General features: G+C 32.0%; 3 protein-coding genes, 1 long non-coding RNA gene and 1 pseudogene across 4 annotated transcripts; 2 read left to right on the top strand and 3 right to left on the bottom strand.

Moving 5' to 3' along the window:
• Nucleotides 1-32,523, bottom strand: part of LOC134230549 (probable ATP-dependent RNA helicase DDX41) — a 35,445-nt pseudogene extending 2,922 nt beyond the window's left edge.
• Nucleotides 32,524-80,741: 48,218 nt separating this feature from the next.
• LOC134230547 (transcription factor LBX1-like) lies at nucleotides 80,742-95,806 on the bottom strand. The gene is made up of 2 exons (XM_062712377.1): nucleotides 94,804-95,806; nucleotides 80,742-81,748 (listed from the first exon to the last, which is right to left on the bottom strand). Exons 1-2 carry the CDS (start codon nucleotides 95,207-95,209, stop codon nucleotides 81,273-81,275), a joined length of 882 nt encoding a protein of 293 aa, XP_062568361.1. The 5' UTR covers nucleotides 95,210-95,806; the 3' UTR covers nucleotides 80,742-81,272.
• Nucleotides 95,807-96,368: 562 nt separating this feature from the next.
• On the top strand, nucleotides 96,369-138,701 carry LOC134230548 (uncharacterized). Its single transcript, XR_009984373.1, has 3 exons — nucleotides 96,369-96,460; nucleotides 135,050-135,148; nucleotides 138,634-138,701. It is a non-coding gene; the product is annotated as an uncharacterized LOC134230548 (long non-coding RNA).
• LOC134230530 (putative nuclease HARBI1) lies at nucleotides 112,066-114,986 on the top strand. Its single transcript, XM_062712361.1, has 4 exons — nucleotides 112,066-112,489; nucleotides 113,616-113,728; nucleotides 113,934-114,045; nucleotides 114,287-114,986. The coding sequence occupies exons 1-4, from the start codon at nucleotides 112,066-112,068 to the stop codon at nucleotides 114,685-114,687; spliced, it is 1,050 nt and encodes a 349-aa protein (XP_062568345.1). The 3' UTR covers nucleotides 114,688-114,986.
• LOC134230531 (uncharacterized) lies at nucleotides 115,096-115,814 on the bottom strand. Its single transcript, XM_062712362.1, has 3 exons — nucleotides 115,679-115,814; nucleotides 115,455-115,562; nucleotides 115,096-115,343 (listed from the first exon to the last, which is right to left on the bottom strand). Exons 1-3 carry the CDS (start codon nucleotides 115,803-115,805, stop codon nucleotides 115,096-115,098), a joined length of 483 nt encoding a protein of 160 aa, XP_062568346.1. The 5' UTR covers nucleotides 115,806-115,814.
• Nucleotides 138,702-144,179: the final 5,478 nt, after the last annotated feature.

The following is a 144,179-nucleotide window of genomic DNA, read 5'->3' as shown; positions in this document are numbered from 1 at the left end:
AGTTTAATGTTTCAAATCCTTATTTCTTTAAAATCAGAGTTACATTGTGTTCAGAATTGGATATTTGACAAGTAAAATGTTAAAGACATAAGTGATTCTATTTCACACAAGTGTGAGAATGTTATTACAATATCTACCAAGGAAAATTACAACCTACATGTATGCCTAAGTAGCAAACATGCCTATCTCATATTTAATATACTAGTAATGCATGTGAACAATTCTTAAATTTGCCTGTTGCTAAGATATAATGTACTCATTGCTGGTAAAAGTTTTAAAAGATGGTATTCAAGCCCTTACAGGGGTAACCTAGCTCAGTCAATAGTTACCTTTTCCACCATGGATGGCCACAGCTTCTACCCCTTTCAGTAGCAGGTATTCATGTATAGCATCCACATCTTGTTTCTTCTCAGCAAATATTAACACCTGTTTCAATGAAAATGTATTTTTTTCATAATAGATCAATGAAAATTTGGCATGAAACATAAAAATATGCAAATTCTACCAAAGAAAATTTAAGAAAATGTGTCTTTCCCAAATTGTTTTAAAGAGGTAGAAAGTCATGATCTGAATTTCATCAATGTTGCTTTGGATACCAATTTAGGAAATCTTAAATTAAATTAATCTTACCGGAGGAGGGGTTTTCTGCAGACATTCCAGTATGTACACCATCTTAGCTTCCTGTTTGACGTATTCCACTTCCTGTGTGATGTCCAGGCTGGCAGCTCCAGCTCGTCCCACATTAATGGTCACAGGTTTCACCAACGCACTGCGGGCAAAGTTCTGAATCTTCTTAGGCATAGTGGCTGAGAATAACAGAGTTTGTCTTTGTCCCTGGAAAAAGATGAAAATGTAAAATCAGCATATTTATGTTTGCCTATGAACTGCATATTTAGTACAAGTAGAAAATTCTCCTGTCTTTTCTAATATTTAATCAATATGGTCACAATCAATGTGTGAATAATCAAAACTATACCTTAGCTGATTATACAATATATGCTGAATCTTAAAATCTAAAATGAAAATCCTTTTAAATATGTATGTAACTGAACATACAGAACAGACCTTGAAATAGGAGAAGATGGTTCTGATATCTTCTTCAAATCCCATGTCAATCATCCTGTCAGCTTCGTCCATTGCTAGGTAACGACAGATGTCCAGGGTCACCATTTTTTTATCCAGCATGTCCATCAGACGTCCGGGAGTAGCAACCATAATATGAACACCTCTGTTCAATACAGACATGAACCAGGTATATAATAAAACAAACGAGTTTGTGTAGTTATAGGAAATATGTACATGTAATGCTCTTTCAACTACGACTCTGACTACATATAACTAGTAATGCAATGATGTACACATATTCTTAATTTGCATGTTGGAATCTAAGTATATAATGTACTACATTGCTCCACATTTCAGAGTTTTAAAAGATGGTTTAACTTCAAAACAAACTTCATTTGCAGACAGAAATGGTAATTAATCTCAATGTGACAGATAAAGATAATGCTCTGGATTTTACACTTTATACAGAAGTCCCTACATTTTTTCCACAACCTTGTAAAGTGTGTAAGACAGAAGGTGCTTTTCAACTGATGGCCTTGACATTTAACATTAATCTAACCTTTTGATGGCCTCCATTTGGTCTTTAAATTAAAAAATTCCTAAAATACACAACACACTGTATTAGTTAAAATGTGGGTTTGTGGGCGTCATCTGCCAGACACTTAAAGTAGTACTCTATAATCTCATTGGTCTGTCTCGCCAACTCACGCTATAACATGTTTGAATATGGCTATCATGTACATATAATATGTTAAAGTAAATCCGTAATTAATGACCGATATTAATTTTTAATGATCAAGGCAATGTAATTGTAGAATCTGAGAGTAAAATTAGATAATTCTGCTTATATTCCTTCATTTTGATACATGTATTCACCAGTGAGAATTGCAAATCTGTTGTGGAAAAATCAAACATATATACCCTTTATTCATTCAATGCAACAAAAAAATTGATAAAAAGGCATAAATTTAATGATGTATAGGTAAATTCAGTATTGAACATTTCTTCCTGGGAAAATTTACTTACTGATGGGACAAAAAAAATTTTGAACCCCTGAACATCTTCAGCAGTTATCTCTCTTTGCCAATGCATTCTAATATAAAGTTAATGGTAATTTTTTCTCCTGCTCCAAGGCAAACATTACAATGGGTAATGTGAACACCAGAGTTTTACCAGAACCAGTGAAAGCAATTCCAATCATGTCACGACCCATTAATCTACAAGTATATAGGACATGAGTCTGAGATAATGTGAAAAGGTATCTGTACTAAATTTACAAAGATATAAAGTGTATTACTCTTGTAATCAAATAATCATCATGTTTCCTTGTCCAACCATTACTGGCCTTCCCTTAGAAGATAAACATAATTAATTTGATTATCAGTGTTTTGTCTTTGGTATACACAATATTAAACTTACACAGTTGGAAGGCCCTGTATCTGGATAGGAGTTGGGGTGATGATCCCCTTCTTCTTCAGCCCTGAGAGGATGGCTTTGGGGAACTTCATTTCTTTGAAGGTTTTGATGGGAGGGGGGAGGTCCTCTCCCTCAACCAGGATGTGTCGTTTCTTCCTCACCTTCTCATGGTACGACTCTGGGAGCTTCAGTATACATCTGGGGGGTCGCCATCTAAACCAAACAAGAGATGTCAGTTCAGATATCACATTTCAAAAATTCATAGAGAAAGTTACATTTCTTATATAATCTTACATTGAAGAACTGTCAACAGGCTCCAGGACCATAAAACTTAGATGAGCTTACTTTTGATCTTGGTCTCACTTAGACCAGAAGAGTTAACAGCTGAAAAGTGAGACTGAGATCAAAGTAAGCTCGTCTATGGCCCCATGGCCTGATGATGTGGATGCATGAGGAGGTATGTCCAGTACACGATGTTTTTTCGATATTGTCGACATCGTTGTAAGAATACTACTCCCCCTAATATCATAACATATTAAACATGACAGTAATACCTTTGTTTATATCTGTATATATTACATCGTTTACCAATATAATGTAAATATCTTGTTAACATTGCCTTCTTTTTATCTTGTTTACATCGTTCACATCGTCGACATCGCATTGTTCGTCGATATCGAGTCTACATCGTGTCAACATTGCCCTACTTATTTTTCTTGTTTACATCGTTAACATCGTCGACATTGCAATGTTGGTCGATATCGAGTCGACATCGTGTCAACATTGCCTTCTTTTTATCTTTGTTTACATCGTTCACATCGTCGACATCGCAATGTTGGACGATATCGAGTCGACATCGTGTCAACATTGCCCTACTTATTTTTCTTGTTTACATCGTTAACATCGTCGACATTGCAATGTTGGTCGATATCAAGTCGACATCGTGTCAACATTGCCTTCTTTTTATCTTGTTTACATCGTTCACATCGTCGACATCGCATTGTTGGTCGATATCGAGTCGACATCGTGTCAACATTGCCTTCTTTTTATCTTGTTTACATCGTTAACACCGTCGACATTGCAATGTTGGTCGATATCGAGTCGACATCGTGTCAACATTGCCTTCTATTTATCTTGTTTACATCGTTAACATCGTCGACATCGCAATGTTGGTCGATATCGTGTCGACATCTTGTCAACATTGCCTTCTTTTTTCAAAATCTTATTTACATTGTTCACATCGTCGTTATCGCTTTGTTGGTCGGTAACTGAGTTGATGTTGTGTGAATATTGAATTCTTTTCATATGTTTTTCTTTATATACTTAGTAGTTGTGTTGGCCTATATCGAGTCGTCAGCATGTCAAGATTGATTTTCATTTTTTGCCTATTTATCTTGGTAAAATCATTGACAACGCATATAACGTATAAAATCAAGTTGACTTCATATTTTCTGTTTACGTTTTGCACATCATCACCAGGGCGATGTTTGACTCTGATGAGTCCACATCAAGTATGGAGTATGTCTCTTCCAATCTGAAAATGAACTACAAATTGATTTGATTTGAATACAAGTATACAGAAGGATGAAAGAAGTGAAAATTAAAGGAACGATATTTGAATTTTATTGTTGTATATTACTTGTATTGTATAAAATTCATATGATTATATCAGTATGAAAACAGTGGCATTATGGCTATTCACATGGTTTAACATGAAATCAGTGTATAATAATTATTCATTCGTGATCAGAGTTTTTTGCACGGTGGTGCATTCTCGGTGTTAGAAAGAGCCTCCTCGTATCCCCTCATGTCTATTCCAACCTTGGAAAGAGTGTTTGTCATCTGTATGGTACTTTCAAGAGACATGTCTTGGGTGGAATTTTTAATGAAAGTGAAAATAAGTCACCCTCCACCTTGTGGCTTTTCATGTTTTGTTTCGCCAAGTCCTTACTCGCACAAAGATTTCATTTCTTCTTTTACCTGTTCAGCAATATTTCTTGTGCTCCTTGTTATGGCATTGCATGGTACGGATGGTCCTGAATAAAGAAGGATCTTTTTTGTTATGGTGGGGTGTAATCTAATTTGCTAGAAAATTTTATTTCTTTAAGTAATATTTTGTAATTGGAATTTTATTTGTTAAATCAATGGTTGTTCAGAGGAAGACTCAATCAAACCAATTTTTTAATGTCATTGTATGAAGGGAGAGGCCTCTCATGTGCGTGATACTAGTAATATCTAATATATCAGCAGACGTAGTTATTTCCCCCTTTCATTTACATGACTGTGTTATAAAAACAGGATTTTTCTATGACCTTCAATTGATTGATTGATCATAGAAATCTTCGTATTTTCACAGTGACGTCACAATTGATCCAATTACGGAAATCTAAAACCATAAATATTTTTTTTTTTTTTTTTTTTAATTGCCCCATCACATGTCCAAGTATATAATAGTGCCAGGGTTGGGGCCCTGGGTTCACTAAGTAACATACATAATACACATATATATTACACAATCATAATGTGACAGGACATTTTTTTCACATATCATTCACACACCTTTCGCTACATAACATGCATATGATTATATTTATAATAATATTTAACAACTGAAATCTTAATATAATCAGTGAAAAGTTGATGTACATCTGTAACTGCATTGTTTTTTCAAAAATATTAATCATATTAAAACATTATCAAATTCCATCGTTTTTTAAAACTGTCCATTTCCCCATTTTTCTTATAAATATATTTTTCACAATTAAAATAATACCTAACCTCTTGTTTGACCCTCTCAAAAGATGGTACACATTTTTTGCATCTATTTCTATAAATATGCTTTTTTATTATACATACTACTAAATTAAATATATTGTTATATTTATAATGTTTTCCCAACAAAACATCAACTTTGTTTAGAGATATATCAACTCCAAACTGTTCTTTCATCCAATCCAGTACATTTTCCCAGATTTCTGCAACACACTCGCATTCCCAAAAAAGATGACAAAGTGTCTCTGGGTGTTTCTTACAAAAACTACATAAATCTGAGTCAGTAACACCAATTTTGTGTAAATATGTATTTGTAGCTAAAATTCTATGTACAATTCTATAGTGAAACCATCTTAACTGTATATCATTTGTTATGTTAAAAAACAGAATGTTTTGTTTTTTCCACCAAAATTCATCAACATTAAGTTCTAAAATGTTTTCCCATTTCATTTCACTTTTTGGTTTTTTGTATTTCTGACTAATAAAAACATCATAGAAATCTCTTGCACCTTGTTTGCTTTTTGTTATTGTTTGTAAGAATTTTGGGAAGAAAGGTTGATTTCTTTGAATTATATTATGATCATAATTCAACTGTAATTTTCTAATACAATTTGTTATACCTAAAAACATTGTAAAAGGTGTTTTTAAATCATATTGTTTACAAAAGTCTTGGTATCCTAACAAAGTCCCATTTGTATCATAAAAATCAAAAACAAATTGTATACCTTGTCTCAGCCATGACTTATAACAAACACTTCTGTTGTTTATACATATTGATGGATTATACCATATGGGACTTAAAATAGATGTTTGATCATCAATACATAATCTCAAATCCAACAATGCTGAAAAAACATCATTCCAGAAAACATTTTCCGTATCTTTCTTAAGTTTTTTTGAAAAATCCCTACCATAGATAACTAAATATTTAATGTCAGGAATTAAATCTTTTAGCAATTCTTTCCAGGCTGATTTACATGAACTATCAAACAATCTGCGAATCCATGTAATTTTTAAACTTTTACAAAATGAATCAAGACATGTCATTCTCATACCACCGTTTTCATAACTTTGGCATAGAATATTTTTAGCCACCCTAGCCGTTTTGGTATTCCAGATATAATGAAAAAATATAGCTTCAATTTCTTTGAGTTTTTCTTTAGAAGGGCTCGGTAAACTAATTAATAAGTGACTAAATTTAGGTAAAAGCAAGGTTTTTACTACTGTTATACGACCTGCCGTTGATAAATGTCTTCTAGACCATGATGATATAAGCTTTTTGACAGAGTCAATCTTTGGCAAAAAATTCAAATCAAACATAGTGTTTGTGTCTAGATCTACACAGTATGCTATACCTAACACTGTAAATGGTTCCTGTGACCACATCAAATTTTGATATTTATCACACAAGTTATCATCAGTATGAACAGTAGATCCAATCCTAATACATTGAGTTTTATCATAATTTGGCTTCAGTCCAGAGAATTTGGAATACTGATTGACTAAAGACAAAGCTGATCTAATTGAGTCTTCTGAACCATCCATTAATAAAACTGTATCATCAGCATATTGTAGTAGTTTATATTCTTTATCTTCAATAACAATGCCCTTTATTAATTTATTATTTCTAATCATAATTCCCATTATTTCTGCACATAGTAGGAACAAGTAAGGTGAAATTGGGTCACCTTGCCTACAACCTCGTCCCATTTGGAAAAATTCAGAAAAAATACCATTTTGAATAACACATAACTTAGGTTCTCTAAACAAAATCTTTATCCATTTTAAAAAATTCTCACCAAAATTAAAAAATCTGAGTACTTTAAAAATAAATCTCCAAGAAATAGAATCAAATGCTTTCTCAAAGTCAATCAATAGAACAAGACCTGAATGATCATTCTCTTTACAATAATGTATGATGTCATATAATAACCTTGAGTTTTCACCAATATATCTACCAGCAAGAAACCCTTTTTGATTTTCATGTATTACTTTTGACAGAATTGGTTTCATTCGATTTGCTAAGACACTAGATAAGAGTTTATATGTAATGTTCAATAATGTAATTGGTCGCCAATTTTTTAATTGTTCCCTTGGCTTATTGCCTTTTGGTAGAATAGAAATAATTCCAAGCATCTGAGTATAAGATAATTGACCTACTTCATAGCTGTAATTAAAGGATTTGAGAATATATGAATTAATATCTGTCCAAAAAAACTTGAAAAATTCTGCTGTAAAACCGTCAGTTCCAGGTGTTTTGTCGTTCTTAAAATTTTTAAGAGCTTGAAGTATTTCTTGTTTTGTAATTTCAGCATTTAAAATGTTTTTCATATCATTATTTATTTTAGGAACCTCAAAGTTTTGGAATAAGTCTTCAAGGTTTACATCATCAAGCTCCTGATCTTTGTTTTCATATAATTTTTTGTAAAAGTTCCTTACTTCTTCTAAGATATCTGCTTGCTTATTTACATATTTACCATCATTATTGATTAAATTGCTAATATTTTTATTGACATAATTTCTTTTTTCTAAGGCACAAAAATATTTTGTAGGTTTCTCCCCATCTTCTATCCATTTACAATGACTTCTTAACAATAGCCCCTTCAATTCATATTTTCTAATTTCCTCTAATTCTGTCTCAAGGTCACTTATCATATCTAGATAAATTGACAAAGGGTAATTATTATACATATCATGTAAAATTCTAAGTTGATTTCCAATCTTTGCTTTGTGATCCCTCCTTTCTCGGGTCAAATTTGCAGATAATTGTATTGCCATATCCCTTATTTTCATTAATAGAACATCAAGAAAAAGATTATCTGGTATTCCTAACATTGATTCATCAATACGATATTCATTATCCGTTTCCCTTATAATTTTTTTAACATTTGTCACAAATTCTTTGTTTCTCAATAAGGAATTGTTAAAACGCCAGAATCCCTTTCCACGTTTAAATTCATTAATAGTAATATCTAATTCTATGATAGAGTGATCAGTCCTATAGCCTGGCATCATGTGAACATCATTTATAATTGATAAGAGTTCCTCTGATACTAAAACAAGAGGCCCAGGGGCCATATCGCTCACCTGAGTGAAAGACCTTTACTTGCAAGAATTATGCATGTAGATGTTAGAGTATCATCACCAGGACTTCCTCTTTTTATTCATTTACTGTAATTGGGCTTCATCTAAGCATAAAATTGCTAAGATTGGCTTTCTTTTCAACCAGTGCTTTAGCCTACCTCATTATCAATTTAGTCATAAAGAGGTCAATCTCAGTATTTCTGCAGAATATAGCACTTGTACTGTCAACTCTGAAGTGTAATATGCTTTTATTGAACAATAACATTTCTCTCCTTTTTGGGGGATGTAACATTAGCTATGGTAGTATAATAAAAACAGAAAATGTGAATAAGATTTTACTTTTATTTCTTTACAAAATTCAACAGATTTGGTGAAAATTTATCAGACAATTAGTAGATAATATAATAAAAACTAAGAAGCTTTAATAACAATCAACTATCTAAATTTCATATGACTTCAACAGACATATATGCTCACAGTATCAAATATACAATATTGATTTGCAACAATTTTGTGACAGAAATGCAAAACTTCCTGACAATAACATTACATGTATACATAGATGCTTTGTAAACTGTTCAAACATTTATTTAGAGGAAAGTTCAATATATGAAAGTAATCATTTGAACGATACGAAATACACTGTTTTTATTTTTAAGTTCACCAAATAATAAATCCTTCCTATATGTAACCAAAGCAAAAATTAGAAAGATTGCAACTGAAAGTGAATAATTATATGATGGGCAACAGACTCTGACTTTGAATATCAACAATTATTTTTAAAGAATTTTTAATAAATAACATTTAATTGGAGTACCTGCAGGAATCAGATTACCTAAACTTGATGGTAATATTCCAAAATGGAATGATTAAGATCTTTTTGCAATCAATAATTCTGATTTTAAAGACCATTCATGAGAAATTATAGTGATCCACCTTTTTTCCTCTCTTTTATAGGAAAAATTGTAATGTTATAAAGAGGTAGGTTTACCTCCCTTTACGGGCTGTCCATTGACCCCCTCTTTTCATACTTACCTGGGTATAAGTGATTAATATATTGTTGATTTTCATTAGATTATAATATAATGGTGGTCACATATTAAATATCTCAATGCTGGAGAAAATTAAATATCAATTAATATCGAGTTAACTGAAATCAGCAACATACATGTACTAGTAACTTAGAATGAGTTGTAAGTTTCTCTCTGATTATGCAGGTTGCTTTCCTATTCTACACAGGTAACTAATGCTACTAAAAGTAAATGTTTAAAGCAATTTCTGAATGTTTTGAAATACAAAAATACAATAAACTTAAACATTTTAAGACTATATATATATATATATATATATATATATATATATATATATATATATATATATATATATATATATATATATATATATATAACTGAGCTGTGTTTTCAAAATTCATGTATCAAATTCTAATTCAGCAACAAGAATACACAAGTCACTCTAAACAAAAATCAACAAGTATGCTGGATGGTCATGATCAGTAATCTAATTTCTGGGAGATCTGTATAAAATCATAGATAATGGCTTTAAATATAGTGTGTAAACACTTGCAAGTATTTAATTTTTAGTTTCATTTATTGGTTAATTTGTTGACCAACTAGCCTGTCTAATGCGTCAGCAATTGTGATATTCAGAAAACTGCATGAGGTTGATTATAAAGTAATAAAATAAAGACTTGAATTACATGTATAAGAATATTGACACTGAAATTGTTATTATATTTGCTCTGGAAAAAATATCAATGCATATACACTGTAAAAGTTTATACCCGCATGTACTCCAGTATTGTTCTGCAGGGACTAAATGACTCAAGACACAGTAACATTAATAAACTTACAATATTTCTAAACAGCAATTTTTTTCAGATAAAACAGATACTATTCAATGAATTTACTTCAAAAAACTATAGAATACAGTATTGAACATATATCAAAGATACCAATTACTTGATGCAAGTGTATATTTGTAGTACAACACTAATCATTATTTAGCAGAACTCATTAATTTCTTTAAATTAAACTTTGTAAACAATTCATGTAATCTCAAAATATTTCATGTATATTCAAAATACCAAGTTCATGATATTGATGTATCATTAAACAAAAGAATCTAAACAGTAAGGGTAAAACTAACTTATAAACATCAATACAGAATATTCAATGACATAATTTATAAATATTAATTAACACATAAAAAGTACAATTATCATAATCATTTTGACATGAATGATTGTCATTGATGGTACATGAGTTTTCCTTAACATGCAACATTCAATTATTTTGTACATTTATTAATTGTCTGTTGAAAATTAATCCACTGTGAATAAAAAGTCATAATGAAGGATTCCTGTTTAGTACAATTGTTTTGTGATCATTAATGAGTTGTTTGCAAATTTTTTAGCTATTCCATGCATGCATATAAAAAATAGTTTAAAGTATATACATATGCCTAAAAACAAACAAGATTTTGCATCAAGTAATTGGTGCCTATAAGATACTATATACAGGGAAATATTCGCCCCATATTATTTTTCCCATTATCATCCATCTTAGAGGTATAAACAAATCTAAAACGGGGTAAATTAAAAGAACACAGTATGATTTCTTCAATAAAACTGTGACTGGGGAGAATTTATAATGTTGCAAATTTGTGTGAAAGGCTGAAAATAACACACCAAGGGCGAATATAACCCTGTATACAGTAATCAATGTACCAAATGTCACTAAGTGACACTGGCACATTGGTAGGTGGGAGAGGGGACAAGATGACGTATCTCCCCCAAATAAATACTCATGCGTCCCTTATATCAGATTTATGAAGTATATGTACAGTAAATCATTTTATGGTCTGACCAATATGCCTCAATCACATCAGTTTCACAATGGGGGAAGTTTGTGAAAATCAAATCAAGTTGTGAACCTGAATCATGAGTTACTTTTTTTACCAATTGTGTGCATTTTAAATTCAACTTCATAAAGTTCAGAAATTCTTTGTGACCTGTAAACAAATCAAAATTGAAATCTCCAAGAATTATCATTTTTTTCTCTGTGTCTACAAAAGGTTTTAAATGCAACATAATTTCATGTTCAAATTCTTTAAAAGAACATGCTGGGAACTTGTATAAAACAACTATCTGCACTTCTCCAAGGTCTATGAAATTTATTAAAGCTATGATGAATTCAAGCAAAGTGTTTCTGAATTTTGAGATACATGTCATCAAATGTTCTTGTTTAACATATAATGCTGTTCCATGATGAGGACGATTGCTGTCACTTCTCTTTTCATGATTAAACAAAGTCAAGTAACCTTCCATCATAAAATTCTGTTCATCATTGATGGTTAATCTTGTCTCTGAAAAGCCAATTACATCTGATGCTACAACATTGGGTTCATTTTTAATTTCATCGAAATGTTTGTGAAGAGATCTTGCATTATTAAACATAATTTTTAGTTTGTTCTGCTCTGTTTTGTACAATGGAAGATAACACAGTTTTAGAGGTGCTTCCTTCCTCATTCTTTCTATTTCTTCTACAACTTTTTCATCTACAGTTAATGCTTGCTCATTGAAATTCAGAATATGCAACTTATCAACAGACCTAACTCTACTAAGAGCTACATAATGAATGTGTGGTGTTTTCCTTGTCCTTGTCTGAGACAAATCTACTACAATTTCATCAACAGTGCAGCCCTGAGCCTTATGGATTGTCTTACCGGCAGCTGGTCTTAAAGGAAACTGTATTCTTTGATATGTAGTTGAATTGAAAACGAAAGATCGCTGACAGTCAAATATTGGTGTCCAATCATCCATTACATCATCATGGAAAAGATGTCTGTATTTCTGTCGAGCAATTCTCCCTACTGCAGAATCTAAAAACTTCACCCACACTATACTTGGCCTTGATACACCAGATAATCTGTTTTCAACAAGAAATACAGTACATGATGAACCATTTGTCAAGCCATCAGTAACATCAATATTAACTGTAATGTCATATATCATTCCAATGGCTAGAGTTAGTCTTGTCATGAGATTTGCAGTTTTGCTTACATCATCTTGATTTTGCAATGATCTGAGTAGTCGGTCTTTCACAGACTTACTGTGGTCTTGGAGGACACTGTCAACAGCTTTAACAATGACTTTTTCACCAGGAAGTTGCTCTATAAGTTTATTGTTATATTCATCTACTTTCGCATTCATTGTGAAAAGATGGGGAGCATTGTGTGGATAATTTGGACTATTTTCAGCAATGATGCACCTGTGAATTATATCCAAGTCCTCAGAAGTCATCTGATTGTGACGAAGACGGTTCAAAAGCTGTGCAAATTCTAAATCATCCTTTTGTCGCATTACTTCATCTAACTCAAATAAGGTGAAGTTTTCTTTCCAAAGATTACATGCAAGTGCTTGGGCATTTTGTTTTAAATCTTGAAAAATCCAGCCATCCATGATTGGTTTAAGTTGAAAGAAATCTCCAACGGCAATAATACTAATGTCTCCAAAGGGCCTCTTCAAACCAGTAAGAAGCTGAAGTCTGTCATTGATAAATTCCAACTTTCCATTGCCAACCATTGAAATTTCATCGATGATGACTACTGACAAATTTCTATACTTAGTTCTAAATGTGTTGAGTTCATCACAATGCATGTTTTGCTGCCTTTGGTTAATTTTCTGGTGAAATGCAGAAGCAATTGTTTGACCACCAATGTTAAATGCAGCTTTACCAGTGAATGCACAAAGAAGAATTCGTATATCATCTGGATTTTCACCCTCCTTAGCACATAAATACCGATGTAAAGCTTGATAAAGCGCTCTGATTAACACTGACTTCCCAACTCCTGCACCTCCTGAGAGATATGCATGAATAGGTTCCTGTTTAGACTTGATCCATTGCATAACATGATTGAAGAATTCACGCTGCTTCAAATTTAAACTGGCTACAAGCTTTAAATACTCATCATCAGGTAATCTAACAGAACTCTGCTCATTCAGTTGTCTTGTTGATGGAATTCCAACATCACTTCCTATATCATACTCTCTCTGTTCAATTGGCCTTTCTGGATTAAAGTGAACAAATGTTTCAGAATCAACATTTCCTTCATATTCATCATCTGCCTCAGTTTGTTGAGCACCAGGAGCTAATTCATCATATGCTTCTGTCAAATCATCCTGCGCCATCTGTTCTGCCTGCTCAAGCATATCAGCATTGTGTTCATACTGTTTGATTTTCTGAGCTAAGAAAAATTTTTTCTGATTAAATGACTGCTCAAAGCTCTGATGTCCACACAGAAGATCAGAACATTCATTTCGCCATGGAGTGAACAGCATTAGTTTTTCTCTATAGTAATTTTCTGGGTTTGTCTTTAAGCTATAACGCACATATCGTATTACTCTTGGTGTTTTCCTTCGCTTAATTTTGATTCCATTTCTCAACACAACTAATGTGCTGTCATCTTTAAATTCACCCTCAGTATCAGATCCACTATCTTCATTTTCTGACTGGTGCCTCTCATCATCATTTGTTTCCATTTCAGACAGCTCTGTTATACTTTCCTTTGGGAAAACTACATCTAACTGTGACACATAGTCAGCTAAACACCAGTTTTCAAGTTGTTTTGGACGTTTTGCATATCTTTTGACTATGTTACTGCATTCTATGTCTGTGGAATCAGCATTCAACTTTTCGAGTTCTGAATCAGGTTTAACAAGTATTACACGGTCATCAACTGGAGATGTGTTTATGAACATTACATCTCTTGATGCTTTTGTAAGGGGCATTTGCAAAACTAGATATGCTGCTTCTTGTGCTCCAACTTCAACACTGTTTAGAAATTGATTTCCAATGTGTCTAACTTGTCTCTTAATGTCAAGATTGCCCTCTCTTGCTTCTTTTGCAGCTCTACTCAGCAGATCACTCATGCCTCTTTGGGATTTACTTATGTATGAGACAATGTACATTGCACAAGCATATGGATCCAAAACATACTGAATATCAATGTTTGCTGCCCATGCATGAAGAAGAGTACTGTTATAAGCATTCACTCTCAAGTCACAGGGTTTACGTTTTAAAAATACCTTGGGTGTTCTCAAAGAACTTCTGATGCATTTTATATAATCATCTTCAGATAGTTGTAGTACATTCTGCAAAAAGTCTTGGAAAGTGCAGCTTGTGTCACATCCATCTTTAAAGTCATTCACTTTGTCTTGCATAGCCTTATGCATTTTCTTGTATTTCTCAATGTCACTGTCCAAAGGTTCCAATATCATAGTAGCTTGGAGTGGTGGAAGTGGAAATCCAAATCTACAAACAGCCTTTCCTTTTTTTTGCATGTATGTGAGTGTTTATGAACTTGCAATTCTATCAAATTGTCTTCAGTATTCCTTTCACACTTCAAGTAGCTGTCAACAAATGCAACAATTTCCTTGTTATCATTTTCTAAGTATTTTGGAGCATTTTCAATCCAAACAATCATGTGAACATGTGGTGATCCCCTTTGTTGAAATTCAACCCTATAGAAAAAGTCCTGTATCTTGCCAATAGGATGATGATCACTCTTAAGCACAGCATTTAAAAAAGTCCGAAAACGATGATCAAAATACCTTGTGCATGTAATTGGGTCTTTCTGAACTAACTTTGACTTTTCAGTCCATGTCATACTCTCAATATCAGAATCTGTGTACTGCTTGTCATCGTTTAAAACTCCTAATGCTCTGATCAGATCATTCCAACGGGTATCTGCAGCAGAAAAGGACATAAACCAAGTTGGTAAACCAAGCTGTCGTATCATTGCAAAAACATCTTTCTTTCTTGTTTCAAGATAAGGAGGAGAATTTCTCAACTGTTTGAAAACATAAAATCCCTCATTGTGTCTAACAATGTCATTGATTTGATCAGGATTTCTTATTTCATTTGCAGTAAAGGTTTTCCCCTTTGTTTTGCACTTCCTAAGGGCTAAATTGCATTTATCTGTTACCTGTTTTAGTTGAATCTTTTTCAATTTGAAAAACAAATTTGGTACCGAGTGTGCAGCACGTCTATCAACACTTCGTAATTCCCACTTGGCAATATCAGCATATGAAACAGGTACTTGACGCTGGTCGTTTTCTACTCTTCTTTTACCACAAAATATTGTTGGAAATGACAAATACTCCGCCATTTGATCTTGATATAAACTAATTGGACGCTGTCCCTCTCCTGGAGCAAATGTGAAGATCTGATTCATGTCATATGAGTCACTGTCTAGTAGTGTATCACAATTTCCATCCTTACCACTATCAACTTCACAGAATTCATCAGAATCTGATTCATCTGATTGGTCATGCATTGCTGAATCTTCATTGGTATGACCCTCTATAAACTCCCTCATTAATTCGCTTGCGGAATTGGTGACCTCATGGAACCAGTTGTCATCTATGTTTATGTTTGAATTCTGATAATATTCACTGTTCTTCATTAACCAGTGTAAAGCAATCAGAACCTTTGTAGGTCGGATATTTTCATGACAATAAGAGTGCTGAAAAGATAGTTTTCTTTTTAACTTCACAGGTATTGTAATATTTTCATCAAGTCTCCTGGGAAGACTATTGATTGTTGGTTGAATGTCAACTGGCACATTTACAACATTTCCTTTTACAGAATACTGCCCTCCTCTTGGTAATTCTCTTATCTGCATGAAGGGAATTCTTAAGGATACAAGTCTTTCTTCCAATGGTAACAGATTCAATTCACTTGGTTTTTGATTCCATATCATTCCATTTGCAATAGAGAGTTTTGGAGTTCGACTTTCTTTTAAACTTGAATTGCATGTGTTGCATATCCATTCCTGCCCGTTTACAGACTTTGTTTTAGTAAAATACTTCCTTTTGATTTCAGCATCCAACAAAACATTATCTACATTTGAAACACTTTCATGAAACCATGTCTGTTGGCAACATGTGCATACAAACACAGGACCCAATCTTACATTGTTGTGAAAATTCTCAACACACTCAATTACATCAACTCCAAATTTACTTTTTCTGTATCTTTGTTTTTCAGTTTCAATATAGTCCAAATTCCCCCGTGAAAGTGCTTTTGATTGTTTTGCAGCAATATTTTCTGATGATCTAAACTCTTCACTTTTTCTCTTTTCTTTCATCTTCAATCTTTCTTTTTCTAACTGGTTAGAATTTTGTCTCATTTCTTTTTTCTTCTTTAAATCTCTAATTTGCTCATCATGCCTATACTCTTCTTCTTGCCTTTTAATTCTCTTGCTGTCCCTCTCCTTGTCTTTAAACTCTGGATCTTGTCTCTTGTTTCTCTTACTGTCCCTCTCTTTTCCTTTAAACTCTGCATCTTGTCGTTTGTTTCTCATACGGTCCCTTTCATTGTCTTTAAACTCTGGATCCTGTCTCTTGCTTCTTTTACTGTCCCTTTCCTTGACTTTAAACTCTGGATCTTGTCTCTTGTTTCTCTTACTATCCCTCTCTTTTCCTTTAAACTCTGCATCTTGTCGTTTATTTCTCATACGGTCTCTTTCCTTGACTTTAAACTCTGGATCTTGTCTCTTGTTTCTCTTACTATCCCTCTCTTTTCCTTTAAACTCTGCATCTTGTCGTTTGTTTCTCATACGGTCTCTTTCGTTGTCTTTAAACTCTGGATCCTGTCTCTTGTTTCTCTTACTGTCCCTTTCCTTGCTTTTAAACTCTGGATCTTGTCTCTTGTTTCTCTTACTGTCCCTTTCCTTGTCTTTAAACTCTGGATCTTGTCTCTTGTTTCTCTTACTGTCCATCTCTTTTCCTTTAAACTCATCATCTTGTCTCTTGTTTCTCATACGGTCTCTTTCATTGTTTTTAAACTCTGGATCCTGTCTCTTGTTTCTTTTACTGTCCCTTTCCCTGTCTTTAAACTCTGGATCTTGTCTCTTGTTTCTCATACTGTCCATTTCCTTATCTTTGAACTCTGGATCCTGTCTCTTGTTTCTCATACTGTCCCTTTCCTTGTCTTTAAACTCTGGATCCTGTCTCTTGTTTCTCATATATTCTCTCATGTAATCCTTTTTATCTTTCTTTATTGCTGTTGTTTTTAAGTGACCAGTATTGGTACCAGCAGATTGCTTGTTTGTGAGAGCAGTTGTTTTTAACTGATCTAATCTACAATATTGATGTGTACTTTGATTATTACCAGGGAAGCTATGAATAAGTGTCCGAAAGGCAACAGGCATCACTTCAAATTCAGTTGCAAATTCAATGTGCATACTTTCATACATTGCATATAGAAATCCTAACAAATCATCCAAGCAGCAACTGTGTCTCATCAGAGACTTTCCATCACATTCAGACAAACCATTTTCCCCATGAGAATGCGAGTCAAAAAAATAAAAATCATTGTCTGAATCTTTGTACAGTGCTGAGCATATTGAGCCAATCATTATTAATACATACCTAGATAACCCCAATGCTTGTAGCAGACATTCATGTAGAGTTTGAATTTGATTTCTCTTATCATCTGTAACTAATAAGCCAAACAATGTATCAAACTTATCAACCATGTGGTGATTTTCACCAGAATCTATATGAATTGGTAATTCATCAAACATCAGTAATCTACTTTTCAGTTTTCCAGCACTCTGCAGATTCTTCACAACTGTGTTGTACAAATTATCTCCCTTGAGCAGAGTCTGATCTAAAAAGGAACTAGTAAATGAAAAATTTTCATATGAATTTGACAACATCATAAGTGAATTGCATGTACACTGATTACCTCTTGAAAATGATGAAAACCTCATGCTTCCCTGATGGAAAGATCCAAACACCAGATTATCTGAATTCCGATGCATACAATTACCTTGCAGTGCATGTGTTGTTTCATTTGGTATATTGTTCATTGTAAACGGAGAAATATTCTGAGTTGTAATCTGAGAGATATTCTGAGTAAGCAGCTGAGAGGAATTCTGAGTAATCATTTGAGGCAACTTTTGAGGAAACATTTGAGCCAGAGGCAACATTTGAGGCATAGTTTGAGCCAGAGGCAACATTTGAGGCATAGTTTGAGCCAGAGGCAACATTTGAGGCATAGTTTGAGCCAGAGGCATAGTTTGAGCCAAAGTGGTCTCAGGGAGAGCCGCAGAGACCACTGTCACAGGGGTGGTAGAGATCACCCCTGCCGGTACAGATGTCATAGGTGTTAGGACGTGGCCTACACCCAGAGGCACAGATGGTTGGACGTGGCCAACATCTGTGGGGTACTTGTCACCCACATCTGCCTTACATGCTTTCTTCTTTACAGCAGCTTTCTTCCAGCTCTTCTTCCTAGGCATTCTGTGATCTACAAAAAATATAACAATGTTATAATCTATACTATATAATAAGGATCAGCATACTTACACACTTTCTCAAATTAATAATGCCGACATCACTGACACTTTCAGATTAAAGAGCAGTTGTTGGAAACTACAATGCAGATACTTTTAAAAATATATACTTTTTTTAAATTTCTAGCACAAATCAAATTTAAGAAAGTAGAAAATTGAAAAAAAAAAAATAATAATAATAATGATAAAACCTGAAAGTTAAATTCAAAATTACATGCAAAACATATGACAACATTCATTTAAAAATGGTCACTCATGTGACGCAGTGGTTAGAGCGTCTGCTCTACAGGCACAAAATAAGGGGTTTATCCTAGTTCGCTGGTTCGAATCCCACTGTGGGATGTGGAGACTGGTCCTTTGGACAATACCGTATAAACAGAGGTCCTACGTTTCTGTAATTGCTGGCATGAAAAAGATCCTTCATTGCTCAATGGCCCTCAGTGCCAAGTATAAGACAAAATTTGTAAATCTCCACCTGCAAATGGCGGTGTCTCATATGAGTGAAAAATTCAGAGGGTTGTTAAATGACATACAATCAATCATTTCAAGAGAGACACAAGTTACTTGCAATTTGTAAACCATTTTCACACAAGACTTACCTTGAACATGTCACACACTTCCAGAAATTATATGTACCATATAAATGTATACAACATTTACTGGCATAGCTTTTGTGCAATAAACCAAATTACATACCTAACCATTGTGGTATTGCATAAAATTTTATAGAATTTTTTTTATCATGTTTATCAAGGACTGTGTGTACATTGGTACTGTATTTAACCTGCAGTTAAAATTATAAAAACAACCCTTTAAGCAATTTCAAGTTTTACTTTGTTATGCCACCACATGCATCTTTATTTTTTCATAACTTGTATCAGAAATTACAAAATCAGGATTCTTAAAATTTGCTATTTTGGTCAAAACCTTTTAATTCTGCCATTTCCTCTAATATTCCTCTAATATGTGTTATCTTTTGGTAGCATCTAATAATGTACCTTGAAATTTCTTTTCAAAAAGTTTGATAAAATCAATTCCTTTAAATTACATCATTTTTATCATCATAAAGTCTGTAAGTTTTGGTAGTATATATAGTTATTAAGTCCACAAAAACTTTAACCTTGCCTACAACCTTTGAGTGGCTCCTCACCCACTGTGGCTTTCACCTTTAACAGGTGTATTTCTTGTGACAAGACCTTTCTTTGAGCACCATCAAATTTGACCCCTTGACCTTGGAGTTTGACCTACTTTTAACCATAAATATACCACACTTTAACCTTGGTCTTAACTTTTAAACATATAGAGCTAGAATAAAGAGTGTGCTAAAATTTACAGCATCTAAGATGAATTGTTACTAAGAAATCTGCAAAGAAAAATTTGGTAAATTAGTTTGAAAAATTTTGCAACAGACACACAAACTGGTGTAATACACTACACCCTCTTCATCACAACTAGGCCTATTTGCAAATGTGTTTAATCCATAGTAACTACAATTGTCTTTGTAACCTTAGACTATCAGAATGATTTTATATTTCTTTTCATTTAAACAGCTCAGGAATTTCTGAATTTACGTATCTTGATTCTGATGCAAGGGATGTCTACAAAGGAAGAAAATATTTCTATTTTGTCATAAATATTGTTTTTTAAAAATGTTGAATTTATTAGATGCAGTAAACACAAGCTTTATAGTGTAATACCATTTGCAGAATGCAAAATAACATTTTCGAGAGGTAATCAGGTATAAAGTTCTGAAATTATTATAACAATAAAATAAACTGTCATCGCCACAACAGTTTCACTGTCATAAATATTAATTAAACAAGTTCATCAAAGAAACTAGGTCCCATATGGGTCACAATTAAAGTTAAGAAACATATAAGGAACTTGTTAAATGCTAAGAAAACCATTTTATGAATACTTGAACTCTGTCGAAAATAATCACCTCTTCTAGGTCAAGAATGGTTGAAACAATATCAAGGCCCTGAATGAACACTAAATATTGGATTAGATTTTATACCGCCAAGATTAAAATATGGGGTCAGACTAATAACAGGAAATGGAAAATACTGCTAGCCAGTGCAAGGTTTTACTATACAAAAGAAAATATTTTTATTCTAGACAATCTGTTAATGTAATTAAAGCAATCGTAGCAAGGGTCGTGAAGCGAGCTCAATAGACTAACGTGTAAGAACAGAGGAAATTCGTAATGAAATCTGTACAAATGTAAAGCAAATTTTGTTTTGACAGCTTCCCAGAATTCCTTTGCTACCGAATACCCTTTGCATGAATAAATAATAACAGTATGAAGAAATGTTAGAAAAAAAAACAAAAAAAACTCTGCAATGCCTTTCGACAAAAATTGCACTAGGTCTATTAGTTTCAACTAGACGCTCATCTGTTTCCATTAACCCTAACGATCTCTCGTGTGACGTTATCTAGATGCCTCATGCGACTTGACGTTTGAAGTGGAAGATCAACATTTCAGGTGTACTTTTTAAGGTACAACTGTGCTCGCCCAAACGGTCACACCATAAAACATATTAATAAAAAATACAAGTCTTATTTCTGGATAACTACTTTTAAACATTGTACATGTAATCCCAAGAAATAAATACATGTAGTCATTCTAATGAAAGGTGGGACTAAAATCAGTAATGTACCCATTGAATGCAATTTTTAAAAAATATCATTTCCAACTTTCAATTATCAAATTTCTATTATAATTCATTATTAATCAATTATGCCCAGCCGATTATTACCGATGATTCTAATTTTTTTTCTCACAATTTTCCATCTATAGCTCAAAATTCAATCAACTTGAATCAGACTGCTAATTATATAAACCAAGTTATTATTATCCTACTTTTATATAGCACCTTTAAAAGGCAGAATGGTAAAATCACATGGCATGAAAATAACACCTTCCTATTAATTTTTTTTTCAATAAAAAAATGCCCATAAAAAATAATGAACTGCATGTAGATCTATAGTCTTTTTATTCTACTGTTGTCTTTTTTTAGCATTTTACACACACTACTAAGCTTTATTTTAGCCAATTGTCAAGAAGTGCAAGTGATATTCCTCACCTCCGCGATTGAAACAAAATCAAGATTTATGTAGGAGTTTCCTTTCTGCAAACTTCAATAAACACTTTGTACTGCTACTTTTACTAACAATAAGTTATCCTTTATAAACATGTCCTATATGCAAGAGTTGTCCCTGAAGACGACTTTCACATTTACAAAAGTTATTCCCCTTTTTGGGGACTATCTGGGGTCAACTTGCGTAAGGCACTGTTTTCACTCTATCACCTTACCAACTTTATAGGTCAGTATATCTTAGTAATAAAATCTGTATGAATATGTTCATAATTTACACGTTACGCCATACTCTGGCAATACAGGTATAGATCGAAATTATCTGATAACGTTTGAAGATTAAAAATTAACAAGTAACTTATAAAGGACAAAGACAGTGAGATATGGTGGAGCGTTACGCCGACAACGGGAGATAACTCTTAGAAATGTAAAATTTGTCTATTTATATTATGCAATGACAAACTATTACGCTTCCTTCTACTAAGTAAATTTTAAAAATAGATCATATTCTCAATCTTCTATTACACTAGTATAATGTAGCAGTATCTATATGGACTCGTGTGACTTTTCTCCGAGAGACTTCAACTGCGCAGTATGATCGCTGTGCCTAAACACTGCATAATAACAAATTAATGCTGCATGAACAAATATACGCAAGGTTGTAGTTATTCAGAAAAATCCTTTACTCTTCAAACCTTACAGAATGAAAACAACAATCAGCAATGAATACTTTTGTTCCAGATCCGTGTAAACACAAAACTTCGGTTACTTCTTCACCGTCCACATAAAAAATGGCTGAAGTGAGGTGAGCCTCGTTTTCATTTATTTGGTATACCGCGCCCGATCGAAAAAAAAATAAACACGGTAAACCTTGCTTATCTGTTGATATCATTTCGTACGGCCACAAACTAGACAAAGTTGAATGCGCACTACATAAGATTGCTTGCATTTTAATGTAACTAATAACAGCTCTGTTGCTTATGGGATCTGGAGAATAAGATTTTTAAATTTTAAAGGTTTTCTGATGTATTCTTATGTAAAATTTACTCATCCATTACGGCCCCACCCTTCCCCCAGGGGTCATGATTTGAACAAACTTGAATCTACACCACCTGAGGATACTTCACTATGAGTTTCATCTTTCCTGGCCAAGTGGTTCTTGAGAAGAAGATTTTTAAAATACACCATTACTTTTTCACTAATTCCTAATTATCTCCCCTTGACAGAGGGCATGGCCCTTCATATGAACAAACCTGAATCCCCTTTACCTAAGGATACTTTATGGCAAGTTTGGTTGAAATTGGCCCAGTGGTTCTTGAGAAGAAGATGAAAATGTGAAAAGTTTACAACAACGACAACGACGACGACAACGACTACGACGACAACGACGACAGACAACGGACAAATTGTGATCAGAAAAGCTCACTTGAGCCTTTGGCTCAGGTGAGCTAAAAAAGTCAAGTCTAGCCTGTTTTACTGGGTTCTTCCTACTCCATGTATATTTTTTAGCATCTGGGTTTTTGATTCTCCAAGGATCTACTAAATTGAATTTTGATTTTAATTTTTCAATTTCAAGTTTATTTTTGGGATTGTTTTCTCTAACATAATTGTAACAGTCTAACTGGTAATCTTGTACTACATTCCAGTCTCCACACATAATTATAAAGTCAGTATCAAAAAAATCATCCATTTTATCACTTATTTCTGCATAAAATTTAGGATTATCTTTATTGTGACCATATAAATTAACCAAAGTGATTGAGTACTTGTTATCCACCATTATATTTGATATAATGAAATTCCCCTCATTATCACTATAAACTTTAGAAATTTTTATTTCATTTGTGTTATTAAAAAGGGTTAAAGTCCCTCTTGCATCTGATTTTCCTGAGCTGATGAGTATGTCATTACCCCATTGGGCATAAACTGAATTTTTCTCTAATTCTGTACAGTGGGTGTCTTGTAAACAATAAATAGATGATTTAAAATTTCTTAAATAGTTTAGGACATCCTTTCTTTTCATAGAATCATGTAAACCTCTGCAGTTTACAGAAGTAATTTTTAACTTAGTCATAGATTACACTACACAGTTGAATAAAGGCAAAAAAATATGCATGTTGCATACTCTCCATTCTTTCACACATATATCAAAAATGAAAAATACTTCCTGTATGGTAACAAAACAAATCAAGAAAATTCATGTATTACATCGCATTGGGTCTTTTTAATTTAACTTAGCCACCTAAATAAGATAGTGAACCGTAGTTCTCTCATAGAAAAAATAATAATAAATACAAGCTCCTCTAAGAACTTCTACCAGTAATCTTTGTAATCTTTGTTGAAATTTAGGTATTTATTACATTAAAAAGAAAAAACCAATATGTCCCCATGTAATTTATACAGCAAACCATAAGCTGCCAAACAAATATATATCCTGAGACATACTACATGTAGATATGTTACAAGTTATCAACTATGACATAACACAGTAGTTCACAGATAAAGATACCAAAAATTCTCAATATTTTACAAGTTATTAACAACTAAGGCATAACTCTGAATTTTACAGATATCATCCAAAGCTCAAAACACTGGTATTTTACTTTTAAACATCTGCAGCAAACCTTAGTATATCTTTCTAATAGCATCTAAAACATACTTATTATTTGACAAGTAAACAACACGATACCAACTGTAGCATAACTCATCACTTTACAGATATACAAAACCTTCACCATATCATACTCCTACAACCTGTCATCTCCTGCAAATAATCTTGTTCTTATCTAGATCATTAGAAGGAATCACTAAAAGCGAGCCATTCTTTTTCTCCTTTTTGTCGATACTCCAGAATCACATCGTCTTTCGTTTCACGGATTCTCGTCTTCATTCCTGATTTCCTGAGTTCATATGCTTTTTGAGCCAGCTCTGCCCTCTTTCTCTTCAAATGCACGGGTAGATCTGTTCGTATTGCATAGCCTTTCGGTAGGGTAGTGTTTCTGGCATGATTTAGTATCCTATTACGGTCCTCCATAAGAACGAATTTAACAATGACTGCTTCTGGTGCTTCAGGTTTGTAACTGCTGTTGGGGTTTTTTGGAACCCTATGAGAGTTTTTAATCATTATAGACTCTGCTGTTGACATGCCCAGTTTTTCACTCAAAAATTTCACAATAACCTCGTTTGAAACTTCATTCTCTGCTTTAGGAATGCCATAAAATAAGAGGTTGTATTTCCGAGATCTTAACTCTTGGTATGTAATATGATCTTGCAGTTCTTTTAAAGAAGCCTCAAGAAGGCTTACCTTTTTACTTTGAGGTTGTATAACCTCTGTGTTTAGCTTTTCTAAATCAGTTAATCGGTCATCTTGGTTTTGAAGCGCTGTTTTCATATCAGTTATCTCCTCCTTAATAACGATCAGCGTTTCCTCTACTTTTTTGTCAAGCGCAGTAAGCCTCTCGTTCATTGAACTCTCCAACTTCTGTATTAGATTAGAGAAAAGTTCCTTTAACTCTTTATTTGACACCTCATCATTTTGCGCACTCTCCTTCTCCGTATCTTTTCTCTTCGGCATCTTGCACGAGCTTCCCGAATTTCCTTGTGCAAAGTAGTGACTTACAGTCTGTTGCATTTAACAAAGAGGAAAATACCTGAAATTCACCTAAAACACGAATGTCTTCACGTAATTAAGAAAACTATCTGCAATGCCTCGTATCAAATATTAATGTTCACTTAGGAAAACGGAAAAAACGACCCTCTGCTCCTTCTCACTTCACGCCATTTGCGCAGCCACACCGGAAGTCAAAAAAACCCCATAAATATTCATGTTAAAGTATTTAGATAAAAAATTGATATTAATAATGAATTAATAAGTAATACCCCGGTAAATATTTTATGTACATGCATGTACTTACATTGATTTATTATAGACTTCATGTCGCAAAGTTTGGTAGCACTCTTCGGCAATGGCATTACGGCCAGCATCCATAGCTGCTGTTTTTTTCTTCCAGTGAATCCGACCGTCGCAGAATAAATTAAAGGTTGGGTCCAGCTTCGCCAGGGTCGAATTTCCGATTTGTTAAGGAAATGCGCGATGCCAGTAAGAAAAGGAGGAATTAAAAATTCCATCGGTACGCTGTTCGACACTGCAGTATTATGCAACATTTCATTTGTTAATTCATCGAATGGATCAATAATTGTTTCCTTGTAGCTATTTTGAATTCTGTCTCGATGCACAAATGCAGACATCCTTCCACTTCCTAAATTTGTTTTCATGCAATAACGTTAAAGTGTGTAGCTTTTAACGTCGTTGCTATCGTGACGGCGTAAACATGACGTCAGAAATAAACTTTCTACAGCGACGACAAATTGTACGGGAAAATAATTTTATTAATTTGTTTTGTGCCAGTTACGTTATTTATTTAGGGAATGTGTATACTTTTATTATGGATTTGAATGACTTATTGAAACCAGTTAGAAAATACCGAGTCGCATGTAGACGCATAATATTATTACATTTTGTGCGAGACTAAACCTAATTATTAGAGTTGTGTGCGAGACTAACACTAATTATTATAAAGTTGTGTGCGAGATTAACCCTAATTAGTAGAGTTGTGTGCGAGACTAACCCTAATTATTATATAGTTGTGTGCTAGATTAACCCTAAATATTATAGAGTTGTGTGCGAGACTAACCCTAATTAGTAGAGTTGTGTGCGAGACTGACCCTAATTAGTATAGAGTTGTGTGCGAGACTAACCCTAATTATTATAGAGCTGTGTGCGAGACTAACCCTAATTAGTAGAATTGTGTGCGAGACTAACCCTAATTAGTAGAGTTGTGTGCGAGACTAACCCTAATTAGTAGAGCTGTGTATTTGTATAGAGTGGGGTGCGAGACTAACCCTGTTTTGTATAGAGTGGGGTGCGAGACTAACCCTGTTTTGGATAGAGTGGGGCACAAGACTAACCCTGTTTTGTATAGAGTGGGGTGTGAGAATAACCCTATTTTGTATAGAGTGGGGTGCGATTTTGTCGAGTTGTGGTTAAGTCTAAAGTGAAGAACGTATCAACATCGTTTACATTGCGATGTCGACGTCGACGATGTCGTCATGTAGAAATGATAACAATGTAGACGATGTAAATGCGATATCGTATCAACATTGTTTACATTGCGATGTCGACGATGTCGTCATGTAGAAATATTAACAATGTAGACGATGTAAACGCGATATAGTATCAACATTGTCAACATTGCGATGTCGACGATGTCGTCATGTAGAAGTAATAACAATGTTGACAATGTAAACGCGATATCGTATCAACATTGTCAACATTGCGATGTCGACGTCGACGATGTCGTCATGTAGAAATGATAACAATGTAGACGATGTAAACGCGATATCCTATCAACATTGTTTACATTGCGATGTTGACGATGTCGTCATGTAGAAATAATAACAATGTTGACAATGTAAACACGACATCGTATCAACATTGTCAACATTGTGATGTCGACAATATCGAATTGATTAAGTGAACTGGACATGAATGTGCCTGAGGAAGAGATGATAACAGATATTTGAAGAGAGTTAATCATTTTCAATTGAATCTATATTGATTGTTTAATAACAGTCATGGCATATTACTTTCAAAAATCTCATTGCCAAAAATTAAAGATTTGAACTTAATAGAACAATGTTCAATAGATATAAAAGAATAAATGTCTTTTTATATGCAGGTTATGTGTTTAACAACATGCCTTACCCCGTCTTAATGGGATCATAATACTGAATTCCCTTGGCTAACTCTGCCACACCCATTAAAGCTATAAAAAAAGAAAAGGATGATAACCATCGGTAGAATTTATAAATGTAATTGTAAAAGATCTAAGGCCAAAATAAAATTATAGTTTGTTTGGAATTGCCGCCCGCCTCATTAAAATACCCCCCGCACAAAAAATTTTATTGTCAAAATATTGACAATATTTTTTTTATCGTTTTATCATGTTACATTGTTTAGTACAAGTTAGTTTGTTCGTCGAAATAGCTTTTCAAAGTCGGGTTTGATATCACATTAATTTAACAACTCGGGTCAATCAAACGCTTTCTTCATAGTATTTATGATATAGCGATTATAGGTGGCGATTTGACAAAACTGAAAGCTGCCAAAATGTCAGACCATGTTGGAAACATTCAAGCGTTGTGTTGAAGAGCAGAACATTTATGCATCACTATGAAAATAAAAGGTGAATAAAAAATTAAATGGAATGATACATTGATACCTGGAAAGAGCTAATGTAATAGATTGCACATTGAACTTGATAAGTTAAATCCGTCATGTTGAAAAAAAAATGATTGTTCAGTTCCCACTTAAAAATTACATTGAGCAGAAACGTTTTATCCCAAATACTAAAGGAAAAATGTTGTCTGTCAGTATGACAAGTCTTTGAAACGTAATGTTAAAACTGATGCTTGGTGAAAACTCGAGAACTTACAAAGCACCCCCTCCAGGATTCCCACAAAACATCTCGGCTATTCCTACGAAATTTTGTATGATTCAAACTGTTTGCAAGCGTTGTCTTAACAAAGGGGTAAATTTCAAAGAGAAATACTACGAAATAGACTGATAAAAGTATTGTTTAATAAAGATTTTTAAAAATAAACATAATAAATGGATATTACCACTGTTCATTGAGATTTATATTTGTATCATTTAGCTTTAATTTGTTAAAAAAAAAAATAAAATCCCTCCCTCCCTCCTGGGTCTGAAAACCCCCAGGCGGCAATTCCAAACAAACATTTTTTTAAGGGTGGCCTAAAATTGATCATATCATCTTAAAAAAGTTGACTTTTACTTTTGAACAGCATTGTCATTTACAGACAAAGGTATTAGTCAGCATTGGTTATATACTGTGACAGTATGCTGTACCTTTCTTTTCTGCCACACTCTCTAAAATCCTTTCCTCTTCTTTTAACATTTTTTCTTTGGCTGTTTCTTTCTTTGCTGCAAATCAAAGATGATAAAAATCAAAATTAAAAAAATCTTCCTTTGTTTTTTATTTAAAAAAAAACCTTTGTTTTTCTGTCTCTTGATTCAAGGAAAATTGATTACAATTTATCCTTGCTTATTCTTTAACACAAGGAGAATACCGGTATTTATGCCATTCAACATGTTCAAAAACAACAAAAACACAAAAATCAACCTTCTTTTCATGAATTTTCATGTCATATGTATCTCACAATTTTCATTTAGACTTTTGCTAAGATCAAAGTAATATGATTTAAATACCCTCTGCCTTTTTCTTGAGTTCGCTATGCTGATCCAGTAAGCTGACTTTTGAGAGGATCCCTGGATCTTGTTCCCCATCATTCCTTTCTCCTTCCTCTTCCAGTTGACCCTCAGACTCTTCGTTAGTGCTGTCCTTCTGGCTCTCTTCTTTCAGTGTTTTGACACGACCCAACCTTTTTTCTGCATCAGTTATCTGACATTGCAAATATCCTTTTGTGTAAGCAACCTTTAATGGTGCATGTTTTATGTGGAGCTTTACTGAGAGAATTTGCATTACAGACTCGTCATAAAAGTTCAATTTGATTTAGTTATGTTCTTTTGTTTGTTCTGTTGTTTAACGTCCCTCTTGAGAATTTTTCACACATATATGGCACTATTTGCTGCTGGAGAGTTACTTATTTTGGACCTATATTCAGCATTCAGGGCCACTGAGCAGTGAGGGATCTTTTTTGTGCCAGCATCTCTTGGGACATGGGACCTAAGTTTATACAGTTGATTATTAGTACAAATGTGCACAGTTTTACTTTTTATTCTTTAAGGAGACATGGTACAGGGACTCATCTGAAGGTCAACATCCCTCAGTGGGATTTGAACATATACGTAAGGATCAAATCCTTACTCTGCGACTCTAGAGCAGACGCTCTACCACTATGCTATGCGGGCGGCTCAATTTGATTTCATTCAACTGCAGGTAGTAAAAGAAATTTACCCAGCCTAGAAATCATGTAATAGCGAGTGCAGGGAGGCTCAATAGGCTCAATAGACTAATGTGTATGAATGGAGGAAATTCGGGTTGAAATCTGCACATATTGTTACGAGAAATTTTTATCGTACCACGTGAATTAGATTCCAAACTTGCAATAATCCTTTGCAGTGCATAGCAATATGGTGGCTTTAACTTAGCAACAACTTACTTGAAAAAATTACAAACAACGAATTAATGCAATCTCCATTCCACACAACTATCGTTTGTGTCCTAAGGCATCAAGACTTTTTATTTGACGTCATACTTCTGTCACTTAAACGGCTCGGGTATTTCCAATTTTGTTGGAAACTTCCGAGAAGATCGTAATCTCGATCCCGATGCCTGGGAATTTATTTCTTTTTATCTTTATCTCTTTTTTTAATAAACTGAGGATAGGAAGCGCAAGTAAAATCCGTGTATAGGTTTTTGAGAGTAAATAACTGCACTTGCCCCCACGGTCACACCGTAAAACACATTATAATAGTTGTAACATAACTGCAGTGATTGGGAAGACCAAAATGGTCAATGGGACTATGGCGCAACTGTCAACATTTTCGATGGGCCATTTCGAAAATGAATGGGCCATCAATATAATCTGAAGGGCCATTTCAAGAAATAAGAAAGTGACAAACAAATATGAAATACGAGAGAAAACATGATTTTTATTAACCGAATCCGATTTTTAATGCATGAAACGCAGCAAATTTAAAGGAACTTGCTTACAATAGAATATAACTGACCCGTATTTTGTTTTAAAATTACGATAGTTTTGAAAAGGGAACAGCCCTACCATACAAATGAATGAAGCATCTCTTTGTTCAACTGGAAGTACTTTTTGACAGGTTTCAACCATTATTGAATGAGATTGACTGCATTTCAAACGAAAGTAAAACAAGAAAGAAAGTTGTATGCAAAATATTTCCAAATAACATCGCAAAAAATTGAATGTGCACCTTGGCGCCATGATTGATTGATTTAATGCGCCATTTTTCACTTCAATGCGACTATGTCGCATGGCGCAAGCCCTTCCGAATCACTGTAACTGCACAATCAAATAATGAATCAGAGGCATGTTGTGGATGGAAAAACATGGAATACAAAATAACCCCTAAAATCCATACACAAAATTAATTACACTTACAGAATTATGAAATGTTCTAAGCTAATAAAGTACCTTTTCTTTCTTCCTTTGTTTTAGAGGAACATAAGGAACGTAGTCGTCATCTTCATCTGAAGATTCTTCCTTTGTCTCCCTCTCCAAAATCCTCTGTCATATTTAATAATTAAAGTAAAACCCAATATCTTCAAACACGTTACAAGGGACAAACTACGACAATCATGATAATATTGACTTACAAGAAAAGATATGGGTTACCCCATATCCAAAGATATTCGACTTTTAGATTTAATATGTTTAACGGTGTTTATCTGTTAATATGACTTTAATTAAAAAAACAACTTCACTGTCTAATTATGGAATTGGTGTAAATTTCGTGAGTTCGTAGCATTACGGTCACCCAGTCTCCTAACAAACAGTTCACATACCTGTGTCCGCAAGACCAACATTAACCTTGGTCTACACACGTGTGATGGAGCTGTCAAACGCATCCAGCGAGCTCGGAGAAACACATTTTGTTTTGCCGAGAAGTTACGATGGCAGACAAAACTTTTCTTTTCTTAATTAGATCATATGAATACGTATTCTGATTAATAAAAATTATACAATCCCTGTTGAACTATAGTTTGTTCTATTATTTGCATCTGCAACAACTTGTGTTTAAAATGGCCGGGTTAGGAAAATCAGGACCGGGTCGGAAAATTCTAAACTGAAAACCTTTTTTGTTTTGAAAATTACTGAAATATACTAATGTAATCGTCGCAGAAATTACTTACATAATTCAAGTTCTATATAAAATGGTATGCTGAACTTCAACACGAACCCGAATCTCCAACCCAGTTCTCGTTTCGCTACACATGTTATACCCTACAGTTTACCAAGTGTACACACGAGCAGAATCCGGCCAGGGATTGAAAATTCCATCATTTAATAAAACACACACACAGAATGATTAATTTTTTCTTTAAGAAGAAATTGTATGATAATTAACGGACTATAAACATGTACTTAATACAATTGTTGATATAGTATTATCAATTTATCGGTGAAAAGATCTGAATCGAAGAATGACCTAAATATTCTCTGTTATCAAACATGTAAAAAAAAAAAAAAAGGCTGAGGAGGGAGCGAGCGTAGGAATATTGATATTTTTTATTTGCATTTCGGGGGGAAAGTGATTTTCTAATAGTATTTTGACGTTGTTTTTGATTTCTTTAACGTATGACATACACAACTTTACTCTTATCATTAACAATAATGTTGTATCTACTTATCATGATGGAACTATTTTGGTCGGACCAATTTGTGCGAGCCGCCGCTGAATACAGTAATATATCTTGCACTAATAGTATGCACTGATCGAATATATTAAAAATGAGGCGATTACCGGAATTTAACTGTTGAGACAACGGCTAAGCTTACAATTAATTAGCAATTTTTTAAAAAAAAAAGTTTCATATAATTTTTACCTTTCTATAGGATGACATCTGTAAATGCTATAGGCCCTATTCCCCAATAATTTATCTCAGATTAACATCCTCAGTTGTGTTTTCTTCATTTCCGAATGTCGTAAAAATCGACGATTTAAAGCGTTTTCAAGACGAAGACAATGTAAACGAAGGACCGTCGATTTACCCAAACGGACCCAAATGGAACTCAAAATAGCATAATTATCAACCATACCCATACAATATATAATCAAGAATTAAAAAGTACTATTTGATTGAGTGAAAAAGTAAAAGAAATGCATAACATTAGTTTCTTGATAAATTCCCACAAACATGACGCTGGCTTAAAAATTGCTCTGATTTGGTCACGTTGAGACAATCAGAAAAAGACCCATAATATATTCTTAATAAAAAAAACAAACATATACAATGAAACATATGAAGATAACGAACAGTATTCAAGATCGAAAATCCATAAAACAATACAAAATAGGAGCAGAGCGAACACGGACCTCCAAAAAATCAGAGGTGGAATCAGATGCCATAGAGGAGTGAGCATCACCTGCCGACCGGTCACACCCGCCGTATGCTCCTTGTCATGATCGGGAAATAACGGAGTGTGGTGTATAAATAATGGACAACAATAAGTATGAAAAACGTCAGTCAGCATTTGACTCAATAATTACTAAATCTTTACACTGAATAAAAAGTCAAAAGAACTTGTTTTAAAATAACAATTAATCAAAGATCCCAAAAGATATTGCTCTTTGCCACGTATTAGGTAAATTATTGTAGTCATAACAACAAAGTTTATTTTTAAATAAAATTTGTGGAAAGACAGTAGCCACTATATTTTTTGTTGTTGGAAATGTGCGGAAAACCACGGGTGCTTCCGTGGGGACAGGACCCCTCCCCCTCCAACCTTATTCCTTACCCATTTTTTTGTTGACACACAAAGAAATGTAGTCTCATAAAATAGATTTGTAGCAAAAAAAGAAACCCAAAACAGTAAAAACCACCTAATTGTGTCTTTAATAATGAAACTAATGATGGATACTGGCTGAAAATTGACGCACATATTGTGCCTAGCTCAAATAACTGCATGGATGAAAACAAAGAAAACCGTCCACCTAACATGCCTGAAAGGGTACAGCACCAATGTAAACATTTACAATTTTAATTGTTGATACTCTATCATCTGTAGACATCCTACATGACTATTACCCAGTTTTAATATTATCAGAAAAAAATGAAGTGACTATATATTATATTTACTTTAACCAAAGATAGGATGGATTCTTGCTGGAAGAATACAAGAAAATTCCGAAGCAAAATAAGACAACGATTGTAAACAGAAACAATTAACCTTAGTACAGGAAATTGTCTCCATTCTTCAATTCGGATAAAAGTCTGCTTCAGCTGAATTAAGTGTTCGTCAAAAGATTGTGATTTGGAACATAAAAAGCAATGTAAAACATGGGACATTTATAGGCCTCTGAAAGATTTAGGTACTCCGATCCCCAGGTTCTAAAAATCAGGCATTGACTAATTAATTGAAAATGCTCACAAAAATGTCTCTGAATTCTCAAAGAAATGTGTTTTTACCCACTACAATTCTTCAAACTTTATCTTTAAAGTTAATCATATTATAATAGGTAACATTAACAAATCTCAAACAATTTTTCGGGAAATATGCGACTGAAAAACACCTGCTATGCATTTTTCAATTCAAATTTGATCAACAAACATATTTTAGAAATGAAAACCATAGGTATCCAGGCTTTTGGAGAAATTGAACAATTTTTATAAAATTCCATTGATTCAGATACTTGGCTAAATCATTTTCAAAGTTTAAGTAAAACCAAGGAAATTTATTCCGAAAGATTAAATATTCTCCAGAAAAGTCTTGAACAGCTAGAATCCACAAAGATATTTAATACATTAGATTTTCCTATAAAACAATCTGAAATATCTCAAGCAATTGCTAAACTTAAACATAACAAGTCTCCTGGTTTAGATAATATTTCAAATAGTATGTTAAAATGTGGGCAGCATGTTTTACTATCCTGTCTTGTTAAATTATTCAATATGGTGTTGTCCAGTGGGAGATATCCCAAGGCTTGGTCATGTGGATATATTTCTACAATTCATAAAGGTGGTGATAAGAATGATCCAGATAATTATAGAGGGATCACTGTAACAGGTGCAATAGGAAAAATTTTTAATAGTATTTTGAATAACAGACTGGACAAATTTCTTGTGGAAAACAGAGTCATTGATGATTGTCAGATAGGATTTACCAAGAAAGCCAGAACATGTGATCATATGTTTATTCTAAAATGTATTTTTGATAAATATTGCAATGAAAAGAATGGGAAACTTTATGCATGTTTTGTAGATTTTCATAAGGCTTTTGATACTGTTATACATACTGGGATAAAAATTAAACTTCTTCAGATAGAAGTTGGACAGAAGTTTTACAATATTGTCAAAGAAATGTATCAAAGAAGAATTCATGTATAAAAATCCATAATCGAATTACTGATTTTTTTCCAATTCAACAAGGTGTTAAGCAAGGGGACAACTTGAGCCCAAATCTGTTTAAAATATTTATAAATGATTTACCGAAATACATGGATAACTCTTTATATTAGATTCTGTTACTCTTAATGATCACATAATACACTGTTTAATGTATGCTGATGATTTAATCTTGTTATCAAGCACTTCGAGTGGCAATCAAAACTTGATATATTGGACAAATATTGTAATGATTGGTGTCTAAATGTTAACTTATCTAAGACAAAAATTATGATTTTTAACAGAGCTGGAAAAAAAAATATCAGAAAAGTTTTCTTTTCAAAATAAGTTGATTGAATGTGTTCAACAATACAAATATCTTGGTATTTACTTTTGTAACTCAGGTTCTTTTACCTTTGCTCAAAATGAATTATATAAGAAGGCCTTGAAAGCATGTTCAAAATTACAGAGAGAAATTATGTCCAATTGTCATAATGTCAATATTAACCTTCATTTATTTGATCATACCATCTCTCCTATTCTTCTATATGGTTGTGAAATTTGGGGGGCTTTCAACCCCTTTGCTTCTAAATTTCAAAACAAAGATATTACAATGGACAAAATATTCAACAAATTAAAATGTGAAACAATGCACATTAACTATTGCAAGGCTATTCTTGGAGTGCATAGAAAATCAACAAACTTTGCAGTTCTATCTGAGCTAGGTAGATTTCCACTGTATCATTCAGTTATTAAAGCTATGCTAAGTTACTGGTTTTGACTAGAAACATTACATCCATCTTTTGTCCTACTCAAAGAAGCATACTCCGTCTCAAAAAGCCTCTTTTTACAAAATAAACCATCATGGTTTGCATCCATTGAGACAATTTTGGGTCATTTAACTGCTTTCAAAAATATTGACTTATCAAAATATAGTGTTTGTTCATTTAAGAAGAAGTCATCATGTATTATAAAACAATATTTTATAAACCAATGGTATAGAGAAAATAGGCAGCAAAATGATGGTAAACCAAGAACGTATTCCATCTTCAAAACCAATTTTGGAAGAGAACACTATCTCCACATTGTCAATAACTATGATCAGAGGAAAAATATAACTAAACTTCGCATTTCTGCACATCAATTAAATATTGAAAGGGGAAGATATGCAGGACTTCCCCCTGAATCTAGAAAGTGTTCTCAATGTAATACACAGGAAGTAGAAGATGAACAACATTTTTTGCTCATTTGTCCAAAATACAGCAATGAAAGATTGCAATTAATGGAATTAATATGAAAAATCAACCCAAACTTCTCTTCTTTGACTTTGACACCTGATGAAAAACTTATATGGATATTGAATAATGAAAATAAAGAAATTTTATGCTTACTTGGAAAATTTATTTCTGAAAATGGTAAAAGAACCAATGTATAAATACCTGGACTCTGTCATCATGTTTATGCATGCTAAGCCATTTAAATTTATACATGTATAGTATCACATTTTTGTATTGTTTTGTGATCAATGACATTCTTCTGGACACTTGTATTATGTATGATCAGTGACACTGAGAACAATATTATTATGTAACTTGGTCATTTATATAACTGTTTAAAAAAAAATTAATTATATTGTTATAAAAAAAAGAGAGAATGTTTAAATTGTACATTTATGTATGTTGAAATGCCCCCCGGGGCCCTTAATGTATGTTGAAATGCCCCCCGGGGCCCTTGATTGGTAAATAAAATATCTTGTATCTTGTATCTTGTATATCGGTACAAGTTACGTTTCTTTTTTTCGACATTTTATAAGACCTTTCTGAGACTTTCAAAGAACCTTGAAGCTCTTTGAGAGGTTTAAAATGAAAATTGATGCATGAAAAGATTTCATTTTCAAGCTTCATTTTGAGACTTTTTGAATTAAATTATAAATTTAAGTGTTATCCTTCCCGACTGAGGATAGGAGTACATTAAGATGAAAAGGTACTTAAAACAATTCAAATTGAGTTGTCTTTCTTTTCCCACAAGCTTGAATGTATAATTGAAAAAAAATAGTATCCTATGAATACCGGTATCCTTGTGGTAACCAAAATTTTATTTTCTGCATATATCCTAGTGAATCTGAAATAAAAGATACCACTAGAGAACCTGTCGCATCTAGCTGTTTCATATCTAAATGTTATAAATGTTCACGTATAAGATAATGGACAAATTTTGCTTCATATGAAGACAAAAATAGGTGTGCTACATGTAATAGGGCGTAATTGGTACCCGTGTGATTCCAAGAGATTGCTGGAAAAACTAGTCTACAAAATCCACTAGACATTGTCAATCAGAAACTGTAGAATCTTTTTAATATCAACTTCAGAATACTTGTGTGTACTATCAGAATATTTTAACCAAATGATTTTGCACATGACCATTGAGGAGGTAAGTAAATTTACGAGTTTCATTTTTATTGAAAAAGCAGCTGTCAATTATATAAAAATTATGGACTTTAATTTATCGTGGGAAATGATTGCATATAGGGTTGAAAATTCATGTTTTCATGCTGTTGATTTTGTAACTTAAGTTTCAAAAAGTTCCTTGGAATTTTTAAGTATCCACATCTGATTTACACCACTTCTCGAATTTACATGTATTATTGCACGGTACTTCTTAAGTTTCTCCTTCACTACTGTTAAAATATTTTAGTGAGGAGTAAAGAAAGAGGCTTTGTAGACCATTTGCTGGAACCCGCTATGTATATTTGTTTGTAAGGATATAACGTATATATAATATAACTTGGGTTTTATTTGGCTGACTTATTTCATACTAAATGATAGAACTTTGTATTTTTTAAAAATGTACTAAATTTGACTACTCAATGTATTCTTGATCAATTCACGAGTCTCACGGTGGATGTGACCTGTCAGCGGGAGGGTGGTTACTCCTGCTAGGCACCTGATCCCATCTCTGATAGTTCTAAGTGTCCGTGTTTTCAGCCCTTCTTACAGATTTATATTGCTTACAGACTTTTGAAATCGATCACCGTTCATTAGTTTCCTACATTGTACATCTATAATATTTCATCCATAAAACATTTGCTGATCAACTGGAAAATGCAAAGCAGGTGTTTTTAATTTGCGTTTACTAAAAAAAATCATTGGATATTTAATTGTTTTCCCTATGTATTAACGTAACAAATTAACGTTAAAGATTTGGGTTTGGGAAATACTTTGGGTAAATACAAATTACTTTGAGAATATAGAAAAAAAAATTATGAAAATTTTAAATTATTCAATGTCCGATTTTCATAACCTGAGGATCGGACTACCTTTATTCTGGTAAGGCAAACTATTGTATATTCTTGTTCCGTTTACTTGGAAAGCTATCTCTCTTCTATTTGATTTCTTGCAGCTGTATGTATATACATGATACAGAGAGTAAAGATTACATTGAATTCGGAAGGGATAAACGTTGCTCCTCTTACTCTTTGGTAAAATTTAGAAAGCAAGTACATCAGGGTTTTCACTTCAGATTTTTTTTATTTGTATACTCTAATTAAGCAGTCTAAATATATTTTGTAAAACTTGTCCCCATCGTGAATAAGAAAACCCACTCTTCAAATTTCTATAAATCTTAGCAGTAAAGGATTGCTATGTAATAAGAAAATGATGTGATTCCAAATATTTCAATTTTTGATCTGGTATCAACTTTTAAGTAAACATTTTATGACATCTTTTCTGAACAAAATTTGTTCGCTGTCTATCGTCGCTATCTTTGTAAACTTTCCACATTTTCTTTTCAACCAATAAGCTTATTTTAACTAAAATCATCCCTGGGTGCACATCCCTTGACAGATAGGTATATTAGGGTAAGACACACGCAGATTTATAATGTAAGAAAATTTGACTTAAAATTTGTAAATATACATGGTACACGACAGTAATGATACAAAGTTAATGTACATTTTGTAGTAAATTATTGAATCCAGTATAACATATAAGCGAGCATAATAGTTAATCTAGAGAGCATGACTCCAGAGTAGCTTAAAGAATTAAAGAAGATTAAGATGAAACATATGGAGATAACGAACAGTATGCAAGATCAAAAGTCCATAAAACTATACAAAACAGGAGCAGAGCAAACACGGACCTCTAAAACATCAGAGGTGGGATCAGGTGCCATGGAGGAGTGAGCATCCGCTGTCGACCAGTCACACCCGCCGTGTACTCTTTGTCCTGATCAGAAACTTACGGAAAAATCCGTCTTCATTTCAGTGTATAAATAATGGACTAGTAATTAGTATGAAAAACGTCAGTCAGCATTTGACACAATGATAAATTGAATTTGCCGACTAGGTCATTGTATCGAAGATAGAACTTACGAAATGATGACTTTAAACGGGACTGCTGATATTCTTGTTTCATCAACTTATTTGTCAATAATTTACTTCGTTTTAGAAATCGTTCATACGTAGAGCATGCTCTTGCGTATCGAATCAACTGAAAGATATAAACTTCGAGTGCAGGTGATGAAGGTACATGTATATTGCTGCATAAGTAAGGAAAGTTGACGATTGAAAAGTTAAAGTCATCACGTTTATCATAGAGCTTTGTTGTTAGATTACCATTAACGTCTTTTTCAAGTAAAATATCCAAATATGAAACAGACTCTTTAGTAATTTTTATCTCAACCTCTCGTATCGACATAAGAATGGAAATAACCATTGTTTATAAACAATACGTCGTCGATATGTCTAGATGTCGAGTTGAAGGCCATAGCAAGTGTTTTCTTCTTTTCAACAATATTTTGGACGAATTCTGCTTCATACAAATACAAAAAATATGTCTGCTAATGACGGAGGAATTGGTACCCATGGGAATTTTAATAGATTGTCGGAAGACCTGGTCTCCAAAAATAACTTAGATATTGTCAATCAGAAACTCGAGCATCTTTTTGATGTCAACTTCGGAGTACTTGTGTGTACAATCAGAATGCTATTTAACAAAGTGATTAGCAAATGACCAATGAGAAGGAAAGTAAATTTACGAGTTTCATTTTTTATATTGAAAAAGCAGCTGTCAATTACTAGTATATCAAAAAGCCTGGGCTTTAATTTTTCGTGAGCAATGGTTGTGTATAAAGTAGAAAAGTCGTATTTAAGTTTTTAAGCTGTTGATTTTGGAAACTTTTGTGATTTCAATTAATGATTAAGATATACCTAGAAAGAAACAGGTTTTTAATGTAATGGATTACGAGTGTATAAAGGTTCTACTTGCCTTTATTTGCCCTTTTTCCATTTCCATCTAACAAAATTTATCAGGATTCAACCACTAGTATCTTCTTTTAAGGTATGTTTGTTTGTTTTATAACAATCCATTTTTTATTTTATAACAATAGGTTTCTTTATTTTATTGTCTTAACATTTTTCTTCTCTTTTTTTCTGTGGTAATACATGTAATTACTATCATTATATTTTTATTCCAGTTTATTTTGTAATTCTCTCTTTCCATTTTCATATAATAAACTCTATAATATCTCAACCTGCCTTCTTTCAAGTGGCGATATATGAGTCACGAAGACTACTACACAAAATTGGTGAAAACCCTTACCACATCCGCTTTAAACAAACCAATCCAAGTAACTTTAAATTCAAATTGCACCCGCTACCCCTATGATACAACAACAACAACACAAATACGTAAATACTGGCGAGAATCTCACGGTTTCTGGGTTCACCAACTTCAGAACTAGTGTACTAAACATGGACTATCACAATGGCAAGAGCACGAATTTTATGGGGTTATACATGTATTCTATTCCCTCTATGGCAACCTCACCAAACCCGCCCAAATCAACACCAACAGCCACTTTCCATCAGAATCTGATGAATGGTCATGCAAAAGTTTTCTCTAGAACGGAGCCATAGTATTGCGAGGGGATTTACGTAGGAATTTATATAGAGGGATATGTAGAAAAAAATAATACTACAGAACAATAAGACCAAACTTAGTCATATTAATGTGCAAGGATTATCAGGTAGTACAGATATTCAAGTTTGTTCAGATCACGGTCTTCGGTTAGGACCGCATTTTGAGATCAAGGTTCTGTAGAGGGATATATATGGAAAATCTTTTATTTGTTATTGGTCAATTAAAAGTTATTTTGTTAAAGATCATTCTGAAAGGTGCTTAAGTTTTTGATTGACAGTGTCTTTGTAGTTTTTGAAGACCAGGTCTTCCAACAATCTGTTGGAATTCTCATCAGTACCATTTGCGTCCAGTTTTTAAGAGACATATTGAAGAAAACACTGTTGAAATTCTGGAAATTTTTACTGTAGATAAATTTTTAGCAAATTTGCGCGTGCATTGCATTCGCAAAAATATTTTTCTTAAAAATAAATCAACATGTGAAGAATTTTTTTTCTGAGGACTCGTGTCTTTTTTTTAACTCAGTGAATAGGCGTCGGTAAGCACTGGTCATTTTTAAAAGAAACCTGTTTACACTAGTCTACTATATAACTACAAGTTAATTACCCGTGCGTGTAAATTTATATGCAATATCTTCCATGATTTGACAAGCACTGAGGCGGTATGACAATTATTTTCTTCAATTAATTTGCCAATATTTTATCTAACCGTTTATCAACACGAAAAAGAGATTTCCTAATGTAAACGCGGCGTGTAAATTTTAGGTGAGAAAAAAAAGAAACGTTGAGAAAATAATATATTTTTTATTCATTTGGATTATACTTTAGGTCAAAAGGCATAAACAACCTCTAAAATGTTTGTTATAATTGATTTAAAAATTATTTTCAGTGCAAATCCTTTTGCATTTTTGTAAAAATTGATTCGGAGCGATTTTGCAATATGTTGCCACGTTATGAATATATTGGTGGTATTCTAACTGGGCATATAATTTGAAATATAACCTGATCTGAAAATCTTCAGTGATTTTTACTTTAAGCACCAGTGACAATTCGCAAAAATTTGAAGCGTAAAAATTAATCAACAGCTTTTTGACCCAAATTCGCAAAAATAAATCGACGTAAAAATTTCCAGATTTACGGTAGTATATCGCCGACGTATTAAAATCTATAACAATATTTAGCATAAAATACCCTTATCACCTGCATATGTGGCTTATATGTGAGTCAATACGCAGGAGCATGCTCTGTGTACAGAACAAAGTGATTCCACCCGTGACCTATGTTTTTAGAGGTCCGAGTTTACTCTGCCCCAGATTTGTTTTGTTTCAAACAGAGACATTTCTCAAAGTTCTTTGAACTTGGATACTGTTCGCTATCTCCATATTCCATGAAGACAATGTTCAATACACAGGATTGACATTTTTCGTCAAACAACAACATGAATATAACAGAATATATTTTATAAATCTGGAATTGACAAACATTGTAATAAGGGATTTCGTGTGTTTGAAATTTATGTACTGAAATTTTAAATAGTCTTTTCATCACACTTTCTGTCCTTCTTTAAAGGAATAAATAAATGATGTACATCTATTGTTTCTTATTGCAAGTGTTAGGTACTGTATTGTTCCAGGAGAAAACGGCGTTCGGCCAAATAAATCATTTCGCTCAGACACTACCTTTTCTTCAGTTGCAAAAATACTATAACAAATCTCTCCTATATTACTACTTGATGATTACACACGGTTACGTCAGAAAATCTGACAAAATAATTTTTTATATATTCATTCAATATTTAAAAAACTTGTCATTTTTTTCACACCTTTAAGTTGACCATTTTGCTAGAGGTAGTATGTGTAAATGTAGATGGTTAGTGAGTGAGACGATAGTCACATCTTAAACATGCAATTAGCCTGTCTAAGAATTTAAATTTTATTTGGCACCATTTTTAGCCAACCACAGGCACTACAGGAGAAACCGAAAACATTTAACTGGTCATTCATTGTAAGACTGCTTCCTGCTTTCGGAATATTATTTTATTGAGCTGAGAAACAATTAAATTCATGAATCTGCAGATAGATAAGGCCTCTCTCTCTTTAGCATCACAGAGACCAACAATATGATTGACGTGAAAATGCGTCTCTTTGGAAGCATTGAAACAAGAATGGTTTCTAATTCAGAAAGAGTGGTATAGAACCATTGAGATGACGAGGAAAGGCGAAAGTAAATCATGTATTTTTGATGATGGTTCCATTACATTCTGTGACACCATTTTACAGTGAGATCTCCGAATGCCTTGTTCGAGAAGAGTTAGCACCTCAAGCAAATTAATGAAAGCATCACCTCAGAAAAAAAGTTCATCTCTCTTTTAGGCCTTTAATTTGATTATCTAAGGAGTCGTAAATATCCCTCCACAATAGGATAGTGTGATGTCTTCTTTTCCCGCACTGCTCTCTATCCCCCTGCTGCATGCTTCCGCCATTAAAACCAAATATTTAAAGCACTTCGAAAACAGTATTTTATTCTAATGGCAATCTAATCTAATCGGCTACAGCCCTGGGGATGCATCTCGGCATGCTGACACTACTAATGACGCCCCGGATCTTCCATTGTCACGGCTTAGCCCATTAGCACTGTCTTAGAAACTCTTTCATGACGTTTTTGACTTTAAACCCGTCTGTAAGACAGTAAATTTCAAATGAGCCATCATACGGAGTTTTTGCCAAAGAAGAAAATCCATTAGTATTCAGAATTCCCAGCGTACCCTTTTAACATCCATAAAGGTGTCGATCTGAGCCGTTATGAGCCAGCTACGCCAAATTGTTCAAATTTCCATTATACAATTTTCATTCTCTCATTTGTTTTACAGAAATCAAGAATCGCTTAAGAATATGTCACCTAGATAATCAAATAAGGCCGTTGAAATCTAATTAAAGATTATTTCTAGATGTAATGTAATTTTATGCTTTTCGTCTTTTTCTAAATTATTTGGAGATAACAAATGTAAAGCCTAATATGTATTTTATTGTGTAAAGGGTAGGTGGGTATCTATATCATTCATAGAAGCTTACAAATAAATTATCCCAATTGTTCTGTTATATTTAGAGAGATATTCATCTTTACTAACTCAAAAGGTAAACTAATTAAACATTTTAATATCAAACATGTTTCAATGACTGTGAAGGCAATGGGCCTGAGTCAAGGTGAACTTGGATAGTCCTTTCTAAAATTGACAGAAGTAGGAACAAGAATGAAATATTCTTAAGTATATATGTAGTATATATGCACATTTCACCCAACCTCCATCCCAAGGGTTGCATTGAGATGGACACCAACTGACAAGAGAAAGAGAGGAAGACCAAAAGTAACATGGAGAGGATCTGTAGAAAAAGAGATAAAAGAAAACAACTGGTCATGCGGACAGATCAAAAGATGGACACAAGACAGTAAGGCTGGGACGATACAACTTTTTCTATATCGATACGTATCACGATATTTGAGCCACGATACGATATTATCACGATATGTTTAACTGGTTAAAAATCTTTTTTTTTGCATTGAAATACGCAAAATATTTCTTTGCAACATGGAAGTCTCTGGTGACGGCCTCATATGCTAACCAGCACAAAGAAGATTAAGTACACTGTAAGTTTAGAGTCAAAGAATTCAGCATGACACAGCTATATCTAAGAAATCTTGTAAATTTTATGTTAGTAGAATGCACCAAACGCAATATAATATAAACAATACGATTTGAACTGATAAATATATGCTATAAATAACTTTATGGTCAAATGCTATAAAATAAAATAAAAACTAAGAGAAGTAAAATTAAAGTAAATTGTCAATTCATAAAAAAAGATCTAGAACAGAATTAAACAGTTCTTTGTGGCCAATCTTACTGTCAATACTGGACTTGTATCAAAAGAATTTTTCAATTTATCTTAAAAAATCTATTTTCAGAATTATTATGTTTACTTCTTCATTAACTGCACTTTGGAAATTCGACTTGAAGATCATATATATTAGTTTTTGAATGTTATTCTATTTCTGGGACTGAGTTTTGCAAGTTTGGACAAAATTTGTAGATATTAGAATAGGTGAAGATAAAGAACGGTGATCGATCGAAACGAAAATCTAAAAAAAAACCAATATGTGAATGTAACATATAAAATACGGACTTTCAAAAGGTGGGATCAGGTTCTTTTGAGAAGTAAGCATCCCCTGATGATCGCACACGCGTCATGGCCCATTTCTATGATTTAGGTAGACGGGTCATTCTTTAAGACATCCGTAGATTAAAGCAAAATAGTTTTAAGCTCTATCTAGAAGTAACCGTTTCTGTATATATGTAGCTTTTAAAACAAGTTAGACTGAGATAAGCTTGAGAAAAACATAGATTTTGTGACATGCAAAGATGCTAGCAGACCCTGATGCTAAATGATTTATGGACAGCACTTCATACATATGATCGAAACGTGGCGAAGTTGATCCTAGGGTTGGAGTTGATCCTTACGCCGCAGGTTCGAATCCCATTTATGGGACGTGGAAACCGATCCTATGGATGAAGCCGTATAAACATATCTAAGGCTGTAAGAATTTTTTTTTTCTGATTTTGGCTTGGGCGGGGGCCCAAGTGTTATATATTTTGATTTATAAGGTCTTGAAAGACATACATTTCTTCAAATGCAAATCAATACATGTACATGCAACTCGACAAAGATCTGATATTCCATTATATTTAGCATTCCATATATACAAAATATATTAAACAGTTACGTACTCTCTTCAAGAGAGAATGGGAATCTATTATTGTCAGACTATTATACTTGATAACACAAATGATACAAATGCTAGTTCGGAAGAGCAGTGAGAATATAATGATTTTATGATAAATTGGAAGCCTAATTTGATTTAATTCTTTAGATCTTTCAGCTGTCATGTTACCCCTGCAATGTGCGAGTGTTGATTCCAGGCTGGGCTTCACTATTCCTCCGGAGTAATCGGATTTGACAGAATGCGCATCTTTGGCGTGAGGAACAATCGTCCCTAGGAAGGCTGGCAGAGCTCCACTCAGTAATGAGTTTCCTCGTCTAGTATTACAACAGAAGTGTGAACGATTCCCCCAAATCATAGGAACCATTTGTACACACATCATCAATCGTTACAAATATGACAGATAGAGATTCTGCGTCACTTTATATCAAGACTAATAACAATCGTACTCACGCACGCGGGAAAGAGGCGACCAACAGTTCCCGCGCTTGCCTCGTTTTCAGCAAGGGGCTTCAGGGGCTGTGTGATGGCTGGTTTTACAAAGAAAGACAAGGTCATCAAATATTAATGAAACATATTGATTTGATTACGAGAAAGTGAGAAACTGACAGTTTGAGTTATACTCCATCTTAAATTCTCAAGTGATGGACTCGAGAAATGTTGAAATCAAACAATATAGGCCAATCCCACATTTCTGCACATTTCCTAAGTTAAAACGATATGCAGACGTCTAAACCACGAAGAAAATGTATTTACAGACCCTGCCCTGAAAAACCCAATGCTTTTTAAATAAAGTCATTTTTTGTACATTCAAATCTGTTTCTATAGTTGACAGTTTTTTTCTAAACCAAATTGATTCATAAAGAGATAGAAAAGGTAAGAAACAAAAGTGAATTGCATTTCATATCGCCTTTAATAAAAAAAAACGACGAGGACTTGTCACGTTTTATTGTCATTATTCTCTTGCATCAATATTATTCATCTTCAGTAGAACAAGTATAGACAAACAAATACCTCTCGTTCATCCATCATTGCAGTCATTAACTCACTGAAAGCCGAACCCGATCTACTTATCGTAATGACCAGCTAATTAGTAACCAGTCTCAACAATTGTTATCTTAAACTCTGTAGCAAAACATTCTAATCACAGTAAGCTCCCCATTTCTATGGCAGGTGTCGATATCTTTATCTTTCGGAGTCCCTCGGGAATACTAATTTGTGAACACGGTGTTTATCAGTCATTTAGCAGACCGCTTTAGTTTGCCTTCCAACCAATATTTCCAGTGGTCACTATAGGCATTTTGTGGTATTTGCCGTCTATTCCTGTGAAGATTCTATCTTTCGCAAATATATCTGTTCTACCTATATTGCAAAGATATCTAAAAAGCATAACCTTACCTAAAACAAATATACCATTCAAACCAGATGTCTTTTTCTCTTTAAATCAATCGTATCAGTGTAAACAGTTTGATGTTAGTTTACAAAATATAACTCTGGCATAGGTAAATTAAAGTACCAGTGTTCTTAAAGTGTTGCATTCTTGGAAGCTTGATCGGTTCTAAAGTTGAACGGATCAGTTTCTAGGATAGAATCAAATATCGTAAAATCAAATGACCAATAACAAATCTTCTCCAAGATATTTTAACTTTTAGTGTCCGGGAAGCTTTCGATCAGCAACAAAAGAATAGACACGTGGTTTTTTATGTAGGTCTCGTTGATAATACAAATACAGATTACATTCTTTTCTCTGTCAGTCTTCTATTAGCTTATTTTATTAGGGAAAAGCCAACGATACCCTTGAGAAAGACTAACTGAAGAGATCTAGACCAGCTATAAATGTGTACAGTTGTTTGCTATTAATGATTGACAGGAAGAACTTATTTCCCTTTAACATGTGAAGGGCCACTTTCATGTAATTGAATTAAACCTAATGTAGAGGGAGAAAATTTTAACACGTCGTTAAAGCAACAAAATGTCGGTTATACCCGTTAGAGACCATGGACAGAGTAATGGTTAAGTCAACTAAAGCCTGACTGCTAATTAATCAATTCGTCTTCCCACAACAACCCAGACCAAGCTTCAATGATTAACTCCCCTTACATCATAATAAACTTTTTCTGCCATTTTGACAGATTAAACGTTTAACAAATCAAAACGACAGAGTCAATTTGGACTAGCTTTCTGAAGGTGTGATCTCGTCTTGTTCTTACAAAGCGAGACCGTCACACTGTTTCCTAAAAAGTCCATGTAATCAACTTTTCATGTGTCTGGCCATTAAAGTTTGTATTGTCTCAGCGTCCCGAATGCCATCTTCACTTAGACACCTTCAACTGACAGGAAATTAGGGAGGTGAAAGGTCAAGCTACAGTAATTACGGTAAGCCCGGATGATTGCATTAGACAGGAGTTAATTTAATTTGCATTAGAGTTAAAGCTCTGCCTCGGGGTTCTATAACAGTCTCTTGTCGTCTCAGAATCCAGCCCCTTATCTCAGTAGACTGTTAGCTATGTCTCATTGTCATGCGTTGTGATCCAAAAACGGTGTGATGTTTACGTTATACGTACCATACCTTCTTGTTGGATGTTCCTTTTTGATATCTGCACTAGATAAAATAAACACAAAATAGACAAGATGTGTTTGTGAAGCACTAAGCGTCCGGCAGTAACAAAGTTAAAAAAACCCCATATTTTTAGCTTATAGGTCACAGTTAAGGTCACAGGGTACTTGTTCTTGGTGACATTTGAAAGAACTTGATTAGTGAAGTACGCATACCAAATATGAAGGTTTCTATCTCTCATGGTTCAAAAGTTATGGTGAAGGTTCAAAATGGCTATATTTAGTATATGGGAAACAGTCAAGGACACAAGGTCAATGACCTTGTTGTCATGTGAAAGGGCTTAATTAGTGGCGTATTCATGCCAAATATTAAGTCTCTATCTTTCTTCGTTCAAAAGATATGGCGAAGGTTAAAGTTTGCCGACAAAAAAGCTATATTTAGCATATAGGTCAGAGTCAAGGTCACAAGGTCATTGACCATGATATCATTTAAAGGAGCTTAATCAGTGGTGTATGCATACCAAATATGAAGTCTCTAGCTTTTATGGTTCAAAAGTTATGGTGAAGGTTAAAGTTTGCAGAAAAAACTATTTTTAGCATTTAGGTCACAGTCAAGGTCAGAAGGTCATTGACCTTGGTGTCATTTGAAAGAGCTTAATTAGTGAAGTATGCGTACCAAATATGAAGTCTCTTTCATTCATGGTTCAAAAGTTATGGCGAAGGTTAAAGTTTGCAGGCAAACAGATAAACAGACAAACAGACAGACAGGACAAAAACAATATACGCCTTGGGTCTTTCGATCTGGGCGCATAAAAAAAATGAAATTATTGCAATTTTTAAAGCACAATACACTGTATATATAAAATGGAAACTATAACTTAAGTAAAAAAAGGTTTCAACGAGTACGAATGCAAAGTAACCTTATCATTTTTTCATGTTTAAGGTAAAATTTGATTGATTTGTTATCCTGCCTCATGCATCAGTCAAGACCTTCAGGTATCATTACATAGCAACGGTTGTGAATGTATGACATCTGGTAACAGTTTAAAGATTTTTAATTCTCAGAATTTTTGCGCATCATTACATTTTCATTCTTGAATCATACAGAGATAACGAACAGTATTCAAGATCAAAAGTCCATAAAACAATACAAAAAAGGAGCAGAGCAAACACGGACTTCCAAAACATCAGAGGTGGGATTAGGTGCAAAGGATGAGTGAACATCCCCGGCTGACCGGTCACATCTGCCGTGTGTTCCTTGACATGATCGGGAAATAACGGACAAATTCGTCGGCAATTCAGTGTATAAATAATGGACTAACAATTAGTATGAAAATAGTCAGTCAGCATTCGACTAAATGATAAATTGTATTCGCTGACAAGGTCATTGTATCGACCATAGAACTAACGAAATGATGACTTTAAACGAGGCTGCTTATATTCTTGTTTCATCAATTTGTTTTTCAATGATTTAACTCGTTCTAGACATACATGATCGTAGAATATGCTCTTGCGTATCTAATCAACTGAGATATATAAACTCCGTATGCAGGTGATGAAAGTATATTGCTGCATAATTAAGGGAAGTTGACGATTGTAACGTCAAAGTCATATCGTATCGGCGTAGAAATGGAAGTTACCATTGTTAATTGACAATACCTCATACACTCAATGCAAAAAAAAGTTTCTATATACAATTGACAATATCCATGTGGTTTCTGAAGACCACAGAATTTTTCAAAAATCAGAATTTTTAAGTATTCACATCTGATTTATACCACTTCCGAATATATTATTGCACAGTACTCTTGAAGTTTCTCCTTCAATACTGATAGTATCTTAGTGAGGAGTAAAGAAAGTGGCTTGGTTGAACATTTACTGGGACCTGCTATGTATTTTTGTATGTATAATATTTGATTGTATAATGAGTTTGCAAATAAAGAGGATATTGTTACAAGCGTTGTTGGCTGGACCCATAACGTATTGTTTATACAGTCTTTATAATTCTTTGATCACCTTCGATTTAGTAAAACGGAATGGTAATTGGTTCACATATTCCTTTTTAATTTCTGATAACACGATTTTGATTTATTTCTAAAATAATCAATGATTTATTAGAAAGTCTTTTGGTCTTTCTTTTAAAATTTAGCCCAATATCTGGCATGATTCTGTTTTGAATTCATACTAGAAATGAAATTCTGTCGCCGATTGTACTTAGGACATTTCAGTTGATTGGTTTAGGGATAAATAACAAACTTTTTTTTCAGAATCTAGCAAATTTCAAGGGTACCGAGTATAGCTTTAGAGATTAGAGCCAATGTATTGAAGACCTAGTTTATGTACGTAAGGCAATAGAGAATGTTTAAAAAAGAGTTTTTAATGGCGTCCCTTAAGCTTTATGTAAGTCAATTTTTAGTGTGCATAACAATTCGATTCTGATAACACAATCTTAGAAATCAAAATGTTTACTGATTCAATGTTGAACTTATATTAAAGAGTTTTGTTTGGAAAAGTTTAGATTGACTGTAAATTGATCACTTGATTAGTTGACGTTTTTGGTCAAAATTGGTCAACTTGCCTTATATATTTACTACTCCAGTCAATTCCCATTTACATAAATATTGTCTAATCTTTCAACGATCTCTGAAAACCTTGCAGAGTCCATAACTGTGTGAATAGAATTGAGAACTCGTACAGAACTTTTTGGACAATGACACAATACTGGAAGATATTGCTACTGTCGTTTCCCAGATCCTATACCAGTGTTAAAACTTTTCATAATCGATTTCAAGTATACCTGTTCATCTCATAGTTCTCTGTTGTTGTCTGAAAATTGTCTCTTCATTCTCCGAATTATACATGAGACACCTCTACCTGAGTTTAAATGCATTTTGAAGTCCTTAAACGATCTCTGGGACTTTGTTGCGAGATGCAAGACATTAATTTGGAATCTTTCCGCACTTTTGGGCGATCCGTGTGCGTTTTCGAGTACGAACTGGTCCCTGCTGACAGAGCACGCAACAACATTGTCTTTGTTTGTAAGGCTCAATATATAAATTGAATTTTAGAGGAACTTAGATTTAATTCTACAAGTAGTAATCTAAATTATACTTATAGTTCGCTTTCTAAGGAGGATATTCTTCAAAATCGTATGTCAGTTTTGAATATTTTTAATATTCCAACGATATCTGTCTTAGATTCCGAAACTTCATAAAAATCCTTGCAAAGATACCATCAATAGCGGATTCCAGTACATGTTCTACCTTCCTCTTTTCTTTACTCCTCACAAAGATATTAACTTTAAGAGCACTGATCAACAATATATATTAGAGAAGTGGTTTAATTTGGATATGGAAACTTAAAAAATTCCAAGGAACTTTTGGAACATATGAAATCAAATTTTTTACCAAAATCAACAACGTTAAAAGTTACGACTTTTCAACTCTATATACAACTATTCACCATGGTTAATTAAAGTCCAGGCTTTCTGATATCATTAACAGCTGCTTTTTCAATAAAAAAAGAAACTCGTAAATTGACTTACCTTGTCATTAGTCATTTGTAGAATTACTTTTTTGAAAACTTTCTGATTGTACACACAAGTACTTTGAAGTTGATATTTAAAAGATGCTCCAGTTTCTGACTGACAATATCTATGTGCTTTTTTGGAGACCAGTAGCCCTTTTCACAAAAAATCTTACGACTAAGTTTATTTTTTCCCAATTCTTCTATATGTACATGAATTGTAGTAGGTAACAAAAAAATCTTATATTTCTATTACATTACAGTAAACTGTGAATTATTCGTCTGAAATAATTATTTTCTTTATTAACCAAAGAAATATCAGAGCTGTCAAATTTCAATCTTAGTCGTAAGAATGTTTGTGAAAAAGGCTACAGGTCTTCCAACAATCTATTGGAAATCCCATGGATACCAATATTGCGCCCTGTTATTATCAGACCTATTTTTATATTCATATGAAGCAGTTTTGTTCAAAATCTTTTACATGAAAAGCAGAAAACTCTCGTCGTGGCATTGAATTCAACATTTCGATAAATATATATTAACGTCGTATTGTCAATTGACAATAGTTATTTTCATTCTTACGTCGACACGAAATATATCCCTGTGAGCTTGTAATAAAAGATACCACAAAGTCTGACATATCTCTTTCATATGTGAATCTTTTACTCGAAAAAGACGTTAATAGTTATCTAACAACAAACAGTATGATAAACCTGATGACATTAACTTCCAATAGTGAACTTCCATTACTTACGCAGCAATATACCTTTATCTCCTGCATATGGAGTTTATATCTGATTCTCACAATTGATTCGATACAGATGAGCATGTACTACGTATGAACAAATTCTAAAACGAGGTAAGTTAATGACAAACAAGTTGATGAAACAAGAATATTAGCAGTCTCGTTTGAAGTCATCATTTCGTAAATTCTATGGTTGATACAATGATCATATCAGCAAATACAATTTTCAGCAGGTCAAATGCCGACTGACTTTTTTCATACTGACTGTTTACAAGCATTATTAACACACTAAGTTGTCCACGGAATTTCCCGATATTTTCCGATCATGACAAGGAGCACACGGCGAGAGTGATCGGTCGGCAGGTGATTCTTACTCCTCCATGGCACCAGATCCCACCCCTGAATTGTTTTGGAGGTTTGTGTTTGCTCTGCTCCCATTTTGTATTATTTAATGGACTATTGATCTCGAATAATATTCGTTATCCTCATATGTTATATAAGAAGATTATTTTCGTAATTTTCATTGGCTGAAAGAACGTCAGGTGATATTCCTCCTTTTGTGATGTCTACGCGAAAGCGCGTCCGCGGAAAATGATATCGCACGACACATCGGTCGGTTGCACCAAAGTTACGTAGAACGTGACGTCATAATATAAGAAGCGTATTTTAACCATTGTAACGTTATGACAGCCGAGTCTGTTCAGTTAGAATTGTGTTAGTGCATTCATTTTGAGAGATTATATAACATAACTATTATGGACTTCAGTGAACGGTCAATATGTGGTTATAAGACTCATGGCAATATTTATATTGCTCGAAGGCTCGGTCGCTATCACTTTCTGTGTCTTCGGTCAATATTATCAATTGCCATGAGTCCTTATCACCACATATCGACCTACACTGAAGTCCATCATTGTATAATATATCATTACTTAAGTATTCGTTAAGCAGCCTTTTAGGTTAAAGTCAAAACGTAAGAAACCCTATTAATGCACAGAACCCTAAGAGATCTTTGCGGATACCAGAGATTTTCACGATCATTTGGAGATATCTCCAACCGTTCAACACCAAATAATCTTTCAAAGTTCCTTAACTCTGTGTAAAAGTTATTTTATTGTACATATAATGAAAAAAATATTGCCTGACGTTATTGATTACAAGTTTCTCAATAGAGACGCGGAGTAAGAAGCGGATGCTTACGTTGCAGGTTCGAATCTAACTGTGGAATGTGGAGACCTGGCTTAGTGTAGGGGCCATCAACGCTGAGATTTTCTCAAATGGAGATTTGAGACTCAGATTTTTATTTGTTGGTGGCACCGAAGCCTGTCCTTAAAATTAGACTATAAATTGAGGTCTCTTGTCACGAAAATTAGGGCTTAATTTGCAGACTTCCCCTGCAGGTTTTGGACTCTCAGTATGAGTGAAAAATAAATCTCGAAGTGACGTAAAAAACAAACAAACGTATTTCTATATAGACATGATAATTATAAATGTCTACAGAATTGCATTTCATACATTTGAATTTAAAGTCAAAATGCAAGACTAATATTAGATGACCGGGATGCAGTGTATAGAAAAATGCAAGCGTTTTGTTGGCTTTGCAGGGAGATAAAAGTGTGAACAAGCTGGATTTATCAAACACTCAGAGGTCCATATATCACAATTTATAAAAATTATTTCGAACTGCCTTAGTAACAACAGATTAGGACATATCCAACACGGACTAACTGTCAAATGCATTAGGCTGCTCAGGAAGTGATTAATGGAAAATTGACAACTTGGCAGTGATACGCTTCACTTACGTGTTTCTTAAGGTGGAATGCCACACCAACTTTTTATTTTATAGATCTTTGAGTCATCCTTTTAAAACAAGGGGTTTAGCATTGAAAGGTCGATATTTGCTCTTAATTTTTTTTATATGATTTTTTTTGTATTTTTTCAAAGAAAATGACAAAAATTAAATTAATTCAACTAAGATGTTTTCGAGTTAAAAGTTTGTTGTAAATGAATGTATCATATTAATATCTAATAAAATATGTAAAGAAAGGATTGTTAGACTTTTTAATTTTTTTTATAAAAAAATATTTATGAAAATAAAACACATTATTTGTGAATATTTTTTAAACCTATGGTTAAAACACCATAAAACTAGTCACAACTGAGGACAACATGTTTGTAACTCATATATTAAAAAGAAATTGAATCGAAATTGAGAAATTTTAGAGAATTTTTTTTTAATATTTGGATCTAACACGATCAAAATTAAACTGATCCCGATCAAAATTAATACAAAATTAATAAAATGCTTATTTACTGTATTTACAGTGAAAAAATCTATTTTATTGTAAGGTTCATTAATGTTTTAATCCTTATTACACTTAACCAGACTAGTGTTCTTGGGGAAATGTTTTTATTTCCAATAAATATACAATTATGGTTGGGATCGGTTTAATTTTGATCGGGATCAGCCAAAATTTAAAAAAAATAATTTCTTTAAAATTTGGCCATTTCGTTTCAATTTCTTTTAAAAATATAATTAACGAACATGTTCTCCCCAGTTGTGACTGGTTTTAAGAAAATTTTAACCACAAATTTAAAAAATATTCACAAATAATGTGTTTTATTTTCATAAATATTTTTTTTATTTTAAAAAATTTAATATCTATACGGCTTTTCTACACATATTTTATTAGATATTAATGTGATGCATTAATTTACAGTGAAAATTTTACAAGAAAGCGTCTTATTTTGATGGAAATAATTTCTTTTCATTTTCTTTGAAAAAATACAAAAAAATTCATATAAAATAATTGAGAGCTAATGTCGGCCTTTCAATGCTGAAACCATTGTTTAAAAAGGTTGACTCACAGATCTATAAAATAAAAATTTGGTGTGGCATTCCTCCTTAAAATATACAAATAACAAACGGATAATAAAACAATCAAACACGTTTATTTCAATCTGTGTAGCTTCGTTCTTTGTTTGTAATTTATCAATATCTATATATCAATATAATCTAATCATTGTCCAAAAACAGCACCATCTCTGCCAAGAACCCGGCAGAACTTTGGGATGGAATCCGGCCTTGGATATTTAGGTAGATGATCGATGTTTTCTCCTGACCACAGAGCAGTTTTTACACCTTTTTCCACGGCATGACTTTGTATTCCTCAGACAAAGTGACAGGTTTGGGTGTCACCATAGGTGTTTATCCCCCTCGTAAAAATACAACAATCCGACAGGACCAAGTCTCATCGGACGAGAGTTCTGAGCGAGATTTAGTATAGTCCAGACGTTTTCGTATTCAAATAAATTTTCTGTTATTGATGAGCATGATTGATTATCGATGAAGGGTTACATGTACTGAGCCGTGTAGGAGTTGGACTAATAGGTAACAAAGTGTCAATTCAGTGGTGATTTATCTTGTAATATGGGGAACATATATCGCTAAACGAGTGATGAAAATATCATAAAGCGCGGTCAGTGTATGTCTACTGCTTTACATGAGCTATTTATGGTTTATCCATATAAAGTTAGAGAGTGCAAAGAGACAGCAAAAAAGAATCGTCGGTATATCATTAGTACGACAATTAAGGAATCAGAATGACTGTCATGGTGAATGCTTGATAAAAACTGGATAAATTCCATGGAAAGCAGGGGTGATAGTGAAGTAGTGAATCGTGTTGTTTACCTTTTTACTCGACACAAAGATGCAATGTCACCATAAAATTATATACAGTATATTCATGTTCAAATGTAATAAGAAAAACGTTTTGACTTTTGATGTCCTATGCATACCTTTCATCTTGTTCTTATCTTTAGAATTCAACTGTTAGCAGATTCTTAAAACAAGAAAAAGGGGCAAGAAGATAAAAGAAGCACAAGTTCCAGTACTTCACTCTGCATATTATTACATAATACATGTACTATAAACGTATCATGAATGCAAATATAAGCAAGATTTAGAGACAAAGTATTTATTGCAAATTTTAATTCTAGAATACACAAAAGGGTAGAATAAAATTATTTTGCCTTTCTGCCTTTTTTCTCTTCTTAAGTTCTTAAGTCCTCAAACGTTCATTAACTTTGCTTCAATTTGTCTGTAACAATTGTTTGAAATTAAAATCGGATTCCTCTTTGTACGGATACCCTAATATGAAGTTTTTGGAATTCTCTCTAATAATAGAGTCTGACATTTTAATTGACAGACAAATGGATACCCGCCTAATGAATCGATTCAAATTAACCACCCTCTAACAGTAAATCAAGTGATGGCGACTTTATCTGTTGTGTTTACGTCACAGTCCTGTAACAGATCCGGAGTAGTCCCGCAGACCATATGCGCGTGGGTCCATGACAACAGCATCATTAGAACTGTCTGATTACAGGTCCGCAGACGGGTACAAAGAAAGGGGTGTATCTCCAGATTCTGGTGTCTTCTATTACTAGAAAGGGAACCTGCAATTTGAACAGTTATTGGGGTTATTAGTCATGCTTTCTGATCAGAAAGAGATCAACAGACAGCATGATCTCCATACAAACTGGACATCAGTTCTCGCGCGCTCTCGGCGCTGGCGCGTGATTTAATTGACACTTACGACGCATGATCAATCACAGACGGTTTCTTCATCGTTGAAGAACAAGAAGTCACAAAGAAATGATTATTTGTAAATTAAATCATTTCCTCCGCTACGATAAAATATTTTTATCGGCAACACGTGAAATTTACGAGCGGTTTTGGGAAATTAAGTTTTAATTTACTGGTGAAAGGTTATGTTGCTCTTTTAAATTAAAAATACATAAAATGCATGCTTGGTAAAAGAAAAGCTACTGTGTCTAGATTGATCGTTAAATATGATATGGTCGCTGTAATTAGTGGACAGGTGGTAGAGATATTCATGTGACACACAGTTTTTCATCTAACTCGCAAATGACCCTAAATTATCTTCCGTCTTCAAGATTTAATTGAAATATTGGGTGCATCAAATCATAAGCCACGCCTTTCTAAGCATCAGATAAGGTCATTAAAATTCAATAATAAAGGCATTCCTTGTATTTTTATTGCGATGGGACATATCGAATAGCAATCCATTACCGCGCATCAACACACAAACAAATTTCAGATCATTTCTGATAAAACATTTGTTATGGGTACCTTTATTTTCGTTAGAAACAAATATCTCCTAATTAATCAACAAAAAGCCTTCCTAGAAAATGTCCCAAACTTCTATATCATCAATTTTACTTTGGGTTGTTACCTCTCATGATTTGCTTTATCTAATGTATAAAGGATTTAATGACTGTATGAAGGAATATTTCATCATTTTTCATAATCTGTTAATCTCCTGTTCAATAAAATTATAAAAATATATCTAATTTTTGAAGTTATTTGAAATTGCAAATAAAATATTTGTAATTATTTGCAATTTTATGTAAGTTTAAAAATTAAGGAAAATATTTATAAAGTCGAAGATTTTAAATAGAAGAATGATCTATTTTTGGATTAATCAAGTCTTATCGGGGTGGACAGAACTAATTTATTGTTACACACGCAGGGTGATATTTCTGGTAAATTACACAAACAGGACAGAAAATACGTAAATATCAGCATATCATTCAATCAAGGATTTCATTATCACAGTACAGTAGGCAGCATGGGTTCCGATGTATATTGTTCTTCAAAAGTGTCAAAGTTTTTCTTAACCCTTCTTAGCTATGGGAATTTCATGGCTGTTTCCCTACTGATCGGTTTTATGACAAAATTTGAAAGCGTCACAGTTAAAATGTGATGATTTAAAGCATTCTAACTTACTTTGTATAATTTTTGTGATATATAATTCCCATTAAATTGCCATTATTATCTACCGCCTCCCTGCTCCCCACGCCCACCCTCTTTTTAATTTCTCTCATTTTGTAAGATAGGATTTTTACGACATTCAAATTTAGAAACATTGCCAACAACAATCTGTGCCGTTTTATGTTATTGACATGGACGCCATCACCGTTAATCATTCAACTAGGATATTTACGAGGCTTTATATAATATATTGAAGAAAAATATGAAAATATGACCCACTAGATGCACCAGAGACTGACTTTTCATGCAATATAAGTTTTTATTGAAAACAAAATCTAAACTCATATACCTCACAGCATGCACGATGACTCTAGGCGAGACCACCATTCTTTTACCATGACTTTAATTTTAGTTTGTACGTGAAATTTTGAATATTTCTAGCTCTAATATGCTGAATAAATATGAGATTGACCGTAGCTTTATCTCGTTAAAATACTAGTAAAGAAGCTATAATTTATGCTAAAGTAGTTTTACATTTATCATAATACTTTGGTAATTGTTTTTCTTTTATAATTTGTATGAAGGCCATATTTTATTTATTGCTATTAACTAATGATACAGAAGATTGAGTAACTACATGTAGATTGGTCCGGTTTTTTTTCAAAGCCAGTCTTTAACTCCAAACATCTAATAAGTGTGAAATTCTTCTGGTTCATGGTTCGTCCATCAATGTATAACGTAGAAATCTACGTGCATGTACTTTTAGACGTTTTAAAGATTAAAAAAAAAAACATGCAGAAAAATATTTTATAAAACCCAAAACAATAAATTGTCCTCATTTTGTCAAACGAAGTAAAACATTTGGATTTCATTGAAAAAATACAGAACCTGTTTAAGCAAATTATGTATTTTTCTACAATGTTACAACTGCATCTCGGATCAAAACAATTGTATAAATGTATATCAACAAGATGCACATGGGGCCTTAAAGGTTCCTGAGTATAATACAACTCTGTAGAAATTCCTGGAATAGCAATTATCATGCAAATATAAATTACAAATGTAAATGATACTATTGTTTGAATACTGAATAATGTATAGTACATGGTCTTTCTAAAAATCATTTTTAAAAATTATCATTTACAAGTCGACATGCCTTTTAAACAATTATAAGTCTCTTGTACAATATGTATACATGTATACATTAAAAATCTTTGTATTTTTATATTGCATTAACGGCAAATGTTATTAATTTAAGTGAACAAAATTATATAATTATATATGTGAAAAACAAAGGGCAATAACTTCTCTTAACGATTGTATGTTATTTAATGTCCAATCGAGAATGTTTATAGAGACGTCATCTTCTGCCAATAAAAGGCTTCAAATTTAGGGCAACTGAGATATTAAGGATCTTTTAAATGTCAACACCTGTCATAAGGAGAAGGTCTAACCCAAAAGACTCGCACCTTTCACTTCAAAGTGCAGAATACTTATTGGCGAAGGGACAGTTGCTACCTATTATTTATCGACTTAATTCAGTTGCGACCAAGGTTTGAATTCACAAATTTCCCATCATGATTCAGTGATTCGAGCACACGACATTCCAGTCTAGAGCAAGCGTTCTTTCGTAAAAGTTTATACTTTTGGAAGAATCCCCCTTACGCTACATGATCTTGCATACATGCAGTAAATGTCTTCTTTTCATCTATAAGCTTTTGAATAAATTCTGCTATGAATAAGAAAGTCGTCTGCTAATTGCTTCCCATCGGAATTCCAACAGACTTTTGGAAGACTTGCCCCTGGGATCATGAAACATCTTAAGCTTATGTAAAAACTTTAGGTTGTATTTATATATTGTAGAAGTCAAATATTCCTAAATCAAAATATTTCTCCACATTGTTTTCCAAAAGTGTTCTAATATGCAAATTTAGAGATTAGTCCAGTTATTAATATGAATTTTACCAAGGTTTGAATCTCTTTCATGATCAAATCTCCAAAAATCATAGAGATGTTGTCAAATAGAAACTCAAACATCTTTTTGATATCAACTTCAGAATGTTTGTACTGTAGCACACGATTTCTGAATCCTCAGCATCTATATATAGGCCATAGTTTATCTTCTAAATAAAGCATCTTTTGTCAGGATGTACCAGTAATTAAATTTGTTCTAATATGTTAAACAACCAGGCACCACTTGTGTATACTTTGTTGAATGATACTCAAGATGGTTGATCAGTCATACTCAGCATTTATTGGATGTGCAGCATCTCATAATCATAACAATACAATATGTAAACATCAATATAAAACAGCTGATTCTTCAGTAACACAGTTTTCTTGTGGTAGGAGATCACTAGGCTAAATATACGCTAACATTTGAATAAATTTTGCTTTCTTTTAACTTTCAAATATAGCCGCCATACAACTAGAAATCTGTGGTCGCGCTGCTTATATAACCTGCTTCCCTGTCACATGACTCGAATTATCCAATAGAATTATGCCTTACGACTATTAACCAATCAAAAGCTTGTAGAGGCTTTCCCACACAAGTTCCCACACAGATCACACAAGCTGAAACATCTTAGTTAAACTTAAAATTGACAAGTAAATAACTAAAATTAGGTTGTATATTTATATATTGTAGAAGTCAAATATCCCTAAATTAAATATTTCTCCATATTTTTGTTTCCAAAAGTGTTCTAATATGCAGATTTAGAGATTAATCCAATTATTAATAAGCATTTTAAAATTTGTAAAATCCACCCTCTAAGTCTGTATTACATGAAGCGACAACAGGTAAATTATGATGATAATAGCTATTAAAATCATAGATATGACATATTATTTCCAATAAAATCATAAACGAACAACTTTTCTGGCAGGCACATCTTTTTGATATCAACTTATTACGTTTACAAATCAAGTGATATATTACAGTACGATCAGAATGATTCTTAGCAGGGTAATTTTACAAATGACCAATGACAATGTAAGTAAATTGACGAATTCCATTTCTTTTGAAAAGGCAGCTGTCAGAAAGACTTGACTTAAAATTCATCGTGGGGAATGCTTGTATTTTGAGTTAAAAATCATGTTTTTACGTTGTTGATTTGGTAAAATTTTGCGATTTCAAATTTTCATTAAATTTCTTGGAATTTCTAAGTATCCACATCTGATTTACACCATCTCTCGAATATATTGTTGTACAGTAAAATAGTACTCCTTGTAATCATGAATATAGTTTGTTTTCTGAATACTTACACGTAGAGATGGTTAATAACTATTTCAAATTTGAACCATGCATTTCATAATTTGGAAGGAGCAACTTATTTTGTCATAACAATACACTTAATTTTTCTGCAAAATACTAGTCCTTGGGAACAGAAATTCATGCATTTTGCTCTCAAATCAACAGAAATCAGCCTTTATCCTAAGAAACCATAATTAAAATAAACATGAAAAGAATTTTGATTAATATATAGTAATAACACGATTCCTACTTATAAGACCCTATTGAATGAAATAAAAAAAATATGGCATAAAATGACACATGTCCTAAAATAAATCATTCAATGATTATCAATAGTGTAAAGGTAATCATATCCAAAAACTAGATATTATATTTATTCTGATCTACCTAGGATATAGGACAACTTTTACTGTACACTGATTATCGTTCTCTCCATTCATTGTTAACATTTATTGCATTTAAACGATGTAAATGACTGGAATTTCATGACAATGATACCCGCCATAGGGAAGAGCTATATTTTATCGTATTGTATAACCAGAGATTGAATTGATTATCATACAACAAAACAGATAAAATACGATTAAATACTCTGGTTTGAGGCAGAGAGGAAAAGGATTTTTCCCTACTTAACATTTTTTTTTGGATTATTATAACTCAAGATGAAAGATAAATTTGGAAAGACTTATTTCCATGGAACTTGATCCCACCTCTGACGTTTTGGAGGTCCGTGTTTGCTCTGCTCCTTTTTTGTATAGTTTTATGGACTTTTGATCTTGAATACTGTTCGTTACCTCCATATGTTTCATATACCAGATTGCAAACTTCTATTTGAATTTATCTCCGTTTTAAGGATATAGAATGTACGACAATAGAAGAAATGTAATAGATAAATTAAAAACATACGGATTAAATAAGTATAGATCTGTAATTCAGATACAAAATAGATATTACTGGAATACCTTGTAAATGACCCATCTGATTAATATTTCTTTATTTTATAATTTTTTTATTTATAATTTCCAGGATTGTTCTATATATTTTTTAAAAAAATGTTCGTTTCGTTAAAAAATCCTAAAACATGTCTTGAATATATTCAATGATGTTTTTTTTTCTTTGTTGATATAATAATATTTTCTACAAATTTTAAACTTCAATATTTATTGAATAAACAGTAGTTTATAAAAACTTAAAATATGCAGGAAGAGACTGTTTATAAAATGGTTTAATTGGAATTGGGTCAGACATGCAAATGGACAACCTATAATGAATGTTTTTCTTTTAAATGTAATTCTTTAAAATTAATTATCATCATGCATTAGTCTGTGGTAGTAAAGAGGCTTAAAGGATCACTGTTACAAGTCTAATAATGACATATCAAGTCTGATTGATGCATTATGCCACGTGGAATAATCGTATTATTGCACACTATTATAGGTTTATCTAAATAGGGACAACCTGCTAAAAAACACATCGCTTATTCACACTTTTCAAATTCCCATTTTTACTATATTATAAAATCAATTCATTTTTCCACAGCATGTATATAAATCGAGATTACAAATGTGCTACCTTCAGGTGCTAGAATCAGTACTAAGATGAATTTGAATAAATCAAGAATAATTTTGTCATTAATTTTAGCAAGAAAAGCACAAAATTACAATTAAATTCTTTTTTTCCCCCTTAAGCCAGATATTAAAGCCAGATGTATATGTATTTATGAACTTATGTTCTCCAAAATCAAATTCTTTATGAATGCAGTTGAATTTCCCTCATATCAAAAGAGAAAACATTCCTGTACGGGCATGTAAAAACATGTACACTTCGCATTTCGATTTTAGAAGACTGACCCTTATTTTATTCAAACGAATGAAGCAGAATTTACATGTCCGTTTTGAGTGTCTTAAATAATCCCAACAACCAAGATGGATTTGAATTATTACACCCATACTGTATTCAAATACTAGAGGGTTCCAGTAAGTGTTCTACTAAGCCTCTTTCATTACTCTTCACTAAACTATTAACCATTTCAGGAGTACTGTGCAACAATATATTCAAAAAGTCGGGTATATCAGAAGAGGATACTTAACGATTCGATGGAAAATTTGTAATTACGAATTTTACCAAAACCAATAACATCCAAATTAATTACGTTTTAACTTTATACGCAAGTTACAACATTTCCCCACGATATATTTAGGTCCAGGCTTTTGACACCATTGACAGCTGCTGTTTTCAATAAAAGTGAAACTTTGAGGTTGATTTGAAAAGGATGGAAATATTTATATGGTTCTCGGAGACCAGGTCTTCCAGCTCCAGCAATCTGTAGAACTTCCCTTGGGTACCAATTGTGCCCCTTATTAGCAGATCTATTGTATTCATACAGCAGCAGAATTCATTCAGGGTTTCATTTCACGAGAAGAAGAAACACTTCTGGTGTTTTTGATATATCGATGATTTTCAATAAGTATATTTGTTAATAATTTCTGTTCATATGTCGACGGGAAATATTAATATATTTATAAGAATAAAAAAAATGATCTCAGAACTGTATTTTTTTCTTTTATATATTTATGCAAAATATTGAAACTATGTATAAAATATAAAATAGCGATACTTCTGAATATAGCATCGAGATATATCATGATGCAGTTCGTATTTCGAAACCCATCCCTATTATTTAACTGGAAAAAGACATCAATGAATTCTTACAACAAAGCCTTATGACAATAGTTTAATCGTCAACTTCCCTTACGTATGTACCAATATTCCCTTATTCGATACGCAAGCGTATGCTTTACGTACATATAAGTTTTTGACAAAGAAGTTGTTGAAACAAGAATATCAGCAGTCTCTTTTAAAGTCATAATTTCGTAACTTCTATGATCAAAACAATTGGTCAAATAGAATTTATCACTAAGTCAAATGCTGACTGATGTTTTTGTACTAATTGTTAGGCCAACATTTACTCACTAAGATGTCAATGGGTTTTCGCTTTATTTTTCGATCATGACAAAGTGCAAAAAGCGGGTGTGATCCGTGGACAGGGGATGCTCACTCCTCCTTGGCACCTAATAACGCTCCTGATGTTTGAGGGGTCTGGGTGGCTCTGTCTCTGACTTGTATTGTTTGAAATGACTTTTGAGCTTAAATACTGCTTGTTATCTCCATATATTTCATTCCATAATGATTGACTCAATCAATCAATTAAATTAGATGAAAGTTCTCGAACATTCAATAAATTTAAGCAAAGTTCCATTAAGTTGTCAAAGAAAATAAAATTTCCATAGCGTTTAATAAAGAAAATCAAAGTTTCGTATTACTCATTATACTTAAGAAATAAAATCAAAGTTAACCATAAGAAGAATATTTGCTATTTTTTAATGGACGCCTTAGAATTTCCCTATCTCTTCTAAGAATAAACTTTTATTTACTTAAGAAAATTATTTTTTCGTAAGGAACCACTGTTTGTATTCGTCAATGATTTTTTGTGCCATCAATGTATGTGTGTATGACTACAAATCAAAAGGAAAAATAAAAATAAGCAATATATATATATATATATATATATATATATATATATATATATATATATATATATATATATATATATATATATACATATTGTTTAACCTTCGCGGTTATCCCACCCTTATTATTGTTTATACTGTAATATGGTATATTAGTTCAATTTTCTTATCCTTAGGGTATTAATAATGAAGTGTTTATGGGTTTCCTGATTGGAAAGCATATTTGCTTATTATTTAAAATTGATCTGAATCACAGAAACGGACAAAATGTAAGTATTCTTTATACTTGAAAATTTAAAAGAAAAATACTTTGCTAATTGTTGACAGTAAAATTTATTGTTGCCGATACATATATATTTAAAGATACCACCAATGATAATCTTAAGGATATTTAAAGAAAAAAAGTTATATGATTGCTATTGTTAAAAGTAAAAATATATAGGCATATCTACTGGCAATTCCAGAACTTTTGTTTAAAACTTTATCTCGTATATCTATAAAAATTGCACTGGACTTGTATTCATATTCCTCCTTGAAAATAAGCGAGATTTCTGTTATGGCTATTGTGCTAAGGGTTCTATGTGTAAAGGAATGTTTCTATTATGAGTGGATTTCAAATATAATCCGCTGAATCGTAAGGAATTTTTGTCATTATCATTTTCAATTTAAGATTTATTAAAGCACTAAACGGTACGATTTCAGCCGCCTATATTACTAGAGCTATTTATGTTCTCTCAATGATAAAAGTACCTGTGAACTAATTTCATTATCATTAATTGATGTTTTTCGGCAGATGATATTTCCATATAAATTTGTTTATTCATATTCTCTGTAGTTTGTATAGTTGACCTTTATAACACAGCTTGTCTGTTTAGAATTCAAATCCAGGAATTGTATGCATGCAGCAGCTTTAATTATCAAATATTTTGCATACCTTTACCATGGAATCTTTGGCTTCCAACATTGAATAATGTTTTTTATGTGTTTATTGCACCTGCTGTTTTACCTATATTTGTATTTTACTTGTTGATAAATACTTTTCGGTCGCAACCCATATCTATTAAACTATCGCTATTGCAATTAATTTTAAGTATTTGTATGAAAGTTTACCATGCGTATTATGAAGCAAATATAATTAATTGGCACAAAAGAGACATATATATGTATTTTATAAATCAAAAACATTATAATCATAATTATTATTTTATTCGAAGTGAATTAAGATAAACTGTAAGTGGATTTTTCAAAGCGTTGTAAACACTCTTTTTTCTCTAATTGATAATCAATTGTAATCCAAAACAGTTAAAAATTCGAGAAATGGACCCTTAAACATTCCAAGTAAGTTTTGGAAAATTTGATAGTACAAACTTTTACCAAGATCCACATTATAAAAACTTTTCAGCTTTATATTAAGCCATTTCCCAACATGAATTTAAGTCCAGGCTTTTTATATTATTGACGGCTGCTTTTTCAATAAAAATGGTATTTACTTTGCTTGCCATTGGTCGTTTGAAAAATTATTTTGTAAACATTTTGATTGTAAGAAAAAGTACTTTGCTCTGATGTTGATATCTAAAAGATGGTTGAGTTCTTGATTGACAATAATTATGTGAAATATATGGAGATAACGAACAGTATTCAATGTCAAAAAGCTCATTAAACGTAGGGGCAGAGCAAACACGGACCTCCAAAACATCAAATGTTGTTTTGGAGACCAGGTCTTCCAACAATCTATGGGAATTACCAATTACGCCTCGTTATGAGCAGGCCAGTGTATTCATATGAAGCAGAATTTGTTTAAAATTTTATATATGAAATGAAGAACAGTTGTTGTGGCCTTAATCTCAACATTGAGATATACCGACGACGTATTGTTAATTAAAAATTGTTATTTCAATTCTTATGTCGACACGATATGTCCCTGTGAGCTTGAAATAAAAGATACCACAGAGTCTTGTAAAAGACATTTATGGTAATCTAACAACCAAGCTCTATGATAAATGTGATGACTTTAACTTTTCAATCGTCAATTTCCCTTATATACTTATGCAGCAAGTTACCTTAAAAGATACCAAAATATAACTTTTAAAAAAGATTCAAAGAGTCTGTTTAACATTTAGATATTTTACTAAATGGTAATCTAACAACCAAGTGCTTTATGATAAACGTGGTGACTATACACAAGACCATACTCTACGAATTTACAATTTCTAAAACATGGTAAGTAATTGACAAACAAATTCATGAAACACGAATATCAGCAGTCTCGTTAAAAATCCATCATTTCTCAGGTTCTACGGTTGATACAACTACTAGTATCATTAAATCAAATATTGACTTGCGTTTTTAATACTTATTGCTAGGCAATTATTTATATACTGGATTGTCGACGGATTTTCCGTAATTTCCCGATCATGACGCAGAGCTCACGGCGGGTGAGACTGGTTGGTATAGGGGTTGTTCACTCCTCTATGGCCTCGGATCCCACCTCTGATGTTGAAGATATTCATGTTTGCTAAAACATTTGTATAGTTTAATGGATTTTTGTGCTCGAATACTGTTTATTTTCTCCATGTGTTTCATGTAGACCATAAAAAATCAGTTTTTTTAAAGATATATTTTAAAGAAGATGCAAAAGACAATACTTAGCTTAAGAAATATGATAACTTGAAAGTGAGATAAAAAAAAGTTAAAAAAATCATAATAAATTTAGTAAAAAAACAAAGAGCCTAAAGCTGGCTTGAATAACGTCAGCTTAATTCGACTGAATGATAGGTTATGATTATATTATCAAGGTTGATATAACGACCACAGTAAAAATATAATGCTGACTTTAAAGGAAGTTATTCAAATTCCTTCATTATCAACTATCTGTCTAGAGCCTGACTTAATTTAAAATAAAAGAATTAAATATCAAATTAGTTGCATTTGGGAAGCTTAAGGGCATCTACAGGTCACATCGGGATATTGCTTCAAAAATAATAAAAGCTGAGCTCATATCGTTTGTGTTACAATATTGTTAATACAAGTATTTGGCCCTTGTCGTTTTTAATGTAATGCCGATGTAGTAAAACATCCACATGCAGCAGACTATATGGTGTCTCTAACGTCAAGTTCACTAGGAATTATCGAGTCCGCATTTGAAAGGAGGTATTTTTGTTTATTGAAATTATGTCGGCGATGTATCTAAATGTTAAGGTTGAAGGCTACAGTTAGTGTTTTCTTTTCATATAAAATTTTGTGAATAAATTCGGCGTCATTTGACCATAAAAAAAACACTTCGGCTAATAGTGAAGCACAATGAGTGCTCATCGTAGTTCCAAGAGTTTGAGGCTTGTTTCCAAAGACAATATCGATACTATTGATACTGTAGAAAAGAACTCCAAATCTTGGAATGAAACGGATGTAGGAGGAGATTCTAGAAAATTTGTAAAAATATAGAAAACAATGTTACAATCTAACATTGAAAATCAATGGCTGAATTCGTAAAATTTTATTTGGTGGAAGGTAGTGTTGTAGCTTTAGTGTTTGGACCCAATTCATCAGGTAAATATAAATAAGATTTATTAATATGAGCAAAAATGTGTTCATTTATTCACAATTTAGATTTTTTATGGCAAAAATGGATCATTGAATTATTTTTGTTAATTATGCATTATTTTCTATCCAGTCATAATTCTGTCTAAATTTGTCTTTCGTAGATCATAAAAAATGTTTAGGAAGCATTATATTTGTAAGTGCATTCGTTCTATTTTAAAAATTACATACTTAGCACAATGAACGTGAGGAATGGATTTTTAACTCGACAAGTAATTGTACATGTTTCACGATAAATCGTATATCATATCTTAGCAGCAAACAATTTTCCGAGAATTATTTGTTTTGGTGGAGTTATTGATGCGATCACAATAATGATAAAGTGATGTGAAATATGGGTTTGTTGATTAACTTATATTTTGTGTGACCTGCAACATTTACTGGTTTTATTTCCATGCTTTGCGTAGATTAGTATCTTCCGCTTAGAGCAATATCACAGAAATCCGATTCCATTACGCAGAGCCCTGAAACCTATTTGATTAAAATATGTTTTTAAAGATTCATAGGAAGCTTATCATAAATCATTCTGCATATTAGACAAGGCAGCTATGGAGTATAAAAGCTTTGATCATTTCGATAAATGTCGAATAAAAAAGTTCTGCTTGGTATAAGTCGGCAGGGGGCGCGACTGGCGCTCTAGCAGCGCGAGAAGTGGTGCTGTTCTGGGAAGAAACACAACAACTGTCGTGAGAGCTGATTAGTAACATATCATCAAGCCTCTGACAAACCCCGACAAGATCTGCCTCACTGATAGCCTTTTCTGCAGTTGTTAAGCACACCAAATTCAAGAAAACACAGAAGGATGTTAATAGAATTCGCTGCGGGAGTGAAACATACTGCGTAATGTGATCCAATCAACTGTGTTGGGGAGGTCAAGAGAACAGCCTGAAGAAGTCGATCGTGTCTTATCAGAATGGGTTTTCAGCATCTTCATGCCATGAGAGTTACTCCACAATTCCCTTATTCTTACAATCTCGTTATATAAACTGTAACCAGGGTTATTTTTGCCCCGTGTTACTTTCGTCCTTTCACACTTGCAACCGATTTTATCTGTTTTAATTTAGCCCAGTCACAACTTTATTCAAGAAATTATACCATGTTCTTTGAATTCGCCCGTTTTAAATTCGCCCATCTTTGAGTAGGGCGAAAGGGGCAAAAATTTCCCTGTATACAGTAATTCAACAAAGATGCTTTTTATATTTATACAATATAAATACATTTGAATTCTCAAATTGTTTTATGGACATATCTTATAAAGCAAATAAAGTAAGGGGATCACAAAAATGCTTATTAAAACTGTATTAAATAAACGACAAACTCTCAGAAAACTAAATAAAATTGCATCAAAAACGTTTTCCTTTCAATGATCCGAAAAATATATATACACTTTACAGTATGTATCAATTTAATTTTGTTTAAGAACTTCTGTTTAGGATATGTCACTCCACAGCTTTTGAGAAAAGTTTGGTCAGATCCTCTAACTTCAAAATCATTTAGCACAGATCAATGTTTATAGTGGACTATTTTTGTGGTACAGGTGGACGAGTATCTAGGAGAAATTTCGTCATTATATGCCTGAAATAATAAATATTGGTTTCAGTTAATATATATTTAGAACAAATTTGACATATTAATTCAATAGACTTCCATAGAAGACAAGGTCAAATTTAGATTTTTTTGGTCTTAAAATCCCATAGTTTGACCAATATCAACGCCCAAACCTTTTCTCTCATCGTTTTAAATTACGAGACACATTCAGTCGTCCATTACTAAAGTAAAAAACAGCTTAATACATTTAATAAAAAATTTTTGTCTTGTGCAAAAAGGACACACAATATACAACGCGCATTATTTTCCAGGATAAATATATTTATAGAAAGTACTTTGCATGAAGGAAAAAAATCTATTGCCACTTTAACATTTGGTAAAATGTGATAAATGTTAAAACTGATTAACATAAAATTTACAATTTAAGTGCAAAAAGGTCAATCTAATTGTACCGTTCTTCAGTAAAATGCACACTGACCACCAATTTTCTTTGAGTCATGTTTTATGATTCCTGTTCTAAAATATACCTCTAAAAATTCTTGGTATTACTCATATCACGAGTGAAATACCTTAATATGAAAAACTTAAATAAACGATATAAAACAATATAATGTAGATAGAAACTAGAGGTACCGTGAGCACTGAGTTCACTGAATGATACCCCCTGTATGATTATGTAATATTATAATGGCATTTGTCAGTGTTTTGTTATGGGTGGCTCGAAATACAGGTGTCAAATAAAAATGTAAATAAAGTAGGAGGTCACAATGGCATTATCTAACAAATATTCTGTGAAAGTCTCAGTAAATTTCATTCAGTGTTCTAAAAGGAGTTGCGGATAGGAGATGGTACCCCAAAGTGGACTGACGTACAGAAGGACGGACAGTAGGTTAAATACATACCCTCCCACTTCTCAAGCGGGAAATATGATAAGGAAAGGTCGTAAGCTTTGAATAATATTAGCTGCCATTGAGAGTTTGAGATGTAAAGGTGATAATAGGGATCTAAGGAGCTTCAGTTGTTGGTCGTAAATAATATTCTTAGCATTAAAATGTCAATAAAATGTTCGCTTGAAACTAGTGAGGCGCAATAAGCTAACAGTTCCTTACTAAAAGTTATACTTGAGTGCAAATAAGTTCATTCTATCATAACTGAGTTTTGTCCAAAGTTATATAGGTGGAAATAAACATTGTTTATGCACTTTTTATTAACCTTCTTGCTTGAAAATGTTTTTATGCTCATTGCCTGAACTGCAGATACCAGTTAACAAGCTTTTGACGATCGATTAATAGCTACTGACAAACACACCCTAATTAAAACTTTTATATTTATTTACTTAGCTGTATAGTCACAAACAGGAGAATAATAACCATTATTATTAATAACCACTATGACGTCAACAATAAACTGGAAGTTAACAAGTATTCATATCGAACATGCTGTTGAAAAGAATTAAGTTTTATTATAGGCACTTATTATACCCCCGCTTGAAAAGTGGAAAGATATATAGTGAATGGGATGTCCGTCCGTCCTTACGTATACTTCTGTTACGCTTTGGGGTACCAATCCCTTATTCAAAACTCCTCATTCCATTGAATGAAATTTAACGAGTCTTTCACAGATTCTTTGTTGCATAGTTCCATTGTGCACCTATTTTACTTTTTGATCGGAGACATATTTTGGGTTTCTCATACCAAAAAACTGACACTGCAATTTTCCCCTTAATATTGAAGGTTACCGATCTCTTATCTGCAAATCCTCCTACATCGCTGAATAAAGATTAATGATTATTTCACATATTCTTTATTATATAATGCCATTATACACCTCCTATTTTACTTAGATAATTTTGATCCGACACTTATTCAGGTTTCGAAGAACAAAACATGGATTGCCATTATATTCATATCAGTGCTCACAGTACCTCTAGTTTTAAACCAGCTTTAATAGTCGATTTATTTTTATATTAATATAATAGCTTTATTAATATAAAAATTTATTTATTAATTTTACTAATTGATGATGTTTTTAACTTTGTAGGCTATTTGGTAGAATGTGAAAAATTCAAGGCATTATTTTTACATACTAATTTAAGCAAATAGCTATAAACGAGTATAACAATTAATATGACAATCTTTTAAAAAAATATCTGCCCCCCCCCCCCCCCCAAAAAAAAATCAATTTCCCCCGAGCTTGCAAGGGACTGCAACTAGTAATATTTCTTTTTCCAAGGAAAAACAGAGTCACTTTCTTTTGAAAAAATTGCACAAATATAAAATAAAGGCAATTTTAAAATTTAGTCACATATGATTTTTTTTTTAATTTGCTACAATAAACATGTATTATCTGCAAATAAAAAAAAACATTTCCATTATCAATTGTTAAGGCTACATGTGTACGATGAGTGTTAAATATCTCTGATGACGAGATGGTAAAAAAGGAGTTTGTATTGAAATGTAATCATTTATATATACAAGTTGTAATTGTATTACATACGAAATAAATGAATATAAAGTGAGCTGCAACTGAATCGTTATGCTTTTTTCTAGTTTATCTAATATTTGATTCTTACCTTTTTAAAACCATTGAGGCATTATGATTTGTTTTATATGTTAATAATAACATATCTTTTGTGATTTGCTTATTGATTTATCTGACTATCAGTAGGCTATTTATTGGATATAGATTTTTTTTATTGCATGCAAGTTGAATTATATTGTAATTAGATCAAGTACTTGCAGATGGAACTTAAAACAAACAAAAATCATAAATACACCTGTATCCTAAATTTTGTGGGAGATAACCATATCTTCTTTCTAAAAGGAAATTCTGCAAAATCAGATATCAGTTAAAAACATTTTTATTCTCCTACAATCAAAATGAATTTGATTTATCATATCTAGAATGGATCCTTACAAACAAAGATACAAAGCGGTGTCAGGAATATTTTCTATCAAACCTCTTCTCTTAATCCTTACCTAAATTTAAACAACGGTGAAGAAGAAACTACGGGAATATGTACTGTACAACAAAATATTTGAGAAGTGATGTAAATCAGATGTGGATGATTAAAATCTCATAGAAACTTTTAGAAAATTTTGAAATCACAACAAAAATCAATAACTTCAAAACATATGCCTTTTTAACGTTTAATTCATTTAACATTCGCCACGATGAATTGAAATGGCAAGACTTTTTTCCACATCATAGACAGCTGTGTTTAAATATACACTGTAAATATAGATCTCGGACATTGGTCACTTGCAAAATTATTCTGATTAAAGATATTCTGTTTTTTAAACACAATTACTCTGCAATTGATACTTTAAAAAGAGATGCTTGACTTTCTGGTTGGGAAAAAAATCTTCTATATAATAAAAGAAGTTTTAAGAGATTATGAAGCCAAGCCTATTCAAAAATTGAGAAAAAGAAAATACTCACCTTTGCCTTCAACTCAAGATTTAGAAACATATACCAATTGTAACGTTCCTTTATATGTACACTCAAATTTCACTTGAATAAAAGACGATGGTTATTAAATAGACATCTTAATAAACGTGATGATTTCGACTTTTCTATCGTCAACTTGTCTTAATTATGTAGCAGTACACCCTCATCACCTGCATATGGTTTTTATTTCTTCCAGGGATTCAAGTGCAAGAGCATGTCCTGCTTTTAAAGAACAATTTAGGAAGTCTATTGAAAAACAAGTTGATGAAACATGAATATTAACAGTCTTGTTTAAAATCATCATTTGGCAAGTTCTATATATTTATAAGAATGTCCCAGAATGCAAAAAGAATTTATCGTTACGTCGCATGTCAAATGAAGTTTTTCATACTATGTGTTAGATCATAATTTACACACAGTATTGTATACATGTACGAATTTTCTGTGGGAACGATCATGACAAGTAACACACGGCGGGTGTGACCGGTCGACGGGAATGCTTGCTCCTCCATGGCACCTGATCCCACCTCTCATGTTTTAGAGATCTGTCCTTGCTCTGCTCTCGAGTTTTATTTTTCTCAATGAACTTTTGAGTTTGGTTTATGTTTATTTTCTCCATATTTCATTTACATCATGATAAAACCATAAATTTATATGAAGGAATTTGTGTTTTTATATTAAGAATATCAGTTTTATTGCATGTGACATGTGTGTGGTTTATTTCACAACATCTAAATAAAATCATATGAAAAAGATACGAGGTATAATTTTCATTTCACTTACTTTACAGTCTTGCATTAAGTTGTATATACTGTACAAGATTAACATTTTAAAACACTTTTACACTCTGCTCCTATTTTGTATTGTTTTGTGGACTTTTGATCTTGAATATTGTTCGTTATCTCCTTTTATAATGTGAAGTTAAGAATGGAAATATACCTGTTTTACAGTTTACTTTTTTTTAAAATTTCATCATAATACACTGTAGAACAAAACTTTTTTAACAATCTCTTCGTCAATTTTTCTATCGTTTTAGCTGTTTATTTCTCAAGACTTTTTATTTCGTTTCAAAATTAACTTGCTAATTTTTTTTCAAATAAGGCTTATGAAAAAAAGACTTCGTTTACTTTGAAATGTTAAATATGTACTGTATATTTAATACAACTAGAATCTGTATTAATCTTTATTCTCCTTGTGTCACGATTCAAACTGGAATCTGAATTTATCCAAATAGTGACAATGTCAAATGTCATGCATTTAAGGGCAAATATATAAAACTAGAATTAAATATACAACTAATAAAAATAGTGGACGCCTGTACTTCAAGTAAAGATAAACATATAGAAATTACACTTAGTGTATATCTATTAGATTAATTCTAATAATAGCTACAGGTTACTTAAACTTATGAATACATTTTGAGTTTGTTAACTAGAGTCAAAGGATTGTCTTTTGTTGTCACTCTATTAACTTTTAACATTTCTGATTTTAGATCAGAAACCACTGGACTGATAGTTATAAAACTTTGTCATAAATCCTTATTTTCACAATTGCGTACTCCGTTCAAAGTAACATAATTAATATAGATCTAAAAATTGAAAATGGGCCCTGTCAAAACTTTCTTGTTTATATCCACTGGACCAGAATAAGCATCATCTAAATTAGAAAAATGTAGATTTTTATTCAGTGAAAATTAAGGATAAAAACCAAATAGTTGTTGATCTCAATTTCTTTTAAAACAATAAAGATTTGAATACAGGTTAAAACACACGAGGCCCCGGAAACTTCAGGTGTGGGATCAGGTGCCTCGGAAAAGTTAGTATCCCCAGTCAGAATGTGAACCTCACATTTTGATCAGGCACATAGAATAAATTCAAATTTTCATTTAAAGTTATACAAAATAAATATTTCAACTTTCCCTCAAAACAAGAAAGCTAATATCAGTTTTTGCAAATTTTTACTTGGGAGAACATTTTGTCCTTAAAGCCTATTGCTTTAACACTATTGTCAAAAAATTGAATTCTTTTAATGCAATGGTAAATGATTAAGCTGTAAATGTAAGTCATTTCTTGAATACAAGAATGTTATGCGGCAGATTCTGTGAGTATCTTGAATCAATTACACATACATTATACAGAGGTTCAGGTTTTGCTATACAGGAAGACGAGATAATCTAAACCCCTAAGATCTGATAAGTTGATGCACGTTTCCAGCACTTTTCTGTTTTTAATGCTAATTATATAACATTTTTTGCAATGACTCTATCTATACAAATTGATATCATCCATCAAAACAGAATTTTACCTCTAATTTCATGATGGTAGAATCCCTGGTACACATGTATTTGATTATTATAAAGGCATGTATAAAATATATTGCATATTACCCAGTATCTTTGGCAGGGAGCAAGGTTTGTCTTTCAGACCCGACATCTTGGTTATTCCAAGCATCCTCTTGAACCCGATCGGTTTTGTTGTGAATCTGTCCTGGTGAATTATATCTATAATTTATGTTTGTATTGCCTTGGTATGTCAATCTAAATGATTGATTGGTTAATTGGGTTCTGCTGACACATAAATCGATTTCTATAAATGGAATCGATTCACATTTAGTCAGTTTTATAGGTCTTTTATTGATAGAGCGAGGAATAAGCAGGCATTAGAAGATTATTTTCATTTAGATTTGAAGGATTTTTTTTATCATAACAGTATTTTCATATCAACGAGAAGTTGCACTGTGTGTTTTATGCCTTATCTAAAAAGGAGAATATAGGCAATTCGTGATTTTGTTTATTCCCAAACTTCAACGAAAGTGGGGGATAGTAATTTCGGTCTGTTTGTCCGTCAGTCCATCTGTCTTTCTATCTGTCACACTTTTGTTTCTGTGTGATATCTCAAGAAGTCTTTGAACTTTTGCCATTAAATTCTTCATTGCACTTCTTTTGGCTTATTGATTTTGAGGTAAAAGGTCAAGTTCATAGATTCAAATACTAGTATTCAGTTTGTGTGTAATACTGTCTTTCTTTTCCGATCGATGTCTCAATAAGCTTTAGATCTTTTGCAATGAAATTCTATATCAACATTCCCCCTCTACATCCGAATATGCCCTTTTTTAAGAGGGGAATACAGAATCTCTGAAATTAGCATGTTCAGTAGGTGGTACGTTCATAATTTAAATCCCCAGTTATGTATTCATCATATAAAATATCGATTATATTTTTTTTAGAAAATTGTAACATTGCATAAAAAGTGGGAAAAACTCTCTTTTCTGTGATCAGTAAAATTATCTATAAAGTTAATAAATTCAACAATAAATGGTGATTTAATTTACTTAACCCGATGAATTATGTTTCTAACGAAGATCGAGAGTGTAAATTGCTTATCGTTCCGTTATATCCTTCCGCCTATCTGCAAAAAAACTTTTGAAATGTGGGTAATCTCTTCATGTTTGGCACGCTTTGAAAGGTCCCTTGTGTTTGCCTGTTGGACTCCTTCATCTATAACTATGATGTTGCAAATGTTCACATAATTTTGTATGTAGCAATGGAATGCAGAAAGTTTGGAAAAGTTTAAGATACATATTGCAAACGCACCAGGCAATTGTTCAGCTTAGGGAAATACAATGAAACAGGTGCGTGTCAAAAATTCGCCATTAATGACAAATACTTCTGATGTTGCAAATGAATCTTAAGTTCACTCAGACATTTTTGTGAATATTAAATGAGCATCTTACCTTTGATAGTTGAAGAACTAAATTAAAAGTGAAAGTAGATCATACTTTTTGATGAATTTGGTTAATAACAGAAAATGACAAATAAACTTCCCATTTAAAATCAAAACTCATTAGATGATACATTTTATAGTTACTTTAATGATGTTTTAATTGTTAATTCCTTTTTAGGTATGAAATAAATTAAGCAAAGTAATTTTAATTACACATTTCCTACTTATAGGTGCAAAAAGGTTAAGCATTAAAAGAAATGATGATAAATGTACCTGCTGTGAAGCTTCTAAAAGACTTTCAGTTTGACCAGAAACTATTGATGACTTCACCCCAAAGCTTTGCTCTCTTTTGTGATGGGGTCGGGATATTTATGTTTACATAAACAATATATCTTTCTTTATTTCAAAAAATCAATCCCCATCCATGCATCTTTAGATCTGTTGTTTTTAATATTCAGTACTCTAATTTTATGATTTTTTTTATATAGAACATTTTTAAAGATTTACCAGTTTATAAATAAAAAACTCTTAGAAAAACCAATACGATAGCATTATTTAATGCAGCAATATACCTTCATCACCAGCATACGGGTTTATATCTCTCAGTTAAGCATTCTCTACGTATATGAACAATTTTTAAAACGAGTTAAGTTATTGACAAACAAGTTGCTGAAAAAAAGAATATCAGCAGTCTCGTTAAGTTCTATGGTTAATATATATTCATACTTATTGTTAGACCATTGTTTACACGGCGGATGTGACGGGTCGGCAGGGTATGCTCAGTCCTCCATGACACCTGATCCCATCTCTGATGGTTGAGAGATCCGTGTTTGCTCTGCTCCTATTTTGTTTTGTTTAATGAACTCCCGAGCTTGAATACTGTTTGTTATCTCCATATATTTCATGAACTTGTATTAAAATCATAAGCTTACAATAAATTTTTATTTAAAAATTTCTAAGCAGTTTATCTGCATCTTCGAACAGATATCTCAAAAATCTTTTATTTACCATGTCTTTGCATCCTGCTACAAACACTTCGATAAGAAATATAATACAGACCTGCAGTATTTTCTTTTGTACCCACAAAGAAATCACTTTCCCTGAACATTACACGATCAGAGTGAAGAGATCCGAGATATTGTCTTTTTTGGTGGTGTTACAAAAGTTTCGTTTAAAAAATACTTTCTCAAGAAATTGCTACTTTATTTGACAAGGAACATGCATTACAAGACAATTGGTAAACGTAAGTTTATAAATATCCCGCTCCAATATAACCATATGATTTTCTTTGGTATACACAGAGTATGTCAGGGCAAGATTGCAGTGTATGTTGGAAAAACATTACAAAGAACTTATTCCTAATAATAATGTATTTTTGTGATCTACGTAATAAAATAATTATTATTATACTTTCATGTTAAATACTAAAATCTGATTGGTTTAGACGCAGTTAACAATCCGTTCTATTACCCTCAGCCTTAGCAACACACGTGACAACGGGTAACACAACGGTAATGTCACATGCGTGGAAATTATGCGCGTACGGTTCAGCGTAGAATTCTCAATACGTCAGTTGTGCGTTTGAAAGAACCGGAATAAACTTGACGTCAATAAAAGCTTGCGTCCGATGTAGCTTTCTTGAAAACAACAAACGACAGACGAAACATGCTTGCGAGTGCAGAAATAACGAAACTTTAGATGATAAAGGACTCTTAGAGTATCAAATAAACAATAAAGAGGTCAGTAAATCTTTTTCGAAGTAGCATGGATTTTGAAAGCTTTCTAAACATGAACGTAAAGACGATCGACGATTTTTTTTCTGACATCCTAAGTCAAGAAGACATTCAGTATATTAAAATAAATGGTGCCTGTTTTGGAGGGTAACAGTTGAAATTGACACCCCAAGGAAAACCATTGTCAACCGACGCTTTATATATTATTACCATTAGAATAAAGAACCATACTTTAATTTCAGCGCGATATATAAATATGACCCTTACTAGATTTGAAAATAGAAATAAATAATTAGCAGAATCCAAGGGTCTCATGTTGAACTTACAAATATCTCTTCTTTTTTTTTTTTTAAAGATATAAAGTCCTAAAACTCAGAATCCCATGGGAGAATGGTGGGATCAACTCTCCCACCTTTCAGATCATGATGGAACATTTTCTCCCAGTAGGATTTTTTTTTTCTCCCAGAAATTTGTTAAAATGGGATAAATCCCACGGATATTGACAATGAATTATTTTCTCCAGTACATTTTTAAACGTGGAATATATCTTATAGATTATGATGAGTGATTTGTTATTGTCATAATTTATGGGGTATATTCCATGTTTCACAGAATATGGGAGAAAATGATTCACTGTCAATATCCGTGAGGTTTATCCTATTTTAACAACTTTGTGGGAGAAAAACTCAAATGGGAGAAAATATTCCATCTGACATTTTTTCTCCCATGGGAGAAAGGTAGGATAGTTGGTGGGACTGAAAATCCCATCATTCTCCCATGGGATTCTTGATTTTAGGACTCCTTATCTTTAGAAGAGGAGATGATTCTGAGTTCAACCTGTGACCCTTGGATACTGCTAAGAAATCCCACCAAGCAATAAAAAATATTTTGGATATCATAACTGGAAATGGTAATAAAAAGTCTGGACAATGTCGTGTGCGGAGTAAAATGTCACACTAGCTGTTAATAGTATTTTTGTCTAGTATGGTTAGGATACCCATAACTGTGTCTTGGAAAAACAACAGTTAGAATCTGAATGCCCGTCATACACCCGCAATGTAGCAGAAAATTTCATAATCACCCTAAAACGATTTTTGACTCAATAAATGAAGATGGATAATATAGTTAATCTAAATAAATGAAGAATTCAGTATTTTCCCCAACTTTCTTTTACTCGTTTTAATTTAAACGCCATTCGGAACTCTCCAGATTTTCATAGTACAAAAAAGTCATGTATACATATATAAACAAAGTTAGAGTTACCACTGTATTTGTTTTGCTACAATGCCAATATATATATAGGATTGTTTATATAGATTGTGTTCAATTCCATCTTTGTGTTTTCGGAATATTGCAGAATAAATCTTTAGAATTTTCCATTTTTTGTGTTCTTTGTACATGTATATTGTAAAATATTTTAGGAATACCAATTGACTTATTGTGCATGGCTTGAAGGTATTCATAATATATTTATCATGTAACGTTAAATAAATGTTCTTTATCTTTATTCTGAAAATATAATTCCATAGTCTTAAATTGTTTATAAAATATATGAAATAATGATTAATTTTCTTTTTCAAGGATGAATTACTTTCAGAAAATTCAAGCAATGCACATGCATAAAAAAATCTCAGGTAAAAAAAGACTCGCGAAACAAAAATCTGTAACATTCATATTTATTATGTTCAAGGTGTTTAATTCCAAATAAGAATTAAGAAACAAATCTGAAGGTACAGAATCTGCACCGAGTCAATAAACCTGGTCTCTAGTGAAAGTCTACATAGCTATCTACCGTAGCAACTCGTTCAACATCTTAAATAGGATATGTAAGGAAACTTGTAAGTTAGCAATGAAATTCCGCTATACTCTCCCGCAACTCTTACCAATGCATTCACATCTGCTCTTTAAAAAAAAGTGCCAAGTTCATTCGATTTCGAAGAATGAGGGAAACTAAATGAGATGCGTGTTTACTGATTTCTTGTTCACCTTATGGAGACATGTTTTACAAACTATTGCAGTCCTCCGAAAGAGTTTGCGAGGAAGTCTGCAACAAGAATGTTAAGGTCATGACCTAACCTGTCACTAGTTTTACCGAAAATGTCAATCGATAAGAGACTTAGATCATATGGCACATTTTGGGACATGTGGAACTGAAAACTGAACGTTATGGATGTGGTTCAGGTTCTAATATCAGGGTGAATGTATCTCCATGTCAACATCGGAACACTCGTCTTTTTCTGATACATTTTCTGCTTCACTTTCGGAAGTCCTTTGCATTTTTGGTGGGGAAGGTTCACAATCGTCCTCATCTGCTGACCTTGACAAATCGGGGTCAGTATTAAATGATTTCTCTGACACATTATCGTCTTTCATTTGATGTGAAGGCGATTTCAATACCTGAGTCGCAGAAACGTCGTTTTTTAACTCCTCTAGATCGCGTTTCAACTTTGCTCTGCGATTCTGGAACCAGGTGATCACCTGAGCGTTGGAAAGTCCGAGGTTCTGAGCGATTTCATCCCTATCTGCCGGGGTTAGGTACTTCTGATATAGAAATCTCTTCTCTAGCTCGTAAATCTGTTGATTTGTAAACGCTGTTCGGGACTTCCGTCGCTTTTTTGGTGGTTGGTGTTTCCCAAATAAAGCTGCTTGTTCTCTCCGTTTTGCCTCTGAAATTAAAAGAAAATTTAATTATGACATATTTCTCATCCTAATTATGTTCCCCAAACGAAGTTGGGGAACATATTGTTTTTACTCTGTTTCTTATTATTATTATTATTAAGGTCTTCCGTCTTCACGGAAGACCTTATAGTGATTCTATTGTTTCTTATTATTATTATTCTTTTTTTTGACAAAATTTTGTGCACGCGATTTCTCGAAAACTATTCAGCGGTTTTCGATGAAACTTTCACAAAATATGCGTCATTACATGAAGTTGTGCATACCGAAAAAAAAATTGGAAAATTCGCTTCCGGTGCCAAGTTATGGACAATTTTCTGATTTTTAAATGCGATTTTGTCGCGCACTTTTATCGAAAATGGCTGAGAATATGAACTGGAGACTTATAGAAGATGATAGATCATGCCTTTGTGGTTTGCAGAATTGCCTTTTCGTGCGTCGTCAGCACTTCCGGTTTCTGCCGGAAGCATATTTAAAAAATGCAATTTTTCAATTTTTTTGTTTTTCAATATTTTTCTTCGATGTTTTTAATCTAAATAGAGACTCATTTGCAAATGCGTAATATGTAATTTCTTTTAGAATCAAAAAAGGCAATCTCGAGATATTCGCATTTAAAAATTTGAAGCGGTGTTTTCAATGGCCGAATGGTTAGCGCGTTGGATTGTCACGCGGGAGACGCGGGTTCGCTCCCCCAAATGTCCGAATTTCTTTTATCACTTTTCTGCTAGATTTTTCGTTTTTTATTTCAGAATCGTACGGAAGACCTCTCGTTGCTCGCAACGAGTATCGTTCTAGTTATTATTATTATTATTTTTCTTCTTCTTCCTGGAACTTTTTTGTCCGGGAATGATCTTGTAAACTGTTCGTCCGATGTAGGTAAAACCTTTTTAGGGTTAGTAGACATGTTATGTAGATTTGCGGAATCAAGGTCATTTTGCGCGCACGTGCTTGCAAGAGCGTGCACGTGCAACACGTGAAATGACCAATATAATAGATATAGCCACAACTGTTCTATTTTTAAATGAAATGCTTTGAAACTCATAATGTGAGGATATATTAGTAGTATAGACATGACGACATGGTGAAAATAGCAAGATCTCACGCGCATGCACGTGCACTTCGCTCTCATTGGCTGCAACTAAAGTCTCAATATCTTTCTTGTTTTTTGACGAAATCCTTTGAAATTTTGAACATAGCCATGCATTAGGATATCCTACAACATGAAATAAAGCAATTATCATGAAAACACGTGCATGCACGTGCGCTGCAATCTGATTGGCTGAAACTTTAAACAGCTATAACTCCCTTGGTTTTCCCAAACAGGACGGGATTTGGAACATAGATAGATATAATGGACTTCTACAAGTAGGTATGGTCACCATGCACATGCATACACGTGCGTGTACATGTGCTGCAATCTGATTGGCTGAAACTTCACCCAAACGGGGTGGAATTTAGAACATAGATAGATGTAATGGACTTCTACAAGAAGGTATGGTCACCATGCTCATGTATGCAACGTGAAATGAGTAAAATCAAACATACACTTGAATGAGCGTATTTTTTTTTTTTATAATTTTGGATTAAATACTTTAATATTCAGTATATTAAAAATATAGATTGTGTAGACAAGATGATATGGTCATGAGGCAAATGCATTCACATGTGCACGCGTGCAATGCTAAAGTTTAAATAATTTTTGTACACTTCTTTGTTAATGTTGTTAAAATCTCAGATGCATAGAGGTTGTCTTATTAAATGAAGCTTACAGGGAATATGGCACCAAAAGGGAGTTGGGGAGCGTTTGGGGAACATCTGTAACGGTCCCCGTTACAATTAGCACTAGTTTGTATTAAATTACGAGAAATCGTTTGATCCCGGTCCGATCAAATCGAGTGATTTATACATCATTGCCAAGTAGGCATGTATAGTGTCGAACATAAATAATGTCACAATCAACAACCTGAAGACATGACAAAGCCTAGTAATTATATATTACAAAACCTACATTTTATTTATAATGAAATTATAGAAATCTTAAATAAGATAAGCCCAAATTTGCATGTAACAAAAACTATTTAATTGTAAAAATTTCATATTCACTCCTACATCATGGCGGTGAAGCGTACCCGGTCTCACCAAAAAGGTGCGCATAAACCACAGGGTGATCTCTTGGTGTTCATCTGATAAGCCAGATTTTTGCTCATATGACTAAGAACAAGATTTGGATTCCATTCACGGAAAGAGGAAGGACATTTTAATTTGTTCATAAATCAGAAGTGTTGAAGTATTTTATTTGAATATAAAATTGTGAACAAAGACCTTGAAAATCTAGGACATTTACGCTTTGTTTGAGAGAGAATTGCTACTCGGAAAGTACCGAGTTTAAAAGTTTCTGCTCTTACTTGTTGGTGTGTGAGGTCCTAAGATTAAAAAAAATATTTTAAGATATCATAAAAGCGATAATATTTTTATCCAAAAATTTATTAAACGCGGCCAAACGTTCAAGCAAGTGTTATTTGCGCATCATAAAAGGACTTGCACTCTTGTCACAGCATTCCATTCTTTTTATATGAAAATCACACGAAATAAACATGTCAACATTCAGGTACATGTATATCATTTGGGATAACATGTGCGTTGATATTGTTTTGTCACCATTAATTACAAAAGTTTATTACTTTATTCAAATTGAATAAAATCTCTTTGTTCTGCTCGTAATGCTGTACAAAAATTGCCGAACCGTTGGGAATATATTTCAATTTTAATGATACAAAGGTTATGGCAATGCCCCCAATCGCGCATGTCTTGCATAGGGAATTGAAAATTAACGCATAAGACCAATAATCACCCAACACAAGCTAGCAGGCTACTTATCCAGGAATAGGCATTCGATATCATTTTCCCCTTATAACGGCACAATCTGCCTTTTCTTGACATTGCCTTATGCACAACAAACATATGCAACTAGAAATACGGATTTTAAGCGGCCATTATTATGCAAAAGATCGGTATGGTGTCAAAGGTCGCTTCGTGCCAGTGGCGGGATTTTAACGAGAACGCGATCTGCTTTCAAAAGTTCACAATTTCTGACATTAGAACGCCAGTTTGATGTCACTATTTATCAGGGCTCTCTTTATGCTGAATTTAAAAGCTTATAAAAAATAAGCCAGGCAAAACATTAAAGCTGGCTTTGAGTTACTTAGTGCATTCTAATTAACCATTGTTGTCATGATACTTTGTATAAAACTTGCTCGCTTTACAATTCATTCGGTATTCAATACGAAAAAAAATAGTTATGTATCTATTGATTAATTGTTATTTAGAAACAAGTTCCAAAGTTAAATATCTGGAAGAAAATCACAAAGTTAACATCAAACAACAAAAACAATTTGAGACTCTTGTCCCAACTTTTTGATTTTAGTTTTTTTTTAAGCAGACATCGATCTTTTTATCATGCCCTATATATGTACACTTTTTCCATATTTAAAGATAAAGAAAAGGGTAATTAAATCAGCATCCTTGGAAAAAGTTGGATTGGAAAAAAAATGTACAATTTTAAAACATGAAAATCAATTTTTGTAAAGAATCGGTCCATAAAATCAAAGCGTTTGGGGAAAAACAAAAAGATTTAGGAGAGAAGAGAGATCATGTATTTATTATTTTTGTCAGAGAGAAAGTCGAATGTTTTATGTACTATATATGAATACATAACTATAAATTATAAAAACGATGATTCTAATCAACTGTCGAGAATTTTGATAGAGAATGTCATTTTGTCATTGTGTGCATGCTAAACGGTTTCGTACTTCAAGGAGAAGGGCCATTTTTAATGCAAACCGCATGTCATTTTCATGTAAATGGTGAAAAGTTCCGAGTGCCAGGGGTCAGACTAAAGACCGCTAGGGAAAGATTTCCCTCTTGTGATTGTCATACTAACGACATGTAAATATAACGAGATATGGCTTTCTAATAATGGAGAAGGGCCTTTTGAGTCACGAGGACCCATTAATTGCAATTAAGTAGCTTTTAAATTATTTCGTAATATTAACAAGCCTTTTTGATTCATGGTAAATGTCAGAATATAAGACAAATGTCCCGCTACTTCAGAAGCAAAATATAACAGTTAGTGGAATTATTTACTTGAAATATTACATAGATATTCGGAATAAAACTGAGACTCCAATAAATCAGTATGCATTTACCAACAAGTGCATCATAAAAGAGCAACATAATCATAATTGTTTAATAAATTACATGGAGACAATTAATGCATGCGCAAAATGCTTCTTTACTTTAAAAAAAAAAAACACTTTCTTTAATATCGTTTCTTGTTGTAAATTTCATGTTTTAATTAAATGTCGTAATTCATTAAGAAAAATAATCATGTTATAAATAAAATTAATATTATTGAAATTTACTCTGAAAGCAAATTTTACTGAAAATATTTCTACCACATCGTATGACTAAATTTTTCGTAACATTTCAAACTGGTGATTAACTCTGATGCAAGCTAATTGGAAAATGTGCAATAAGATCGGAATTGAAAACGCTCTTAATTAAGGTGATTAATTAACGAAGATCGGTGGGTTTCTAATGAAGTGTTTAATGCTTGATGAATTGTTCGATTAACTTAGGAAATATTCGTCACTCGTCAGGTGAAAAGGAAGAAAGATAAAAAAAAACTCTCTTAAAAATATTTGTTTTTATAAAACTACCCGTAAAGTTTTTAGAAATCTTTTCAAAAAATTGTTTTATTTCTCATGAAACTACTGACTTCTTGGGTTTATACAAATATAAACACCTATAAAAGAGATTTTAAGACAATAACAATTTTGAAACTGTCTTGATTCTATAACATCTAACAGAAAGACAAGACCTGTTGTTCTTGATTTCTAATGAAAAGTTTTACTTTTGTCTACCGACTTTTTATGTATTAAGACACTTATTTTTTCCCTCTGCAAAGAAAGAAATGTATTATGCTATTCTAAATGCTTGACTCGCGGAGTTCGCCGTTTTGTGGGAGGTACTTTGGCGCGCTGACCGCCGAGTCGCTGCATGTAACTGGACGTTGTAAATATTTATGATGGTTTGTCGGTTAGACGAGCTTGATTGACGGGGAACTCGTTTGTTACGGTGATTAGAGTAGATGGACTGTCAATACGGGGCCCTGCCGTAATATGTCACTTTATATCTGCGTAATGACCTACACTTTCAGATATTCACCCCCAATGTCAATGTAATGCAAAATCTTATGCACCGTAATATTGTTATTAGCAGTTTGTTTACAAAATTCATTACCATTTTAATTTCAAAAAGTATATAAAAAAGAAAGGAAAATCATTTAATCAAAATTATGGTAAATAAAAAGAAATGAGATTGATTCTAAAATTTTACACAATTTTTATACCAAGTTTTTCTGGTATTACAACATCACTGTACGATTGGACGACAAGCAGTGTATACAGAACTAATCAAATTTGCACATTTTTTAAAAAAAAATGAAATATGTTTATAATTTCTACAGAAGGTAAGAAGCTTCAAAACAATAATAAATTTATATAAACAGGGACACGGCTTCTTTGATCTCCAAATGAAACAAGATTTATTGTTTATTTTGCTACTTTGAAATTCATGTTTCTTGTTAAAGTTGTTAAATAACTCCGACGGTTGACAGCTTATTGTGATAAATGTTGACAAGACGGGACTACATCCAAACTGCATTACAGGGTTTGAAATTAAAAAACATAAAAATATACCTTCTTAGTTAAAATATGAATTTATTAAATAGTTTATAAAGAGATTTTTTTAAAGAAATCCTTCAAAATCTTTTGAATTAGACAGAATACTGGCACTTGTATTAGAAATTGAATTTTCTTTGCAATGGCAAAAATATATAGATATAAATAATATACATATAAATCATCACGTGCAATGGATAAAGGGAAAAGACATTTAAATCGCCATCTTCTTCTGGTTACATTTGCATTTAATATTGCTGAGAAACTTTCTAATCATAATTGTCTGATTTAATTTGCCAGAAAAATGAAAAATACCAATCACAGACGAAAAACAAATAAAACCCGCAGGAAGCAATAGACGATCTAAAGTAAGATATCCCGGTTTTGTCATGTTTTACGATTTTTACACGGGTTAAACAGATCCACTAGTTAGCTGGGTGTCAGAAGTTGCGCCGACCTTTCAGATAAGCCAGTCAGAGTTATGTCAGCCATAGGGCCCTACAAACAGTGATGTTGATAGTCCGCGGGCCAAAAATAGAAAATAATCTTTATATCTCCATATCTTTGTCATCTTTTTGAAAATTTATAGAAATATTAATTTTTGGACATATTGAGAGAGAGAGAGAGAGAGAGAGAGAGAGAGAGAGAGTAATGATCTTGCGTTATAAGGAAGAGAGAAAGCCTCGACTTCAATTGAAATAATTACTATTCTCTAAGGAATCGCATTCCCCCAATCACCATTTCACTGTCGGATCCCGCAGGTAATTAAAAGAGGCAAAGGGGGCGCTTCTGTCCCAACAAGACACGGGATTTAATGGCTCTGTCATTCATCCCCCCTAAAAACCTCCTCAACGTGCCCCTCACAGCGGTATGTAAACCGTTCAATGCAAGAATGCCCTGACATTGATCATCCCTACAGTAATTAATGTTCAATCTTAATGAAGCTTTTGAGGGGCGATAACTGCAAATTAAACAAATCTAATCCAAGGAGAGTTAAGCCCCATAAGAAGTTCGTATAGATTTTGGCATTGCCATGGGTGAGGTGTTTCTTAGAATGTAATCAAAGTGGCTAATTAATGTCAGTAATTGATGACTACACGATCAACTGAATCAGATAAAAATCTACAATCTCTTCTGATTGAGATGTCTTTACGAAACTTGCAAACTAAGTCTTGTTAGAGTGTTGACATACGAATTGTATGAATTGTATATATATTAATGGAACTTGTTAAAATACGTTTTTCTCTTTGATTTTAACTGATTTTCTTGTCTATTTAAGATTTTACCTGTGTGATTTAGACACAAACTACATAACTGTAAATCAAACAATCTCTCATCCGAGTATGGCTTTTAAGAGGGTAGATCTACCGCGATTTGATCACACAAGTTGCGATGTAGGGAGTAAAATCGTAAATCTTCGATTAAAATCCCCATATGAATGTGATGGAATCTTAAAATCATTAATAAAGTAGAGTCATGAAGCGAAAGATCAAATAACCTTCACTAAAATTGCCATACACTTCTTTTCCTACCCTCAAAAGTGTCTGATAAAATCACCCGTTTAAGATCAATTCCTCTCCCTGTTAAGAGGCATTCATTTTCCCTAACCATCTCCTATTGCGCTCCACGTTGTTGAAATGATCTACGATTTGCCAAACTCTTTCTTATTATGGATTTCTTTCAATTACAGGTTTTGAGATCATTTCTAAATAATATATGTATGATAATAAAGAGGCCTGGTCTCGTTTGGAGCGAGAGTAAGCCGATCAGGTGTCGGTTTGAGGGGTTAATTACGTACGGAAAATGAAAAAGAAACATCAGAGTGCCGGGAACATGTATCGTCTTCAAAGGGAACAGTGTATGTAATTTTACGGATGTGCATTAACGATTTTAACACGGAGGCACTAGACGGAAAAACCTATGTTGCAGCATTTGACTAGCCTGGCTCATCAGTCGCCAACAGAATGTTTTGGGAGGATAAATTGTTTGATTGGTTGGCAATTGGCGTAAAACTTTCTATGCACCCTATTTTCAAAATTAAACTTCGACCGAATTAGAATACAGGGATTAAAATATTTTTTGTTGGCCTTTGTTATGCTAAGAAAAAAAAGTTGATGGAAATCTAGTGATTTCAATTTATTGCTTAGTTTATAAAAACCTGGTCTTTCATTTAGCTTGTCCCGGGTTGTGCATTCGGTAAGCAGAGCGCGGCGGGGACATAAAACAGCTTCCTGTATTAAAATGTAGCATAGAGTCATAAAACCGGGTATATGTTTCGTTAATTGGGCTATTTATTCATCGTAAAAAGACAGAGTGTTGGTATATTAAATGTATAAAGTATCGCAGTGACAGCAACATGAATATTATTACCCCAAGATTTCAACGGGTAGCTCTTTGTGTTTTGTGACGTCACAAAGCGTTTCGAAGATCCAGATGAAATGACGACTAGAGGTTCTCGACATTAAAGAGAACAGCAATCATACTTTTATGATCTTCTTCCTTTCAATTTTGAGCTCTAAAATGTATATCTATGATCACAAAAATTTTATGTACGTTTGATAACGAGAGAAGTTTCTGCTTAGACTGCCGCTGAGGCTTGCGATATCATGTCGTTTGTTGAACATAAAAACTTGTCTGCGAAACCAACACTAAAACGCTTTATTAGAAAATAAAAATCTGGAGAAGTAAAACAAACCTGCCCTACCGACTGAAAGCATTGGAGTTACAGAGTAAAGCTAAAGAAATGTTAATTAGTCTTGTTATGTACTAAAGAAAATAATGAAAAAGGCTAAATTTAAACACTATAATATTATAGGACCGAACTAAAATGGGCTTAAATAAAAATAGATCCGTCATTCATTGATAATATGACGGAAATCATAATTTCGCATTGGCAATCAAATTGAATGAACAGTTACTAACAAATATTGAATTGCATATTTCTATTTTTTTTAAATAAAAAAGGTTTTTTGAAGGGAAATATTAGATAAACCAGGTCTTCCATACAGTTATTATGGAGTTACTAGTATCTGTTTTGGTATGATGTTCATTCTTTTATTTTCAGAAACAATGTACTTCAAAGCATTTTCACCACCAATTTGCCAACACATCGTAAGTAAAACAATAGTTGTATTTAATAGCATATCGCGGCTGTGACGCGTGAATACAGGCGATGATGGCAGAAGCGCCAGAGTTTGCAGTCAATGGACATTCTACTATAAACACCGACGGAAGACGCGGGTGTTGAAAACCTATTTACAGCATTTCAGAAACATCTACAATATATTCCCAATAACAGTCCTATACCGGCATTAGATCAGTTGCAACTAGGTGTAAATCTTAACAAAATGTAGGTGTTTAATTTTATCAATAATTTAAAAAATGTTTACAATTGTATATATTAAAAGTAAGAATTTATTTTTTGAACATCAAATATTATGTTTTTAATGCATTAAAGAAAATAATTAATGTTAATTTTTTTGGTTAATGTAATCTTGTTCATCAGGTACCCGAAATCTGTGCATATTTACAAGAGGATGCATTCACAAGATATTGACGGCAAACAGTTATTAATTTAAAATCCAACCTGCCAAAATTACACGTGTGGGTTTTATGATTCGAAGAGCGTTGTCTGGATAATTAATTTTATACAATCTCATTATCCTACATAAATATTTATTATTCTTCAACCCCCCGTCAACTGCTACAAAAATTCTTTTTGATTGATTTTAATGTGACAAGACACATAATTCATAAATTATGAAGAAAAAATATTAACACGTGAAGCGCATCGCAAGCTTTTTTTTTTTCAATTAGCGCATTAAAATGTGAATGAAAGAAAATAAATCTTTTGTCTGTTTATTACATTTTGATTGTTTTTATGTAATACGTTGCTGATGTCTCGAATTATGTGATGCTTAAGGTAAGTTATAAGAAAAAGACACAAAAAAGTATTTGCTTGAGATTTGTCAACAGACAAGACTAGAAGAAAGGGGTCAATTTCTGAAAAATTAATTTTCGTAAATTTCATACGCGACGTTAGCTCGGCAATCTTAACATGCATTTTCACTTTTGATGTGCGAGCCTGAGACACAAATTAGCTATTCAAGTCATTTTATTGTTTTTCTTTTTCCACTAATTGCTCTAAAAGTGCATTAACACAGAGCGACCAAGAAACTAGGAGCACAAAAAATATAATAAATAATAATAATATAAAAAATCTGATCCGATGTCCCTTTTAAATCCAGGAATAAATCTGGATTTCTCTGTGTCTAATAACACAATCATCCAATGCTAGGAGGAGTAAATACCTCCTCGTGATCAATCTAATTAACCATTTTCTCTTAATCTCAGAGAGAATCCCAAAGACAAAGAAATCAACCATTTTTCACTAAATCCCAAAACACGGGATGGCCTAATTAGCGATCAAGATCTGTTACTTTGGGGGCTCAATTAAAGAATGAAGTGCTCAATTTTTAATTTTTCATCATCAGATACACCCTAGCAGTGTCTGGACAGGTCATAGAGCCTTCAGATCAAATCTTGTGGTTTCAGATGCGGTCTCGATCCGATTTCTTTATCTTCTCCCCCTGAATAATTAATTTGACACCATTTGCGAGCTGATTCCAAATAATTCTTTTTGCTACTTGATCTTTTTCTATCAGAGAACTATTTTTTTTTTTTGCGTCTACAGCAAAAATTACAAAAAGATGATATTTTCTCTTTTTCTTGTACCCGAGATTATGAATGCATATTGGTTGATAACTAAATGGTAAATTCAAAGGACATTTCAATCATACCAATTATTTTAAGAAACTTACGGAATTATATTAACATGATTGACAATGTTGCAAAACACCATATTTCAAATATAAACATTTTCAATAAAAAAAATCTAAATGTTTAACAAAAAATCAATTACGCAACAAAGTCAAGCCCCCTAAGTATTAAGGTATATCTATGATTAAGATTTGGTTTACCAATTTAATAAATATTACACAATTTAATATTATGATTGATGGGAAAGAAACGTTCAGTTGGTTTATATCGTTAAGTCAAATTTTGCACCCACTGCACCAAAATGTTGACTAATCGACCTGATTTTATTTACGTACTGAGAACCTTTACATTGGATATAAAAATCAAGATTGAAATGGAGAAAGAAAAATAAATTCTTTTAATTATTAAAAAAGTAATCTTTAAGAATTACGAATTTATGAACGGGATTTCTGTAGAGAAATATAAAACAACAAAGTCTTCATATTTTCTTTTGGCAAATATAATATGATATAGTATAAAGCATGATTATTCGATAATATTAAACCTAAACTTAATTTCTGCTGACCCATTTTCTCCGGAAATAAGTATTTTACATATGAATATTAAATGACATATCAGCCTTTCCTTTTTTTCAAAGGTGATCCACTAACCTTTGTCGTTTGCATACTTGATTGTGCGATATTTGTGTGTTTTCTTCTAGTTATTCTCAGTAATAATAATATTGGGAGCATTTAACTATATACACGTATAAACAATATTATCCCTATAAAAAGACAAAAAAATAATATTGAAAGCTATAAATTATCACAATTTTTCTACCCGTGTTATTTTCCAAGATTTGTACTGCATAAAAAAATATTTTAATAATATATAATGCATGAGTAATGCAGATTTGTTTTAGGTTCGAAAATGTCAACTCAACACTACATCTCGAATTCTACAATGTTGTTTATTTTCTTATTTGGAAAAAAGGATAAAGTACAGAAAAATTAAAAAGAAATATTTACTTCAAAATTCTAGTTGTGTATGTTTCAGAAGAACTGACCAAGTGAAGGTTTAAAGAAGAGCTCGGGTCAGTATGATGGGACGATAATTGCAGTGACATGCTCAGTAATGGCCCTTCTCACCAATGTCTAAATCTCATTTGTAATGATACAAGCAGAAGTGGGGCCGGTTTTACGCCTAATTGAGTTTTTTCTGATCTTGACTGACCAACACCCAGCTGAGAACCACATTTTTAACTTCTCCTTAGATTTACCATTAAACATCATGTTACAAGAATTCTTCTCAAAGGAGAAAACTTCCAAACGCCGAGAGATTCTTTCTTTGTGTGTCTTTTTCACTTTCATAAATCATTTTCTCGCCAATTTAAGCTTCTTTGATACGGTTGTAAAGATAGGATAAACTGATTATGTAGGACAACTCTTTAAATGAACTGGCCCTTGGCTCTTTTCAAAAGCAATTGATACATGCAAGGATTCCTTGTTTGTTACGCAATAACATATTAACAACACCTTTACTTCAAATAGTTGAAATATTTGCCGATGAAAATGTTTAGATTTACAACCTTTAAAGATTTAATTTTGAATCATAAAAAAAATTAATTTCTAGGCCTAGACCACCATCAAAAATACAAGACCGACAATTTAATGCACACTATAAATGTAAAGATTGCTTATGGATAATCCTTGATAATCCTTGTTAATCTTCGGAAAAAATGATACTTCTTTGAAGATAAAATTTTATTACTTTATGTTTGAATGTTGCTGAAAAAAATCATACCAATATCATATAATTTTATAATCTTATTTTATGAATCGTTACCAAGAAGACATGTTTAAGAAATATTATAATATATTACTATTTTTTCTTGTAATTTCGCAGAAATATTTATAATTCTAATTGAGGTTGAGTTGATATTATATATAATTTAGATTAAATATTTTTTTTATACATATGGTTTGCCAAATTCCATTATGTTAGTACGAACATTAATTTTCATTTTGTCCCTTGACTGTTCTTTTGCTAAAATAGAGTCAAAAATTTTAATTTTAGTATCAATTGAGCTACATGTATTTTATTTAAACACTTCATGAATAAAATACCATATTTATATTATATTCAACACTGATTTGTTTTTTTATTTTAGCATTTTTTCTCCCCAAAGATGTTCCTTTGCAAACAAATGTATTGGAACATATGAACTGATAAAATATTTGTTTAAATTAATTATATATTGATATCAAAAATTATTCTCCGCATGTTTCGCTTAATTTCATTATTTTGTTGTGGAAATAAATTGAAAAACGAAAACATTGGGCTTTTCTCTTTGTACAAACAATATTTAGCGTCTAAAACAGTTGCAAAATCTTTCGTAAAAAGAATCTTTCTTCAAAATATCGAAAAGTGATACACGATAATTCACAAAGACACAATATATCCCCAGACCATTTCAAAACTAGAATTCTCTTTTTTTTTTTTGGACAAAAGACGAGGTATCCTGAAGACAATGGATGGATACATACCTGCCGATTCTGCAGTTTCTAAACCCTCAAACGTTTTGTTGGCCATCTTCATCAGGGCGTCCAGGGGGGAGTCGTTCTGTATGAGGGGCAGGGAGGGTTCATCGTCCTCCACATTGATCTCCTCCTCGTCCGAGGAACACTCGCTGTCCCTCCCCGGACTACACCTGGAGTCCCAGGGTCTCACAATGCTCCTCACATTGTTGTTGTTCAGGTTTCTCTGAACTTGTCGCCGATTGGCATTGTTATTATTTCCTCCAAGAATATCAGAAATACTAAATGAGGTAAAGGGCTTATTGGGATTCCTTGGGGGTCCTACTTGCACCATGGCCAGCTTCCGTAGAGCCTCATACTGGTCCCGGATGCTTTCCGCTGAATCCACGCGTCGAGGTGCGGACATGTTTTTCATTTGATTTCTTTTTTAATGTTTTTCTTTATGCACAATTTTTTTTTCGGTCGCTTTTGAATCTCTGTTCCTTTGAAATGAATCGTTAATTGCACACATTAATTAATCTGCATTGGTTGTCAGTGACTCTTCATTTCGTTTAATAAGGTGAGATTTGTATACTGTTCACCTAATGGTAATAGGTTCTGCCCAAGTCGAGGCTCACGCGCTGACGAGCGTTTGACTGACAGGCCGCTAGAGCGTGTCGTCTGCTGATCCTACACCCAAAAGGTAAATTATACCACTCAGAGGCGTGAAAACATCATACACCGTGTCAGTACAACAAACATCTTCAGGCCATTACAATAGTTATAACATGGTTTAATTAAGAAGTTTTTGATAATGAAATAGAAACGTTCCTGAAATGTACAAAAAAAAATTCCTAAAATCTTATTTTCACAATACAAATCCTACAGAGTCATAAATGCAGAACAGAGTACATTCCTGACAAATTTATACAACATACCTTAACCGTAAAGAATATTTTTGGAGAAATAAGAAAATCAGTTGATATAACTGAGATTTATAGTAACCAAGCCAGACAATAATCGAAAAGGGGAGAGGGAGGAGATCAGAAAGCGGCGACCAATCTGTTGTGAGGATTCCAGAAGCAGCCTTCCCACCGCCACCTCAGATCCCGTTGTCTAATTGCAGTTTTCTAAGTCCGCCGATACAGAGGCAATTAAATTAGAGAATGTTTTGGACTTTTTCAATGATCAGTTACATTTAAACGATGAAATTAATGAGCAGCTAGTGAAGATTTTATGACATAGCTATATGCGTTATCATTGACACAAGTTGAAATTTATCACAAATTTATAACAGTATTGCAATCTGTTCACAAAATTCTATTAACAGCCTTTGTTATAGCAATTTGTTCCAATTTAAAAGGTTTCTACTAAAATCTAATCGGATCTAATCTGTGTCTTTTTTCAGTTCTTTTTAATATTTTTTTTTAAAAGAAAAAGTCTTGTATTTCAAAATATTGCGGGTAGGAGTAGTAGAATTAGAACCTTCATTTGTATGCAAATTTCATAAAACTCAATGCATACCCTTTGTTACGTAACGAAGGTACCGTAACTGAACCAAACAATAAGCCATAAAAAATATGGCTACCCGTTGCCAAAGTCCATTTTGCATTGGATTTTCAATTTTTCGAATACATATTATGTTATAGCTCTTCTGAATTCAATATGGAACTTTTAGAAATTATTGGTGAGTAATGTATATTTACTTTTTACCATAGTTCTTTGAAAAGTATTTCTCCCTGCTTTGAAATCTTAAACTACTTGTGCTCGCCAAACCGGAAGTGTAGAAAAAATATTTTAAAAATAAATAAATTAAATAATAAAATAGACGTGATTTCTAAATTGATTTAGAATTTAACAAAAATTCTGTATACAGTTTTTTAAAATTGATATAATCCTGAAAGAAAATAGAATAAGGACTTCTCTTTTAAAAAATCCTTGATGATTTTGAAACCAAAGAGGCCGCAAGACTTCAGACTGATACTTAAAAGAGTTTATTAAACTTAAACTGAAATGTTGATGTTTATGACTAGACAAGAAAACTTATTTTCTTTTCGTCTTCTTTTTAATTCCATGTCTTGACACAAATATATTCCTCATAAAAGTAGTATAAGGGAATATTGATGTCGGTCCACAACGACATAATTAAGGGTTATAGGCTCGCCTAGTTTATCACCTTGCCGCTTCCCTCAAATTATAACTCTAATAAGCATCAATAATATCAAAAGAAAATTTTTACTAAGTCATTGAAGCTGAGGAATTTTCCTATCTTTTGACATTATCCGATTAAGAACTGCTTCACGGCCACCTTCACAAAATATTTTCTCACTAACTTCAAAGTTCTTCTCCGTATTTACCTTCTATCTTCTTCAAATCAAACTCAGTCTATTACAAGGACCATTTCTACTCTGCTTGTAATTTTTCAATTCCTGAAATATTTTGAAAATTTTCAAAATTCTCAATTTATTGAGAAATTTAGTCTATGTCTCGAGTGAGATAATATTGAATTTAAAATAACCCGAATGATTATTTTTCCTAAATATTTTCACATTGTATAAAAGCTTAAAATATAGAACAAGAAAGATCTTTTGGAAAATATTAAAAGAGGCAACTTTGAAAATAAATAAGAAATCAAATTATATTCAACAATGAAAAAATAGGAAAACAACTTTCAGAGGATTTATTATTTTTATTCCAATTCGTACGCAAACAATTTTCTGTGAAATATGATAAAAAAAAATAACAATGCATTTGTAAATGGAAAATTAATTGATTTTTGACCTTAGTCGACAAAATAATTCCCTCATCATTGGCTGCTGAAATATGATTTTCTGAGCAAACAAGACGGTGCACATCATTTTATGTTCCAGTCTCGAAAACTGAAAATTTTTCTTACAAAATGAGAAGCCGCTAGTAACGAGTCAGAAATGTAATTTGTCGTTATTACCAGAACTTAGACAGCACTATCAGTGTTGTTCTGTGAAGGGACTTTATTGGGAATTCATCTCCATTACCGCGTCAAGGCGATGTGCAAATTTGATTGAAACAAATTATGATCGCCATTCGAGAGTCTAACACATTTTTTGTTCCATTTAGTGGGGATTTAGTTTCGTACACGAGGGGCTAGCTCAAGGTGTAAATAGGTTTCCTATTGTCTTGGAGAGGGGGTGATTGATTCAGGGGCAACTTTGTCGATGATGGAGGAAGATGGATACAACGTGTAAAGCTGGCTTTATTCGTTGCTGTTTGCTCGCCCCCTCTCGGGACCATTAGCTGATGATCGACTGCCTCAATTAATGTCTTTTAAGAAATAAAATCGGAAAATGATTGTTTTGCATCACCTCTAAATCATGCTAATATTCTTATTACGAAATGACAAACAAATGGTTGTGTAAAGTCTAAATTCTGTTGTGAAAGAAAATTATTGTGTTTCTGCTGATTGGAAATAATTCAAAACATTCGATAAAAAGTTATTATAAGGAAATTCAATACATATAGTATAACTAATTTATCTAAATGTTACAAAAAATTACCGCAAATTTCTACAACAAAAAAGCTTGTAATTATTATTTTTAGCTGAAAAAAAGCAGAAATAATATAAATATCAATAATTATTTTGTAGGCATAGTATAATGAATTCATCGTCTATAAATCATGTTCTGGTTAATAATGATGTTTCATAAAATTGGCGTTTCTCCGATCACTTCTATCTATCAGGGTAATAAATCTGATGTTGTATTGACAGCTCACTACAGCTAACATAGGTAAATAGCGCACTCAAAATGGCCGCCGACAGCAGCAAAACACATGCCACAAGTTATATCACGAATACTTTTCTTAACAAATGCAAGAAAGGTAAAAATGAAATAAATTAAAATAGATAAAAACAAAATAAACATAAAAAATGTAGAGTTTTTAAAGAGAAAATTTTAAAAGTAATGATATTGAATAATTTGAAAAAGTAAAACATTCATCAATCCATACCTATGATCAATTGCATAAACGTATTTTAGTTCATTTGTACATTTTTTCGATATTCTTCACATGCAAAATTAAAAAAAAAAGAAATAAGCAAATATTTTTAGGTAGAATAAATGGATTTCTTTCAGTAAAAACAATGAAAGGTAATTTGTAAAACAATACAGATGACATTGAGTCATGAAATCATACCAACATATCAATTGAATTAAAGAATAGAAATAAAATATAATGATATCGTTAACAAACATAATCAATACTGCACAAACAGCATGAGCATCGAGCGATTTTTGACTCAAAATTCACACAGAAAATCGTAAAAATGGCATAAACTGTGGTAATAAAAACCCCAATACAATTAGGAGCCCAACACTGTGTGTTGATCTGAAAAACAAATGATTTGACAATTACATCTGATCCTTCTTTTTCAGCTTCTCTTTCACACGACACGTACAGCTCTTTATCCAACATGATATAATTTATCATGAAGTACACCATTTTTTTTAGTTATTGTTGTAACATTGCTAAAAGTTGTTTATTTTGTTTAAACTATATTTTATTTGAAAATGACAAGCAGAAAATACAGAGAAGAAGTACAAAAATCAAAAAGGATTCGGGAACAAGTGTAAAAAAAAATATACTTATCCTTTCCCTTATTATTTATGATTAAGATGACAGACCTTACTAGAAAGATACAGTAAATAAAGTTGTTTAGTGGTAGTATTGTAAAAAAAAGAAATAAAAGTCGAAATGATATCATGCAGTTTAAAATAAAACTATTGATAATTATTTCTTTCCACCAGCTTAAAGTTTATTCAATACATGTATTTTAAAAACTAAATCAAGAGTCGTCGAACCTTGTTCACGGCATCCATTCTTTAACCTAAATAAGAAGAAGGGTATTTAGATCAACACAATTTAATCTTAAGAAAACACGAATTTATAAAAACGTTATCTGTCTTTTTAAATTATCAATTAAAGAATAAATAAATAAATACCTTACTATAGCTAAAATCAAGAGAATCAAATGTTTTCATTAAACTAACAGCCGTAATAATGAGTTTGATATTCAAGTCTTTTCACAAACTTTATGCTCATTGAAATGGCAGTTTTTCGTATAAATTGTTACTTTTTATTCTATTTACCCTTTCAAGTCAAAGGAATGCTTCTTTCTCCAGAGCTCCTGATCCAATCTTTTGGTTTCTCCAGGTGCATGTTTGCCGTGGTTTCAATTTGTATTCATTTGTTTAATTGACTCTTAAGCTTGATCATGGTTTTTAATCTTAATATTTCATACTGGATATATTAGTTATCATGTATCTGTGATACAGAAGCAGCACGACACGTGAAATGAGAAGACAACACCTTTCTTCCATCTCCACCCTTATAAATTGTTTCAAGTATACTGTCCTTACTGACGTATTTTATTTTAAGGACAATACCATAAACCCACAGAACAAACCGACGATCTTTATTAACGTATAACTGATGCTATCTAGATTTTTACTCATAAAAGTCTCTAAAGGACACACTAATTTGTTTTTCTTAAAATTTCATTTATCTTTAAGCTGTTTTGTACATGAGTAAGTAAAAGTATAAATTTTTTCACTAGTGATTAGTACTGCATTGTTTTACTAAATTATCAAGGAAAAATGATTTATGTATGCACTGTAAGCAGGTTTTGGGAAAAACGTGTTCGAACAATCGTGAGAAGCAGTGGGGATCGATGATAAATGCTTCCTGTGAGGTTAAAGCTTAGCTCTATTGCAGAGGGCCTTACTATAATAACAAGTGAAAAGAAAACCACAGAAAATCCTTAATTCCCTGACAAAAGAAAATTACAGTGTACTGATATGAACAGAATATTATGAAATGTGGAGATAACAAACAGTATTCAATCTCAATAGTCCATTCAAACGATACAGATCAGGAACACAGCAAACACGGTCGTCTAAAACATCAGAGGTGGGATAGGAGCCATGGAGGAGTGAGCATCCCCTGATTATAAAGAGTCATTTATTTACAATTAAGAAACATTAAATTTATTTCGATAATTTGTGTGTATACGCAACTATAATTATGGAGGTGTTAGGATTTAAAAAGAACTTGAGAAGAAAAAAAAATAGTTTCTCAATGAATTTAGAGAATTTCAATTCTAAACAATTTCTGGAGATTTGTAGATTTGGTGATGTATTTATTTTCTGACTAAAATAGTTATACATGCATGACCTATTTTGCTACTAATGTAGAGCACTCAAATTTTTTTGACGCCTTATTTTCAAAGGAGTCATTACGTATTTCGAAGGGAGGCAAAAATTTAATAAATTCCAGTTTTTGCTACATGCAATCTCTAATGTTATAATAAACATGTTCACAAAGAGATTTTCTCGATTTTTTACGTAAAATTTACGTTTTTGCGAAAAACATTGATAAACACTGATTAAAAGTATGTATGATTAAGCGTGAGCTTTAATTTCCACGGGTTTTGTCTTTCGGTCTAGTAAAGAGTGAGAGCACTGTTTCGCAAAGTAAAAGGGTTTGTAATCGGAAAGGGCCTTTACGGAACATATAGATAAATTTTTCAATGTTGTTAAATAAGCAAAGCTTTCTTTGTCAATTCGAATGTGATATATATACAGCAGATACTTTTTTTCTCCTATTGACAGATGTATAATTTATCGCGAAAATCAATACAATAGGAGCTTGCTCATTCACAGGTTATCCTTAGCTAAGTACAAATAGCGATTATGTTTCTTATTGCATCGTGTCAAAAATAAAAAAAAAAATCAGAAGCAAAAATCTAAGGATTATCTTGTCTTAAAGCCCAAATTCCGTAAGTCAGATCTTTGATAACCTCTTTTTTATTTTTGTGAGGTTTTTAAGTATCAAAAGAAATTTAAAAGGAGTTAGATATTGGTATTACAGAAGTTTCCCAGGATTAAAAATCATTTGTTTAAATTTAGATTTTACTCGATGGATAAAAGATAATAATAAATTTAACTCCTTTATTATTCTGTCTTAATATGCAATGTAAATACAATGATAAGATATGGAACACAATATAAGTAATGATAAAACTAACAATAAATGTAATTAAATGGTTTATAATAATGATATTTTTTTTGGAATTCTTCTGTACAAAAAAGCAAATTTAAAAAAAAAAATTTCAATGTAACACGCAATAACTATCATCAAAATACAATAATGATAAAAAAAAGGTGGGAAATACCTGATAAAGAAATGCTAAATACATTGAAAATCATTTGACACCTTCTTTTGAATTATTTTTCTTGGACTATAATCATAATATTTACAGAACACTTAAAATTATATTCCTTATACAAAGTAAAATGAATAATACATGTTGTTGGATATATGATACTTTTAAATCAGTTCTCCAAACAAATAAATGAACTATGTAATATGCTTTAACACAACTTTAGATAAGTTGAGTTTATAATTTAAACGCACTTTTCCTCCTCACATTATACATGTATATAACGTTTTTCATACTTATGGTTAGTCCATTAATTACACAGGGAATTTTCGTCAGTCTTCTCCAATTTTTTCCCAATCATGACAAGGAATACACAGCGGGTGTGACCAGTCGGCAGGGGATGCTCACTCCTCCATGACACCTGAAACCACCTTTGATATTTTGAAGGTCCATGTTTGCTCTGTTTGTGATATGTACTGTTTAAATAAACTTTTCGACCGTGATGGTCTGAATCAAAATATGGTATCAAATCGCTGCATCAATTTAAAATCTTTTTTTAAAGTAGAAATATGCAAAAGCAGCTTATAAGGATATGTATATTTGTCAGCATATCAAAAAAAAAATATTGCTAGGATTTGAAATTCTTGATAAAGGATTTCAATTAGCATGCATCTAAATAAGTTTATTGCTGTTTCGATTAGCCGAAGAATGTGACTCACATACAATTATAAGTTGTAGTCGACGCGCTCTTATCTTGTACATCTTATTGCCTTATTAAGGCAGTAATCATTTAACCATTAAGTACTCCTTTGCACTTGTTAGAAATCAGTAAATATAAATGAAACAGCGCTAATAGGCGTCATATGTTCTCTGTTGCGTCAGGAAGGGGTAGTTACTATTGATTTTCCGTTTAACTAGCAATTTGGCATCTATGGCAGAGGATAACATGACAAATTTGGTTTCGTGAAAATTTTATTTCAAGGGTTAAAAGAACAGTTTTTATATGAATTTTATGAACAAGTGATGCAATATTTTTCTTATTTTGACGTTTGTGAATAATTGATAACCGTTATCGTCACATCTTAGGAAAAGAAATTTAGTTTCCATATCTCTGAACACATTTTTTATTATTAAAGACGCCATTGTAGTTTGCTACCGAAGTTTATAATATAGTTAATATTTATAAATATATGGGTTTGATGAATCCTTGCAAAACTAAGTTTAAAATGTGTGGATGCTAGAAAAGTTCTTGGCGTATCGATTAGCTAATTCTAGATGTTTTTTTATTCTAGTTAACCACAAAGAATCACAATGATACACCAGACAAGAATTGTGTGAGTGATATGAGAGAGAGAGAGAGAGAGAGAGAGAGAGAGGGAGAGAGAGAGAGAGAGGGAGAGAGAGAGAGAGAGATCAATAGATAAACTTTGAAAATAATTAGATATTTTTGTTTTTAAAATTAAATCTGATTTTTGTGAGTTTGAAACACATCTCCTGATATAAAATGTGGAAATTTATCTAACTTTTCAAATTAAAAAGTTAGTGTTAATCTCATTTTAAAAAATGTTCAAATGTAAAAAATGTAAGATCAAATTTCAAACTGAGACACACTAATGACAGATAAGTAGATCTTACAGGGATTTCAGCAAACTTGTTTAAAACTAGCTTTGTGTAAATTCTACTTCCTTTATTATTATCATCATGTCAGCAAATATAACCTATCATTGGATGTTAATTTGGCTGACATGTTCGGCAGGTCAGCAGATGATGAGTTGCATTTTTATGAAAAGGAAGACAGCGTCAAAAGTTGTTGGTATAACTTCATGGCTTTTTCCATAATAAATTTGTCTTTGAGATCGAAATTATTTTATGAGGCCCACAAACAGGGAATCAATCAAATTTCAACACAACTTAATGTTTATGATTATAACTGTCAAAAATATGTGTGCCAAAGAAATTTATATTTGGGAAAAATACCTCCTCCAAAGACAATTTAAACGACTAAAACGACTCTTTCTTCAGTATGAAAGTTCTGAATACATGAGGACATGTAATAGGTGTAGTCAACAAAGTTTAACTGTTCAATGTGGTCTTTGTTTTTAAGGTTCATTATCACAATGAAGAAGAGTAAAGCTTCAATACCACATCTAATTTTACTCACATTTTACTTTTAAAAAAGGGACATTTTTCAAAATCACAATTTTTACTCATTGATTATAATTTGATTTACTCTAGCTTAACTTGATTCTAAACTTTGAAACCTCCTTGCAAATCAACGCTAACATACATACTGTAAAAGGTACAGTAAATGTTCAGTTAAGCCTCCATCCTTTCTCCCCACCAATGAGAAAATGAAAGCAAAATTTTATTTGTACTGTAATAAAAAACTATTTAAAAAAGCATGTTATTTTAATGTGGAGTATAATTAAAATAACTTTTAGAAAATAAGGTATCCCAAAATTTTCCAAATCCCCAGAATGAAATATATATGGTGACACACAGTATTTAAGCTAAAAGTGCATTTACACAATACGAATCAGGAGCAGAACAAACACAGACCTTTAAAACTCATATGTGAGATAAAGTGCCATGATGAAATGAGCATCCTCTGCCGACCGGTCACACCTGCCTTGTGCTCTCTATCAAGATCGTAAATTGATGAAATATCCGTCGAAAATTCAGTGTGTAAATAATGGCTTAACAAATGAATTTATATGAATCATGTGACTAAATGACAGCTTGTATTTGTTGACAAGTGCATTGTATCGAACTTTCGAAATGATGACTTTAAATAGACTGTTTCATAACCGTCTTTGTCAGTAACTTACCTCGTTTTAGAAATTGTTCATATGTAGAGCATGCTCTTGCATATCGAATCAACTGAAAGATAAAGATACCATATGCAGTTAATATGGGGATTTTGCAGGAAAAGTCAGAGTAGTCCATTATTTCAGAGTTAATATTAGTTGTGAGAGTGCTTTTGGCAAGTATATGTTGTACAAGGCTTTGTTTTCAGTTTGAGTTGAATTGTACATTAAAGATGGAAACCTGGGTTATGTGATTGCCTTATAAAAATACGCAAATTCTGCCGTTGTATACCGCCAATATAGATTAAGTTAAGTTTGTTTCTATTTAAGAAACTTTGATATCTGAAATGCTTACCTAATATTCAAAGAATTAATAACTTGTCTTAAATATCACAGATGTATACTTGTCTGGACATTTATAACTGGTCTTATAAATTTATTTCATCAATTCATGAGAGGATGCCATTAGGCATTCCATGTTTCCATCCTTTTCTTCTGTAGTAGTATATGAGGTTACCTGTATAAAAATATTTTAATTACTTATACTTAAACCACACTTAAACCACACTGACATGCATTTCTTTCAAATCATGTACTTTTGAATGACATATTTCTCTGTTTATAATGCAAAACATTTCGCACACAAAATATTACTTAAGCTCATTAATAAATCATCTAACTACACTATAAATAATGAAAATCAAGTCTCGTATATACATGTTGATTACTAATTATTTAACACTTGATATGTGCCGGTTGTTGTTGAGTAACTTACACCTGAGAAGCCATGCTCTGCTTTACGACATTATGTCTGTTTAAGGAATGATTCATGGGTCCTGAAGACTTGCTAGACATTCGTCATTGTTTGATTCTAATTCATAATGAGCCCTCTACTGTATTTGTTATTTCAAAATTCAATTATTTGTTATATAAATCATTCAATACAAAAGAGAAAAATCTAATAAATTAAAGTTGGGTCTATTTATTTCCTACTGATCGACATTAAGAAAATTTTAATTAAAAACTTTACCTGTTTTTGGAAATGTTGTTCAAAATGAATATTTATTTTTGGTTTAAATTCTATAAACTCAGTTTTCATGAGTTTGATATCTTAATCTTATTAAAATTTATTTGAGCGGGGATGGGGGTGGGGGGTTATAACACCAAAGAACTAGCAATATTCAGCATACTTCAATTTTTTAAGTTGAAGTCCACATTCTGTATTTCTCAATAGTTCTTACTTGTATCAATTTGCGCTTCTTCAGCAATATTCCATAATCATAAGCTTATTGTGTTTATGTCTGCAATATTGATTATTGAACATGTTCTTTGTATAGCGCATTCTTAACTAAAACAGGCTAATAAAAAATAATTAGATGGAACAGGGGTTTCAATAATGTTATTAAGGGAAATATTCAAGCTTTTAAGAAATCAAAATATTCAAAATTTATTTGTAAATAATCATTATATAGAACTATATAGAACTATTGTTCTTATAAAAAATATGTCTTATAAAAACATCATCGCTTCAAAAGGTGGCTATACATATAACTAGGGACATTTATATATAATCCTTAAAAGCAAAGAAAATATTTATGACTTTAACTTGACTTGCTGATTTAAATAGTCAATACAAGATGTAAGGTCATTGTTTTTTACGGAGTTGTCTTCGGATTACGGTTCTTACCTAAATAGCAGGGTCGCGTTGACAGGGATATAGAATAAAACGACATGATTGTGTTCAATATAATGATATGATTAGATTTCATAATTATGCTATATATTTACATAGAGTATTAACAACATTATTTTTAAAAAGTAGAAAAAGAAATCAAAGAAATTTTGTTAAAGTTCGAAAAAAAATTCTAATACAAATAAAATTAAGTGCATGTATATAGTGAATAAAAAAAAATTGTTATCAATGTCTATTGAATTTAACATTTTAGGCAACAAGTCATTTCACACACTTTTAACAAAATGAAATGAGATTATTGAACTAATAATTGTTCATTGCTCATAATACATTGGGATTGAGCACTAGAAATTCAGTACTTAAAGGATGAATCAAGAAAGAGCTGTATTAAATCATTTTTATTTAAATACCAAAAAACATTTGCATACACTGTAGCAAAACATAAAAAATAGGATTGTAAATTTAGTAAAGGAATGCATCTTTCAGAAAGTTGTCATGAGCCGTCTTTTTGTGCAGACCATATTAAATTTTGCTAATGCGTAGATGTTACTGTTCAAGTTTTATATTATTGTCAGAGAGATGGGCAAATATTTTGTGGCCTTGAAGTATATTAGATATAGTTTAAAGACCTTAAAATTTACTTATCCTATTTTCTTAAAAAAAAAAACCAACAACAACACTTTACTGTATCTTTTTCCTTGCCTTCCCCAATCATTAAAAACTTTTAAATGGTGGCAAGAAAATTTCATATTTGGAGTAAATACAAGAAACAAATTGTGAAGCACTTGGCAAAATCTCTAACGACAATGATTATAATTAGCGGTCTTTCTACATTTATGTTTGTTTTAATTGTTGTTTAACGCCGTTCTGGAGAATTTTTCATTCAGATGTATGTAGACGCTCATATTTTGTTACATTGAGTTTTACAAGCTTTTCTGGCGGTTTCTAAATGACCTCCTTTCTACAACATCTATAAGAGAAATTCTCTTTTTGAAATTTTAATTTTCCCATATGCATCTTTTATTGAAGATTTAAGGCTCACCCAGTTTTTTGATCTAAGATTACAGTCCTTGTTTTAAGGAACCCCCACAAAAAGTCCAAAAGATTGAGATTTAGCGAATGTAGGAGCAATTGCCTCATGAGAATTGTACTTTGATTACTTCATATCATGTTTCAGGTTTACAAATACACAATAAATGCTTGCATTTCCAGAATCAATCATCTGAAATTTATCTTATAAGTTCGATAAACCACCTCGAATCTCCACTTTATCAAGCGTTTTCTCATCGTCTTCTAGTCTCTTGGATTGTTTTTTTTCTATGCTCTTCTGTTATCTAATAATTATCAAAGAACGCTTCTTTTTAAGAACAAATAGTTTCCTTCATCAATTTTGAATGAAGTTTGGTAATATGCATTGAAATAAACCTTTGCAATTCAGCAATATGTTGATTATAAGTTATATCAATTTCGAAATACATTCTTTATGTCACAATTAAACATTATAATGCCATGATTTCCTTGACTTTTTCATTTATGTAAAATTTGATGTTTTAATGATATATTGTTTGTATTATTAATATAAAAGATATTAAGAAAAATATTAAGTCTTAGAATTGTATAAAGGTATTTAGAGGACATTAACACTGTAAAAATCGATTAAATGACTTAGAAACATATATTTAAAAAATCGTGTCAGAAAGTCAAAAGTCATTTTAGAAACACCTTTCTATCCTTTCCAGTAAAGTAGACTATATCAAGAAGACAAATGCTTACTAGCAATTAGATTATATGGCAAACGAGATGACTTTAGCTTTTTCTTCGTCAATGTTCCCAATTTTTATAAAAATTGTATTTGGCTATCACCTGCATATATTTTATGTCTCCCAACTGCTATTCAAGAACATGCTATTAGTACACTGTACGATCAAATTTTTAAATAAATGAAGGCTACTCACGCAAAAGTTTATTTTGTAGAAACTTCAACAACCTCGTTTAATGTCAACATTTCGTAGTTTTTTTGTCATCATAATAACCGCATTAGCAAATACATCTAAGCACTTAGTTGTATTTTTGGTGACTTGTTTTATTCTCATTATAAAGTCTTTGTTATTATAATGAATTTGGCCACTGAATCTTCTGTCTCCTTGTAAAAATGCACGTCATTGAGTAAATAACTTTTCAGTATACACATGTAGGGTATAAAAAATTATAATTTATCTCTCTGTCCCAATATTCTTAAAAGAAGGATATGGAGATAATGAACAGTATTCAATATCAAATATCCATAAAACAATACAAAACAGGAGCAGAGCAAATATGCACCTCTAAAACATCAGAGATGGGATCAGGTGCCATGGAGGAGTGAGCATTCCCTGCTGACCGGTCACACCCGCCGTGTGCTTCTTGTCATGATCGGGAAATAACGGAAAAATCCGCCGTCAATTCAGTGTATGAAAAATGGACTAACAATACGTATGAAAAACGTCAGTCAGCATTTTGTCTCAATGATAAGTTGTATTTGCTGACAAGGACATTGTATCGACCATAGAATTTACGAAATGATGACTTTAAATTAGACTGTTGATATTTTTGTGTCATCAACTTGCTTGTCAATAATTTACCTCGTTTTAGAAATTGTTCAAACGTAGAGCATGCTCTTGCGTATCGAATCAACTGAGATATATATACACACCGTATGCAGGTGATGAAGGTATATTGCTGCATAAGTAAGGGAAGTTTACAATAGAAAAGTTGAAGTCATCACGTTTATCATATAACTTGGTTGTTAGATTACCATTATTAACATATTTGCAAAAACTAAATCTCAGAAATGCAATGTATTTTTAAATTTTGATTTAAAGCTTACAGGAATTGACTTTTTTAAATTAAAAGTGATGTGTTTTATATATAGTTGCATTCAATCTGCATTTTTTTCTATGCAAAATCCAAAATTAACTCATCAAAAACGCGCCTGCTAGAAGTTAATTTGAGAATTGATTGATATTAGTCCATTACTTTTTTTTGGTTTTTGACAGACAGATTCCTTCAATTTAATGTAATATTGGAAGTGTTTGATATGCATTTTGCTTTGCAAAACAACATCTGTATGTTTGTCAATGTCATGGTGATACTTGCGGCGAAGCACTTCTTGGTGAAGACACAATGAATGTCAACTTACCACCAATGTGAGTGGAGAACTGGAATAGAACAGATCATTAACATTCAGAACTCTGATAGAAGTGCCACTACTCCTGCTGACCTTCACGAGGAGTGGTTTCCCATACACGACTTTGATGCAATTATTTATCACTTGTCGGTCACATTTCAGACCTAACATGTACTGAATAGATCTGATTTAAAAGTTATTATTGAACCGTTTTAAGGACACTTTAAGATAAATTAAATTAGATACACAAGTGATGGTAAAAGAAATTTATAACTCACGTGATGCTAGTTATCTTGTGAGTTTCTCTGATCAAAGTTTTTTGCCATAAACTCATCACAGTTCACATCAAGACTGTATTCAAAACCAAATTCGCTCATATAAGGAAATTGTACACAAATTGTTTTAAAATGTTGTTGGTTGTTTATTGGTAAGAGCATATACATGCTCCTTCTATACGTAATTAATTCCACATTCTAGGTTGTCCTTTAGTCCTTATTTGAATTATTATTAACCATAAAGCGGACTCCGATAAATTCAATATTAACTTAAATTTTTGTTAAGACTGTTTGGTGTATTTTACTTCGAGTTCACTGAGATATATCGAGTCAAGACATCTTTGTTTTTAGGTTGCTTAAAGTCTCTTTTACATATTTTCAAACATATGGAGACGCCACAATTTGCCGGTTGAGGGCCATTGAGAAGCTAGGGATCTATTGCAAAAAGGGACCTCGGTTTATTTAAGCAATGAATGATTATTTTTTAAAAGATATAGCCTCATAACTGCATAGGTGTGTGCAAACAAATCAAGTAACGCGCGTTTGCTCGTTATGAAAATTTGTTTGCACATACGATTGCAGTTTTGAGACTATATCTTTCAAAGAATAATCATTCATTGCTTATATTTACATTTTTTAGCTCTCTACTTTCACTGCAAATGCGATTTATATTTAAAATAAGCTACAGTTAATTGAAGAGCCAACGTAACAGCTTCTGGTCAATGTTAGCGTGATTTTTGATTTTCGCTTATATGACGTTGCACTTCCTCAGCGTTCAACGATTGTGAAGTCAAACTAAAACGCATGCTTTAATATTTTGGCACCCTGTCCGTGTTATGGTGTTTTGAATGCCATAGATTTTCATTCACTTTGTATGCAGAAAACACGTGTAATGTAAATGTACAGTCTTATCCCAGAGTTTAGAACTTGTTTGTCAATAACTTATCTCGTTTTTGAAATTGTTCATTAGTAAAGCATGCCCTTGCGTATGGAATCAACTGAGATATATAAACTCCGTATGCAGGTGGTAAGTAAGAGAAGTAAGTAAGAGAAAAAGTGGTTTGACAGAGATGAGTGTTAAAGCCAAGGGATTTATTGTTAATTGTGAGGCTAACACGATGCATGTAATTCTAGGACACAAGATCATTTATTTAAATTGCTATTTAATTAGGTCTTTAGCTTAAAAAAATTCTCAATATACACTGATATGTTTTTAGAAAAAAAATATAACACAATAACTGAGGTAATTTCAGGAAAAATAATGAATTAATATTGTTATATATGGACGTTTATATGCTTAAATAATGTTTCTTAAATAATTGTCGTCGCCATATTATAGCATAAAATATCGATTTATATTCCAAAAGTGGATTTAATATTTTAGCCCAACTTCAATTACTTTACAAAAATGCTTTACAATGAAATATATTTGAAATGGTTTCCGTCAAATAATGTATTCTATTTTGAATTATAGAATTGCGAAATTATATAAACAAAGAATACATCTTTCTACAATTGCCAGAAGTTGTAAATTATGACCTTTATAGAACACAGAAAAATATTTATGATCTGTTTTATAAACTTAATATAAGAATATAATTCATAGAGAATTGCGCAGGAATAAAATTTGCAAATATTTGTTGAATGACTTGGTTACTACTATGTGCATACCTCATTTTGATTAAAAGTTTTGAGAAAAAAAAATCAACGAATAAATATATTCAAATAATGGCCATATTTGTAAACTAAATATTGATCTTTTTCAAATAAACTTTTAAGTCTCTTACAATATATCATTAATCTATCAAGCTCCTTTCTTAAAATTATTTTTAATAAAGAAGATACCTTCACTTTAATTCCATTACCCATTTAGTTAAAATTTTAAGCATATATCTAAAAACAACAGTTCCCATAATTTTATTTATGTTTTGAAAGATGAAGAAGATTTTTGTAAAATAATGTCCAGGCCTTGTGACCATAAAACAATTCTCAGACAATAAAAGTTCTCAACTCAATTTTTTTCTCAGAATTTTATTTTTTTCTCAAATTGAGAACGATTGCAGACCATAAAAAATTCTCAGACAAAATTTGTTCTCAGAATAAGAAAATTCTTAAGTTTGGTTAATAGCAGACTTAAGTAAATTCTCAGTCTCAAAATGGCAGCCGTACACAGACGAATAAGGCGTTATAGACGCTATCGCAGGGCACTGCCAGCCCCTCGGGTGTTCCGTGACAGAATGGATCCCCTCGCCTTGGATGATAATGAATTATTTGAGAGGTACCGGTTCCGAAGGGCATCAATTCTCTTCATTCATGACGAAATTAGAGGAAATTTGGAACGGAATACACACCGGAACATGGCACTCTCGCCAATTCTCTCTATCTTACTTTGCTTACGATTTCTGGCCACCGGGGCAACACATCTTCTTATAGGAGACAGTCTAAATATTTCAAGAAATGCTGCAGGGAGGGAAATTCGGGCTGTAACCTCTTTGATCATCCGTGTTTTCTTAAGATTCATCGCCTTTCCCGTTGGAGAAGTTGCCTACAGAGTAATGGAGGGTTTTAGACGAATTGCAGGTATTATATGTTTCTTATATTCTGCATTGTAATATTTGTTTCTATAACAAACAGATGAAATCAAAACTTGAACTTACCCATGTAAATGTCGCTTAAGTCATGAATGACAACATACAAAAGCGCCACCTAGATTAAAATATGTATAGTCAAAAAATCTTGAACACAAAAATTAAATTGATAATGAATTTCAAATAGGCATATATGGAATATAAAATGCAGAAAGAATAACAGGTATAATATATGATGCAAAATATAAAAAGAAAAGATAAATACTTACGTATTTACCTTTTAATTATTGGTATAAAGGGTCCCGTCACCAAAGTTTTTCATTGGTGAATAGGGTCTATATAACAAAGGGACATCTCAGAATACAAAAAAAAAAAAATTACCAAATTTTACTATTTTTATAGAGTACTACAAAATGGAGTCATATGAAAACGTAATAAAAATATAGAAAATATTCTAAAATTTCTGTGTATTAAATTTCAAGAGCGTATGTTTATTTCTTTTTCTTTAATAATATTTTTATTGCGACGTCAACCCACCTATCAATTGCAAAATCGGTTAAAAAAATCAGTAATATCAAATTGTAATTGCATTTTTATACCTATAATTTCTTACTTTTGTTTAATTTTAATAATTAAGAGAAAAAAGTTGCATTAAAACAGTAAATACGCTTCATTTTACTATGATGCGCGAAATATTGCACAATGGAAACTAAAGTCGGCCCCCTTAAAAACAGAAACTGTTCATTAAAACCCTCTCCCCTTTCATGTAGTATTTGTACATGAAAAAAAAAATGAACTGCAAGAATTTCGAGCTTAACCTTATTACACACATACACACCCTCACACACAAGTACACCCATCCCATACGAATTAAAAGATTTCGACATTCTGTAAATTTCCTTTTCCCTGAATATTTTTTTTTAATTGCAATCAGTAATATTTCAAAAGTTTAAAACAGTTACTGTTTAAAGTTGTTATAGAGATAGCTCTTGAAAGTATATAATATTTAAATATATATTTTTCAAGTCTTCCTGAAAAAAGGTTTCGTCTACATGTATCTTAAAAACACTTTTTTTCAAAAATGGTCCTGTGTGTAGTCTCATGTTTTATTTGTTTAGGTTTCCCCCAAGTACTCGGATGCGTGGACGGCACTTTTATCAAAATTACGATGCCATCTGAAAACGAGGTGGACTATGTAAATAGAAAGGGGTACCATTCATTGAATGTGCAGGTATTATTGCATGTAGATTTCATATTGGGGAAACAAACTTGAATACACCCGTTTCTGAAATGATGAACAATTAAGTTTTTTAGAGGTTAAAAAGGTGCTTGAAATCGCATATTTTTGCTTCAAATTGGTATTGAGTTATGTATGAAATACTGCTAGTAACCAGGTATATAATATAAATATTTAATATATATTATAATACATGCAGATGGTATGCGACCCCAATTTTCGAATTACATCACTATGTGCAAGATGGCCTGGGTCAACACACGACAGTAGGGTATGGAGATCATCCGCGCTATGCCATCAATTCGAGAGAGGTAAGAAAAAGTTAGAAATGTGAACATCTATAAAATGTACTGTTAAAATGAATTCCTTTCTTTTTTCATAAAGTAAACAGAAATAATAAAACTATATACAGTCACAAAAACATATTACTATATGACATACACGGCTCCAGGATTTTTTAGGGCGATACAGTGATAGATCTGCGCAAGTACATGTATGTGTGACATGTATGGCAATTATTAGTATTGATTAAAAAATTTAACGTTTTTTTAGGAATACACAGTGGACTTTTACTTGGAGATTCTGGATACCCCTGCACTCATTACCTCATGACTCCTTATAATGTACCTTCAAACCGAGCCCAGGAAAACTTCAACAGCTCGTTGTGCCGTACCCGTGTTCTCATAGAACAAACCTATGGTGTTTTAAAGAAGCGGTTTCAGTGCCTTCATTACGGTCTGAGATGTTCACCCGAACAAGCTGTTGATTATATCACTGCTTGTGTCTTACTACACAACATAGGGATAGAAAAATCGGATATTTTCATCAGCAGTAATTGCGCAGATTATGATTTTCAGGAATGCATCAATCATGCCATGAATGTAGATCGAATTCCGCCTAGTAACGATGGTTGTAGGAAGAGAGATGAAATTGCAGATTTGTTTTTCTCTTGAGTTATTTTGCTATATTCAATTCACAATTTCTGTTCATTTAATCACACGAATACAATTGAAGCATAATTTACCCATGCAATCCGGCAGTCTTTACGGGAAAATATACAGGCAATATTAATATGCATTTGTCGAATCTAGGTAGAAATGAAAATTAGTGGTCAGAGATGTCATAAATTTTATTACCATTTCATACAACTCGAATGATATAACGCTCGATCAGCTTTATCCTTCTTACTTTCAACTCGTATAATACACATTCATTTATCTACAAAATATGTGTATTCCTATACAATATTTTCTTACCTCGATAGATTCTCAAAATAAAATGTGATTTAAGTGAGTGTATCAAACCTTCCGTCATTCATAAATTTATAACTACGATAAGAACATTCTATCTCATAAATGTCTTTAACACTCAGAAATATCTGTACATTGATTTGCGGAAAGTGCTTCGGTAAAAAATGGATAGTTAGCTTGGATTTCAAATTCCAGTTTTGATTTCTTGAGCATTAAAATTTCCTTTTTGAGTGTCAGGATTTCTTTGTTTTCATTTAGTTGGTTAATTTGCATCCGAAGCCTCTGGTTATCCAACTTCATATTTTCTTCTTCAAGCTCTGCTAACTTCCCCCTGTTGCGTGTATTGTTGCGTGTATCAGCTTTATATGTAAAGAGAAACAGTAATCTGATTTATTGATTATTACTAGTATTTATTAATTGCAAGGGTCAAGAATGTAATACTGTGTATTGCTAAATATGACATATTTTACCTTTTCTTGATTTTCTATACGTGTAATTCGTAGATGTAGCAGTCGAAGATGTTGATTTGTTTATATTTGGTTCTTGTGCATCTGCATTACCTTGGTTTGTCTTTGATACTGTTAAATTGTATGAATAAAAAATGATAATTTTATGCAGAATTTTAATTTTTTAAAACCAAATATAGAGAAATAATTTTTTACTTCGAATGAAAATACTTAATAAAATTATTTACATTGGTTTTCCTCTTGAATTGTATTGTCACTACATGTAGGACCATCGCCAACTGTGCTGTCCAATCCTGATATTTCTATTTTTAAAAATAAATACCATACGTTTACAAATTGAGTAAAATGTATCATTATTATATAGTATATAATCTTCTAATCTAATTTGTTAAAATCATTATTAATAAAATTAAAATTGAATAATATTGAATTCTTGCCATCTGTATCAATCCCGGATGCGATTCCCTCTATCTGAGGTCTTCCCTCCATGGACTGAAGAAAAAGATCCTCTGCTGTGGTCAAAGCTATGGGTTTGCCTCCCCCAGTTTTTGGTCTCTTTATTTGATCAAGTTTGTCCTTGCCTATATAAAATGGGATGGTCAATATTGTTTTAATTTAACTGTACTTATAGTTTTTCGATATTTAGACTGTGTAACGTAATAATTTTAATACTTGCATGAAACAACCCCTCCCCCCTTTTTTTTTTAAAAATAAGGTTTAATTTTTTTTTACTCCAACACCCCTCCCCCTTTTTTGAAAAACGCTTAGACTATTCGAACCTGTTGATTACATGTAGGAATTTATATGATACATTTATATGTCATTGGCGTCGGAAGCAAATTGAAAGTGGGGGGGGGGGGGGGGGGGGGCTAAGTGTAAGAAGATTTACAAATTAAATTACTGCGTTGCTTGACGTTGTAGTACTTCTTTTTTATTTCTGCTTCTTCTCTTTTTTTCAAACTGAATCTTCTGTAACAGAAAAATTACATCATGTAATTAAATTTAATGATTAGGGAAAATTTTCCGTATGTGGTTACATGTAGTTGATTACTATAACAATTTTTTATGTTTGTTATAAGTATACTATAAACACCGGAAAATAAAGAGGAATGAATCAAAAACCACTACAGATACATGTACTTTTTTAACCCGATTTCATAGATACCCCTTTTGAACCCCCATGAATGACGTGCGACATAACTTTTGTTGGGGTTCAAAAAAATATGGACGAATGTTACATGACTTGTTCAGAAATACTTTTTTAAAAAGTGAATGAGAAAATGGTTATTCTACAAGAATACATCAAATGGAGACGAAAAAGACATATGGGTAATTGAAAACCCTCTTTATATAGCCATTTTGGACAAGCGAGTTTGCATAATCCAGAAGCTGAGCATGGTGGATTACTGGATTGAAACATTCTAACCTAGAAGAACTTTATAAGGATTTTTCACAAATATCGAAGGTATCTAAATGAACTTGTAATTCAAGGCCGATTTCTAATTTCTATTTCTTTTTTTTTTCGATTGTAGGGACATATTATAAATATTCCATTGGTCCCAGCTTAACAAAGGGAAGTAAATCCTTTTTATTATCATTCACTTGATCTTAAATTAGATTCAGGGGTTTTCCATTATCGTAAGTCGCATTGAGCATGTAACAAGAACCTTTTGATTTATAGATTCGTGTGCCTTTGAATTATTTTATGAAATGTTTTGTTTTTAGATGTTCAACATTTACAACTTACGCGTTTAACACATCACAAATTTCCTTCCACCCCTTAGACCTAATTTCTCCAATTTTCACCGTTCCGTCCCCTTTCATTTTCCCAAAAAGTACATCTTCCCTCTTCCCAACCTCTTCCACCAAAACAATTTCCTCATCCGTTGTCCAATTTGCCGACCTTTTCGCCATTTTACTTGTACATATAGAAATAAGCAGACGAATATTTATTTATTACTATTGTTTATTGTTGTTATGACTTTCTTACCATAAAAATCTGAAGAGTTCCACAGCCAGTGGTAAGAATCCTTGGAAACAGCAACGCGCGCGTCAAAGCGCGTCTTAACGAGTTAAGAAATTTCTTAAGTGAGAATTTTCTCAAGTCTGTTTATGGTCTACGATTTTTGAGAAATTCTCAGCAGAGGAAATTCTTAAATCTTGAGAACATATTTTGTCTGAGAATTTTTTGTGTTTATGGTCACAAGGCCAGGTGTTCAAAAATTTTATATACATTATCATTCAATTTTTAGGGCATGTTGTAATAAATACATAAAATGTCCTTAATTTTATGAAACTCGTCATGTTAATTTTTGAAAGACCTTGAATGTTCATACGAACATGTTAACACTGTTTCGATGAATAGTGGAATGTGAAGCTAAGGAGCATTAATCTTACTGTTTAATGAAACAATTGTAAGGTGTGAACAAAGCAAATATGGACCTCTATTTTTTAAGGCGCTTTATTAAAAAAATAATAAAACAATACCTTAAAGTTGTGCATGAAAACTTATTTCCAATTGTCAAGACCAAAGAATTTGCAAAAAATGACTTTAAACAAGATAATTCGGACTCCCTTTACGTAAATTCATTTATCATATCATTATTTAACATTTCGCCTTTTTTCTTGTTTTTTTTGAAAGTTAAGATGCGAGACAAATTGTTTCACGAAATCTGACTATTGTTGTATATAATCAAATAAAAAAAATATATACTCGAGAATAAAATTTTCACAAGCAAATCGTAACTAGTGTTTGCGCAAACATAAAATCTTTGACAAGAAATATTTATATGTACAGTACTGGTACATAGAATCACTTAGTGTTTTTTGGCCTAATCAAGTTTTTTATAATTAAAACTGCTAATCTTTCGATAACAATGCTTTATTATCACTAGTGTCCCTGGACTTCTACATCTATTGAAATCGTAATTTTCTGGCAAATGCAACATTTTTCCTTCAAAAGTGTAAAAAAAAAAAAGTGCAAATTACTTTTCAATTTCGCAGATACAACTCTTCAGTCGCCAACTTCCCTTACTTATGCAGCAATATACCCTGATTACCTACACACGAGATTTATGTCTCAAAGTTGATTCGAAACGCAAGATCATTTTACTTGAAAAAGACACTAATGGTAATCTAACAACCAAGCTATATGATAAACGTGATGACTTATATAAAATACATGGTTACTGTCTTGAAATATAAGCGATATTTGGGCGAGGGTAAGAAAACGTGAAAGAGGGCTAGGCTTACCGTTTTCGATCTGAGCCCAAATATCGCTTATATTTCAAGACAGTTATCATGTATTTTGTTTATCCTGCAACAAAATCTTACATTTGAGCGTCCAAATCAAGCTAATTCCGACAGATTTAGGCACATCTCTGCAGTTGAAACTATGACGCCATGGCGTAAACATTGCAGTATACGTGACGTCACAATGCTTTTGGAACGTCGGAATACATGCACGAGGCTTTATTAGGGCAGTGACCGGATAAAGCTTTGGTTTATTAGGTTACCTTTATTAGGTCAATGCAAGGGGTAGTTGCAGGATAATAAGTTTTCTATCGTCAACTTCCCTTACTTATGCAGCAATATACCTTCATCAACTGCATACGGAGTATATATATCTCAGTTGATTCGATACGCAAGAGCGTGCTCTACGTATGAACAATTTTTTAAACGAAGTAAATTATTGACAAGCAAGTTGATGAAACAAGAATATCAACAGTCTCGTTTAAAGTCATCATTTCGTAAATTCTATGGTCGATACAATGACCTTGTCAGCAAATACAATTTATCATTGAGTCATATGCTGACTGACGTTTTTCATACCAATTGTTAGTCCATTATTTATACACTGAATTGACGTCGGATTTTTTCCGTTATTTCCTGATCATGACAACGAGCACACGGCGGGTGTGACCGGTCGGCAGGGGATGCTCACTCCTCCATGGCACCTGATCCAACCTCTGATGTTTCAGAGGTCCGTGTTTGCTCTGCTCTTATTTTGTATATTGTTTAATGGACGTTGAGATTGAATACTGTTCGTTATCTCCATATCCTCCTACGTATGAACAATTTCAAAAGGTAAGTTATTGACAAATAAGTCAATATTTGTGAGGAATAAATAAGTGATAAATTAAGAATATCATATGTCTCATTTAAATGCATCATTCCGTACATTTTATGGTCGATACAATTACCTTGTCAGCAAATGCAATCTAATGCTGACTTACGTTTTTCATATTAGTTGTGAAGCCATTTTTTTTCCGTTATTTTCTGAGCATGACAGGGAGCACACGGCTTGTGTAATCGATGGGCAGGGGATGCTCACTTCTCCATGGAACCTCACCTCACTTCTGATGTTTTAGATGTCTGTTTACTCTGCTCCTATTTGTTATATTTAATATATACTTTTTAGCTTGAATATTGTCTGTTATACAATATAACCTCTGATGCATTTACTGCAATTATATAATGATTGAACTGTATTTGAAGATTTTAATCACCTGTTTTAAATTGAGGGCTTCCTTCACATGTTAATCCTTTGCTTAAAATAATAAGATATCACTGTCTTCTTCAAAATTCAATTACATTGCTCTTTCATAAAGCCTGTTTTCTAATACTTGAAATCCCAAGGAAAATTTTAATAGAAAATGAAAGCACTATCGTCTAAGTCTCTACTTTATATTCGTATTAAAAAAGGAACAAAGGGATTAAGCAATTAGCTGGTATAAGGACAGGGACATTTTATACACCTTGCTCGTTAAAACAGAAAATTTGAAGTCATTTTACGCAATAAAATAAGTACATTTTTAAATTGAGTTTAGCTTTAATTTGCCCTTTAATATCTATATCTAATGAAACGCCTTTTTGGAATGAAATATCTATTTTATTTCGACTTCGGTGAGGTATTTTTATTCTGAATGGTGCTTTTGGAATATGTATAAACGATCAAAATTTTACATGTTGATAATTTATATTAAACTATATCCTAAAAAATGGACTTCTTTTAATAAAAGTCTCAATAAATAAAAAGCAGCCATTTACTTGACAATTAAAACTGGGCATTTATTTTTCTTCTTTATATCACTTTATTTTATAATAGAAAAAAAGAAAAGTAATGAAAATAAAACAAGAGTCAAAAGTGGAGACATATATTTTATGTTTGTTTAATTTAAACATGCATTTCAAGGGAACTCATTAGTCCTTTTTTCGTCCGTCCCAGTTAATTAGACCATCGAGCTATATATCGATATCTAGCTATTGACAAACAAGTTAATGAAACAAGGATATCAACAATTTCAATTTAAAGTCAACATTTCAGAAACTCTATTGTCAGTGATTTTATTTGCAAATACTAACTAGTAAATATCTGATTTTCTTCATCATACACTTTAAGGCCATTATTTACACAACTCATTACGTATGAATTTCCCCGTTTTCCTCAATCACGATTGTTGTGACCGGTCGACAAAGAATGTTTGCCCCTCCATAGCATCTAATCCGACCTCTGAGGTAGAATTTGCTCTGCTCTCAATCCGTTTTGTTTGACTGTACGTTTGAGCATGATAGCTGTTCATTTCTCTAAATTTTATGTATATGTTGCACCTTTTCAATCTTCTGCGACATTTTTTTTTAAATCTTGTTGAGTAAAGACAGATTTAAAAGAAATTGGCTCGTAAAACTGAAAGAATTTCACTCCACGACAAATGACAGTTATGAGGAAAAGCAGTATTATCTAAAATCAAAATTTCGAAATATCTCAATAATTAAATCAGTCCTCTTCTTAACAATATATTCAATGATATTTCCCATTTCATGGACCCGATGACGAAAATTGTGTAAATTTACCATATAAAATTCAAAACTGACTAAAGTAAATCAGCTTTTGCATGTAATAATATTATTATGAAATAGTTAATATACTTTCAAATTTTACAGGGGGGAATTCTAATTTTTTTTAAGCATGGTAAATTAAATATCATCGTAACCTTGAAAACAGGCGCAAAGGGTTAACGTATTCCTTTGTTATCTACTATAAAAGATCTCTTTTCAGAAAGTGTAGCTTTGAATTTAGTCACAGTTTCCCTATTCATGAATACTGAATCTATTTAAATCCCTTAAAGATTTATAAGATCATTAAGTTTATATTTTCAAAAAGTGAAATGTAATTAAAAACCTCCTGATCAAATGAACAAAGCTATCACAATATTATACACTATGCAACATTATAACTCTTAATTTAAAATAACGCAAAGAAAATATTACAGAACAATTTACGTTTAATGCTATATTTAACCTATAATTTTTGTGCATGGAAAATATACAACTTAGTAATTCTAGCTTTTGCTCTACAGTCTCGTTGTTAAAAGTTGAACTTGATAACGGTAAGGGTTCGAATCCCACTGCGCGAAGTGGAGATTGCTGTCTCAGATGAGGTCGTATGAAATGAAGCCCTGAGACGCATCTCCCCCTGCTCAAAGGCCGTTAGTTCTGAGTTTAGGTCAAAATTTGCAACCCTCTACCAGCATATGATGGCATACTCAATATGGATGAAAAATTCTCTAACGTACTTCCACAAGCAAACAAACAACAGGGACGTAGCAACCGGGGGGGCCAGGGGGGGGGGCCTGGCCCCCCCACTTTTTTCGCCAACATTACCTTTACTATAGTAAATGTTCATTGAAAGGATGGTTGGCCCCCCAAATTTTAATTTCCTTATTTTTTATTTTTTTTAATTCTTTTTTTTTGCTTGTCAACTTTTTCACCAAAAAACGATTGGAAGTGAATTATAACGTAAGATTTTAATTACACTTGTAAAAAGTCATGATATCCAGGTGTCCATAGTTTATGCTCACTTCACATTTGTATTTTTTTTTTTTAAATTTGGTGATAGATCAGTGTTTGCTATCCTTACCTTTAATCCTTGAGAATTAAATGTTTAACTATTCAGCGTGAGAAAGGTTTCTTAAATGATACAAACAATATTTGATCAAAAATGACATGGCCAAATCTTAATTTGTTCTGTCTTGCATAGAATAAATTATTCTTTCCCTAAATTGATTTCATAGAATCTATGAAGCTCGGAATACTTTTAAACTATAATCATTGATTTATGATAGATTAAAATGAAACAGGTGTAAATCATGAATAAAAATCAATTAATAATTATCAACTGACTAATAATGCTGACGAGTTCCTTCTTTGACTGTCAATTCAATCTCAATTTAAGACAGGAATGTCATATAAGATAAGTATAGTGAGAAAAAGACCTGATAATTTATTGGAAGAGTCAACAGCTAGTATGTGGCGATGTCAATTATTCTTAGAGATGATCTAGTTAATTCAAGAAAACTTCAACTTAACCTCTAATGCACGATTTCAGAAGGAACATGCTAATAAACTAATTAGTACATTTTTATTAAACAAATCTTAAAATGTTTCAGAAAAGACATTGTCAGAGTAAATTCACAGAAAATTGACGAATAAAAGAAAAAAATCTTTCTCAAACAGTAAGATTACATATATCTTTGAATTTCATTTTATTCTAATGTCCAAATTCACAAGTACAGGAAACTATACCTCTTAGTCAAACCTCGTCATCTCGAACACTGAGGTAAGAAACATCTCAGGGTTTGACATATTGAATGTAAAGCACAGGGGACAAGAGCGATTGAGGCTCTCTAACGAATTCGATTTAACCAAAGTTTTCAAGATATTGATGTTCGTGATACGGAAGTTTGGCTGTATTTGAATTTAGTACATGTATTTAATATATATATTCTTGGCTAGATTCATAAACGTTGCTTACTAAAGGCATGTCTTTGCTTCAGAAAACAAGGCTTTGAGATTACATTAACCTTGTAAAGGATTTGTCAAGTGTTATCAGATTACTAGTATTTTCCTTTTGATTTTAAGAGGTATAAAATAAGAAAATAAAATAATATATAATGAAGCTCAAAATTTATTCAAACAAAATAGAACTAGCAGAGTAGAGCAACTATTTCATTTTATTTCTTTTTTTTTGTTTACCTAAAACATTCTAGCAACTTACACAAATAACTTTAATTCTTTTATTTTCCATCATCTTAATGAAAGAATACATGTATAATAATTGTTATTTAGATTTAGGGTCACAACCTTGCTTTAATTACACAACAATTATGTTAATATTCGATATAACATACATGCATGAAATGTATGAACATGCAATATCTTGCCTTTTAAAAATAATATGGTATTTAAGTTTTGGAGAAAAAATATGACAATATGAGATAGATTCATAGTAGGCCTAAATTTACTTTGATTCATAAAACTAAAAACTTTCATCTACTTGAGTAAAACATTTTATTCTTAAGGAGAATTGGTTGACAATATTAAAATGTAATGAACTATAGCAAACCATCGTTAACTGTAATATCATTTTTGTTCGGAAGTGTAACAAATATGTTTAGTTTTTGTATCTACAAGAGTAAGACATATCTTGAGTTGTACTTTTACTTATAATGAGCTGAGGAAAACATAGTAAAGGTTCTACTTTAAAAATAGATGTTGGGGCAATTAAAAAACTTTACTTTTTTCCAGCCATCTAGTTTAGATGCTTAAAAAATATGTTATTTATCTTAGCACAATTACATAACAAAATCCATTAGCAAAATAATTTTATCTGGCTTAGAATGCTTTGAGTGTAAATTAAGCTGTTTAAACAATATTCCATCTTTCATTATCTCTTTAACTCTTAACAGAGGCAGGGTCTCTTAAAAAGTTGTTAAAATTGTTGACGGTGCCTGTGGCCGTTTCCAAAATAGACAATTCTTGGATATGACCCAATCGAAATGTAGTGAAATGAAAAAAAAATAAAACGGCGATCAAGACTGAAAAAAACGGAACATGAAGACCTCAAAACTGCGTTAAACCAATAATAACTGATTTTACTATATGCTCTACTTTATAGTATATTTCCACCTCGTGCTATTATTAAAATTTTGTTTGTAGGCTTATCAAAAGATTTAATTTCTTTGGGGAAACTGTACATGCATCTGTTAAGTTTATAGTTTTATGTAGGCACGTGATATGGTGCCTCCTTAACAGTGGAATTGAAACAGTATTTATTTTTCCTTGAGTGGTTACAGATCGGGGACTTCACCAGACGGAGAGCAAAGACTTCCAGAATCCACTCTGAGCCCCATGCCGACATCAAGCCTATCTTGTACAATAAAAAACATTGGATTGCTTAAACATGGGACCAGATCTATCAAAGTTTCAGTCTTGCCATCACTTAAAACGGCTACATTCATTTTCCAGTTGCGAAAACATACACAAGTTGTCTTCCAGATAATTGAAACCGACAACCCTCATGGTGTACAAGCATTCTTTTATTCTAAGTATTACCCATTTATCATAAATATTTTAAGTGTCTGAGAGCTCTTGGATGCTTGGGAAAGTTAACTATAATAAGTTAGGATCGAGAAAATTAAGTTTAGTTTATAGCTGATTCTTCTATGGGAAAATGAGGAACAATGAGAAGGTATTTTTGAAGAAGCGTTGTCAATGGGAATTATCGGCTTGCGTAATTAAGACCCTCATGGGAAAACAAATACTTTGCTATTCACATCTTAATTTCTCTAAAATCTGTAATTCTTAAAAGAATGTTGTAAATTTTAAAGCGTTTGTAATTATATTCTTTCTTGAAATATAATTTTAAAGACATGCTTTAAATAATAAAAATTGGCAGTTCTTATTCTATTTATGACTTGGCTTATATCTTAAGAGTGAAAGCAAGCAAGTAATAATAACAACAAATACAGAAGTTGTTTTAGTTTTTAAACTATTAATAATGCATTGTTATTATTTCTACTAATTATATGTGAAAGTGTTTCTGTGATGATGATTATGATGATGTGATTGGTGTATCTTTATCAAACAATAATACTTTTTTGTTAACAAACATTAATTAAATAAATCTTCCTCGTCAAAAGGCTCATTTTGCATATCTTCTTTTTCATTTTCACTTTACATTTTTTAAAGTTTATCAACTATTACTGGTTATATACGGTATATTTAGTAATTTGCTTAATAATCGTTTCTTCGCTTTCTATACTTTTTGTTTTAAAAACTGTATCGTCAGTATATATTAAGTAAGTAAGTAACAGAACATCCTGTCATACGTTGTTGATTGATCAAAACTGAAGAAGAATATATAATTTCACAAAAGGTATGTAGGATATCTCTATACAGGTGTGTATACGTACGTCACTCAAGATCATAGGACAATTTTGAAGTATTGCTGTAAAGAAAGACATTAGTTAGACAGGAAACTGAAACACTGGATAACCGTTTTCAGTAACAGTTATGTTTCAAGTAGGAAGCTCTAGCTATCGTACCCTCTTAATATTTAAGTAGCAATCTTTCGCATATTATATACAAATATTACCATCCAGCAGTTATAAATTTATCTCTATCAAGTATTTAATAAAGATATTCATGAATGGAAAATAAGTTTTGAAAATATAGGTTCTACGGATACTTACCACTAACGCTGATAAGCTACACATGGCATATAGTTATTTTAGCCGAGGAAACTAGTTTTAATTTCGGTTATTAAGTGCGATACGCTGAGCAGAAAAAAAAGTTTCTATCGTTGGTGTATTTATGTAATGCTTACGAGTTCTTGATAAGTGCCCATTTCTTGCAACAAACACAAAAATAAAGTGTGTTTCTTTACAAACCTCATTAACACTGCTTTTTGACCAATCAAAGTCAAGGAAACGTTTTACGGCTCTCAAAGCACTGGGGTTTTACGACTTGCTAAATGAAATATGTAGTTTATCATTTTCTCGCGAAAACAAACACAACATGATTTCTGTGGTTTTTTCTTTGATATTCGATATTAGTGGTAAAAAACTACAAGAATACTTAAAAATATTTAATCTACTCGATGATTTATGTGAAAGGCAAGAATAAAACTCCTTAGTATCAAGAGTCATTATGGAATAGGGTTTCCTGGTGAACGAACAGTTATTAACAAAAACCTGAAATCAGGACACTTCCCTGAATATTACATTGCTAATTATATCAATAAACAGGTTTTCAGAATTTCATAAAGATCCATTTCTATTTTTAATTACTACAGGAAAGGAATTGTTTTATGGATTCGAAATAATAAACTAGCATGCATAGTTGTTCTGTTATTTGATTGAGTCAAGGCTCAGTGGATAAATGTTTCATATACACTGTTCAGTTACAGATGTGAAATTCGTTTTGACATTTATCTTTTAAATCAATGTTAAAAATAATCTTTCATGTGAAATGACATTTAAAATAGGCTTTTGTTAACGTTGCATCGTCTATTTTCTTGAAATACTAAATATTTCAAAGGAGCAGTACTCTCAAATTAAAATATTTGATTTATTTATGAATGGAATTTATTTTTTTCTTTATAGATGATATTTTAACGAAAAATAAAAAATGTGAACTTTTTTCAATTAAACGTTTTATCATTTAAACATTGTAATATGTAATGATTAATTTTAATGATTCATGAAATATGACTTGACACCTCAAAATAGACCTTAAACTCTTTAGTTCATATTGTATCTTTTCACCTAATTTCGTTAAATAACGACATAATGTTTATCAACGATAAGATTTTGATGCAAGAAATGCACATGGAAAATCAAACAGAAATTCAAAAGTTTAAAAGGAGAAAAACACTAAGATATCACAAGAACAAAACAATTGGTTGAAGACCTACATGTACTTGTACATACATGTACTGTCCTTTAAAAAAATCTTAAAATTAGTTAAAAATTAGTTAATGTAGAATTATAATAAGTCAATTGAGTTAATGTTAAACGATTGCTATATTACTTCTGGAGACCACTTTACTTAAAATGACCGTATGAAGAGGAAGAAAATGTCTACATATATAAGTGCTTCTGGTTTCTTTATGGTATGTAGGAGAAATATTTGCTATATTTAGGATACATGTATATAGTATAAATTATAATGCTGTATACTATACAGCATTATAATTTACACTGAGTGTATAGTGAATAAAAAGAGACCGATTTGTACCGGAATAAAGGTTAAAATTAGTCCTGGTGTCGTTAAATATTTACCAATCAGAGTCACATATTATCAGGTAATCTATGTCTAATAATTAATATAAAATTGCTGTCAACGGTTGATTTCTTAATGTATAAATAAATGTCGTTAAAACAGTTCTCAGTTAATGATGTTGAAACGAAATTGTTTTTTTTTTCAGAATAATGACTATTAGATTCATTCAAAAAAAGTATTCCATATCAATAATAATCAGATGTATATAACAAAAGTTTAGTGGTTGATGTTTTGAACATCTTTAATATCGAGTTGATTTAGTTTAATCTTTCTTTTAATTCATGTAAAAAATATGGACACGTAAAAATATATAAAATATTGAAATTAAAATTGTTTTTTCTCTACTTGATACTTTTCTGCATGATCTGGATTTCAATGAAATGCTATATTTTGGATGAATTCAGTGACAACGCATATACAAAGCAGGAAAGATGAGACAGATCTGATATTTTATTCAGCTAATATTGTATATATATTATATATTGCATAAAAATATATCATATGGTACATATTTTAGAGAAGATTAACTCATATTCTAACAAACAATCATTGTTGATAATGCATTCTAAAACATTGACAATATTTCAACAAAGGTACACATACATGTCTCAGTCATTACTACTCACATTTTATTGCTTTGAAAAAAAAAGAATATATAACGAAAATGTAAAAACAATGTTTTGTGAACAACAAATTTAATAGAATGTTACAAAAAATCTTTAAATTGCAGTAGTCTACAAATCTTTCATTATCAGGAAAAATCGCTGAATAAATATAGGTCACTATTTTAAAATCTAAAAAAAAGTACAAAATGATACGCTATAGTTAAGTTCTGAACTAGGAAACCCCATCACTATAAATGACGATTTAATGCATTTGAACAAAATGCACTGTTATACTTTTTGTAATAGCTGACACTATCAGTTAGAGATAGATAAAAATGTATTTTTTAGTCACTATCAAAATAAATTTATCGTGATTCTAGGAATACCTTACGTTGTTTTTCCTATTGTGAGAAAATCATTTTCGTAGAAATGTGTTGATATTGAATGTACAATTCCACGTTTTTCTCTCATGTCATTCATTTAAAAATGAAATATGAACAAAAAATATATTGATGATCTCCATATTGACAAATGTTGGAGATAATCATAAAGCATAAAGAGATATGGTTTATGTTACAAAAAATCTAAAAGGGTCTTGGAAAAAATCATGAGAAAAATAGAATAGAGTATGATTTAAATGACCATTTAATATTTTATACAGATAAGACAAAGAGTGTTTGTTATATTCTTATTTCATTAAAAAAAAAACAACAGTTGCACTGAAGTATGTGGCAAACACTGAAAAGAGGCAACAAATAACACGCACACTTCAATGTCTTCCCTAATTCATACAGAATATTTAAACAAACTGATTACAATAATTGTAAACTATAAATTTGTAAACTATTTTTTCACAAAATATCAAACTGTTTGTAGGTATTTCTCAAAGATGTTGATGTTTTGCTTTATATGTACAAAAAAAAAATACTAGTAAAACAAAAATCTTTTAAGATGCGCATTTACATGTAAATATAATATTTTGTATAAACTTAAACATTAAAATGAAAACAAAACTAATATAAAAGTTTAAACCAAGTAAAGTTCACACCATATTTAATCATTCTATCACAAATTTTGGTTAAAATATCCAGGTGAAGCCAAATCTTTTTTCTCGAGATTAAAATTTAGAAACAGAACCCTACAATAAATGTCGCTATTGACATAGGTGTAAGCATTTTGATAGATACAAGATGACTTTAATATGAAATCGTGTTAAACCCAACTTAGGACCTATGACAACCAGCGCATTTTTGGAAAGCAAAAAGCTTTGGAGTACCAAAACTTAATAGAAACACAATATCCACCCCTTGTGTCCGTAAAAATGTTTTTGTACATATATTACTGTTGAATAAGATATCTATTTCCTGAACATAAACTGAATTGAATTTATTTGCGTTGCATTGTGTCTCAGGTATTTTATTCATGTCTACTTCTCAAATAATAGAGACCCAGCCAATGCTGCGTTTTTAATCACTAGATGGCGCATTTTCAATTTCAAACTTTGATCTTCCAATATTTAATGTTTTTTTATGCCAGGAATACAATTAACTGAACTAACAAATTCACCAATTATTTTCGTTTAAAATCAAAGCACATACTCTTTTAACTTTTTATCAACAAAAAAAATTTGCTTGAGTTGAATCCAATTCCATAATTCCAAAGTTTAAAGATTTTAGCCTCTTTATCGTATTTTTTTTTTAAATCTGAGCATGTTCCACAACAATATTAATGTCATCGGACCGTATTTTGGATGCCTAGCTTGATTACGGAACTTTCCGTCCATTCGATCAATCCATACGGCTCACGGAGAACGTGACCGGTCAAAAGAGGATGCTTTATTTCCGTCGGCACCCGATTCCTCCTGGGGAATTTCCAGGTTCTAGGTTTTATGCCATTTTCACAGATTTGTATTTTTAGGAGATTTAAGATCGATCATTGTTTATAATCTTCACTCTTTTTCATTTGGTTTGTATCAAATAATTGTTCCAATATTATGATCTAAAGATGATTTTTTTTAGATAAAGATAGCCTTGCAAAATCATTCTACCCATCTAATTTGGAGAAGATAACAAATCAAAATTATATTTAGCAATGTAAAACAATCATCTGAATCCTGAAAATAATAAGGAGCATATTATTTCTTATGAAAAAATGTAATGAAACAAAAATTATGGATCGAAGCGAAACAAATTGACAGGTGAAAAATAATATATAAACCGTGGCCTTCATTACTTTTAGTTAAAACCGACAGGTTCATTTGATCTCCTGAAAAGGTTACATTTATGAAAAAAGACCCGAAACAGCTGGTGGAATGATTTGTATCCCGAAAATAAAGTTTTTCGCTACCTTTCCATTTAAAGAAACTTAAGAAAACTTACCATTTACTTAATCATCGGCAGACATGTAGATAAGATTTGTTTGCAAAGTAATATCAGTTGCCCTACTCTCTCCACGGGAGGAGAAATGAAGATTTTAGGGAGGTAATACTTAACAAGTTCTTAACAGTGAACATGCATACGAACAAATATAGTCAACACATCTGCTGTGATTTATGTATTATGTTAAATTTTAACCATTGAACAAATGTAATGATTGAACTAAACATTTTTTTCTTTAACTTTCAGACATTGGGGTTTAACAGTATGCCTTTTTTTTTTTTTTTTTTTTTTAATATTTTCTGTTTTGTTTAATTCGCAATTTCAACACAGGGACATAACCACTCTTCTTGTAAAATAAATTATATCACCTTATCATTTAATTTACTTTTGTCTGATCATTTTGTGTCTTTACAAGAATTACAATGTGCACATTTCAAATTTTTTTTTTCTGAAGAAGACCAGCTTTTTGAAAAGAAAAAGAGTATGCATGTTGGACTTTTTGTACTTTTAATGATTCCCAATGGAAATTCTAATAAGATATTAAAATTATCTAATATTTTGCTATTGATACGACCAAATAAAAAATACCGATCGGTAACACATAGCATATACAGCTTATTTTATTTTCTGAATTTTCTACAAGACTGTGTGAGTCAATAACTGAAGATGTTGGATAGAGTTCAAATTACACCATTCTACATAAATAAAATTATTTCAGGGCGTAAATGACAAAGAACGCTGATATACTTAATAAAACATGTTTTGTGAAAGTTAAAAAAGAAAGGAAAAAGAAAGCAGGCGCGAGTACTCACACGGCGGGTTGTTTTAGTGTAGAACACACCTGGGATTACCTACCAATGCGAGAGCCTGTAAATTCTTTCATAATCAAGAAAGAATCCTTGTCAATAATGTAAGGAATTTCGACACAGCTAAGTAGATTTTATCATTTTACATAAAGATTACGTTCGCCCCTCTTGCAAAACATGAAGAAGGGCAATAGGAATTGCACTTGTTACACAATTCATAGAAATGCATTAGAGAAACTTGAACCTTATATACTTACATATGGTTTATTATGTTTTATTTCAAAAAATGTATGTCCATATGTTGGTGACGTAAAATTTCTGAATAATGCAGATATTTCAATTTATATCTACGTCAACATTTCGTTTTCTTGTTAAACTAAAATTAAGATTAAGTTTTGTGTTGGTTAAAATATACAATTTCTGTTATATTTTGGATAAATGTCAAGCAATAAAGCTTGCCTTGCAAGTAGATCTCAACATCTCAAGAGAAATGTGTCGCAGACAAATACATCAAGTCACACGCCATATGCTTATGGTTTCTGAGTATATAATAGCTTTCTTGGCATGAGATTGATGCATTTAGCAATACCAATATAACAACAATTATATTTAACTGAAACATTATCAGAAGATGGTGACTCCATTTTGAAAGGTTTTTTTTTTTATTTTTAGAATAAAACTGAAACACCCTTATGGTTCTTTTTTCTTAACGTTACACAATGTTCATGCTGATGTAAGTCATTTAAAGATTTGGTTACCATATTTGTATAGGTTATGAGGCGTTAGGGTAGATAAAATCCCCAGAGTGTCAGTTTGGCCTGATTATCATCAAGGGTTAGCTTCATAGGTCGTAGATTTTCATAAATATGTTATTAGTCAGAAAAGGGGCCCTGCATCTGGCCAGTCGGTGTGTGAGGCCATAGGGGTATCATAAATACGATATTATAAGATTCCATTGTTGAAAAACAATTTTGTACGAGGTAATAAAATAAGAAACAATTTTATCAGCGTAATATAGGTGAAAAGGCAGGGTGTAAATCAAGACACGAATGCAGGTGAAAATTATGTCAACTTATTAGCGCTGTAAATTTATTTTTAGGGTTATTTTCCACAAAAGGGGCCTGTTTATTTAGAAATAAACACTTCTCATGCATGAGACGAGGAAAAGATCTTTTAGGCTCTAAAGAAATATAAGAGTGATATATGTGTTTTAACTGAGTAACTCTAGATCGAAATTTTGATGAAAATGGTACTAAAATTTCCAAAGCGTCTTCCACAAAGACACACCATTTAAATCAATCAACGCTGTCATTCTACAAAATAAAAATGGAGAAGCTTTCTTATTAATATTAATTATCCATTTTGCTGTTCTTTTGTTAAGCATCCCCCATAAAAAATGAACAATTGAAAAAATGAGGATAATTTAGCCAATTAACAGATTGGAATTTGTGAAAAATACTTATTCATACCGGTATTAAAAAATTCTGCCAACTGAAAAGCTTATCATAAGCTATCAAAGATTAAAAAGTATACATATAAATTAATAAAGAGGAGAGAAAGTTCAAATGAACGTACATTGTCAAAAAAATTCTTAGAAATACGACATACCAAAAGAGAGACAACTCTCTACATAATACAAATTATTCAGCATAGTAAAAGAAAGTTCAATAAAGAATCTTAACTAAGTAAATCTTACGCTTTAATTAATTAATAACAATATGATGAACACATGAAATAAGCATTCAGTGTATACTTATCTTGGACAAAAATGACCATAAAAAGAATTTGCAAATAAAAAAATTATCTATATAATGATATATCACAACAATCTTCCAAAATAACAAGGGAAGTTCTCGTTGTCATCCAGTTTACAAGGTATTTTATAGAAATGTGTTCTTATAAATACCTTTTTTACCCAAATTTTCTTTAAACTTGTTTACCAAAAAAAAAAAAAAAATTATGCAGTAGATATTGTATAATTATTCTTAACTATTTAGAAAAAAAATTTAAACCATATCTTACACATGTAGCGAAATTGTTAATTTTATTGATATATTTATATGATATTTAATAATATGTTGTATTCAAATACTTTGAAAACATATTTAAGACAATGCATACTAAGATTTCCTCTAAGATGCTGTTTGCAGAATTTGTCAATTGTAGAACTTATAAAATATGTAATTCATGATATACCCTATCTATTTTTCCTGTATTGGACCTTTTTAGATTTGAGGGTAGGTTATGAAGGGATTTTTAAAAAGTTGATTTTCATGATTTTCCTGTTTGGTTACTTTCAATAAGAATGATAATTATAAATAAACGCTAAACAGAAATTTAAAAATTATGTAATTGAAACTTCATGATTTCTAATCCTAATAAAACCATTTTTTCTGTCTAAACACTGACTTCTTTCTGTCATGTAGAATGTTTTTGATTAATGTTCTTCAAACAAAATAGTTCAAAAGATATTGACATGGTCATTAATCATGCTTATCATTTTCTGGAACTTGTCTAGAAACAAACGTACTATTAGTACCAGGCACGTCTTTAAGACCCACAGTATGACTTATTCTTGTGTTTTTAATGCCATACACAAAGAATAATGGTGATTTGTAGAAAACGATAATTTTCATCGACAATTGCACATGCTCAAAAGATCTAGTTCAGAATTTTATTTAAGAACTTGGTAAATGGTAAAATTATGTTCTCTCGTCAGTTTTGTTGAAATTTCTAAAGAACAAAAATCGCTCACAAGTGGTACAATACCCCAGCCTTGTTATTTCTCGTTATCAGGCTCTATTGAAAAGAACCCTCGCCCATGAAATGTCAGTTCAACGACATGAAGTAGTTAGCTGATAAAAAATACTGTTCAAGTTGAAATAGGAACAATAGGAAATACTTGTTTCATGGTACTTGATATTGAAATAGTTTAATCTAAAATACTAAGTCGTTGTTGATATTTTGGCGATGTAGCAATAAAAAGATAGATAAAACACAGAAAACCAAAACAAAAATTCTATTTCTACCTATTTCTAAGTTTTAAAAAAATATATGATTATCATTTTTATTCCCACAAAGAATTTCTTTTCTACTAGTTGGTCTGTTTCTTTAATGAGCCGAGGGAGAATAAAAACGATCTACATAAAATTTTGTTAAAATTGTACACAGAATGATTTGTATTCATTTGAAGAGTTAAATAGATGAAAAATAAGACACTGAATAAAATAATGACACACAACATTTTCCAATGCTTTGCTTCGCAGTCTCCAGAAATGATGACCCATAACATTTTACTTGTTTTGACATGTTCTATTGTGTAATTAATATCAAAGGATTGGTTACAAGTTCAAACACATTATGAAAACCTTTTTCTGTAATACATACAATAATTATAATTATGGTGAAGTTTACTTCCAAAAAACTTAAGTTCTTCTTTAGCACAACTAAATCATGAAATATAGGCAAATGTATGCATTAATCTAAGAAATAACATAAGATGATTGCCTTTCCGATTTTTAGAATTTCAAATGATACATGTATTTCTTACAATAGGACACCTTGTACATTTTAAACTAGTAAAACTACATCAGATTCTTGAAAATCAAAATGACGACTGACGTTTTTCATAAAATATGTTAGGCTACTATTCAAAACATTATCTACGCATTTTTCTGTTTTCTTAGTCATGAGAAGAAGTGACCGGTTGACAAGGATGTTTTCTCGTCAATGACACCTGAGGTTTGTGTTTGCTATGCTTCCAATATGGACTTTTGAGCTTACATGTAATTATACTGTCTTTATCTCCATATTTTATGTAAACGTGTGACTTTGTCAAGCGTCTAAATAATAATGTTGCATCTTTTTCTGGTCGAGATTATTATTTTTGTTGGAGTTCCACAGATTATAATTATTGTATGATGGCTTTGATGAATTAGATTATTGTGCGGGAATAAAATAATAATTCTGTTAAATTATTTCAGTTGAAATATAACCGTTAAAATTTTTAAGTGAAATAAAAATAATCTGTACACATGGATGAAGTGAAAAGATTATAATTGTTAAAAATAAAAATAATGTGTACACAAAGATTATCATTGTTAAAAAAAATGTGTGCACATGGACAGACAAGATTATAATTGTAAAGTATAAATAATTAATATAATTTTGAGGCGAAATAAAAATAATGTGTAGACATCATAGACTGACAAGATTATAATCTGGAGCCGAAAAATTATAATAATGTGTCCACATTGACTGGCCAGATTATAATTGTGAAGTGTGAATAATTATAATTGTAGGACAAAATAATAATACTGTGTACACATTTAACAGATAATTGTTGTAGGAAAATAATACTAATGTTGTAAAAATGCAAGATTTTTTAGTTTTGGATGAGACAATTATTTTTGGTATAATTATGTAGGAAAAAAAATAATAATGTGGGGGTATCCTACGGCTTTTCATACAAAACGTACTTCTTTATGATGATTATAAATAGTTTAAGAGAAACTTTAGTTATTTTTTTTTACTAAATATGAATTAAACTTTTATAAACATTGTGTGGGAAACACATTTGCAATGGATGAAAAATGATATCTAAAGTTAAATGTATAAGTTTAATCAAAGAGCAAAGTTGACATAAAAATATAAATTCTAAAATTCTTAGTTCATAATACTACATTGATTGATGAGAAATTGGTGAAAATCTCTATGATTTCTTAACATGTTATCTGTCCTAGAATTGGATAATAATTACACTGAATCCTAAAAAAAGGAAACATTAGCTATGTAAAATAAACATTCAATATTTTACAAATTAAAGTTTTTTTTTATTTATAAAAACATAACCATAGAAATCAATATTATATTTAATCATATTTCATATAATTAAACATTATCATAGAAATCAATCATATGCCTACCCTTTTTTCGGTGAAAACTTTTTCTTTGGAATATGTTGATACCTTATTTTTTATTTTTTTTCAGAAAGGACAAACACTTTATCTATGAAAGAAAACTTCCAATACGCAGTGATAAAGAGAGACCTTTGGTTTGAATTAAAGTTGTTTGTAAAATATTTTATGTAAGAGTTACAGTAATTTACAACGTGTATTGGTAATCACAAAAAATACCTCCCGGATCTTGTATTTATTGAGAAGGATTCACCTTTGCTCTTCGCATTTTTCTTATCAAATAATAATGGCTTTAAAAATTAAATAAGCTTCCCTCTTAGCATAGATCAGCAATAGTTTGAATTTTTTATGATATCCATAAGGGTTATCCCATCTTTTCCTCCAATTTTGTTTTTAGTTGTTTTTGAATTTTTTCATTCATGAATGTATGTACAGTGTATAAATTTTCCAGTAAGGAATATATTCAAATATGGACATATGTAACTTTTGTGCGTATTTGTTTTGCATAGTAACAAATACCCATTAATGACATTTATTTAAAAGAAAAAAGCAGAGTAGGCTCATAGAAAGGGATAGTTACTCATACTGGCAAAAGTTGAAGGAAACCAGTGCTATAACCTCCATGGTTTCTCATGATTGAGTAGGCTAATCTGACACAACAAATGTTCTCCTGTTATTCTACAAGGCAAATACAGTGTATAATTATATATATATATATATATATATATATATATATAAAGCACAAAGAAATTCACTTTTACATGGATACCCACTTCCGCCCCAGCCCGGGGTTGAACTCTCGACCTTCGGAATCTGTCTCCTAGCAGTGCAGGAACAGCGCGCTAGACCGCTCGGCTATCTAGGCAAGTCAAAAAACTTGCTTTCGATGCCGATGGAATTCACACTACACGGTCATTGAGAATAGAAGTGAGATACAGTTATTTGGACATTAGTTTTAACAGAGGATTGTTACCAATACATGTTGTAATGAAATTAATTATTATTTATAAAGCACATTTTACAACAACTCTTAAACTAACATAACTGCCCTAAGTGAAGAAATATTAATATAGAAAGCACAAAGAAATTCACTTTTACATGGATACCCACTTCCGCCCCAGCCCGGGGTTGAACTCTCGACCTTCGGAATCTGTCTCCTAGCAGTGCAGGAACAGCGCGCTAGACCGCTCGGCTATCTAGGCAAGTCAAAAAACTTGCTTTCGATGCCGATGGAATTCTCGCGGCGCTGCCCTACACTACACGGTCATTGAGAATAGAAGTGAGATACAGTTATTTGGACATTAGTTTTAACAGAGGATTGTTACCAATACATGTTGTAATGAAATTAATTATTATTTATAAAGCACATTTTACAACAACTCTTAAACTAACATAACTTAAGTGAAGAAATATTAATATAGAAAGCACAAAGAAATTCACTTTTACATGGATACCCACTGTGAGCCCGGGGTTGAACTCTCGACCTTCGGAATCTGTCTCCTAGCAGTGCAGGAACAGCGCGCTAGACCGCTCGGCTATCTAGGCAAGTCAAAAAACTTGCTTTCGATGCCGATGGAATTGCGGCGCTGCCCTACACTACACGGTCATTGAGAATAGAAGTGAGATACAGTTATTTGGACATTAGTTTTAACAACTAATGTCAAAACTAATGTTAATACTTATACTTATGTAAAAATAACTGTATCTCACATCTATTCTCAATGACCGTGTAGTGTAGGGCATCGCCGCGAGTTCCATCGGCATCGAAAGCAAGTTTTTTGACTTGCCTAGATAGCCGAGCGGTCTAGCGCGCTGTTCCTGCACTGCTAGGAGACAGATTCCGAAGGTATAGTTTTGGGGCGGAAGTGGGTATCCATGTAAAAGTAAATTTCTTTGTGCTTTCTATATTAATATTTCTTCACTTAGGGCAGTTATGTTAGTTTAAGAGTTGTTGTAAAATGTGCTTTATATATATATATATATATATATATATATATATATATATATCAGGGAAAAATGAAGCGACTTTTTGGAAGAAAAAAGATACTTCATATCTACACTGTAAGAAATGTGTTTAGAATCCAAACACTTTTCTAAACACTCTTTTGTCAACTTCTTTTTTTTTTATATGTTTAATTCCTAAACATGTAACATTTCTAAACACGTATATGAGACAGTGTTTAGAATCGAAGCACATACGTTTAGATTCTTAACACTTTCTCATACATACAGTGTACATATATTATTAGTAACATTATGTTTTTAAATTATACTTATATGTATGATATACAAAACGTTAAAATGACTTACACCGTATATTTCATTTTCACCGATGTAAATATGTTGTCTTACAGTTGCTCTGTTCCTGACATCCCCGGATGGAGAAAAATGGGATGTAAAATTTCAATGAAATTAAAAGCTGTTCCTTGAGAAAGTTTTTTCCCCTTATTATTTATATTATATATATATATATATATATATATATATATATATATATATATATATATATATATATATATATATATATATATATATAATATAATACTATCATAAATTATAATATTTATTTCATTTTTTGCCATTTCATCATTACAAAGGAACAATTTGTTTAGCTATCGTCATACAAAAGCAAAGTTATAATGGGTGAAGCAATTCAGTCATATTCAGCTCTTACTCACAACGCAGCTGAGGAACATTTCAAATCAATGAAGTATTCATGCAATGTAACCTTGATTCAATTGAGTAATTCATTAAGGGTCAAGTTAAAATGATTGTATTTCAATGAGATCTGTTTATCTGGAATCTACCTGTCAATTTGTATTAAAACACGACGCTAATTGGACTCCATTTTTTCCATTTTGTTGTAAATTGGTGTAAATAAGGATGGGTTTGAGTGATAACATAATTTATAAGTATTCCTCACCAGCCAGATGTTAAGATGATCCGTATAGGTCCTCTTTCCAAGAACATTCTTTTTCATGATAGTATGCTCCTATATAACTGAAAATATATTTGTATGAAAACAGTATTAGTAATTTTATTAGGAAATATTTAAGTTTCCGAATCCATTAACAAGAATCAAATTGTAGGGAAAAAAATCAATGACTTAGCATAATGCATTAAAAAACTATTACATTCAAAAATTTTTGCACGAGGTAATATACGTACGAAAAGGAATGTATTATAGGCAAAAAATAAATCTGAATATTTTTTCAGGGTTTTTTTTTTTTTTTGCATTGACTAATATACATGTAAATGTTTATCTTACCACTTTCAGGAATTCTCAAAGCAAGAAAAAACGAGAATCCTATCCTTTCTGATCCTAATCCAACCATGTGTCTTTGTAAACTAATTCTAAGAAATCACTGAGTTGCCATGGAAATCAACCGAAAGAAAAATCTACAGGCTAAGCAAGCTTAACTATAAAAGAAAAAAAGACATTTAATAAAAAATGTGCACTTTCATATAAATCAACCTTTGTCGGTTGTAGCTTTGAAAAATAGATACGATAATTGAAACTGCTTTGTACAGTGAATATTTTTGAATACTGAGTATTTCTTATTCGAAAATAAATGATAAACATATTTTGTATGCTCGAATCGGATATCATTTCGGTATTTCTTGGAATATACTGTATCAGAACATATAAAAATATTTTTTTATTTTATGTAATATATGTCGAGTTAAATTTCCACATGAAGAAAAAAAATATATTTGGTTAATTTATAGATAACACATGTCATGAAAATTTATAATGTGGTTTATTGATGCAGAAGAATATTACTAAATTGGGACAAAGATGCACACCAAAATTATTCACGTCTCAATTTAAGCCATTAAAGGCTTACTACGAGGCCAAAGCGCTTTGAAAAAGATATCTTTGAGACCAAAAGAAACTGGTGATTTCTGGTATCACTTGGAGACGGCACCCTTTATCGACAAACCACGTCTGTGTGCAGAACAATCGAATCCCACTCTGCACCGCCATTGTATGGTGATTAGGAACTGACATGCCATACAAAACAATTCACCCAAATCAGGAAAACACGGTGTGTAGTTACATAAAAATTACACAATGCCGTGTGCATACAACATCCATCAAATCTTGATTTGCCGCTCAATTATTCCTTAACAAATGCATGGTTGTGCTTTAAAGTATTTAAGACTAGTAAATAGCTGGGTGTTCTTCATATATTGTGGACCAATTAAACAAAGTGGGAGGGGTATGGGTGTGTTGCTGCCATAACTAGCTGCACATTTGAGCTATGGTGGTGTTGCTAATTATATAGCTCTGTTGATTGATTGAGTGCAAATATGGTAATATTGTACACACATGCTTATTTGCGGTAAAAAATTGTTTATTCTTCTGTTAAACTGATATACTGATTCATTGATGCTTTAGATAGATAGGCAAGTATACTGTTGATTCCATATCAATTCTGAAATCAATTCATGTGTGTGACGAAAACATCCGACAAGTGTGACATACAGAAATGTTACATCAATCAAAATACATGATAATAATAATAGTTATTAACGATGACGTAGATTATTCAAATAAAAAATGTTGGGTTTTCATGTGTGTAGCTGAATTTTTTTGTGTAAATTGATTAAATAACATGGACCTTTTTGTAACGCAATTGATGGTCAATTTTGAATTAGCTGAACATGCTGAATGTCAGTTAATTCAAAATTTGGTTGTTATAATATTTTGTAGCCAAATATGAAAAATGTGTGGCATATATATCCGCAGTTCCGTTTTGAGTTCACTGGGATATATACATGTAAAGTTGACAATGGAATTTAACACATGTTCAATGATATATCTTCCTCACTATACAGTATCGAAACTTCATTGAAGCAAGTAAATTTTCTTCTTCTTTATAATTGTTGGGAATCTAAGGTATAAAAATGTAATATAAAATTCTCAAATATTTATTACACCCTGAAACAAGTGTATGCATGAGAAATCTGCTCTGTCGTAAATTTTAGATGGGGGATCTAAGTTATGTTCCAAACACATGTGCATAGAAAGAATCATAAAAATCTTGTTGATTTAAAACTTAAGTTTTATTTTTTTCACAAGATTTTAGACTACCTTTCAGAATAAGTGCATCTTGCGCAAACACCTACATGTATATGTAGGCAGTTTTATAAACACATACACTGTATATGAGAAATATGTATATTTATTTATTTATTTTCGAACTTCAGTATGATGTTGTCAATCAACATTAAAAGGAAAAAACCCTTACTTACATGTAATTTTGACCCAGGTGTATAGCTCAAAGGTAATACATTCACAGAAGGTAATTAAATCGATCATAGAACTTGCAAAATGTCGACTTTAAACGATACTTGTTTCATTAACTTGTTTGTCAATAAATCGCCTCATTTTAGAAATTTTTCGTACTTTGAGTATGCTTTTGTGTATTTAATCAACTCAAAGATATATATCTCATTTGCAGGTGAAAGGGGTATTTTTGTGATTTTTCATCATGAGAAACGAGTGTCAATAAATGTAGAGACGTATGTTTTGGTGACTGACGCTGGAAGATTGATTATTTTAAATTTAAGGTTTTTGGAGTTTTAGAGAATACACACCTTACTGTATTTATCCTACTTCTGGAATATGCTGGAGTAAAAGATGTCTGACGTTTCTTCTTTACAGCAGTTAATATTTATATTTATTAAGTTTAAGAATCCATTACAGGTAGGGTAGATCGAAGTCACCTTGGCTGACTGGACTGTTAAAGAATTAAACAGTGAAATATGAGTTTGTAGAATTTCATCCTTATAAAGGTTAACTATGAGTACAAATCTGAATTACCAGACGTAAAAATAATTTTTAAAAAATCGTCTAAAATACAGTTTTAGTAATGAGCTTAACAAAACAAGATGAACATCTTTTTAATCCATAAAACTGATATAAGTTTGTAATATTGAAAAGTTTTAAAGCAAGATTTTAGGAATACATGGTGTAGACCAATTAGAAATATGGTGGAATACAAAATGAAACTTTTCAATGATTAAGAATGTTTTAATAATGTTCACAGCATCTGTCCGTAAATTTAAGTGTATGGATAAATAAAACATGCTTTTTTAAAAAATAGAAATCAGCAATATTTCTCTTAGATTTATATCTGAATTGCTACCTAAATAATGTTTACCAAGTTTGGTAGAAAATTTACAAGATTTTGTTATAAGATTAAAAAGTTGCAAAATTTTGTATATAATTACATAGAAGCGACACAAAGTCTCATATCTAAGCACCAGAGATAACTTACGATATAAATCATGAATCAAATTTTTATTTGTATTCAGTTGTCCTTAAGGATGACGTTTACTCAGGTTTCAGATAACAGAATGGAAATTTTATAAAGTATAATATGTTAAATCAAAAATTGTTCTAAATAATAATAATAATAATAATAATATCCTTTATTTATACAGGATGGCACAACTAGTTTACAACTAGTTCACATTGTGGTCCTGAAAACATTATATTTATACAGACAGAAGATTATGTACAGAAACATATAAATATAGAGCGAAAAGAATATAAAAATCAATATTTACAGATGGTTTGTCAAAGCTGCGTCTATAAACAACAGAAGTATGATCTATGTGATTAACATTTTAGTTTGTAGACTGGAAATAATTTCTTATATATGCTGATTTAAAACTTTGCAATGATGGACAATTCTTTAAAAATTCTGGCAATTTATTCCATAGCTGGGAACCGTAAATTGTAAAAGATCTTCTATAATATTCTGTTTTTGCCCTCGGAATATACAATGAATTGCTTTGACTCAATCTTGTAGATCTGTTGTTTATTTCATGTACAAATTTAAAAACATCTAAATAATCTGGAGTTAATCCATTTAAAACTTTAAAAACAAGGATGACAGTTCTATATGTAAAATAATCATCAATTGGCATCCATCTCAGTCGTTGAAACATTTCCGATGTAGATGTATAAAATGTAGTATTTAAAATCACTCTAGCAGCTCGCTTTTGGATTTTACGTAGTTTGATAAGTCCTTCTTTGTTTTTCATATTGCCCCAAACAGTACAACAATAATTAAAATGGTGAAAAACAATTGTATTAAAAAATTTTAACAATAACTCAGAGGACATGAATGATCTTAATCTAGACAAAACACCTATTTTGGAAGCTAGTTTTTTCGTTAAATTTTCAACGTGTTCAGACCATGTAAGACATCTATCGATGTAAACACCAAGTAGTTTCGCACAAGATACATTTTCAATCACAATACTACCCACTTTAATACATAAATTCCTACAGTTTCTTAATCTTTGTTCCGTACCAATTAACATGCACTGTGTTTTTTTAAGATTGATTGTTAACCTGTTTTTCTCCATCTATTCTAGCGTATTGATAAGATCGCTTTGTAATTTATTTTCAATAACATTGATACTCTTATCTGAAACAACCTGAGTTGTATGATCAGCATACATGTGAGCTGCTGAGTGTTTCAAGCAGTCTGGGTAGTCATTGACATAAAGGATGAAAAACAATGGCCCAAGTATTGATCCTTGTGGAACACCTATAGTTATGTCTAATTTTTCTGACTGAGTACCATTCCATCTAACACACTGTTTTCTATTCGACAAGTACGATTTGAACTAATTAAACGAGTCTTTGCATATTCCAAAAGAAAGTAATTTGTGGAGAAGAACTTTATGATTCACCGTATCAAATGCTTTGCTAAGATCAACAAATAAATCACCAGTGAGTTTACCACTATCAATGTTTTGTAACCATTTTTCGATTATACTATGAAGTGCTGTTTCGCATGAATGCTTAGGTCTGAAACCAGATTGTTTTTCATTGATAAGATTGTTATGCATGAGGTATTCATAAAAAGAATTGTGA

Source organism: Saccostrea cucullata, unplaced genomic scaffold, assembly GCF_032062105.1.
Source record: "Saccostrea cucullata isolate Sc308-1 unplaced genomic scaffold, CSIRO_AGI_Scuc_v1 ctg178, whole genome shotgun sequence".
NCBI classification, from domain to species: Eukaryota; Metazoa; Mollusca; class Bivalvia; order Ostreida; family Ostreidae; genus Saccostrea; species Saccostrea cuccullata.
This window is presented reverse-complemented; position numbering and strand designations above follow the sequence as displayed.

What these genes read in the sequence shown, in the direction of transcription:
- LOC134230531 (XM_062712362.1), bottom strand. Translation starts at nt 115,805, where the DNA reads ATGATACATTTTACTCAATTTGTAAACGTATGGTATTTATTTTTAAAA. An exon ending in AATTCAAGAGGAAAACCAAT is followed by an intron (nt 115,563 to 115,678) that starts GTAAATAATTTT and finishes ACAATTTAACAG; the next exon opens with TATCAAAGACAAACCAAGGT. An exon ending in GTATAGAAAATCAAGAAAAG is followed by an intron (nt 115,344 to 115,454) that starts GTAAAATATGTC and finishes TTACATATAAAG; the next exon opens with CTGATACACGCAACAATACA.
- LOC134230547 (XM_062712377.1), bottom strand. Translation starts at nt 95,209, where the DNA reads ATGAAAAACATGTCCGCACCTCGACGCGTGGATTCAGCGGAAAGCATC. An exon ending in AGAAACTGCAGAATCGGCAG is followed by an intron (nt 81,749 to 94,803) that starts GTATGTATCCAT and finishes TTTTAATTTCAG; the next exon opens with AGGCAAAACGGAGAGAACAA.
- LOC134230530 (XM_062712361.1), top strand. Translation starts at nt 112,066, where the DNA reads ATGGCAGCCGTACACAGACGAATAAGGCGTTATAGACGCTATCGCAGG. An exon ending in ACCATTCATTGAATGTGCAG is followed by an intron (nt 113,729 to 113,933) that starts GTATTATTGCAT and finishes TAATACATGCAG; the next exon opens with ATGGTATGCGACCCCAATTT. An exon ending in ATGCCATCAATTCGAGAGAG is followed by an intron (nt 114,046 to 114,286) that starts GTAAGAAAAAGT and finishes ACGTTTTTTTAG; the next exon opens with GAATACACAGTGGACTTTTA.